Source organism: Zootoca vivipara, chromosome 1 (assembly GCF_963506605.1).
Source record: "Zootoca vivipara chromosome 1, rZooViv1.1, whole genome shotgun sequence".
Lineage (NCBI taxonomy): Eukaryota > Metazoa > Chordata > Lepidosauria > Squamata > Lacertidae > Zootoca > Zootoca vivipara.
The window spans coordinates 84,957,784-85,101,962 of NC_083276.1; the positions used below are offsets into that span (position 1 = coordinate 84,957,784).

The following is a 144,179-nucleotide window of genomic DNA, read 5'->3' on the forward strand; positions in this document are numbered from 1 at the left end:
GGGGTCAAGGTTGTCTGGAAACAGCAACTGTTGAGCAGTTCGGGGACAGAGAGTGGCGCTAGGGAGGGAGTTGTCGCCGCGGCACCCCTTGGTGTGTGGAGTCCCGCAAGGCGCAATCCTTTCCCCAATGCTTTTTAATATCTTTATGCGCCCCCTTGCCCAGATTGTCCGGAGTTTTGGGCTGGGTTGTCATCAATATGCTGATGACACCCAGATCTATCTGTTGATGGACGGCTGCCCTGCCTCGGCCCCGGACACACTCACCAGGTGCTTGGAAGCTGTGGCTGGATGGCTACGTGGGAGCCGACTGAAGTTAAATCCTTCGAAGACAGAGGTCCTCTGGCTAGGTCGGGGCGACATGGGGTTGGGGGGCCAACTCCCATCTTTTGCAGGGGCTCAATTGGTACCAGCGCCTTCTGTCAAGAGTTTGGGTGTAACCTTTGACGCCTCCCTTTCCATGGAGGCGCAGGTTGCATCCACAGCAAAGGTGGCATTTTTCCATCTCCGCCGCATCAAGCAGCTGGTCCCTTACCTCTCTCGCCCCGATCTGGCCACAGTGATCCATGCGACGATCACCTCCAGGCTTGACTATTGTAACTCGCTCTACGCAGGGTTGCCCTTAAAGCTGACCCAGAAACTCCAGCGGGTGCAGAATGCCGCGGCGAGGCTCCTTACAGGGTCCCGGCCGTGGGATCACATTCATCCAGTGCTTTACCAGCTGCACTGGCTCCCGGTGGAGTACAGGATCAGGTTTAAGGTGCTGGTTTTGACCTTTAAAGCCCTATGCGACTTGGGACCCTCGTACCTACGGGACCGCCTCTCCTGGTATGCCCCGCGGAGGACCTTAAGGTCCACAAACAATAATATTCTGGAGATCCCGAGTCATAAGATGGCTAGATTGGCCTCTACTAGAGCCAGGGCCTTTTCAGTACTGGCCCCAACCTGGTGGAACGCTCTTTCCCAGGAGACCAGGGCCCTGCGGGATTTGTCATCTTTCCGCAGGGCCTGCAAGACAGAGCTGTTCCGCCTGGCCTTTGGGTTAGACTCAGCCTGACCCCTGTGTTTTTCTCCCTCATGGCTTGGATTTATGGCCTACTTGAAATGAGGCTGCACTTTAAATTTTAATACTGTATTTTAATCTGTATTTTAACTAAATTTTTTTTTTATGTTTTATTGTGGTTCTGTTGGTGTCAGCCACTTATGGCCTACTTGAAATGAGGCTGCACTTTAAATTTTAATACTGTATTTTAATCTGTATTTTAATTAATTGTTTTTATGTTTTATTGTGGTTCTGTTGGTGTCAGCCGCCCTGAGCCCGGTTTTTGACTGGGGAGGGCGGGGTATAAATAAAAATTTATTATTATTATTATTATTATTAAAGGGTTAAAATTGTAGTAAGGTATACTGGAGGGAGTGAATATGCTCGGTTCATAAAACTGTGAGAGAGGAGACATGTAAATATTTCATAGTTGCTTTGGTCAGAACAAGGGGGAGTTTGCTTCTCACAAAAAGGAATTGTCTATATATTATGAGCAACTGTTAGCAAAGATGGATTTAGAAGGCCTCTTAACACTTTCAGTAAATGCACATACCGGTATGTGAGGGATCATGTAGAATCAAAATGATGCTTGATACCTAACTTTAGGGAGAAAGGACAGGAGAAAGAAAGGTGATTGGACTTTAGTGCAACTTTAATCCTTTGTTGTGACTCAGGCAAGCACATGCACCAAAAACACTTCACATACTGGAACATTTGTCTCTGATGTCATAATGCCATCCCCATCAAAAAGAAGGGAGAGTGGACAGGTACAGAAGATTCTATGGCAGCAGGGAGGGATATGTTTGATTGGCATCTGATGTAGATGGGAGCTATGGAGAGCATTTTACCATAATTATACCATCACATGAATGCCTGGATTGCCAGTGTAGTGATAACTCAGTTGCTTTTCTGATGGGCACAGTATTGGGGAAAATTTATGTCCTACTTCAAGAAATAGAGTCAAAGACCCTGGAACAGATTTCCTTTCATCATATTTGAGCTCAGAGTTACGCAATTAAATTGGCAGCAGAGATTCATGGTAGACCACAAAAAAAACCATACAGAATTTTCCCCCATAAAAGATGCTGGCTTTGAGCTTAGATGGTTTTAAAAGCGGATTAGATAAATCCATGGAGAATCCCTCTATCAGTGGACATTACTCTTGATAACAATAGAAACTCCATGTTCAGAGACAGTGTATCACTGAATACCAGTTGTGAGGAACAAGCAATGGGGAATGTGCTGCCTTCCCTGAAATGCCATTGTGGGAAAGAGGATGCTGGACTTGATGGACACAATGTGATGCAGTGAGGCTCTTTTATTTGTTCCTTTAAAGCAGAGATGGGGAACCTGTGGGTCTCCAGTCCAGATGTTGGATTCAATCTCCTATCAGCCCCAGCTAGCATTGCCAGTAGTCAGAGATGATGGAAGTAGCAGTTCAATAATATCAAGAGGAGCAAAGATTATTCATAGCCTTTTTACAGGCAACCATTCCTGATTCCCACCGATATCAAGGGGATTTTGCTGTCATCCATTTCCTTCACTGACTAAGCCAGGATTTTCCCCCAAGGCAATTTCAGAAATAAAAAAACTTTATTCTGATGGCAGAGTTGAAATACCTGCAGGCAGTGGTTTGTTTCTAGCATGAAGTGCTGTGCTGGGGCCTGCCTGGAACCCCTGCTTCCTAAGCTCAGGAGTGTGTGTCTTTGTAGAGAGAATTATATTCTGCTGATATTCTGTTGACACTCATGAATTTATTGTGACTTATTATGTTACAAATTTATTGTGACTTATTATGTTACTGCCAACCTAGCAGTTCAAAAGCATGCCAAAGTGCAAGTAGATAAATAGGTACCGCTACAGCGGGAAGATAAATGGCGTTTCCGTGTGCTGCTCTGGTTCGCCAGAAGCGGCTTTGTCATGCTGGCCACATGACCTGGAAGCTGTACGCCGGTTCCCTCGGCCAATAACGCGAGATGAGCACCGCAACCCCAGAGTCGGTCACGACTGGACCTAAAGGCCAGGGGTCCCTTTACCTTTACCTATGTTACAAACAATTGGGTTGAGAAACCCAGGTTTCTGTCTCAAATTAAGTCTGGCTTGTACTGTTTTTGGATTCAACTCCCATCACCCTCAGGGCAATGGTTAGGGATGATGGGAATGAAGTCCAGCAGTACAGTACCTGGATGAGCACAGGTTCCTCATGCTAGCACATGCAGAAGAAAATGTATTTTGGGAGGCAGTCTACCTTTTTGCACCTTTGTGTCCGTCTTATTTCTTGGTGTCCGAAACAGGGACAACCCAAGACCTTTTGCTGCCTCAGGTGCTGTAGCAAACAGCACACACCCCTATCCATATCAAGGTACATAAAGTATCCCAGGTCAGCCAAGTTATTTTGATACCTCAGAAAATCCCAGAAGCAATTTTCTGAGGAATTAAACATTCAGTAATAACAATACATAAAATGACAAACAAATCTGTGGTTCTTTCATGACACTCAAAAAAAGCTGGCTAGCCTGGCTGAGGCAAACACCTATGTTTGTCTGATGGTGGAGCTGCCCCTCCCAATGTAATCAGAAGCCCCTCCCCCGTCTTTTTCATTGGATGTACAGTATGATTGTTTGAGCTCATGATGCTACCAGGAAAGTCATACATGATCCCACTTTCAATAATATTTGCACCTTCAAAAGGTTTGGAGTGGTCACACCACCATTTCCCATCAGTGTGTATCTACTAACCTCCTGAAATTTCCCAACTTTTTATGCCACAAATATGTCGGGGCCGGGGATTGTTCTGCTTCTGTTGCACTACACAGCTTCTCCAGACAGCATTAATGAGGCAGCATTGGGCACCGTGGAACAGGAATAAATTCACCAACTATGGCACAGCTCAGAATAAAACACCAATCTGGCCGGGGCATAGCTGCCAAGTTTTCCCTTTTCTCGCGAGGAAGCCTATTCAGCATAAGGGAAAATCCCTTAAAATAAGGGATAACTTGGCAGCTATGGGCCGGGGTCCATAGCCTGTTAAAATGTCTGAGCAGCGCTGCACCGCCTAGGCCACGCCTTCCGCCCTACAAGCCCCGCCCCTTAGCCTGAGAGGTGACAAGTTGCTCTGGAGTTGAAAGCTCTGGTATTCCAAAAGAGTTTGTTTTCCTGGGCTAAGTCTTGTTGAATCCCCGGCTCACATCCAGCTCTTCCTGGATGGCCTTGGGCAAGTCACCAGCTCTCAGAGAGTTCTTTCTTATGTGCAAAAAATTGAACACGTGTGTGTTGAGGGGGGCTGAGGGGGACGAGAATCCTAGAACTGTAGAGTTGGAAGGAACCCCAAGGGACATCTAGTCCAACCCCCTACAATGCAAAATCTTTTGCCCAACGTGGAGCTCAACCCATGGCCCTGAGATTAAGAGATTGATCGGGGTGCCAACGTGAATAAAATATTGGGAGGGAGTAAGCCCCGCCCCGCACAATCGGTCATATACGCACACTATTTGAATGGCAATGCAGATAAACTTGTGGTGGGGCAGCCCCCTCAAATATTTTATGGGGGGGGGGAGAAGACTCCTCGACTCCTAGGAGTTGGCTCCTATGCTACTGATTGAGCTATCCAGCTATGCCTCCGAGTCCGAGCACATACATCATCATGCAATGATCACGAGCGAATCCTTCCAACCCAACAATAAAAACAATGATAACGATTATTTCTGACCGCGGGTGGTGGCTCTCAAGGCGATGCTGGTGGGATCCGGACACTCCGCAACGGGGGGTGGGGGTGGGGGTGTCTGTAGCGCTCTCTCTCTCTCTCTCTCTCTCTCTCTCTCTCTGTGTGTGTGTGTGTGTGTGTGTGTGTGCGCGCGCGCGCGTGTCCCGGGCTGCAAAGCAAAGGGCTCTTGCACAGGCCGGCTAGCCCGCCAGCCGGCCTGTCTGCCTTCGCCCCCGCCCCGCGGTCCTCCTACCCCAACGCAGCCGCGATGATGAATGGAGATTTGCCGTCGGACGCACCTGCTGCTGCGTCAAACAGAGTTTCGCTTTCTTCCCGCTTTGAACTCCCCGGGACAAGGGGCATCAAAGGGATTTTTGGGCGGTTAGGAAATCAGATAAAGGGGCTTCACCTGCCCCGCTGGCCCCTTGGCTAAAACGGGAGGGGGCGTGGCGCAGGCAGCAGCGCGGGAGGAGGGCGCGGGGTGTGGAAGAGCTCTCGTCGGGGTTGGGCCTAGGCGGCTCGAAGCGCCTGCTTCTCCTTCCTCGCCCTTTCTGAGGCCTGCCCTCATGGACAGCCCCAGCCTTCCTGCCCCCGTTGTACTGACACCAAGGCGTCCAGGCTCGCTCCACCCCGTCCACAGGATCGTTTATCATTGGGGGTTCGTTTTGGGGGGGGTCCCCCGTCCTCTCCCCCGTTTGTAGCAATGGGGCACCGATGCCCATACAGTATAACCAGATGGCGTCTGTGGCTAAAGAAAGAGGCGCGAAAAGGCAAGGGGAAGAAGGAAGAAGGGGAAGAATGACAGGCAAAGTGTGACTTCTTGCCTCCTCCCAATTTGATCTGGTTTTTGTTTTAATGCAGCCAGGTTTGGGGACCTGGAGGAGGAATGCTGCTGAGGAAATAATATCCAGCATGGAAGAAATTCTGAAAGTGTTTATTTATAGAAAGAGCTGGAGCTCTTTAAAAAGAAAAGGGAAAACAAAAGCAAAGCAATCATCCTTCAATCATAAAATTTTGTCACCGAGTTTCATTTCATATGACTCATGCATAGTTTCCCTCTCCCTTGCTTTTTATGCCAAGGTGGGAAAACTTCAAAGGAGACAAATGTAGATGAGTTGATTGACAAATACCCGAACATTGCAAACTGGGGCTTGAGCCTGGGAGACAGGAGTTCAGTTTGCCAGCTCTTCCATCAAAGCAAATGAATGTCTGGAGGCTCCCTTTATGTCCCTCTGTAAAATGGGCACAGTGATGATCTGTGTTGCAGGCAGTGCTTGTGAACAGTGATCTCCAATCATCTTAAGATCTTGCTGCAAAGTCCTGCAGCCCGAGTTCTGCATGTTTACTCAGAGAGGTAAGTGCCATTGTTCAGTAAGATTTGTTCACATGTAAGAGTATAGGACTACAGCCTCACAATGCAATCCTATGCATTTACTCAAAAGTCAGTCCCTCAGTGTTCACACTCTGAGATAAGTATGCAGAGGATTTCAGTCTTCACAGTTGTGTGGTTACATACATTTAAAGCTCACAACTCCCCCCACAGAATCCTGGAAACTGTAGTTTACCCCCTCACAGAACTACAATTCCCAGCACACTGTACAAACTACAATTCCCATGATTCTTTGGGGGAAGTTACATGCAGGAGTAAATTTCCTATTTAGTATCGTGCACCCAGCAACAGGAATTTATCTACTTCTCTTTATGCTTTTTGTTTGTAAAGAACTTCTGTTGTAGGCAACACTGCCTCCTCAGGATACTGTACTCTTGTGCACTGCAGAAGGTCTTTTGATATGTTTTTAATAATAAAAATGCTTTCAGAATCAGAGTCCTAACACTGTTCTTGGGAAAGAAAAAGTATTTTTATTATTGTTCTAAGTGCTCAAAGCACATTGGAATTTGTTTTTGTGGATTTGGTTTTTTTATGTGAATATTTTCATCTTATGATTGGGGTTGGCATGGGGATTGTTAGATATTTTAACATGATTGTGATGTTGGTTTTGCTAGCTGTCTTGAGTTTCTTTTGAAAATTGGGTAGGATATAAGTTTTTTTAACAACAGCAATAAATAAAGCACTTCATGCAACACGGTTCAACAATCTTTAGAGCAGTGGACAGGCTGAGCAGGTATTATCACCCACATAGTACAGATCAAAGGGTGAAGGTGAGTGACCCATGCTTACCAAGTGAACAAGAGACCTAGTAGAGATATGGGGCTGGGAGGTAATTTGGCTCATAGCTGGTGCCCTTGACTGCTGTGGTACACTAGCTCACCTGCACTTCCTTATAACACAGGGCAGAAGAAATTCTGGGAGGATCTACAGCAGGGGCTCCAAGATTTTGGGCTAGTGGATACATCTGGAATTTTGAAAAAGTGTCATGGGGGCCTGTCACAATATGGCTGCCTCAGGGTTGTGGCATAACACAAATTGGCTGGCTGCCATGTGGTGTTTGTAGCAGAGGCCAAGCCAGTTTAAACAGGGACTGAGCAGAGAGAGCAAAAGTCTCTCATGCATGGATATTTACTGAGACCTTTCACAGGTGCAATAAGAGGCCATGACAGGCACATTGATGCATGTGGGTGACTTCTGATGTCCAGGCACACCTGTGATCATGGACTGGGTGGGTGCAGAGGAATGGTGGAAGGAAACAGCTGGGGAACCACCTAGGGAAAAAGGCTCAGAACCTGAGGATTGGTGGTGGGACAACGATGAGTGGTTAAAGTGAGAAGACTGGGAAGAGGAGGTGTCAGAAGCTGAAGGGGTAACAGGGCTTAGTGAGTTGGGAGAGTCTGTGGCAGAGGGAAGTCCAGAATCAGAGGTGGAAGCTGAAGTGGGAGGAGGGAGACCAAGAGGCAGAGATGAGTCAGGTTGGTGAAGAGTCATGGGTGTCGCTCCCTCCTGCTGCGACAAACTCCCCCTCCCAAAAAACCCAGAAGAAGGCTGAAACAGTTGGAGCAGTGACCAGCTGCATGCAGGTGCAGTCTCCAATTGCTTGGGAAAAGCCCTAGAGAGGAGGGGACTTTCAGTCTCGGCAACTGATTCATGGGGCAAGACCTACCAGGTATGAGCTGCTGTGCTCATTAGGCCTGACACTCAGCCAAGTCTGTGAAGATTGTGTTTTTGCTAATAAAGAGTTAACTCCAACTTTGAACTGTGTGATTTACTGCCCATTCGCTCTGTGACACCTGTATAGTCTGGGCATTTCTTTCTGGTATCAGGCCTAAATATGGTCTAACCTGTTAGAAATGTTAGACTGCCAGGCTGAGAGCAACATCTCCACGCATTTAAAGATACGGAGGTCAGCTTGGTTGACCATGACAGATGCTATACAGAGATGGTGAAGTGCAGCTTTGGCAGCCTGGGGAAGAAAGGTAGAACAGGCCTGACTGGGCAAGGTTGTGTCAAACCTGGATCCCAGTATGCTGAATATGTCAAACTGATTTCAGGCTTTTGTGGGTTGCAAAACCTGTGGGTAGGGATTGTGCCACTTCTTTTAGGTTCTGTGCGGAGCAAACTGTTGTTAAACAATTCTGATATTACATAGAAGAAAATACTGCTTTCACAGGGTGGAGATGTCAAAACTGTCTCCAAAGCTGGTTTTAGCCCCTGAACAGTTCTTTGTCTCTCTCATGTGTGTGTATTTATTGAAGGGTGTGTGTGTGTGTTGATGGTTATGTGATGGGCATTCTGCACATGCTCAGAGGCTCATGCTAGTACTTAAGTGAAATGTCTGGGTTGAATCCAGAGCTTAAGCCGAATGAGCGGAATATAAAGTGAAACGGTGTTGTTGTTGTTGTTGTTGTTGTTAATAATAATAATAATAATAATAGAATAAATATGACAAAGAAGAATAAGAACCGAGCCCTTGCTTCCAAAATGAGAGGAAAGGAAGCCGTTGGGGGGCGAACTAGAGAGAGCAGCTGGGTACTCGTCCCCCCCCTCGACGGGCACTACAATGGCTTGGGGTTTTATTTTTAGCATTCAGACGAAAGCAACCCCAGAAGGAGCCCCGACGGGGTACAATCAGCCGCTTTGCTAGCAGAACCCCAAGAGGCAGCTTAAAAACCCTGACCGGAATCTGGGATCTCGGTGAGGGCACGGCGGCGAGCAGTTTGTGCCAGGCTAAGTAAATGGGCTTAGCAGGGCTGGGGGGTAAGCGAACCCTGCATTTTCTCAGGGTCGGCTCCTTTGGAGCGCTTCCTTTCCGCCTCCCCCTGCCTCCCCGGCCCGGTCCCTCTGTCCGGGCTGCCGGAGGGAGATGGCAATCGGTGCGCTCGGAATGCGCCGCTTGGCACTCACTCAGCCCCCTCTCCCTCCGCCCTCTCTGTCTTTCGCCGTCCCCTCCCCGCGCTCCGCTTTGCCTGTCAGGGGGAAGCAGCCTCGTCCGTCTGTCCCTCCCTCCCAGCCTGGCTCTCCTCCTCCGCCCGGGACGGGGCTGAGGAGCAGCCGCTCGCCGGAGCCCGCTCGCCCTGTGCGCTCTCGCTCCGGCTCTCGCTGCGCCTCCGAGGGCGCACGGTGCGTCGCGCTGGAGAAGGGACCGGCGCCGGAACTGCCGGCCGCCTTCCAGCTCTTCGTCGCTGCCTGCCCCCACCCAGGATGCTGCCCCCGTCCCGGACCCAGCTGGGGCTTTTCTTCATCCTGCTCTGCCCGGCCAACATCATCGGGCTGTGGTGGTGAGTAGCTGAGCCGCAGCGCCCCGAGGGCGAGTCCCGGGAAGGAAGGGGCTCTCCAAAGGGGAAGGAGAAGAACGAGGAGAAGATGGAACGTGGGCCAAGGGAGGGCTGTTTGCTCTGCACGCTGCTCTCGCGCAGGGAGAGAGCCCCAGAGGAGTGCCGTCGGGGCAACAGTCAGCCCCACGAACCGTTTTCTAGACTGGAGAGGCTCGGAGGGCTGCGGGCGGGGCAGTTCTGGGGAGCTGGGATGTCCGAAGAAGAGAGGGTGTTTCACGAAACGCGATCTTTGGCCAGAACTGGCTTTCAAACTGGGGCTGCTTGTAGAGAGGTCATGTGTTGGATGTGAGAATCCGCGACGGGGCAGGCATTATCCCAGCTCCATAGATGCACAGGGTCTTAAGGAGCAGAATCCACCACCACTCCTCAAGTTCCACAGGGTCCCATGGAAACAGTAGTACTCTGGGCTTCAGAAACTTTATAGTGTGAGAAGGACTGATAGACCCCCTCAAGAACCCAATTGAATTGCAATTATATGCATGTATTCCCAGAGACCCCCCAAATCCCATAGAACCTCAGAGAGCGCCTCCCCTCCCAAAATATTTCTCTGCCTTATCTTGAGATCTTAGAACATTGACGGATCTCCACAGAGCTGCCTCGTTCCCACCCACCTCTCCATTTTCCCGAATCTCTCTCCCTTCGAGTCCCACTGAAAAGCCCTCCAACTTGAGGGCGCCCCTTCTTTCTGCAGCCCGACCCTCCTCTGCTCTCCCCGCCCCGTCCAAGTCCCCAGGGATCTTAAGGTAAACGCGAGTCGCTCCTGTTGAGATGGGGCATCAGACGCCCGGCGAGCGCTGAGTTGTCCTCGGGCTACATTCCTCCAGAAGGCAAGCAGGGAAGGAGCGCGGCGGGGTGGGTGGCTGGCTGGATGTCGAAGGCGAGGAGACCGACCCCTTGTCGAAAAGCCTCCGGATCCTTCTGAAGAGGCAGGCGGGGGGCACCTTGCCTTGCCCTCCCCCTCCAGTAAGTCAACTTTAATTAAAAAGACAGGGAGCAAGGAAAAGGCGAGGTGACTCGGAGAACGCCCACCCCCGGTTCTGCCCCCCCTGTTGTGTGGGGCCTTCATCAAAGTGTGCGGGGGAGGTAAGCCAGGGAGACAGAGGGAAGGGGGAGGCGAAGGGGGGTTCATTACACGAACGAGCCCGGAGCTGGGACCCAGCCTCGGAAAAGCCCAGGTATCTGTCGAAACATGACCTATTTAAATCTATTAAGAATTTCACCCAACCTGTCCTGATCCCTTTTTAAGTGCTTTCCAGGCTCGCTTCCTTCCATGCAATCCGGGACATAATTCATTAGCTAAGGTGATTCATCTCGACGTTGTCACACTTGCCTGACCTCCAAAATCAAGCCCTGAAAGGATAACCCTTTCCCTGCCTCCCTCTCACACCTCTTTTCCTGAGGGGACTTGTTTCCTTCCTTCACTGCCTGGTTGTCTCAGCCAGCTCCTTCCTGGAGCCTTCAGAAGTTGGAGGAGGTTTGACCCATGAGATATGGACCCCTAACAAGTTTTGAAGGCTTTTAGAGTAAAAGGGTGGGATCTGCTTGGCATGCAGAAGGTCCCAGGTTCAATCCCATGCATTACCAACCAACAATTGCTCCATCATAAGCATCTCCTCCAGAGGAACCCAGGGCCATTTATCTAGCTGAATGTCCAAGCCAGTTGTCGCCTTATACTGAGATTTTACCACAGTTCAAGAAGGATACTGATAAGCTGGAACGTGTCCAGAAGAGGGCAACCAAAATGGTCAAAGGCCTGGAAACGATGCCTTATGAGGAATGGCTTAGGGAGCTGGGTATGTTTAGCCTGGAGAAGAGAAGGTTAAGGGGTGATATGATAACCATGTTCAAATATATAAAAGGATGTCATATAGAGGAGGGAGAAAGGTTGTTTTCTGCTGCTCCAGAGAAGCGGACACGGAGCAACGGATTCAAACTACAAGAAAGAAAATTCCACCTAAACATTAGGAAAAACTTCCTGACAGTAAGAGCTGTTCGGCGGTGGAATTTGCTGCCAAGGAGTGTGGTGGAGTCTCCTTCTTTGGAGGTCTTTAAGCAGAGGCTTGACAGCCATCTGTCAGGAATGCTTTGATGGTGTTTCCTGCTTGGCAGGGGGTTGGACTGGATGGCCCTTGTGGTCTCTTCCAACTCTATGATTCTATGATTCTATGAATGATAGGGGAACTGGGTCTCTTTAATCCCAAGAGGGAAGGGTGCTTTTGCACTCAGGTCCTGCTTGCAGGTTTCTCGCAGGCATCTGGTTGGCCACTGTGAGACCAGGATGCTGGACTCAACATGCCATTGGCCTGATCTAGCATAGCTCTTCTTGTGTACAGGGGCTAAAGCTACCATCTCCTGATCTCTCCAGGCATGTGTCTTCACTGGTCCTGAAAAAGTAGACTTGACTTGCAGGTGTGCTTGCCACACATAGGGTTGGTTCTCCTATAAGAGGTAAGGGTGGTAGCTCTGTGCTGGAGCTTCTGCTTTGCCTGTAGAAGGTCCCAGGTTCAATCTCAAACATCTCCAAGTAGGGGAAGGCATATCCCATCTGAAATATTGAGAGCTACTGTCAGTCCATGTAGACAACACTGAGCTAACAGTATGATTTGGTGTAAGGTAGCTTCCTACGTTCCTGTTAACGTATGCATGTATCCAAAACTTGGAGGATGGTCACTGAAAATGTGAAATGACTTCATTGAAAAGCACTGGGTTTGAGGTGATGCCAAGCCATATGAAAGTTCTGCTCATCAGCATTTAATTTTGGACGACCTATTCACATGCGCAAATCACTTGATGTTGCAGCCATCAACAGATGACCATGTGTGTGGTAACCCAGTCAATGGTGCCACCTTTTTTGCTATGTGTGTGAGTTCTCACCAAATAAACAGGAGCTTCAGCAGCTGTGCACAGACTAATACCAATTGCATTCCACTGAAAAATACCTAGGCAAGTATGGTGAACCTAAAATGATAAAAAAAAGCTCCTTGCAATTACGTTCATATACATAAAATCAGACTTTTGTGCAGTCATAGTCAAAGAGAAGTCAAAGCAGAGGGACAACCTAACCCTCTCAATCAGAGAATTGTTCCTGGTCTTCAGACCTTGGCAGCCAGCATGAAAGCAGAAATACCAAGTGATCCTTCACCCATAGGACCTAGGGCCAAAGTCCTCATTCACCAATTTGATCCCCAGTTCTGCCAATTCATGTCCCAGTTCCCTCTTCCTCTTCCAGAGGTGCACCTTGCTTGAGTTTGCTGCAGCAAGAGAAAATAGCTTGGTTTTAAAATTACAGCAATAGATGGCTTTTCTGCATAGAGAATCAACAGTTCGGTGTTCCCTTTAGGTGGGAGATGCACCTTTCCCTTAGCACTGGGGCTACTGAGCAAGGGTAGGGTTTCTTTGCTTGCCATTTGAATCCCTGGTTCCCCCATAGTGGGTGCTTCATTCCTTCTCTTTGTTTGCTTCTCCCTTTCTTGATCCCAGGCTGAGTTTAGGAGTAAACTCCTTTATTTGGGGTGATTGCCTTTGCATCCTCCACTGGTCTTCAACTGGTGCGTCGAGACCCAAAATCAGATCATGGCCTGATCTAAGGTGGGTCACAACAGTTGCAGCTCTACCAAAAAAATAAGTAAATGAGTCCCCAAATGCATGTTTGAGTTAAAGGCAGGTGGCGCTGTGGTCTAAACCACTGAGCCTCTGGGGCTTGCCGATCAGAAGGTTGGCGGTTTGAATCCCCGCGGCAGAGTGAGCTCCTGTTGCTTGGTCCCAGCTCCTGCCAACCTAGCAGTTCGAAAGTATGCCCCAAAGTGCAAGTAGATAAATAGGTACCACTCCGGTGGGAAGGTAAATGGCATTTCCGTGCGCTGCCCTGGTTTGCCAGAAGTGGCTTAGTCATGCTGGCCACATGACCCAGAAAAACTGTCTGTGGACGAACGCCGGCTCCCTCGGCCTATAGAGCGCAATGAGCACGCAACCCCAGAGTCGTCCATGACAGGGGTACCTTTACCTTGGTCTGAAAAGATTAAAGATTATCCTTTAGAGCAGTGGGGCCCCACAACTCCAGTCACCACTGACCATTAGCTATGGTTGTTGGGGATGATGGGTTTTTTAGTGCAACCATTCCTAGAGACCAAAGGTGGAAGACTATTGTTCTAGCGTCTAAGGGCTGCTACTTCCTGCAATGTTGATCTTGCAAGGAAGCCATTTATATCCACATAGTAGCTGCTCCAGACAGTAGGCTGGAGTGTGCCCACTCAACACCTCCTAGGGCTGACTCAATATGTTTTGGCACCTGCATTGGAAGAGACAAATGGCACCATCCTTCCCCTTTAAATAACATGGGGAACAATCCACAGGAGACCTTCTCTTGTGCGAGCCCCATTGAAATGAATAGGAGCTGCACCAGAGTGCATCTTGTGCAGCTCTTATTCATTTCAGTCGGGCCTACACAGGAGTCCTTAGTGGATAGTGCCTCCTCATCAAGGCTAGTGTCAGGAGCTGCCATTGTTGTACACCTACTGAGCCAATACACTAAGAGAGGACTGACTTTTACAGGACTGGTACAATACATTATACAGCCTGAGATGGGTGGACAGACCATGCTGCCATCTCCTTCCATCACGTCCTCCTCCTCCAGCAGCAACCCTGGCAAGCTCAATGCTGCTTTCCAAGGAATGGGCCCTTCTTCAGAGTGAGGCATTGTGGGAGAGCTTGCCCCAGAGAGTGAAGGCATCGCTGCCACGTTGCTGTGACAGTAGCAAGTACCGTTTAAAGCCACTTGAAGAGTGCTTGCCACTGTCATGTCAAGGCAGCATTAGGACAGGTGCTCTCCAGAAGGAGCCCTGAGGGAGACCAAGGGTGGGAAGGGAGCAAGGGACATTTGCACTGAGGGATGGGCACAAAGGGCCTCTTGCCAAGACCCTCTAAAATAACAACTGGAGCTGGTCAGCCATCTTTCTTTGTCTCCCACATGGGCTCCACTTAAGGACTCCCCAAACCAGCTACTACTGCTTTGTCTCATAGCTCAGCCAATTCCCAAGACATGCCACCAGACACCCCCAGCAGCATCCTAGGACAGCACAGGAAACAAGCAAGCAACATGCTAGAGTTGGTGCCTGCTGCTACGTAGTACACACCAAAGAGCTTGCCCTGCTTCTTTGAGCTGTCTCTGCACAGTGGCCATCTCGTGAGAAGGCCTTTGTTGCACTCGGGGGAGGCCTGGACCATTGTTTTCTTAACTTAGGCAGGATCACAACACCAAAGGTTTGAGAACCCCTGCTGCGGGAGATTTGTGAATTGATATTAAATTTAATACACACCAGGAGGATCACACTGGGATTTCTCTTTTGGCACCAGTAGCATCAGGAGGAGTTGCAGCAGGGAAGGAGTTGGGAGTGTTGAATGAGTACTCAGTGCATGTCAAAACTAGGCACAATTGCTAACTCACTGGAGCTACTCTTTCTCCCACGGAGTGACAAGCGTGGTGTTCTGCTGCAGACCATTTCTAGACATTTTTGTTCCATCCATGCCATGTCCCCCCCTTTCCTCTCTCATACCAAAATGTTTGCTATTTTACACTCCTAAGTGCTTTCTTTTGCTCATTTCCCCCCAGAATACTGACAGTTATGGAGCTAGGCCTGGGGTTGTAGTTGTTGTTGTTGGTTGCAGGAACATTTTGGCAGCTGAGGACAGGGGAGAGTGGAATGGACAGCTATAAGCAAGGATGCAATAGACCCCGAGCTGGAACTTGACCAGGATGCTCAGGATTAAAGCAGTTGGGATCTTGGATGGCAAAAGAGAGCTGGAGACTCATCTGGAAGGAGAAACTGTGACCGTCTTGTGTGTATTGGCAGAGATCAAGCTGGAAGCTTAAGGGGATAATGCAGAGGAGGGCAGAGGTTCAGCATGGGTTGGCTTCTTCTTGGCTTTTGTTTAAAATTAATTTTAAAAAATAACCCAGCTGCAAAACAGTGAAGAAAACAAGCCTGGATGCAAAAACACATTGCACAAAGAGTCTGTCCAGGCTATGCCTGTCGACTTCAGTTCTTGATCAGGAAGGCTAAATCGATCCAAGAGAATGGATAGGTCTTAGCACTTTAGCTTTGGCTTATTGGTGTTGGTGTGCTCCTGTTGCAAGGAAGAGGTGAGCAGCAGTTAGTGCTGGGAGTGCACTGACAGTGCTGTGTCTGTGTTTGTTCTGGTACTGCTCAATGCAAACAGCGGCAGATGCATGCTGAATTCTGTTCTGCACCCCAAAGCATGTGTGAAAGAAACACCAGCTTTCTAGTTAAGAATGGTTTTTAACATGGATAACATGTGTAGGTAACATGGGGTGAACGCTCAAAAGAATTGGTCCAGAGATGAGGTCCAGTGTTCGCCCATCTAGAACAGGTTCGTAGAACCTTTGGTCAGTTAGATGTTGCTAAACAACCATTCCCATCATCCCTGGCTGTTGGCAGTGATTGTTAGGGCTGATGGGAGTTGTAGTTCAGCAACATCTGAAGGACCAAATGTTCCTCACACCCTTACTAAATATTTGCCCTTGCTATGATTGGTGGAAGAAATTGCTCCAAAGAATCAAGTAGGGGATGGGCCATAGCTCAGTGGCACAGCATCTGCTTTGCTTGCAGAATGTTGCAGGTTCAGTAAGTGGCATCTCCGAGTAGGACTGGGAGAGATCCCTGTCTGAAACCCTGCTGCCAGTGAGCATAGACAATACTGAGTTAGATGGACCTGTTGACTGACTCAGTATAAGGCAGCTTCCTATGTTGTTTAATTTGCATATTTTATCCAGGCCTCGGAACTGAGCTTTTCTTAGTGAATAATGAATGTTACAGTACATTGCAACACAGGTTGTTTATTATTATTATTATTATTATTATTATTATTATTATTATTATTGCTATTATTAGTGCTATTTTTCTAGAAAAATAGGTGCTGAAACTCACCATGAACACCTCCCTTGTTCTCTTAGAATGGCAAAAAAGCCCTAATTATTATTATTATCAGCCTAAAGGGCTCACAACCTTGGTGTTATGCTATTGATTGATTCGGTGCAAGCTTTTCACTTTGGTGAAGTAAAGTATACTGTGATGCCTACAACAGATAGAGCACCTGTGGCTGTGTAGCAGAGAACAGGTGAGCTGTAGAGTGGGTCCCCACGCTTAGTGAGAAGTATGTGTGGGCAGCAGTCACTCATTGGGACCTATGGAAACTTGCCCTCTTGAGGAACTGCTTAAAATAGGGATGGAGAAGTTGTGGCCCTCCAAATGTTCTTGGAACTCCAGCTCCCATCAGCTGCAGGTAGCATGGCCAATAGTCAGGGATGATGGGAGTTGTGGTTCAGCAACATCTGGAGGGGACACAGATTCCCTATCCCTAGTTCACACTGTAAGGTACTCCTGGGAACACAACCCCTGAGATCATTTCTGCCCCTGATTTATTTCCGTTTTCCAGAGGTGACTCAGATGCAGAACTGCGTAAAACAAAAACTGCAGTCCCTGGGAAGACCATAGGCACTTAGTCAGAAATAACCCAATACGTTTCTGTATCTGCAGCAGAAAATCCAAATAACAAACTCTCTCCTAGTTTTTTTAAAAAATCCTAAAAAATAATAATTCAGTGGTAGCCATTTTGGGCTTTGTACTGACACCTGCCATTTTCTGTCTGTAAACCCTCCTAATGTGGATATAACTACTTCCCCCATAGAGCTGGGCCTGTCAGTGTAGCTTCTGTTAAAAGTGGCCCTGTGGAGTATGTAACCATATAAAATAATGTTGTTTGTTTATAGTTTAAATTTGCTTCCCACCAGTTTGACATGAAAAAGCACTTCGGGGGAGAGCTAATGATGAAATGAGGGAAATATACAGCAATTAATAATAATAATAATAATAATAATAATAATAATAATAGTTGTACACCTTCAAAAAACAAGCCAAACTAGCAGTAGCTGTTATCATACTATGAAGTCAAAGCAGCCATAACGTCTCTCAACAAAAAGAAACAGTAAGAGATCGGGATATATTTTAAAAATTAAAATATGCTGGCTGAAATAAAATGGTCTTCACTTGTTTCCTGAAGTCATAGGTGAGCGGCTCTGCTAAGCTTCTCCAAGGAGGGACTTCCACAGTAATGGTGCAAGTGTCAAGATGGACTGCATCTTGTGCCAGGCAGCCTAACTCTGAATAGTACTAGCATTCAAATCAGAATCTTACCTGAAAACCTTAATACACTAAGCTGAACACTCCACTGTCAGAGGCAGCATGGCTTCCGAATACCAATTGCTGGAAACTGCAGGAAGGGAGAGAGTTGATGTGCTCAGGGCTTGCTTGTGGGCTCCCCACCCACATCTGGTTGGCCACTGTGAGATGAGCCATTGGTCTGATCCAGAAGACTCTGGATTCTTAACATACTGAACCAGACCATTAGTCCATCTAGTTCAGCTGACTCTCCAGTGTGCTGTCCTTTGGGTTGCGGGGTGTGAGACACAAAACAAATGTATTAGGGATATATTTCATTTAGCTCCATCAAATTTTTGTGGAGAAAAGTGTATGAACCTTCACACTCTCCGCCAGACTCTCTGCTGGTGTAAAGAAATGGAAAGGTGCTCAGTTCCTCAGGATCTGGCTTTTCCTGGAGTAATCTAATCACTCGTAAAAAGCTTGGCCACAGTTACTGTGGACTCTGGGCACAATATTTGATTGATGTCATCCAGTGGTTTTGACATTATCATGCTCCTTGGGGGACAAGAAAACCCTAATTGCGTCATCTCAGATCTGACAAGATGTACTTATTCCCACCACAGACAACTTGGCAAAGGAAACCGACCCCTTGATCTGAGTAAAAATGGATTGTATAGCTGCAGAGATTAACGCCTTGGACAGTCAGCACTGAGGCTTGTGGGAATGCAGACTGAGATTTAATAGCCACAGGATTGTCCCAGGAGGCTGCGCTCTGGATCCCGAAAGGGGCCCACAGTCTCTGAAGTCCTTCTTTACAGGGACATGATTTGAATGTAGAAAGGAAGCATCTATACAGAATTTATCAGTAGCCAGCAGGCGGCAGCAAAAGAGGCAATGGGAGCCAAAAAGTATCATTCTAGGTTCTGAAGCAGGCCAGCTGTGTAGGATTTGTTAAGCCACACCTTCTTCTGTTATGTCCCTCCCCTTGAAACCTCATTGGACAATGCTGGGTCCTCTTTGGGAACAGAAGGACTCTCACTCAACTGCTTGTCTAAAGGGATTTTGTTTACAATTAGAGACTGAGGAGAATATTATTACCTCGCTACCTTAAAAACGGTGGTTTTGAGTACATAGCAACGAGCAATAGGTTTATACTGCAGGAGGGGAGATGAATTGAGTCTAACTGTAGGAGTAGGAGCAGTGGACGCTGCCTTTTACACGGCCTAGTATTGCCTACTTGGGGTAAGAGTGGTAGCTACATGCAAATATTCTACATGCAAAACCTGAGCTCTACCACTAAGGCATGGTTCTTCCCAGTCCTAAGTAGGTAAACTCCAGAACCTGTTCTCCTTGCAAGTGAACCCAGCTGCTGATTGCAATAACAATGAAGTCCCATATATAATGTTCATATCCAGCAAAAGGTAAAGCATTTCAAGGACCCTTTAGACAGCATCAACCCATTTTACAGGTGGGAATACTGACATAGAGATGACTTGTTGAAGTCAGCCAATGAGTCTGTAGCAGAGTACTGTAGCACAACCAACTTGAAAAGCTATCTTGGGAGTCGGGACAGCCATCTTGGCAGAGAGAATTCTCTCTCTCTCACCTACACCCACAAAATGCAAGGCAGAAGGAAGGGAACTGTCAGGAAATTCACAATTGCTGGCTGAGGATGATCCAGACTGCTCAATCACTGTTAAGAACAACCCTGTTGGATCAAACGAAAGGCCTATCTACTCCAGCAGACATGAGGGCCATAACCTCCCATTGTTGTTCCCCAATGACTGGAATTGGAGAGAGTACCATTGTAAACCCAGGTGACCCAGGGACCCAGGTGGCGCTGTGGTTAAACCACTGAGTCTAGGGCTTGCTCATCAGAAGGTCGGCGGTTCAAATCCCTGTGACAGGGTGAGCTCATGAGGCTGAGCCGCAGGAGGAGGAGGAGGAGGTGAGGCAAGAGGAGGAGAAGGCGGCGGCTTGCAGGGACGGTGCCTGGCAGCGCCGTGCGGAGAGTCCCGAGCCTCTGGGACGCAGCAGTGCTCTGTAGCACTTTGAATCCTCCTCCTCCTCCACGCAGCGCTGCTGGGTGCTTTGTCTGTGCTTCAGTAGCAGGAGCAGCAGGAGCCGTTTCCAGGTGCCGAGCCGTGGCAGGAGGAGGAGGATTCAAAGTGCTACAGAGCACTGCTGCGTCGCAGAGGCGCGGGACTCTCCATGCAGCGCTGCCGGTCGCTGACCCGGCAAGCTGCCTCCTCCTCCTGCTGTGGCTCGGGGCGCTCCACGCAGCGCTGCTCCGGCCGCCTTTCTACCCCCCCCCGGCCCCAGCTGTTTGTCGGCGCTTTGTCAGCGCGGCGCTTCAGCAGCAAGGTCCCGCTGCTGGGTCCCGCTGGCTGGGGCGCTCGGTGGGCCACATGACGAGGTCTGGCGGGCCGGATTTGGCCCCCGGGCCTTGTGTTTGACACCCGTGGTCTAGACAAAGCCTCACTTTCTTCTTCTCCCTTGCCAATGGATCCTGAACACCCTCAAATCTGAATCCTCCCAACAGTAGAATCAGGTCAAATCGTTTGAGCCACATAGATTTTGGTTTAATAAATGTATTCCTTCACTTACAGGCCCCTCTTGGTCTGTGCTTCTGACATTTTGTAATCTAGATGACATGGGTTTATTGGCTTATTTAGCCAATTGCTGACTCACGGGCAGATGCAACACAAGAAGCAAATCTATCTGGTCTGTGACAGATAAAGGCATGGCACACATTTTCCCCACTGTTTCCACAGAAAGAAAAGAAAATGGTGTTCAATTTTTGTGTGTGAGACAGCTATTTGAAGCTGCATTTTAATGTTACACCTCTTTGAGGGCTTTGTATGCAATGCCTCAGCCCTGCCTGGGTGGGTGGGTGTGCTCCATAGCTGTGAGGCCCTTATTGCTAGGTGTGCCGAGTCAATTATAAAGCCTGACCGACCACCCAGGAAGGGGTCAGGCTATGTGTGTCAAAATATACTTCTGGCCTCCAGAACACTGTCTAGAGTGGAGCATGGCCCTTGAGAATACAGAAGCTGGCCATCGTTGGCATAGTGCAACAGTCTGCAATGTCAGCAAAATATGGCCCCGTGATCCCCCAGAAGGAACTACCGTATAGTCAACTGTCAGGAAAAACACGAGCACTATTCTCATCCCACCAGAGCTGGCCCTGCCATTAGGCAAAGCAAGGTGGCTGCATCAGGCAGTAATGTCGGGCAGTGGGTAGCAGTGGCAAGATGTTGGAGCTATGTAGGTCTGGAAGCCTGTCCTGTGTCATTTACAGCAGCCTGCTGCCCTGGGAGGATGCTGCCCCATCTCCAGTGCTGAAATAAAGCTCTTGTCAATTTCTGTTCCTGGAGTGGGGTGGTGGTACAATCTTGTCCTTTGCTTTAGGCAGTGATACATCTTGAGCCAGTTCTGGATCCTACCTGGTCTGTGACTCTATTACCTACAGAACCTGAGGGATCATCCCTACTGTTTAGGGTGGAGAGTGGGCTTCCTGTACACCCATTAATTCCCCATTGCTGTGGGCACATGTGGTCCTGATTATCCCCTCGCCCATTGCCTCTCTACATGAGCTCCTTTTTGTTGGAACCTGGTGTGTGGATGAAGCAGTTAAGAAGGTACTTCCTAATGTTCTTAACAATTATGAAGGTGCAAATGAGCAAAACCACCCCTGAGGCTTCTTTCCAAAACAATTCTGGATTCTTCTTAAAAAGAAAAACCTCTGTATTTATTTCAGGACTTGTAAACTATTCCCACTGCCACCCTGTCCTTATACAAGGATTGCTTCTCTGCTAGCTTCAGGAAGACAAAATTTTTACAAGCCTTTGCATAAAAGGAAGATAAAATCAGACCTCCTAGAACAAGCTAAAATATAAAGTCTTTTGTCAAGCCAACTTTGCACTAAATACTTAACAGAATCTTGGAGTTGCTAGCTCGCTTTGTGGCTGTTCAGGACATATTTCTGCCACATCCTTTGCTTCAAATAATTCTGGGCACTGTAGTTCAAACAGTTCCCAGAAACCCTGAAGAAACTACAGTGATTGGGATTCTTTGAGGGAAAGAATGTGACTTAAAGGTACTGTATAGCATGTACATAGCCTCTGATGCTGGGGTGTGGGGGACAGTGACTGCACTCCCCCCTGTGCATTATTCTCTGTTGGAAAGCAAAGCTGGGTGGGCTGTGCAATAAGCCATTTCCTGAGCCAGCCTCCTGCCCTCAGGTGTGGTTTAAGATGCCATCCCATTGTCAGTGTTGAAGTAAGTTCAGTGGGCATGGTGCCATCTTGTGCTTCACCACAGCGCATGCACACACAGAGATGTGTGTTTGTGTGAGAGCTTATCTTTGTGATGGGCTTTGGAGCAGGGAGTTCAAGGTAAATGGGAAGAGCTGGGCTGTTTAGATCACAGCATGTAAGCATATCACTGGCTTGCATATCTATATATCTATTGCATCTACCCAGTTGACCTACTGATTATGGACCACCAAAAAAATGTGGAGCCACATGGATACCTCTTACACAGGTGGAGAAGGCAGGATGGGGTATGGCGGAGGGTAGTTTGGCCTGTTGCATCATGGTAATGTAATAAGATACAGTAGATGACAGCACCAGATTTGGGAGTGGGAATCATGGAGGCATGACCATCTCTTCTAAAGGCCACCCTTGTCTCCCACAAGCAGAGAGCCTAGCTTCATACCTTAGGGGGAAACCCAGAGATGCTAATGTGGCAATCCTGTCTTCACTTACAGGAACACCACTGAACTCTGTGAGGCTTACTTCTTAGTATGCCTCATGTTGCTCCTTGACCTTAGATTCTCATCTTACTCAAATATATTTCTGTGGGACATCTTGTTAAGAAAGGGGCCTGGCAGAACTTGCAAGTTGCAGTCAAACATTTTGTCATGGAGAAGGAGCCATTTCAGACATTGATGCTAGAACGAGTATCAATTGCTACTTTATAAATGTTAAGGGAACTCTCAAAAATGCCCCAAGGTTCTCACTTAAATTTAAGATGGTGGAGCTGTAAGGAACACCATCAAATGCCTTTGAATTTGTACGAAGATGCTGAAAACTCAGAGCTCATCTTAGACTAACACATCTCTGTGTATGAGCTGCCCCCCAACTTTAGATGCTGGACCGTGGGATTGAGGTTTTATCATTGTAACATTTGGGCTGCTTAATTGCTCAGCTGCAAAGGCAGAGATGAGTCAGGCACACGAGTGACGTCCAGGAAACTCTTTAACCCAAAGCACTGGAGTCAAGACTCTCTGCCCTGGGGGTGCTGGAGTCCAGTTGTGTGGTTATAATAATTCCTTTAGCCCCAAATCCCTTTGCCTGTGCCACCTATGGGCTTTGTGTGAAGCCATAGATTGCCCACTTCTAAGAGAATCACAAATGCTTTTGTGGCTCTGTGTGTATTTACTTACCGTCTTTGCACTGCAAAGCTGTGGGAGGAGGGAAACCTGTGGCTAAGGCTGGGATGCTGGTGAAAGATCTGGGTTTGGTTCCCAGATCTGTCAGTGACTCTCTGGGGGATCTTGAGTAACACGCTTCCTGTTTGTCTGCATTTGTCCGGCCATCTTTCTCATATTAAATGCTCATTTTTCTTTCTGTTACACACAGATCGTGAAAATGCTTGTACATTTGTTGCAAACACTGTTTTTCATATATATGCATTCCCATATATTTGTGAACAAGATCTTAATTTTTCATATTTTAGGCAGAAGTAACCTCTCTTGGCAGGTGCAGCATGTACTGGGTCAAACACACTGCCACTTCAGAAAGAAGTGGGACTGCCTTGGAGACTCACCTGTACCAGTAGGACCAATGTCAAATAGATCCTTAGTTTTGCAGAGAGAGGATTGCTAACAGAATAATTTAAGTCTGATACACTATTTGTATTAATGATCCCTCTGGGGTGATGCTGGTGCCCCCACAACAGGTTTACCTGTATCTACCGTCTGTCATCTTGTATATTGATCTTCCCATAGAAGTATTAGAAGTTTTCTGTCACCAATCACATCAGAACAATGTTTCTTTATGCTTCACATATTTATCTTTTATGCTGGATATATGGCTTCTTCACAGTGTGGCTGTGTACATACACCCATTCATTCTGCATCTAGTGCACTCCCACTAATGGTCTGGGAAGCAGTGTATAGATGATGTTAGCCACAATCCATATATACCCTGTTGCTTCTTATAAAATACCAATTTTGATGCATTCCATCCCACCACACAACCAGCTTTGATCCAAAACAAGCAGAAGAATGATATATCTCTCTGCTTCTTCAGCTGGTAAGGTGTCTTTGAAGAGTGCAGTGACGATTGAGTGACCTGCACAGTTTGCTATGCAGAGGAAGGATGGAGGACTGTCGCTTCTGCAACAGCCCATTCACTCACCTGCATGGAATTCCAGGCACTCAGCTGCATTGATTCATCATTGCCTATGGCTACCAGGCAAGGGCTTAAATACAAGGGAAGGGCTGTGGTTCAGTGGCAGAGCAACTGTTTTGCATGCAGGAGGTCCCATGCTCAATCCCCGACAGCTCCAGGTGATTCTAGGAAAGCCTCCCTTTCTGAAACCCCGGAGAGCTGCTGCCAGTCAGTGGAGACAATACTGATCTAGACAGAGCAATGCTGTGACTCACTAAGGCAGACATCAGCCAGGGCATGATGATGCTGAACAGGAAAGGATTCCACACTGGGGAAAGAGGAGTTCCTTGGTCAAAAATGTTCCGGAAGTGTCTCAATAGGTATGATACTGTGCAAGTGTCAGGTGGCTACTCTTTTCTTGTTTTATGGCAAGCTTTTGTGCTTCTCATTTAACAGTAACAATGCCTATAAGCGAAGCTTTTCTTTTCACTGCTGTATCTCACAAATTTTGGGCGTGTGAGCTTAAGACATAAAGGTGGAGTATAAACTGTAACAACTCCATTTTTATTTTAGACTAGTCATGAAGCCCGTTAAATTAACGGGTGCTAGAACAGACCTGTTGCTCTAGCAACCTCGGGGACATGCACAGAGCTGACATTGCCCGCCGGCCGCCACTTGTAATGGCTGCTGCCGCTTAGAAGTAAGTCCACGCGAGAAGTAAACGGCCTCGCAAGTGCGCCTGCGTGGAGACAGAGCGCGCTCGCTCGTGAGCACTGGGCTATCTCGCGTGTCCTCTTGATTCTCTCGTGAGAGCTGCTCCGAACGCCAAGAGGCTGAGCTCCCTTACACGCCGGCCAACACGCTCCATCTCTGTGCTCCAAGTCCCAATGGCTGTCCATGGGGCACATGCGCAGTAGCGCAATCCCACGGACACAGGGACTGGACGCAGAGACACTTGCACTTTATTATATAGGCTGTTGGATATCATCAGCATTCAGTCATTATGTCTGTCAAGTATTGTGGGTGAAGTGTTAAAACTGAGCAACCTGCCTCTCAGGAATCTTTTTATGATATTAATTTTTCTAGAAAGTAATATTTATGCAAAAATATTATTTCATATTCAGCGAGTGTCTATCCAGTAGTGTTGGCTACCAAAGCCCAATATGTCATTTTCTTTGTTTCTGTAATTTGCAAGCCAAGATTTTGCATGCTTTAGGGTAGTCAGATGTTAAGAGCTCCTGCATCTTTAATAGTGCTGTGGAAGACAGGACAGCTATTGCTTCTGTTAAAGGTGCATGAGTCCTGTCCTCCTTTGCACCTGGCCAACCCAACATACTCCCATTATTAATTTAAATGACTCAGAATGAAGTTGGAATGGACCACATCACACAAATGCAAACACACTGTTGCCTCCCAGCTGTGCTTGAAACTCACAAAGCAAAGCAAACACAAAAACAGAGGCTTTGGCACCTTAATTGTGTTTGCTGCAGCAGACCTAACCCTCTGGGAAGTGTATCAAATGCCTTAAACAAATTGTGACATTGTAATGGCTATTTTAGGCACCTCTAATAACAGTTGCACTGTAAATGTTACCACTAATGGCAAAGTATTCATCCCCAAGTTACATATTAATGACTGAGAACTATGCAATTATTCAAAGTCAGACAGAGTTCATTGAGATTGAAAGATAAGATCAGGTCTGCTTGAGTTCAGTTCATGGTTCTGACATTTTTTGTTACTAGCTTGAATAGCCTTACCATTGGATGCCAATGATTAGCTTGGGTTTGAATAGTGTTTACAGGATCAGGGCTAGCACCAGGAAAGTAAGCCTTGGCAGAATCCAATCTGGATAAGGAGCAAGGCTGGAACATATCCAGGAAAGGCAGGACAGACAGGCAAACTGACTATTTGTGATAGGCAGCAGTCACACTGTTAGAGAAATCCCTCCCAAGGGTGATTCATCAGGTCCAATCTGTTGACAATTTTAGGCAACTAGTAAAAATTCTTTCTAACAAGCCTTTCATGATCCTGGAACTTCTTGCATTTTTATTTCTTTATTGCTCAGAGATTTTATGTTTTGTAACTAAAATAAAAAAATTCCTTCAGTAGCACCTTAAAGACCAACTAAGTTTATATCTTGGTATGAGCTTTCGTGTGCATGCACACTTCTTCAGATACACTATACTACCTGTAACTATGTTTTGTAACTGTTTGATCATTTTATTTTATTATGACCAATGAGTTGCACTGTTGTGGAAATCAGTCAAAACCATTGGCCAGTAGAGTTGGCATCATTTCCCCTCATATGAATTGTCTCTTCCTTTAACAGCTGCATAATCAGCAGAAATTCAACATCCACCTTTCTTTTTGGTGGCACTGGGAATGCAGTGATGTGAGAAATTCCATGTTGAATGCAGCTGTTAAATCGGCTCTGGAGCATGTTGTTGAATAAATTTGTATACCCTTCATCTGAAGATCCCAGGGCCTATGTGCACACAGCAATCTTGTTTCTAGTGTATCTGAAGAAGTGTGCATGCACACGAAAGCTCATACCAAAATATAAACTTAGTTGGTCTTTAAGGTGCTACTGAAGGAATTTTTTATTTTGCTTCGACTCAGACCAACACGGCTACCTACCTGTAACTAGCAATCTTAATAGTTCTCTCTCTCTCTTTTTTAGTTTTAAAAATAATCTTTATTTAAGTCATTAAAATACAATACAAAGAAAAAAAGTACACCATTTAAACAAATATTTGTTAAAATAAAAATAAAAAAGATTAACTTCCCAATCACCACACATCACTTGGCTTCTGAATTCTCTTTAGTTTGCGTTCCTAACCATTACATTACATCTCTGATTGAATTTTTCCAATCCCTTATTATTTTATTTATTTTACTTTCCATTTTCCCATCCTTTTTACAAATTTCCCCATTACAGCTTAATTTAGACAGATCATCAACTCCGTTTTTATATCCTTTTTCTTAAAATACTCCTCCACTACCCCCCATTCCAATTTAGATTTTTGTTTAGAAGTATTCCTGATTGCAGCCGTCATTCTTTCCAAATTCATAAATTCTATTAATTTTATTTGCCAATCTTGGATTGTGGGCACCTCAGTTTTCCTCCATTTTAATAGTTCTCTAAGGTGTCAAAAGTGTTTAGGACCAACCAACAGTAGATAGTATTGAATGCTAGTATAGAGGGAAAATCATGAAAGCAAAATAAATAAATAACAAATAAATAATGTTAATAATATCATGTTCCTTCCTAGCTTTCTGCAGCCTGAGGTCTAGGGACACCATATGTTTATGTACCTTGACCATCTCAGAGGTTGCCTGAGGTCAAGGCAAGCCATATAGGATGACTTCCTTCCTTATGTGGGCATTCCTTTCTGTGCGGGAAAACCACATGTATACCACCAGTAGTGTGTGAGAGCTCATGTGTGAAACACCTCACGGCAAAATAAATATCACTAGTGAAAAGTGCTATTTTTCTAGAAAAAAAAAGTGCTGGGACTGGAACTCACCATGAACATCTCCCTTGTTCTCTTAGAATGGCGTTGTAGCCCACCCGAGATGTGCCAGAACTGAGTTCCAGTGAGTTCCAGCTGAAAAGAAAAGCCCTGCTAGTGAGAATGAGAAAGATGTGAGCATCACCCAGAGCATAGGCATAGCCAAGTGGTATGACAGAAGGCAGGGAGAGCAATAATAGACAGACAGAGCCAATGAAAGGCTGAACCAACTCATTCTGGTTTTGTCCCCATTCTCCCTGCTGTATTTTACAAGAAAGGGATGTGGGTGGTGCTGTGGTCTAAACTGTGGGAATGTTAGGGATGTGGATTAGGATATATTATTTGATAGATCCTATCCAAGCTTGTGTTAGCAAGCTTCCAATATCAGCAGAGTGACATTCCCCTTTTGTGTGCAGCAAAGCGTGTGCGTTCAGGTTTGCTAAAACCTGTACAATATTATACATCCTGGCAAAGTCCCCTTTGTCCCTCTTAAAAGAAATACACAACACAGTGTTTATAAAATAAGATAGAGTTTACTTACAGTTTCATCCTGAGTTAACAGCATAATCTCAGAAAGGCAGGCTTGCATAGAAAAGTTACAAGTATATACATCTGGAGTCTACTTAGTAAAGTGAGGCTCCATTTGGTCTCTCTCTTGGCTGCAGGCCAAGAGGGAGAACCATTCTAACTGGAGATTCTCTGGAGATGTGTTCCCATTGAAGGAGAAAAGGCTAAGAGAGAGAATGGCTGCTGGCTAGGGTTTTGTCCCAGCTAATCCATCTCATCTGCATATCTGGAGGAACAGGAACTTAATCAGGTGTCCCTCCAGGTGAGTTCCTGTTAGTGGACACTCTAGGAACTGTTGTGACTTGTTTGCCCCAGTGTTCCATCCCACATAAACTACTGAGCCTCTTGGGCTTGCTGATCGGAAGGTTGGCGGTTCGAATCCCCGTTGCTCTGTCCCAGCTCCTGCCAACCTAGCAGTTCGAAAGCATGCCAATGCAAGTAGATAAATAGGTACAGCTGTGGCAGGAAGGTATAAGGTGTTTCCGTGTGCTCTGGTTTCCAGGGGTCCTTTACCTTTACCTCTTACCTATTTTACAAGGGCAACACTGAGACTTGAAAGGAGGAGGGTGACAGGCAGTGCCACTCCCTGGACTGATTTTAAGAACACGGGCATGTAGGAGGGCAGATTGAGGTTAGTGAGGCGGTGCCTCATTTGCCCTCAGGGACTAGCTTCCAGTGTACGCATTTGGCAATGGCTAATAACCCTAAGGTGGCGCTGTGGTTAAACCACTGAGCCTAGAGCTTGCTGATCAGAAGGTCGGTGGTTCGAATCCCTGTGACGGGGTGAGCTCCCATTGCTTGGTCCCAGCTCCTGCCAACCTAGCAGTTCGAAAGCACATCAAAATGCAAGTAGATAAATAGGAACCGCTACAGCAGGAAGGTAAACGGCGTTTCCATGTGCTGCTCTGGTTTGCCAGAAGCGGCTTTGTCATGCTGGCCCCATGACCTGGAAGCTATACGCCGGCTCCCTCGGCCAATAATGCGAGATGAGCGCACAACCCCAGAGTTGGTCACGACTGGACCTAATGGTCAGGGGTCCCTTTACCTTTACCTTTACCTTAATAACCCTAAGCAGCCCGAGCCTCTAAGTTTCAGGGGCAGCATTGCTCTCAATACCAGCTCTTGGCAGCAACAACAGGAAAGGGCTTTTGCCTTCCTGTCCTGCTTGTGTGCAGAGGCAGAATTAAGGAAGTAAAACCAGTTTGATTGCACTGGGCACAGAGCTTTGGGGAGCACTTCAGGGGGTGCCACAATTATTATGCAGAATGGAAGGTGAGAGGCGGGGGTGGGGGACACACCAAATTTTGGTGTCGCACAGGGCGCCACTGAAATTTGAGACCCCAAGGCCTGCCACTGTTGTGTGCTCCTTTTATGTTCTTATAAGATGGGGTGGCTAAGCTTTTCTGGCCTGAGGGTGGCATTCACCCTTGGCCAACCCTCTCGATGCTGAATGCCAGTGGTGTGTGGGCACAGTCACCCACATTCTTGCATACACACACACACACCCTTCTAAGATCAGTGGCACTGGAAAGGGTAAGAAAAATTTGCTTGGGGGTGGGTGGGCAAATCAGGCCCCCAATTTGGAGGTTAGCCACCCCTGTTTTAAGGAATGTCAAATTGCTGCCAAGATTTTCAGCCTCCTCCTCTATGACTTGAGAAAAGACATGGGCATATACGTTCTTGCAATGGTTCAGTTTTCATTGCTGGAATTACTTGCAGCTGTCTCGAAGTGTAAGCAATAACATGAGCAGAGACCCTTAATTAAGAGCTATTGATATTTCTATCTTTCATTGATTTGTCCCATCTTGTGTTTGTTATTCTGTTAGTCATCAGTGTCATGTCCACAAGCTAGAGTGTTCCACAATTCAGATACACACTGCAGGAAATAAAAATTAAATGTGGGACATCAGGGAGCTCCCCCATCCCAATTGTATAATTATGTGGAAGTGGGTAATTCAGTGATTTCTCTTTCTGTTTCTCAAAATAGAAAGAGCCCAGTCACACAACACCTCAAAAATACTCTTTGGTTGCTTCTTTTCCAAGTTAAAGGGCAGTTGTTTTTACTTCAGAGGTTGCACACCAAAAAGTTTTGTTTGTTTTCACTCTGCCCAACTCACATTGCATTTGGTTTCCCCCCTTCTTAATTGTATGCAGTGTAAAGTGTACACACACACACTTTATGAAGGTAGCACTCAAGGGAACAAATGCCATAGTGAAGTTTGCAACATGTAACCTTAGCTCTGCCTCTTTGATGGTGTTCCCAGTCCTTAATTACATAATCTCATCCAACGAAAATATATCACACTCTCAGAACATACAAGCATGAAGCCCTCCTGGTGATTTGTCAGTGCCCAGGAATCCCTCATCTTTCTGGGGTGGAACTATTATTTCTTCCTAGTGCCAAGCAGGGATCTCTGGGCATAATGTTTATAATAATAACAACAGCACATTGTGAAAAAAACAAAACTCAAAAGCTGCATGCATTTTTTAGTATGTCATGTTTTTCTTCCTCTGCCCGTTACCCCCCCCTTCAGTCTCCCTATATTTTTTTTGCATTTTGCACACAAACCCATTTGTATGCAGAGCCTGGACCACTCAGCTCTTGAGAGGAATGTTTGGTGAAGTGAGGCACCAAAGTGAAGCAGCAGATTCTTTTCTCAATTCCTGCACACTGACAGCTGAGTAATTCACCTTACTAGGCCAGCTTCAGGTATATACTGAGGTGGGAGAGGAGCTGCTACTACTGGGTTGATATCCTGGAAGAAAGCAAGCAAGCATTCTGCCAGGGACCTTTTTCACAGACCTCTGTACTGCAGAGTAGTCTGTCACAGCCCAGGAAAGAACTCCCCAGCTACAGGGGCCAGGATACTGGGGATTTCATTCACATGTATTTTTGGATCTGCAGAAGGATGGGATCAGTGAGGCAGGGCAGGCTTGCTTGGAAGTTTATCCCACAGAGTTCAATGGTATTAACTTCTGTGTAATTGTGAATAGGATTGTAGCTCTGAAGAAGGCAGTGATGACTGTTGCCCATTGGAACAGGTAAGGTGCAAGGCACGGAGGCCAACAGTAGGTGGAGTCAGAGCCAATGATTGGTGGAGACAGAAGCAATGACAAGCATAGCTTTTTCTGCTGACCTGCATCTGACTCCAGCCCTGACACAGAGCCAACTAATTCCAGTTCTGTCCCCATCCTCCTCCATCCCAGGTTCTACTAAGGCAACCCTGAGACTTAGAGGAGGAAACTGACAGGCAGTGCCCCCACACCCCTGGGCAGTTTGTAAGAAAGAAGGCAGGCTGGTGGGGTGGCTGAGAACAGGCACATGTTGGTGGGACCGTGCCTTTGTAGAAATGGATTTTGACACCAGGAGAGGATATACTGTTATATCCTTCTTTGCTCACATTAGTGAGATCAGCAGAGTACCATTCTTTGCAGCTTAAACTTGGAAGCTAAGACAAGGTTGATTTAACCTTCTAGAAATAATAATCCAGGATGCTTTAAAGCAGATTGGATATTCCTGGTATTACCCCTTTTCTCCTCCTTAAAGACAACCATCACGTACACATTGGTTTGTGAAGAAATAAAAGCAGTATTTACTTACATAATCTAGGCCGTGAAGCAGCAATTACAGTGGCAAAAGGAAGGCAGGTTTATAACTACTATCTCAGTTACAAAAGTACAAAACCTAAGTTCAAAAATGGTGTTTGAGCTGCAGAGCTCAGACATGCACTTGTGGTCAGCTTGGAAGCATGATAAAGAAAGAAGAGGCTGCTCAGGCAGATAGGAAGTATGGAGTGTTATAGCTCCTGCCAAGATAGACAAAAGAAGCGATCTCACAGAGTTCTCTCTAGCAAATTTTACAGGAAAGCTCCGTGAGCCTCATTCCCTTCCTGTGCTCATCTGGCAAAGCATGACTTGCTGGCTTGACTGCAATAATATCCCACACTACTAGACCAGCCTCCACTGAGAAGAGGGTTGGGGAACCCTCAGGCCTGGGGGCCAAATGTGACCATCTAAGCTTCCTTCTCCAGCCCTTGGGACTCTCCCTAGGCCATACCCCCATAGCAGGCCTGCTCCATGTTCTAATTTTGGGTGTGGTGGTAGTAGGGAACATACACAAATGATGTGATAGATTCCCTCAAAATGCTGCTTTGAAAACCAACCCTGAAACAGCATGTATTTTAACAGAGAAGTAACTGGGAGTGTTGCTAGCTACTTTAAAAACTTGGGGCAAAAGCCCAAAGAAATTTTCATATAATAACATATGCATAGATGTAAATTCAGACTGACTCAGAAGAGGGGAAATCCTGTGGCTGTTACTGTCAAGGGGTGTCAACAATACTTATTTATTTTTGGACACAGTGCACTGTATGTGGATTGAGCCGTCCACTGCATTCACAATCTGTTATTAAGAACTGCTGCCTATGTACATATTAAAATGATAATTCTTGTCCAACATCTCTAACATAACCTTCCTCTCCCTCTCCCCCCCTCCACATGTGACATGTCTCCTCCTTCCCCACCCCATTCAGCTATTGCATGTGCCTCTGGGCAAAATAGGATGGTGAGTGTCTGGGGCTCACCAGCACTGTGTTTTACAGTCTACCCAGCCTCCCTTTAAGCAAAGAGGTTTTTTAAAATCAAGTTTTTAAAAGGATGAGAAGGTGTCAAAGGTCTGGCAAAAAAAGACTGGTAGCTCGGCCGTCCGTCCCCCCGCACCTTAACAACACCTCTGTAAATAACGTAAAGACACCATACATTAGTGTACCCTTCAAAAAGCTGCAATACCCAGCACCTCTAACAAACTAGTTCCCAGGAATCCTTGGCTGTGTGTGTGGTTTAAATTGATTGTGTGTATGCAGCCCAAGCCAGCACTGTCTCATGCAAGTCATGTAACATCATCCGGTTCACTCAGAAACAAGTCCCACTGTGTTCAATAAAACTTAATTCACTCATAAGTGTGTTTTTGGATTACAGTTTTACAGCACAATCCTACCCATATAAACTCAAGACCTATTTAATTCAGTTGAGTTTATTCCCAGGCAAATAATCCCAGGTAGTAATCATAGGGGACTTCAACTTCTCCGATATCTGTTGGAACTCAGACTCCGCCAAGAGTGTAAGATCTGACAAATTCCTCCATTGCATCGCTGACAATTTCATTTCCCAGAAGGTGGAAGAACCAACAAGGGGATCATCTATCTTTGACCTGGTCCTCACCAATAGGGATGAACTGATTGATGAAGTGGAAGTGCTTGGAAACTTGGGAGGAAATTTCTCCTGGGTTTCAGGATACAGAGGCAAGGCAAAACTGATTATAATCAGACACACACTCTGGACTTTAAGAAGGCCAATTTTGAAAAGCTGAAGGAGCTACTGGGTGTAATTCCATGGTCAGAAATACTCAATGAGAAGGGAGTAAAAGAAGGATGGGAGTTTCTAAAAGGAGAAATATTGAAAGCCCAAATGCAGACAATACCAACAAGAAAGAGAAGTGGGAGGCATCTAAGGAAACCGGTGTGGCTGCATAAGGAGCTTACAGATGAGCTGAGAGTTAAGAAGGGCATGTACAGTATAAGAAATGAAAGAAAGGGGAAACCACAAAGAAGGAGTATACATGAGTAGCCAACAGTTGCAGAGGGAAAGTCAGGCTGGCTAAAGCTCAGAATGAGCTCAGGCTTTCAAGAAAGGTTAAAAATAATAAAGAATGTTTATTTGGCTACGTCTGAAGTAAGAGGAAGTGCAAGCAAGTGGTGGGTCCTCTGCGTGGGGAACACAGAGAAATGCTATTGAGTGACAGAGAAAAGGTGGAACTATTCAACACCTACTTTATCTCTGTCTTCACCCAAAAGGAAAGCGATGCCCAACCTGATAATAACAGAATAAACGATGTAAGGAGGGAGCTGCAGCCCAATATAGGAAAAGAGGTAGTAAGGGAACACCTAGCTACTTTAAATGAATTCAAATCTCCAGGGCCTGGTGAGCTGCATCCAAGGGTCCAAGGAGCTTGTGAATGTAATTTCAGGGACTTTGTCTATTATTTTTGAGAATTATTGGAGAACAGGTGAGGTCTCTGCAGACTGGAGGCGGGGAAATGTTTTCCTCTTATTCAAAGGGGAAAAAAAGGAAGATCGAGGTAACTACCAACCAGTGAGCTTGATATTGATACCAGGGAAGGTCCTAGAACAGATAATTCAACAGTTGGTCTGTAAGCATTTAGAAAAGGATGCTGTACTGTAATTACTAAGACCCAGCATGGGTTTCTCGAAAATAAGTCATGTCAGACCAATCTGATTTCTTTTTTTGATGGAATTACAAACTTGGTGGATCAGGGAAATGCTGTGGACAAGGTGTATCTTGATTTCAGTAAGGCATTTGACAAAGTCCCCCATGATATTCTCACGAGGAAACTGGTAAAATGTGGATTGAAAGAGGTAACTGTTAGGTAGATTTGTAGCTGGTTGACTGACCAAACCCAAATATTCATGAATGGTTCTTCATCATCCTGGAAAAAAAGTGACAAATGGGGTGCCCGGCCCCATTGTTGTTCAAACATCTTTATAAATGACTTGATTGAAGGAGTTGAGGGGATACTCATCAAATTTGCAGATGACTCCAAACTGGGAGGGGTAGCTAGTTGCCCACCAGGACTAGATGGACTTTTGGTCTTATCCTATTTATTTACCAGTTTTAAACTTATCTATTCTGCCTTTCCTCCAGAAAGAATCCAGGGTTAATAATAAACGACAGCTGAAAACAACCTTCTAAAAAGGTTTAAAAACACCGGTGTCCTTATTATCCCCACAAGGTAGCTTAGAATGAGAGAGTGAGTGTGGCAGGCCCACAACCACCCAGTCAGGTTGGTAGCTGAGCAGGGATTCGAACTCCAGTCTCCCTGATCCAAGGACTGAAACGCTCACCAGGAACGCTCACCACTGCGCCGCAATGGCTTACCGAGCAATTTCCGGGACTAAGTGCCAGTGACCCTTGGTTCAAACGGAGCCCTTGTTGTTTACAAAGTATCACAGGAGTCCCTTATTACAGACGCCGCGGCATTAGAAACAACACAATAAACACCTTTCATTTCAGATGCAGAGTTTGACTTTTATGCGGGGCTTTTATTACTTTTATGTAGGTGAGCTAGCAGATGCGCGCGTGTGCATGTTTTCTATGCTTGTGCCCTGAAAAGTCTCCGGAGGGGGGAACCTTCGATTGGGGGGGGGGCGCTTGGGCCCACCACCCTGATTCACACCCGCCCCTCGCCGCTTGCTCGTCTCCCAAGCACTTCGGCCCCAGAGAGGCCCCACTCCGCGCTCGGGGGCCGCTTTCTCGGCGCAGGCGGGGCCGAGGGCGCGGTAATTGCAGACCCAGGCGAGGTTTGCGCCGGGGACAAGCTCAGGCAGGGCCCCGCGGGAGCTGTCGGCTTCCCCCACCAAAGCAGTAGCAGTTTGGCAGCATTTTTCTACCCTCGCCGCCTTCCCGGGGGTGGGGGACGGACGAGAGCTGACAGCTTCCTGTTGTCTCCTATTTTTCCACCCCCGCGTCGTAGGTTAATAAATAAAAAAGAGAGAGCTGCGGTGGGGCGACCGCATTTTTCTCGCTGCCCGTACCCTGGGCGCGCCGTGCGTTCTGGTCAGCGTGCAACGGACGCAGCCGAGCTGGGACGGGGGGCGGGCCTTTGGGCGCTCTCCGAGGAGGACCACCGTGGGTGGGAGGGAGAGGAGGGCCGCTGGCTGAGCGCTTCCCCGTCGGATCTCGCCGGGGTGAACCACAGTTCAGCGTTTGATCCTCCGCCCCGGGGCTTGATCGTTATGTTTAAAAGGAGGACAAATTGTCCCTGCTTAATGATACCCTTGCCCAGGCCAAAACTCCGGTGTGGCGCGTAGCGGAGCGACCCCCCCAACCCACCCCACCTCGCGCCACTTCACCCCCGACGCAGTAAAGTCTCAGCTCGAGATCGCCCGGGCTCTTTTCAGCCCAGGGACCTGCTTTCCATGGCAGCAGCGGTCAGCTGGGAAACATGGGGTGGATCTGGTGATGAAAGACTGCTCTGGCCTCGAGGGACTGGGACCCTGCTCAGACTCTCGGCTCAGTCATAAAGTTCAGTGGGTGACCTTGAGCCAGCTGCAGCCCCTCAGTCTATCTCACCTGGCAGGGTTGTTGTGATGATAAAATGCGGGGGTGGTAGGAGAACAACCTATGCCTGGACTGGGGATCCTTTTGGAGATGGAAGAATGCACTCCACACTGGGCAACTTTTTATTCAAGGGAGGGCACATGTGGGGGGTGGGTGAGGCCACAGGCAAAAGTGGATGGAGCAACCAATGTAAATTTAGTATTTTGGTATTTAGCAGACCAAGAAAAGGCAGGATGTATGTAATAAATTAAAGCTGCTTTGAGCTTTTTCCTCTGCAACTGAATATAAAGTCCTTCCATATCTGAGGGACTCACTGAGGTCCTTTGACAAGTACCCTTTTCTGGGCATCCCTACCTTCAAAAGTTAGGCAGATGGCTGCAGGGAAAGGGGCCATCTCTGCAGTGATGCCCTGATTATGGAAGTGCCCTCTCAGACTTGTGTGCCTGGTTCAGCCTTTGTTACCTTTTAGACACCAGGCCGTCCTTTCCCACCAAGCTTATTACAACAGCTTGGGCTGTTTTAGAGTTTGTTATCTTTTTATATGCTTGTAAGGGGTGCTTTCTGGCTAGTTCTCCTGGAGCTTGTTGTATATTGTTTTGGATTCTAGTTGTGAGCTGCCTTGAAGATTAGAAATATTGGGAAGGAGGAATATACAGTATATCTGCTTGTGTGTATCCATGAATGAGAGATTTTCAGGCATACATAACACCCAGCACCTCATGCTGCAACTTGCAGTATGTGTGTGTTGCTGGAGGAATAGAGGGAGTTTTGATAATCCTCCCCCCAATGTCACCTCAGCCCTCCCAGTTGTTACCATAGTTGCTCTCATGATTCTGAAGCCTATGCAGTTCCCTTTAGCGTGACTTGTATTACTTGATCCTAAAAGTAAGAGATAACCTAGCAAATTGATAATATAAAGCTTGTTTTTGCTTTCACACAGACACATTGCACACACATTAGAGATCTGGCCTTACATATTTTACACTTTTTGTTTTGGCAAACAACACTCCACCCCAAAGTGGACACAAACTGAACATCACAAAATGTAGATTTATTATCCCTACAGACTTGTTTTCTTTTGAACATGACAATCAGAATAAGTTAGTATAAGCTGCTCTTAGCCCTAATTCTATTTCTGTGGTGACTGAGTATTATCTATTCAGATGCTGTGGTATTTCCCCATGCAGTTCCATTGTGATATATGTATCTCTGTTTCCCTTTGCTTTGACTTACATCTGTATGGTGCCGCTTGTTACCACAGCAGCACAGGAGCTGCTTGTAGTATCACCCCACACTTTTGCCTTAATATTTAAAGGCCCAGTGTCTTCTGGAAAAGGCCAGCTGCATAGGTTCTTCCCACCCTATTGTCACCTGGCTAAGAACAGAGGGAGCAATTGGTGATTTACACCCCAATATTCCAACAGTGGTAGCAGAGTTCTGGCAGAGCTCTGGTTCCGATCCACGGACCTCTGAAAAGCGTGAAAACAGGCACGTAATCAGGCCTCAATCTGCAGCAGCTGATCCTGAGGAATTTCGCCTGCTTGGGAGTCACCGGTTCCTGCGTTCCAGGGGAGGAAAAGAACGGATAGTCTGCGTTCCTTATCACCCCCCCCCCAAAAAAAACTGCTCCCATGCTGCAGCTGTAACATGCCTAGCTCTACAATTCTATGATCGGGGTGTCAGCTTGAATAAAATATGGGGGGGGGAGGTAATCTCCGCCCTGCACAATCGATCACAAGATGTGGCACACTATTTGAATGGCAATGCCCATCAACTTGGGGGGGGGCAGCCCCCTCAAATTTTGTGGTTGAAGGAGCCTCAGCCCCTAGGAGTTGACTCCTATATGTCTATGATTCTATATAAGGGGCATCTGAGGCCCACTTTTTTTTTAATGGCTGTTTTCTCCTCTCTTTTATTGAGTGCAGACCTATGAGATGTATTTGAAAAGAGCCCTGCTGTTTGACTAAGATCCCAAAGGATTGCACTTCCAGCCCTTGTAGCTGGAGAGAAACGTTTTGAGAATGGTCGGGTAGCTTTGTCCAATGCTGCCTTAAACGTATAGACTGGACAATGCATTCAGTGCACAAGGAGTGGAACTTCAATGTCCAGAGCAGGTGACTGCCTCTCTCCATGGTGCTTATTCAGCTTCAACCCTTCTCCATCTTTCAGTGCCCATTGACTACTCTTATTCATGTATTCATGGCTGCATGGGACTGCTGCTCCAAAATATGAAAAAATGCAATAGTTTATAATCAATTAATGATTTGCATTAGATATCATGAGACTAGCATTTGGGTTTCTTTGGTACTGTACCTTATCAAGCTCCTCAGCCCCTCTTTTCTTTGCACAGAAGTTACACATCCTGTACTTGTGACGTTGTGTCAGCTATGGCATATATCTAGCAAATACCTAGTTTGTGTCATGGTTCAACAAAGCTCCAGCTCAACGGCCTGCTGTCAATTTGCCCCTAGTTTTGTTGCAATCTGAAAAATACAGTCTCAACAGAGCCGTATGGTGTGATTCTTCAGAATGTGTAGATTGGCTCATACTTAGCCAGGCCCAGCAAAATTACAAATTTGATTTATGGAGGCATTTTTAACATGTACCAATAAATGGCAAATGGACTGTTTACTCTTCTTGATCTGTTGAACTCGGGACACATCATGATGTTTCCCATGGCAAGGAAAACGTACAATGCATCATTTCTATGGCTATAGCTGTGTATGTGAACAACACTTTGGGGACATTGTCAAAACCAGATGATGCAGATTACCCACCCTAATCTGAATGTGGGATTACATAATGCTGAGCACACATTCCAAATAGGAAACAGCTCAGAGTTGACTTTGCACAGCTCTGCAACCCAACGTACATACTCCTGAATAAAGAGAAAAGTACAACTTGGAAGCTGTCAGTGATTCTGTGGAGATGGCCAAAGAGTAGAGATGGTGATGAGGTAGAAATGCAGGGGGCGGCAAAGCAGACAGGATGTGTGGTAGAGCTGGGGGACGTCCATGTTAGCATGCAGTATTTGCACCAGAATGCTCTTCCTGGTTTCTGCTTCTTTGCTGTGCCTATGAGAACAGTACCCATTTGCAGTCCTTCCATTTCCTTAGCCTTACTGAAGTATGATGACCCTTCTGCATTTCCAATCAGCACTCACTGGTACTCAGGATTCCACTAAGTGCAAGTTAGGTCTTATATATGTCTGATATATGGTATGAGGTTAGGCCTCTGGATACCTGCTGCTAAGGAGCAAGATCAAGGCAGGGCTGTTGCTGTCTTGGGTTTCACAGAGGCATCAGGTTGGTCGCTGTGGGAAACAGGACGCTGAATTAGATGGACCTTTGGTCTGATCCAGCAAGGCTCTCCCTATGTTATGAAGAGAGTGCATGTTTTTGTACCACATGGGATGCCTCATTCTAGAGCTAGTGCCAGCATGATGCAGAGCAAAAGCAGCTCATGACTGGATCATGATGGATGACTAGGAAGACGGGACAAATAGAAAGTGCAGCGCTGCCTGCGTGGTCTCATTCACAAGCACAGTCATTGCCTTAAAAGTTCATGGGTGGTGCACATGGATTCCTTAAACCCTGTGCTTTATAACTTCCTCTCTGGACATGTACCCGGGTCACTGAGTTGTGGGGCTGAACCATTGCTGGGAATCCCCTGGCTGCCTCAGCTTCTCTAGTGACTCATCTTCTTCATTGTGATTCCTCCAGAACTTGCTGAGAATGGCAGAAGATGAGCCAGGCAGTAAGGAGCCTTTTTGTGCCCTCTTTTCCAACAAGATAGGCAAAGATCCAAGTGGGGAAATCCCCTGTAAGATCTGTTAGCTCCACTATCTGGGACTCTGAACAGGCTTGGCAGCCTTCTGAATTTTAAGTGTTGTGATGCTGAGGTTTCCCCTGAAATAAGCTGCTAGTTATATACAGTACCACAATCAGGTATCACACACTGTGAAGCCGCCTGCCACTAGAGAAAGAATGGACAATAATGAAACACTGGGCACAGCAGATTAATGTTATTCTTTGCCTTCCTGGTATCAATCAATCCCTTCCTAGCCCATAGCCCTGTCTCAGATATCTAAAATGCATTGCATTGCATGTTGCAGAATGAAAAAGTCGCATGTGTCTTTGATGGGTACTAAATATGATGGAGGAAACTGTTCAGGAGTTGATGCACAAGGAAGCACCAAGTGCCTGAGCACAGGGAGCCTCACCAAACCCTCTCTCTGGCCGTTGAAATTTAGCAGAAACATGGCATATTTTCAAGTTCTGCTCCATGACCATGAAACAGCAAAATTGTTCTTTTTAGAAATGAACATTGAGATTATCTGGATGTTGCATGTGACTGCATAGATAGGTACAGTAAGACATCTGACATGAAACAGGTCTGTACGTTTCTCCCAGGAGAATTGAAGCCCCTTGGATTCTAGGGTGAGGAAATTCCTGGGACTAGTCTCCCCAAAAAGTTGACAACAGACACATTCTTAAGTGTGATGAGTAAAACCCCTGCACTGAGAATCATCTGGTAAACCAAGGAGGAAAGCTGGCATACACCCAGAGCTTGTTTACTGGCCTTTATCATTTTTCAAGGCCAGTCAGCTGTTTCCTTGAAAAGAAAGCTGTTTCTCTGGATTGTGCTGTTCCCTACCCCAGAACAAGCAACATTTCTAGAATTCATTAAGTTGTATCCAACTTAAGTCATACACAGGGTGGACCTATTAAGAACAGTTATTATTTACGTATGCCTAAATTAAGTCAATTGATTTCTATTGGTCTGCTCTTGGGTATGGCTTGGTAAAATACAACCCACTGTGTTTTATGGACTTGTTTAGGACTATGGACCATTCTGCATAGAATAAAGTGATAGTGAGATGACCTGTTCTTAGACTATACCATGTCAGACTATAGATTATAGTATTTATTTTTATTTTTAAAAACCCACTCTGTCTATAGAAAACAAGCATGGCTAAAGAAGAGATTTAGTGTAACCCTTTCCTTACGGTTACTACATTCAGAGAATTAAAAGAAAATATGGGGAAGTATTCAAAGATATATATGACCCCCTCTTACCTGTAGTCTGAAGTACAGCCCAAAATTCTACCACCCCAAGTCTCCTGTTCTACTGTATTCTGTGTAGAATGGTTCCCAGTGTGTAGAACCGATTCCCAGTGACAAGTGAAGATCACCCTGCCCTGGCCTAAGGGGGGAAATAAGTCTCAAGTTATGTCAGAGCAATTCACTAAAATCCCACCTAAAAGTCAACTGGTAGTGATTTTTTTTGGGGGGGGGGAATCATGTGAAACAGCTGTCAGATTGAGAAAGTGGCAGCTAGGAGGAGGGTCCTTTGGTGTGAGCCAGCATAGCAATTTCTTTGTACTTAAGCTGAGGACAAACCACAGGCAATGAGTGCTTTTATTGCCCTGTTAGTGAGTATTCCCAGGGCATCTAGTTTGCTATTGTTACAGACAGCAAGTGTGCTTCAGTCTGACTTAGCACAGCAGATGTTTTTGTTGTAGTAGTTAGGTATTTTAGAACTTCTGTAATCCATTCTTCACCTAAAGGGCCCAGAGCAGAGAATACATATTAAAACAAAACAAAACAATACAAAAATATATATAATTCAAAGTACAGTAAAATCACCAAGTAGGAGCAGAAACAATATGCACTTAAGTTGCTCCTCAGAGAATGAGGTTTATCCTTATTCCTGGGACTTTAGCTAGGATTTATGTCACTCATTCATATTCCTTGAAAATACACACTGTCAAACTTTGAATACAATAAGGTGTTTTTTTTTAATTACTTGTAAGAGCATTTGTATTGTAAAATACTCAACCCCAATGCTTTTTAAAGTTGGCTTTGCATCCTTTTAGAAGACTGCATTCTATTCTGCCTCCTTTTTCTCATAAGATCAGTGTAAGTTATCTGAGTGTCACCTACTCTAAAACCTCTAGGCATTACTATGAACAAAATAGGAAATAAAGCCCATATATATGATGGACTTAAAAAGGAACATCAGTGACCCAACCCAAGCTATTTAGGGGGAGCCTCCCTGTCCAAAACAACAACCCCAATAAAGAACAATTGTCAGCTGGAAGATGTGGACTCAAAACCCCTAATAACTGTGCCACTATTAAAACTAATAAAATTGCAACAAGTTTACTAAAAATCAGGGGGAAAATAAAAGTCTTCTTGTTTCTAGACTGGCCCTGTGTAGACATCTTGGTTCAGTGGATAATTTTATCACTTTGGGGCTTTCCCAGATGGTTGCTATTTGCAGGTGGGATTCAATCACCTATTGGCAAATTAGGTAAAGGTACTGGTACCCCTGACCGTTAGGTCCAGTCCAGTCACGGACGACTCTGGAGTTGTGGAGCTCATCTCACTCTATAGGCTGAGGGAGCCGGTGTTTGTCTGCAGACAGCTTCCGGGTCATGTGGCCAGCATGACTAAGCCACTTCTGGTGAACCAGAGCAGTGCACGGAAACACCATTTACCTTCCCGCCAGAGCGGTACCTATTTATCTACTTGCACTTTGACGTACTTACAAACTGCTAGGTTGGCAGGGACTGAACAACAGGAGCTCACCCCGTCGCAGGGATTTAAACTGCCGACCTTCTGATCGGCAAGCCCTAGGCTCAGTGCTTTAGACCACAGCGCCACCCGCGTCCCCACTGGCAAATTAAGGTTGCACAATTAAAGCTGATTGGAAGGTGTTGCACAACAAACCTGCTTCCCCAAAAGACCAGAATTTTTGAGAGAAGGAAAGTGATAGAAAAATGCACTGGGACATGGGCATAGCCAAGGGGTATAGCCTATCCCCCCAAATCCTCAAAAAGTATTGAAAAGCATGGAAAATACTCAAATTAACTGAGGTTCTGCTCCCCCCACCCAGCAGAAGCCTGGCCCCCAAACAAAAGCCAATCTCCCAACATAAAGCTCAGCTGGCTACGCCCATGCACTGGGAGGTGTGGAATAACTCTTGCCATGATGCTACATTGTCTAGCTTCCCTGCATAAGATCAGAATGAATGCTCATTTAATAGCCAACATCATCTAAACTCCCTGCAAACAAATCAGGATTAATGCTCAATGAAAAAGTCCCCTGGAAAACACCCAATATCTTTTATGCCTATCCTAGGCCTAACCATTTCTATGGAGCTAGAGTGTTTCCTTGTCTTTTCCCTCCAACCTCTCCAGGGCAGTGGGCAGCCCATTGGTCATGGATCCCAACAGCATCTGCCGGAAGACCAAGCGGCTGGCTGGGAAGCAGGCTGAGCTGTGCCAGACGGAGCCTGAGATCATGCAGGAGGTGGCCAAGGGGGCCAGGCTGGGCGTGCGGGAGTGCCAGTACCAATTCCGCTTTCGTCGCTGGAACTGCACCAGCCACAGCAAATATTTCGGCAAGATCCTACAGCAGGGTGAGCTGGGCAGTCTCTGTTGTTTGGGGAGGCAATTTCTCCCTTTGGGATTTTCCCAGAGACTAGAAGGCAGGTCTAGCTCTACCACTGGGCAAAGCGAGGCAATCACCTTAGGTGGCATGTGGTGTGGGCAACATCAGCACCTCATAAGTCTACCCTAGCCACACACATCCCAATAGGAGGACAGAGGTTTGGATGCGCCACAGCTGAAACTGGTCTCCTGCCAGTAAAAGATGCTGTCCTGTCACCAGCTGAAGTACAATTCACCTGCCAGTCCAGTCGGCTTCTGTATGTTGACTAGGAAGGGAGCAAAATGTCTTATCCCAATATACCTTATCCCAATTCAAGGGACACTGTTGATAGCAGAAGATCACCTCAGCCATAGGGCCTTCACAACCAAAGAGAGAAGGGAAAGGGATATGTCTCAGAGGTATGCCAGAGGGGCAGGAGACCTTTTTCTGAATGGGCCCATGTTGGGATGCAGAATCAGCAGAAATGCTTTTCTGTCTGGCCACATCCACACCATACATCTAAATCAGTATCCTACTAAGCAGTCATGGCTTCCCCCAAAGAATCCTGGGAAGTGCAGTTTATTAAAAGTGCTGACCACACAGAGCTGCAGTTCCCAGAGCCCTGAACAAATTGCAGTTCCCATAATTCTCTATGATAGTTAAAGTGGAATAGGAGACCTGGTGTGCGTGTGACCTTCTGTCTATGCCTGAATGCTGAAGTGTACCCATGAAGAGAAGCATTCCCCCCCCCCCCCGCCCCCGCTGTGATATGCTGAAAAGCACTGTGGCCTCCAGACAGCAACCAGATTTTTCAGTCAGCCTGCAAAAGCTTCACACACCACCAGCTCCAACTTTGTGTGTACACAGAAAATATGTCAAGGTGCGAAGTAGTCTGCATTCTGCATGTCAGTTGCCACATGCATTTCATAATTTGCATGAAACATACATCTCTATGCAGCTGTTGCATGTGATGATACACACAAAGGTTTCAAATCATTTCCAACACCGAAGTGCTTTCCATGTCGGAAAATATTGGGAAGAAACCTTTATATGCTCCAACCCCTACAACTAATTTCATTTTATATCATTTATAAGGGAAGAAGGGTTATCCATTTTTCTGAAGGGCTGCAACATGGTTGATTAATTGATTGAAACCTTTTTGATCAATTAAAAATATTCCTCCAGGCAGCAGATATTTAAAAACAAATTGTAATTATTTTAATTGCTACCGTAGGTACTTACAAAAACCACAGTAGCAGGCTCTTCTCAGAAGCAGCCCCCCTTTTCTCATCCAAATGAAGAAATGGCTCTTTTACGATGCCTGTTGTGACATGTGCATAGATCATTGAAAAGCAAAGGAAATGTGCATTTTATGTATAGCTACTGATTTATTCATATCAAATGCACACAAATTTAAGTGATTGATTTGAACACTTGATTTATTGACTAAGATTTCTTTAATCTGGGGACAGACTTCAAAATGAAACTGGGTGCTGCCTTTCATTGCTTTGTGCATGAAATCAAGGCCAATCATGGGAAAAAAACACTTTCCCTGTCCAAATATTTTCTGCACTGTGGCTGGGGATACAATAGCCAGTGTGGTACGGGAATTAGGTGCTGGACTAGGAACTTTCTGGGAGCAGAAGGATCTGATACATTTTCCTGGGTGGGGGGTTGCTATTGTCTCCCCTTCCCCTCGCTCCCACAGAAGGCATGGGACAACACTGCGTTAGAGTATGTGAGGCAAAGGAATTGCTGGGTCCTCAGGGCGGCACAGGTTATTGCTAAAGGCCGAAGGTTTACTGCTATGACATGTCTCACTGTCCTTGTAATGAAGCAATTATGGGTGCTCCCAGACAATACAGCAGCTTTTAATAAAGCCCAAGAATGTATCCGTGTCTGGGAGTGATTTACTGTACCTCCCCCATTACCCCCCCCCATTAGACTGTGCTCCTACATGTCCTTATAGCTTCCTCCAGGCTTCCCAGCAACCTGATAGAATAGGGGCCTGGGCAATAAATAACACACACCCCAGGAAGCCCCCTTGCCACAATACTGGATGGTGTCTTTTTTTCTAGCCCTGCCCCAAATGTAAGAGGACAGGCAGGTCAAAAGGACAGGGCAGGATCCTGGTGCACTGCCCTAGGGCCAGCAATAGGCACACTATGGACACGACTAATGTTGTCAGGCTCATAAAAAGGGTTCGTAAAAATAAGAGCCACCTTTTTGAGGAAAATTTCCTGGGGTGTTTTGGACACCAACTTGGGAAGTCAGTGTTAGAATTTCTGTCTACTGGAATACAAAACAAGTGGCTCCACACATCCTACTCCCAATATCTGCAAAAGTTTCAGGGTGGACATACTGCTCTGCATCCGATTAGTTCATGTCCCATGACTCTCTAGTGAAATCCTATAACTTTAAACCACAAAGTTACTCATGCTGTTGTTTTTCTTGATTTTGTTGTGCCCTTTCAGATGGCAATAATACAGTAATACTGGGGAAGCATTGCAACGCAACTAATAAAGCAGAATGGTACAGCGATGGTCCAATATAAACCCACCACCAATGCACTATTATTGCATTAATAACATGTTGCAAAACGCACCCCCCAACCCCCCCCCCCCGCACCCTCACCAGTCTGTAGGGGTTTGTACACAGTGGGTAACATTTCTAATGAGAGCACATGCTGACGATTACAATATTTCCCTTAGATATTTGATCTTCAGAGCCCTTTCCAGCCAGAGCAGAAGCCCATCAGGTGTAGTTCGAAACCTACGGTAGTAAAATAATGGAAGGCTCTTTCCCTTGTCGGTCATTTCACTCCCCAATTAACAAGCTGCGGCAATGCGTTTCCACCCGCGCTTCTCCCTTCGACATTTATATGTCTTAAGGCGACGATTAGAGACCAAGGGACTAAGCAAGTGAACCTTGAATGGCAGCGGAGCATGGTTAGAAACTGGATCGGGGGTGGTGGTGTTGCTTGTGCAACGCAGGAAGGTATGCGCGAAGATGCTGCGGGCAAAATGCATGGGAGCTTATTGCTGCCGAGCCGGGTAGCCGGCCACGTAAAGGAATGCCCTCCTGCAAGGCAGAGAGAGAAGCCCGCCCGTTTTCATCCCGTCCTCCCTCCGTGTCCTTCGCTCCTGGTATCTCAGCACGGCGGGCGGCTCCGGGTTTGTAACAAGCCGGGCGACTGCTTGGCAAAGTGAGAGGAAGAGGGCGGGCGGGCGGGAGAGACTGAGCCCCCGGCGGGTGCGGCGCCTGGTGCCGGAGCAAGCAAAAGGAGAATCCCCCTTTGGCTGTGGCAGGCCCCGGCATGGCGAGGGATGCCTGGAACTCGTGTCCCGCGGCGGAGGGGCGACTGGCGCCCCGCTGTCAATAAGAATCCAGGTTATTGGGGTGGAGAAGGAGGAGGAGAGCGGGGGGCATTCCAGCCTGGCCTTGCCCTCCTGGTTGCCGGGCTCGGGCAGCAAAACAATTTCTTATTGGAGTAGATTGGTTTTTCCAGCCGCCGCGTTTTCCGACGGGCTGCTGAGCGAGAAGAGCTCTCCCGGGCAGCCACCGCCGCGCAATTCTCGTCCGTAGCTGCCGCGCATTTTTCGCTGAGATTTGCGCTGGACTGTGCCGGGTGAGGCAACTATGACCGCCTCCCGCTCTGCCGCCCTTTGCATGGCACCCCAAGCTGCTGACTCACAGCCCGTGGTCGGTCGCCACTGGAGCAGCAGCCTCTTGTCCAGTCAGCCGGCCCTCGTGTCCCCTCTGCGTGGAAAGCTGCAGTACTTCCTTCCTGTATAGTCCAGTCCCACGCAGCCTTAGGCAGACATTTAAACACATCGCTCCAAAGAATCCTGGGGGCTGTGGTTTACCTTTTACGGAGCTACAATTCCTAAAACCCTTAATAAATTACAATTCCCAGTATTTTGGGGGGTGGGGAAGTGCGTTCACTCCCAGCATAAGGCTGCAACGTTAGACTTAAATTGTACAGATAGCTGGAGTTTGAAATTAATATTGGAGGCCGAGATAGGCCTCTGGGTAATAGCTGACTGGAGGCAGAGCCAAGAGGTTCTTAAGTCTGGCAACTTAGTTCTACTAAGGAGCAGAGTTTACTTCCTCTCACCCAGGCATCCCCAAAGGCAGCCCTCCAGATGTTTTGGCCTACAACTCCCAGGATCCCTAGCTAACAGGACCAGTGGTCAGGGAAGATGGGAATTGTAGTCCAAAACATCTGTAGGGCCGAAGTTTGGGGATGCCTGCATGGTCACCCTACTTTTAAAATGTGGTTAGCAATGGGGAGGCGGAAACTGAACAGGTGCACCCACCCCACCTGGAACTGCAGTGGGGTTGGATTTCACTGGTTGGATTTCTGCTTGTTGTGATTTTTTTAAAGGCCGTGCTTTTTGCCAGACTTACTCCTGGCAGGCCCATGAACTAGTGGCTTATTTGTTTGTTTAAACCTGACTCCATTTGATGTTCTCCATTTCTTTCTTCTTCCCCTGCTCTGCCCTCTCACTCTCTTACACAGATATCCGGGAGACAGCCTTTGTCTATGCCATCACAGCGGCCGGAGTGAGCCATGCCGTCACCCAAGCCTGCAGCATGGGCGAGTTGCTGCCATGCGGTTGTGAGGCGACTCGGAGCCGGTCGCCTCCTCTTCCCCCCGCCATCACAGGGTCAGAGGGCTCTGCTTGGGAGTGGGGCGGCTGCGGGGATGACGTTGACTTTGGCTATGAGAAATCCCGCCAGTTCATGGACGCTAAGCGTAAGCGTGGCAAGAGCGACATTCGAACTCTCATTGACCTGCACAACAACGAAGCAGGACGCCTGGTAAGGGCAGTCTCTCCTCACCCCTTGGTATCTGGAATCCTCTCTCCACAGGTTGCCTGCCTTCTTCCTGGGTGGGTGGGTGGGGAACCATGACTGCCCCTTTAATTTGCCAGAACATAGCCTGCTCAGGCTTAACTTGGCTGCCCATCACATCCTCACTTTCACTCCAGTGACGCAGCCCTGCCTTGTGTCCCGACTCCCGACCTATTTCTATGGTCAAGGTCATCATCCCAACTGCTCTCACACAGCTGGAGCACTCATCCGGTTCTAGGGCTAAGGATTGCTGTTCCATGCAGCAATGGGGCAGAGTATCCTGTGGCCACAGCAGCATGCTGTAGTCCCTTTTGCTTGCAGACACTGTCACTACTGCTGCCACATTATCTGCTAATACTGTACAAGCACATCTATATGTGCACATAAAGCTGGAGGTAGGGGCTTTAGGACTAACAAGTGGAGAAAATCAGTGTACTGGTAGGTTTTTCTGTTGGGCATATTCTCTTGGGGTAATCTGTTGGTGAGTGAGGGGAAAGCCAGCAGTGGCCCAGAGCCAAAAGAGTGAAAGGGTCCACCTCTTTTCTCCACATTCTTTCTGACACCCCTACCCTCTCTCTCTCTCTCTCTCTCTCCCCCCCCCCTCTGTCACACACACACCCTTAATCTCCTCTCCCTCTCTTCCCCTGCCCCCTTCCTCACTGCCCTGCAGGCTGCCAGAAATGAGGTAGATTGCTCGTTCCAGAGGGCTGAATTCAGCACTTGCAGAGGGATTAAAAAATTCGGCCAAAGGCAACATAAAATTAGAACAAGGGCTGCAGCCTGCAGTGGGTGGCAATATAGGGCACAGGTGCCGCTGCCAGGTATTTGGCCATCCCTGCCTCACTGGACTAATTTCCATGGTACAGCCAGCCAGTGTTCCTGCCACTACACTATGCCAACTATTAATTCATGTGTAGAACAATTTGGACACTTTTTACTATTGGGAGTTGGAGGAACACTTCCCTGTCAGAGGATCCGTACACAGCTATACCATAAAACCCCACACATCAGAGTACGAACTGATTATCAAAAGTATTTATACCCACCTCAAATTCATATCTAAAAACCATCCTTTAGCTCATCAGGCCTGCTTTAAGCTGTTGTTCCTTAACTTTAGTTGGCCATCATTTTTAATGGTGCAGAAATGCTAGAGTTGGATGAAGTGTTTATTCCCAACTCTCCATCCCAAGCATGCACTCTCTCTCTTACCCACCCACATCAAACTCTTCGTATCTTCCCTCCCTTTCTGCAAGCTTGCTTCTAACTTCATGATTCAACCCTGTATGCCCTATAACCAAAGCATGTTCCCTTGATAGGCTAGACACCTCTTTCAACCTGCCTTCATTGCCTGCCACCTAAATTTCCCTCTGTAATCTTCAGGTATCCTCTTCCTCCTCCTGCCTCTGCCTGTCTTTTCCATCCCCTCAATCAGTCCTGGGGCTCATCCTGGATTACCACCAAAAACATACTGGTTGGCAGAACAAGAAGATTTCATGATCCCCATCAGAACCATCAATTTATCAATGGATAATAATACACAAGGCCAGAGGGGACAGTTAGACAGTTTATGAACAGGTATGCAAAGCAGACAGATCTATGCACTTACATGCATAGAGAGCTCATGTGATGTAAGTACTGAAATGTGGGAGGTGCGTGAGCCTGGATCAAATCCAGTAGCAACAAGCTCTGTAGGGGTAGATTTAGGCAACTGGCAATTTCAACCCATCACCCTCAATATGAGGATAATAATACTGGCCTACACTGCAGGGTTGCTGTAGTATTCTTGATATAGCATATGTAAAGCATTCCAAATGTTCCAGGACTGTACCACATAAATGCTAAATATTACTGTGGTATTACATGCTCTCACATGTAGAAGAGAGTAACGCAGTCAGATTCTTTTGGTCCCTATTCAGAAGATGGGATGGAGGTGGGGACAGGGAACCTAGTTCCATTATCTCCTTTGTAAACTGGCTTCTAAAGCATAGTGCTGTTGACATCACCTCCCTCCTCTTTTGTGAAAGTAAGGCACTGATAGGCAATGTCATTCTCAGGGTCTGAGCGCCAGAATAATCTGACTGTGGGTGACATGCATTTTCATTTTCTCTTTTAGGCTCAAAATTGAGCTTTCTCGCACCCAGCCTTCTCCTGTAGTCGAAAGCAGCCTTTGCCAACCTAGTGCGCTCCAGTTGTCTTGGGCTACAACTCCCATCAGCCCCAGGCAGCATAGGCTGATGGGAGTTGTAGTTCAGCTCTGTGGCGAGCTGATTTTGATTTTGCCACTTTCACCATTGCAGTGTGTTCTTGGAGGTACGAATTATTTTCTCCTCTTTCCAGGCAGTGAAGAACCACATGCGGACAGAGTGCAAGTGTCATGGACTTTCAGGTTCCTGTGCGTTACGCACCTGCTGGAAGAAGATGCCCCCTTTCCGGGAGGTGGGAGACCGCCTCCTTGAACGCTTTAATGGGGCTTTTAAAGTGATGGGCGGCAACGATGGCAAGACACTAATCCCTGTGGGATGGAATATCAAGCCCCCGGACCGGCAGGACCTCATCTACTCTGCCGACTCGCCTGACTTCTGCGTGGCTAACCGCAAGACGGGTTCGCTGGGCACGCGCGGACGAGTCTGCAACAGCACCGCCATGGACATGAGTGGCTGCGACCTGCTATGTTGTGGGCGTGGCCACCAGGACGAAACACTTCTCCTGGAAGAGAACTGCCTTTGCCGCTTCCATTGGTGCTGCGTGGTGCAGTGTCGGAAGTGCACAGTGCGCAAGGAACACAGCTTATGCATTTGAGTGGGTACAGAAAGGACACTGGGCAGGGATGGCCCAGAGCATGAGGGCAAGGATGGTGCCCAACTTGCCACAGAATCCAAAGACAGGAAGCATAATCAAGCCTGCTATGGGTATGAGGGGACATGGATCATTCTGGACTGCCTTGGATCCCCAGAGCATGGAAATAGATTGTTTCTGAAACCTTGATGCCCTGCAGTTTCCAGCACTTGTTGGCTATAACCTCCTCTATGGCAGGCCCTGTGCCGCCATTACTCATTGGCTGGACATACACTCCTGAAGATGGGAGACTGGTGTCATCTGACATTTTTCCATCACCATCCCCAGCATCTTGGTCCTATGTGGGTCTCTGACTATAGGCCATGCACAGTTTCCCTGGAGGGAAGTGTTGTGCCTCATTTATTAATGGATCTTTCCTGTGTTTGAGAGAACAACAGAGGTTTCCCTGAGCTTGACTGCTCACTCCCAAGGCTTCTTTGCCCCCCCTTCATCTGGGGCTGCTGTTTCTCTCTGCATTAATAAAGCTATTTAAACTAACAGTGTCTCAATCCATTGTTGCAAAAGGAAGTGTTCACAAGCGCACTTAATACAGATGAGTAATTTAACTAGAAGGTTAAACTATTTTCTTGTTCATCCCATAGGCATCTGGTTGCTCCACTGTAAGAATACTGTAGGATGTTGGGCTGGTTGGGCCTTTGGTCTGAACAAGCAACAGGGTTATATTATGTTCTTATCTAATCAGAGCATTTAGAGTGGTATGAAGGTGACTTTGCCTAACATTAATGCATCACTGTTAAGTGACCTTGGGAGCATGTCCAAGAGTGTTGAGAGATTATGTCTCTTGTAGGTCAAGAGCTCCTGTGAAGTTAGAGATGCTTGGGTTGAATGGTGATGTATTTGATGTCAAGACTGCTCAGTTAGGATTTGGACTGATTTGGTATGAAAGGCATGTCCTATATACTTGTTTTGTAGCTTTGCAACATTGATCCTTATTTACACTGTCAAAGTCACTTGTGGAAAACCTCTAGCACTTCACTTGTGCAGACAAACAAGTGAGGCTCCCAGCAAGTAAGTGACATGTGCAGGTAGGTCACACACATTAATCAAGGAGTCATCACACACAATCATTCAGCAGCCTTTTTGCAGGTGCATCAATTTGGGGGTGGTCTAATAATAATAATAATAATAATAATAACAACAACAACAACAACAACTTCATCAATTCTTTCTATTTCCCCCCTCCTAAGCTGCCTTTTAAGAATAAATTAATGCCAGAACCCTCATTCTCTCTCATGCAGGGAGAAACGAAACACAGAATTCTCTGAGTAACTTATTGATGGTCACTTGAAGAAGAACCTTTCTCCCACCAGAGGGCGCCAAGGGCTTAATGTAGCATTGCATGTTGCTGAGAAAGAAGCATACAGTACTGGGTTAGACAGTGTTGCTATTGTGAACTTCCAGGTGTATGTGCCCTAGCAGAATGGGTAAACATAGTCCAATAGGGTGCATGGTCTGTTTGTTTTCTCCTGATGCAGTCCCTACTTCCATCTTAAGGATGAAGCCTCTTTGGACTGATTAGCTGTGCATCAGATGGGTTGTTGATGGGTCTACCAGGTGCAAAGATTCTAGTAATGAGGAAAGGTGTAGAATCTACCAAAAACTGGAAGCAATAGTATTTGGCCTGGTTTTGATGAGATCAGAAGTGAGATTTGGGGGAGTATTAAGGACCTGTCAGCATGAGGAATTGTTTCTTGTTAAACTTCCCTTGCAATTCTGTAATCACTGCCTTTGAGCCGTCTTTCTATGCCTTTTTCTTTATTGCTGATCTCCTCTGATGTTGCACTGACCCTAGTAGTCACGCAGATTAATCATGCACCTGCACCTGTTACTGGCTTACACACTATGATCTCATGAGAGATGTGACAGCCTTGGCCTTGGGAACCTTAGTGCTGGAGGGGAGCAGAGATAAAACTTGGAAGACCTAAGCTTCTGAGCGCCAGCGTCTATACAATTTATGTCAGTGGAACACAGGCTTCCAAGCAGCATTTTGTTAGTGCGTATTGATTGCTCAGCAGCCTCAGATGAAAAAAGATATACCAAATCTATATATTTATATTTATGCCAATTCAAACTGAAAAAAGATCCCCATACCGAAGGAGAAACCCTAGTATTGTATGGCTTCTGGTCAGATGGGAAGCTGTGGACATGCAATCACACATGAGCACATACATGCTGCTTGTTTGCATATGGGCAAACATGCATGCAGGCACATACACATAGACCTCTACTTGCCCTCTGTTGGTTCATTGCTTCCCCCTGTGCTGCAGCCGGGATGTGTAGAGCGGGTAGCTCAGTGTACCATGACGGGGATAGGAACATCTGATTCTCCCAAAGTGAAGCCATGTGTCAGCCTCACCACAACACAGGCAGATAATGAGAGGTTTCTCCCAGCATGGTGGGAGCAGCAAAAGGGGTTCCTCTGGGCTTTCTTGCCCCAGGCGTTACTAGAGGGTTCATTGAAGGTCACAATGGAACTTCCCTGCTATCATCATCATCATCCGGCTTGAATTGTGGTTTTCAAACTGCTCCCTGACACTGGGCAGGAAGGTGCACACAGAAGCAGCAGTCAGCTGGGTTTAGGGTGGGGTTTTCTTTTTGTATGATCTTCCCCCCCACCTAGAAGTATTCAGTCTGCCCTTTTCCAGTTGCTGGGAATTGCAAGGGAGGAGCATGTTTCTGCACTCAGATCCTGCTTGTAGGCAACTGGTTGACCACTGTGAGAAATGGATGTTGAATTCGATCAGGCATCCCCAAACTTCGGCCCTCCAGATGTTTTGGACTACAATTCCCATCATCTCTGACCACTGGCCCTATTAGCTAGGGATCATGGGAGTTGTAGGCCAAAACATTTGGAGGGCCGCAGTTTGGGGATGCCTGAATTAGATGGACCTTTGGTTGGATCCAGCAGGGCTTTTTTGTTATTACTGCTCTAAGTCTCTCCCAGACTCTCATGCCTGTAGTTCCAAGAGCAAAGGTCTCCTTGGTGTGCTGTGTGTATCGCTGAATTTCCCTTTTCCTACAATGGGTTTGAGTTATCACGTATGACCTTACTTACAAATACAATAAAAACCATATAAGATGCAAGTAATGCAGCAACAGACTCAAATACAATGCTGCCTTGCCTTGCCATTCAGACACAAATTCTGCCTTCTATCACTCCACCAACCATGTTGCCCCCTGAAGTGGGTCTTTTCAGCTTCCTGTATCATAGGACCAGACCGGCTTGTAGCTTGCCTCAGTTTCCTGCCCCCCGTCATTCCACCCCTCCCCTCCCCAGCTTCAGTTCAGTTCCTGGTGCTACCGTATTGAATCTCAAGTCTCTCCTCCCACATGACTTCTCCCCAAGAATCCTGGGAAATGTAGTTTCTTAGAGGTGCTGGGAGTTGTAGCTTTGTGAGGTGCAAACCACAGTTCCTCGGACTCTTTGCTGGGAAGTAATATACTTTAAATGTATGGTGTGTACTGCCCCACTCGCTGGATCATCACCTTGTCGCGGTGAGTGGGCTTGCATGTTCCTATGACCCTTCTGAGCGAAGCCGTCAGGAGTCTCATACTCCCAGCTGGGTCACCCAAGGCGGTAAGGTCAAAGGGAAGGAGCTAGACAAAGAATGATCCAAGAAGTCTGCATCCGCAGAACAGGCGGATGATAACAAGCGGTATGTTACAACAGCTGTGAAGGCAGATGAAGGCTGCAGCAGATAGGAATCTACCGCTTAGCACTGCCTGAGCTCTGCAAGTGCGGCTTTCAGAGTGTTTGAGGACCAGGACATTCGCAGGGAAACCGAAATGCTTGTTTACAAAGCTATTGTACCACCAACTTTACTATATGCTTGTGAAACTAATATCAATGTACTGGAAGAAGCAAAGATCACAAGTGTTGAAGCAATGATTCTTCAACATCAACTTTGTTGGTCCGGTCATGTTGTGCGGATGCCTGATGATAGTCTTCCAAAGCAACTACTCTATTCCCAACTTAAAAATGGAAAGCGTAATGCTGGTGGTCAACAAAAGAGGTTTAAAGACTGTCTCAAGGCAAATCTTTAAAAATGTACTGTAGTATAAACACTGACAACTGGGAAACACTGGCCTACGAGCACTCCAGTTGGAGAACAGCCTTTACCAAAGGTGTCATGGGCTTTGAAGACACTCAACTCAGGACACAAGGGAGAAACGTGCTAAGAGGAAGGCACGCTTGGCAAATCTACACCGTGATCAACCAATGTCCCCACTGTGGAAGGACGTGCGGATCCAGAATCGGCCTCCACAGTCACTTACGGACTCATTGTTAAAACCATGTTTATGGAAGACAATCTTACTCAGCTATGAGTGATTGCCAAAGAAGAAGTGTACTGCAAAAAGCCCCACCTGAAATTAAAGTCCCTCAGCTTCTTTGTTGCAGAGTTGTTGGCGTTTTTAGCCACATCACCAATTTCAGAAGATGGGGGGTGGGGAATGTAATTATTACGGATTGTTTCTCAATATGTTCTACTGAGAATAGACCCATTGAAAACAATGTGCATAAGTTCATTATGTCAGGGTCTACTCTGAGTACGGCTAACATTGGATACAAACCAGCATTCAGAAGACAGAGAAATACAGAATTACATCAAACATGACCCTGTACAGTTGCGGCTTCGTGTTTTGTCCCGCCTTAAGTTCAAGTTTATATGATTTTTTAACCATAGGTCATTATAAACCTAATTGCACAGTATAAAACCGTATTAAAACAATATAAATGGTGAAAATACTGAAATAATAAACCAAATAATCAAATTAGGATAATGACAAGTGTCACCGTGAAAGTTCTCCGTTTTAATTTTAGTTTCTGCACTGCCACAGCAAATAAAGAAACTGGGCGGGTGACAGACATGTTTCTTTTGATCTCTCAGTAAAGGACAATTTTTTGTTCTGCTCATTCCCAACCAAGGCTATAAACTGGGAGGCTGGAACAAAAATTTGGTGTTCTGGAATGTATAAATGAAACACCTCCATGAAAAATATCCTCTACACAAACATTGGTTAACTGAAAGCTTGCCGTAACGTCCCTCCAATGTCTGAAACTCTCGGAACCATAATAAAGGTTATGCATAAGGAAGAGCAGTGCTGGATTTAGGGTGGTGCAGGCAGTTTCTCTGCACAGGGCACAAAGCCGAGGGGGTGCAAAATGGGATAAGATCAATAATTGAGAAGATCCACTTGGGGGTGTCAAATTTTGGCCTCGCACAGGGCACCATATTATGAAATATTACCCAAGGTCGTTGCTGAAGAAGAGCATAAAAGAAAGGTATCACAATATTTGACCTTTTTGTATATGGGAAAATAATAATGATTCTTAGAATCATAGAATCATAGAGTTGGAAGAGACTACAAGGGTCATCCAGTCCAACCCCCTGCCAAGCAGGAAACACCATCAAAGCATTCTCCAAAGAAGGAGACTCCACCACACTCCTTGGTAGCAAATTCCACTGCCGAACAGCTCTTACTGTCAGGAAGTTCTTCCTAATGTTTAGGTGGAATCTTCTTTCTTGAAGTTTGAATCCATTGCTCCGTGTCCGCTTCTCTGGAGCAGCAGAAAACAATCTTTCTCCCTTCTTCTTCATGCCCTGATGGCTGTAATGGTTAATTCTTCTTTTTAACCAAAATTTAGTATGCCCTGCCTTTGTTTCTACTTAAGGAAGTAAATCTAGGCTATCCTGCTGATCTAAGCTTACACACTGCTGCACTCAGTTCACATTAACTTTTTTTTTCTAGCTAGAAAGAATATTTTAGGAAGCTGTGGGTTCTTCATAAGGCAGGGCTTAAGCCAATGCAGAACGAGGGGTTCATTAGCAGATCTTAAAGCCTATTACTGTTCGCAGTTGAGCTACTGGAATGCCTTGAGGCAGAGGAAGGCTTGATCTTCTCTCTTTTTTGGAAGGCTTTCAAGGGAACTAATGCTTTCACATCCCCATACCTAGAGCTGTTACAGCTATGGCATCATCTTTCTTGTGACTATATTCAGTGCTGGAATTACTATGCTTCCACCTGTTGCCTAGGTAAAGTTCTACATTGCTTAAGAAGTTTTGAAAGTTATAAATTTAACAATGCGCTGGGGTAGCCAGGAGCATTTTTCGGGGAAAGTATATCCAGACATGTAAAGGTTTTGACCTGTTCAATTACATGCCCATCAGTAGTCTGTCTGTACCTTGGGCAGGGGGTTGTGGTTGTATTTTACAAAACACTACAACTTTTGTTTTGGAATAAATTATTAGTAATTCCTTGCAGAAACTTCGAACATCTCTCATTAGCCTTCTCAAGTGTATTTATGCATGTGAAACCAAAACCATATTGTCAACATGCATTAAAATAATCAACTATGTTCTAAAATGGAGACTAGGAAATATTTCACCTCCTTCCTGTTCACTTAAAAAGGTAAAGGTAAAGGACCCCTGACAGTTAAGTCCAGTTGCAGACGACTCTGGGGTTGCAGCCCTCATCTCGCTTTACAGGCCGAGGGAGCCGGCGTTTGTCTGCAGACATTTTTTCCTTGTCATGTGGCCAGCATGACAAAGCCGCTTATTTCTGTTCATTTAGTACGTTTCCGAGCACTATTCAAAGTGTTGGTGCTGACCTTTAAAGCCCTAAATGGCCTCGGTCCAGTATACCTGAAGGAGTGTCTCCACCTCCATCATTCTGCCCGGACACTGAGGTCCAGCACTGAGGGCCTTCTGGCGCTTCCCTCGTTGCGAGAAGCCAAGTTGCAGGGAACTAGGCAGAGGGCCTTCTCGGTGGTGGCGCCTACCCTGTGGAACGCCCTCCCAACAGATGTCAAAAAGGAAAACAACTACCGGACTTTTAGAAGACATCTGAAGGCAGCCCTACTCAGGGAGGCTTTTAATGTTTAATAGATTATTGTGTTTTATTCTTCTGTTGGAAGCCGCCCAGAGTGGCTGGGGAGACCCGGCCAGATGGGCGGGGTATAAATAAATTATTATTATTATTATTATTATTATTATTATTATTATTATTATTATTATTATTATTTATTACATAAAACCTAAACAAAAATGAGAACCAGCGAGCAAATTTGGTATACATCTTTCAGTAGGTATTTTCTCAGAATTGAATTTCCTTCCATTTCTACTGGAATAGCTAAATTGGAACAGGTTGCTAGGAACAACCACAATGAGTGACAACGGAAGAATCACCAACAACTTAAGTGCTTTCTCTCTCCTCAGCTGTAAGACACTCAGAAACTACCACCAGAATCAGGAATGGCCCCAAAGTGTTTGGTCATTTGTGGCAATGAGTGCACAGCAAAAATGAAGTGATTCTACTGATAAGAACATGAATCTGTGCAGCAGTAAGTCAGCTGTACTAAACATGGAAACAGCATAATGCATGTGAGTAACTTGTGAGCAATACATGTCCACGAGAGAGAGAAATATTGTTCCAAGCAACGTCACAGCCAGACACTCAACACCAGGCATCCCCAATCTGCGGCCCTCCAGATGTTTTGGCCTACAACTCCCATGATCCCTAGCTAACAGGACCAGTGGTCACAGAAGATGGGAACTGTAGTCCAAAACACCTGGAGGGCTGATGTTTGGGGATGCCTACTCAACACCGTAAGGTCACAAGTGAGCGAAATAGTGAGCCCAGGTTCATGCCTTCATTTCAGTAACGTACAAAGACAGAACCACGTCCCTACAATGAACATATTTAGTTAGGCAGTGATGCAGAATGGAAAGCATGTCCAACATTATAGTGCCACAAAAAGCTGCCAAGTTACTTAGGCACACCAGTCCTCTGTGAATTAGCTACTTTAAGGGAAGAGATTGTAATGGAGTCTGGGGGTGGAGAGAAAGACCTGCTGCTCGAGTGACTGTGAAATCATCTATTTGGCTCTAGTAAAACAGCAGCAGGAAGGGGATATCTTCACTTGGAACCAATTATGTCATTAAGGTTTGGAGACAGATCAAAGCACTTCCCTTCATATTTGACTGGAAATTGATGTGTGTATTTAGGATCCCCACAAGCATCTGCACTTCTCAAAGCAGCTGTTGTGGTCTCCCACTGGCAGGGGAAGTTGTGGGCCTAACCAGGTAGTGTGGTCCTCAGGTGGGGGTTGGTACCAAGCAAGGAGGTGACTGACATTGAAGACTGCGGAGAGATTTTAAATGGTTTCTACAACACGTATGGGTGATGGAGAAGGAGGAGAGAATGCCAAAAAGCAAATTTACAGTTTGAAGAATCACACTTTCCTAGCAATTTTGTTTTCATGGAAATTCCCTGAAATGTGATTTTTTAAAAGGCTATTAATAGAAGAAGGATAAATATAATCTGTTTATTAATTTTGTCCAAGATCAAACCAGTTTTTAATTAATAACTTATGGTCCTTGTGAATAAACTTGCAATTAAAAACCCCCACAAAACCTCTGCTTCAGGTGTTCAGTTTGGGGGTATCAAAATGCTTGTCTGCATAGGCATATGTCTGTGTGTACCAAAAATGTAACCAACAGATGTTCTTCAATCCCCTCAGCTCCAAACAACAACAACAACAACACACATTTCACTTCGAAAGGTATATTTCATCCAGAGATTTTCTACTGGAAATGATAGGTCCCCGGTGTGCCCACACATAATCTGAGCAAGAAACTCAGATGAATGTCCAAGTTATCTGTTGTGGTTTATGTAGCTACAAACACATTATGGCTCAAATAATATTCAAATGGTGTCTCATAAAAGTCAATCTCTGAAGCGAAACAATTCTGGGCCTAGCCAGGGCAGGGGCGTTGCATTCCATTTCACTGCCTGAGGTGAAACAGGAACGTGACATGTCACACGCCACTGCAGCCTCCCTGACCTGGGTTGCGAAGGGACAGCAAGTTCTGGCAAGATCTCGTGAAATCTCACCGAAATCTCTTGAGATCTCATGCAAGATCTTACAAAGTTTTGAAAAGATTTCAGAAGCCAGTGCTGCTGGCAGTAGGGCGGGCAAGGTTTTCCAAAGCAGCTGCCTCACCCTGCCTCGCAGATTAGACAGCCCTGCTCCATTGGGAAAATTGTCCTCATTCCTACTCTCTGCTTCCTCTTACTTGACCAAATTCTTGATCCACGAGAGGATCTTGCCTCTTATTTCTTCTTTGGAGAGTCTTTGGAGGAGGGGCGAATGTGTTTTAAGTTTATGGTGAGTCTGCAGCCATCACCTCCTATCTCCTCCCACCTGCCTCCAGCCTGAATTCTTGTCACAGTGAGAGAAGCTTCCTACAGGCCAGACTGAGAGGGATTGAAGAGAGTGAGGCCTAATTTTCAGCTTTCATTGCTCCTGAGGAGACAAAGACTAGTACTTTATCTGGGATATGGCAGATTGGCACTTAAAGGGGTGTTGTTCTCAGTGGAATGAACTCAAGACTTTCCTCTTAATTCCACTGTTGATTGTTTATCCTGCCCAACCCCATCTCTATGGAAGGAGATCAGATTAGAAAGTCTCTGGTAAGTCTGGAAGAAAATCCAGCACTTTCTGTGATTCAGCTGCCAGTGCTGTTGAGTAAGGCCCCTTTATTGCTAAGGTTTTATCAGGGATATTGAGACCCTTGAAAGGCATTAAGGGCCTTATATGCAAATCTCTGTTGCCCTAACCCTTGCCTTGTAACTAGAAGGCTGATATTGAAAGGTGACTTTTCCTGGGTCACCTTGAACACTACTTCACTGAAATTGTGTGTGTAAATCGAAGATGGAGAACTTGCGGCCATCCAATTATTACTGGACTCCCAGCTTCCATCAGCATAGCCAATATAGGCCCATGAGATTATGGGAGTTGTAGTCACCCAGAAGGCTACCGACTTCCTATCCCTGATATAAATGTTGCTTTATCTTCTGATGGAAAGGCCAAGCCTCCTCAAAACTGTCAACAATAAGGAGTTTAAAATATTTCATTAGTCTCTGGGGTTTAGTTGATGAATTACATTTTAGGTCAATTATATATTGCAAAAGAGCTGTGGCTCAGTGGTTCAGTCCCTGTCTGGGAAAGATTCTTGTCTGAAACCCTGGAGAGCTTCTGCCAGTCAGCAATAATAATAATAATAATAATAATTTTCAGATTGAATGTTATGCAGTGGGCTTCCTGAGGTACGGTATGCTGGTTTGGAGCAACAGGTGGCAGAGATGAAGCAATGCTTCCAAGTTTGCTGCCTCCTGGGCTCCTTTGTAGAGCCTGCTTTCGTTAGCTTACAACAAGAGAATTAAAAAAGGGGTTGAGATCCTGCTAGTTAAACCAAGTAGGCACTGCAGATGCTTTTCATCTAGCATAGTCATTGGGCCTTGCCATGTTAGAAATAGAAGGATGTCAAAGTTTTGCCAGAGGGGCTGGATTTTTGAAGATATTTTAGTCTTTATTAGGTACTGTATAACAAGAGTGAGCTTGAAATTTAGGGGGAGGGCTTTGGTTCAGTGGTACAGAATCTGCTTTGTCCCAAAGTCATGCTTGCTTAAGACAGGGCAAGATGTTTTGTGTATGCAAGGGCTTTGCTGTCAGCTTGAGAGGCTTCCAACAACATAGTGATGTTTCTTGGGCTCTGTATCATAGCTGCCAAGTCTACCGTTTTTCGTGGGAAACCCCCGTATTTAAACCCGTTTCCCGCTGTTATCCCGAATAGAAAAAAATCCCGTAAATCCCCCGGATTTCCTACCTGCCAGGGAGGCTCCTTCTGCGCATGTCTGGGCACCGGAAATCGGGCAGAGCGGCACCAGAAGTCGCTTCTACGCATGTGCGTAGAAGCGACTTCCGGTGCTGCGCCGCTGCTGATCCCGGATTTTTCTTACCGGGAGTTGGAGGGTATGCTTTGTATACGGTAGTAATGTTCTGTTTCCACAGATTGATGGAATCATGTATCCGGAAGAGTTCATGTGGCTCATACCCAGCAAATTCCTTAAATTTAAATGGCACCCAGCAGCCAATCACCCATTTTCTTTTGAAAACCTCCGGATAAAGAGATTCTATAATTTCCTTGGAGACAAATACTCAGTGGTTATTTCTCTGAGGGTCCCACGTTGAGAGGTTAAGCTGCTTCCAGAAGGAAGCCTTCTGGAGTATACAGGGTTGATGAATTGTTTTAAAAATCCACCAGGCAGAATTGCAGGCTTGTGGTTATTCTCTAAAATGCGAGCATCCTTGGCAGATTAGCATTTGCCTGCATAAGGGTCAAACGTAGAGTTATAAGGTTATAGCCCAGTCATAGCCCCAAGTAATAACAGTTCCCATCTTGACTACAGAAAAACATGGATCTTTGCCTAGGTGGAAAAATGCAGAGCCAGCTACTGTCATGGTGCACCACATTTAAACACCCAGCACAGGCCATTTATACAAAGGCTGTGATTATAGAGAGGAAAGGGGTTATTTGAACACCTGTAAATAGCAGAGGAAAACCCCACTGCCGTTCCGGATGATTCTAGATAAACCCCACAATCCCATATCCACTGTGGTCCAAAGTGCTTAAGGATCCTCCATTCCAGAGAACTCCCCAACCTTGTGGAATTTATCATGCTTGGGTCACGAGATTCCTAATGAAGAAAAATCCCACCGAGAAACTAAAAGCCTCTCAGCCTAACTAGGGTTGCTAGGAATTTCCCAGACATAGACAGTATCCGGAAGCAGTCCTGGCAGAATTTTGCTAAATTTTGCTGATCTTCCTTAAAAAATGGCCAAATTCTTTGTGATTTTGCAAAAAAGCTAAACAACTTTTCTGTCCAGATGTTCCCTTTTTGAAATATGGCAAACCTAAGCCTAACCTACATCACAGGGGCATTATGGGGATTCAGTGAAGAGGGGAAGAGCTACATAGCCACCTTGAGTTCCTTGGAGGAAAAGGTGGGCTATCAACACATTCTCTATCAGAGTTAGAGGTAAGAACAGAACTGAGCAAAGCAGAGCACTGGCTTCCTACCTGAAGCGCCAACCTTTTGTAACACAGCCCAACCTCTACCTTTGTATTTCACCTTTTCTTATGCAAGAGCCTCACAGTTGCTGGCTCCAGTTCAGATTGTGGTTAACAGAAACTCAGTGCTGCTGCCTCGCCAGGTTTCTCTCCTTTTGTAGTTAAGTACCTGATTTGTCTTTGCAAAAGTTTATCTTAATGTGCTAATCCTTAAAAAGTTTTATCGAAATCATTCCGTGTTTCAACTGAATCCTCCCAACGTTCTCACTGCTGCATAGCTCTGTAACAATTTCCAGAGGGGGTAGCCGGGCTGCTGTTTAGTCCAACAGAAACAACAAAGAGTCTTGTGGCACCTTAAAAACAAACACGTTCCTTATGGCAAAAAAGCATTTTGTGGACTACAGTTGGTGCTGACTCCATTTCTGAAACTATGTTAATTTGATGGAAAGTGCCAAAAGTACTAGAGCCAGGTAGGCAGATATTTGCAGAATGCTCATGAGTCAGTGCACTGTACAAGCTAGCAGTTTTAGCTGAGGACTGCACTGCCAGGCCCTTTGGCAAGACCAGGGCTGGCCCTACCATTAGGCAAAATGAGATGAATTGCCTTAGGTGGTAGATGATGGGGGGTACTAGGGGAAGCACCTTGGCTGTTTCTCTCTCCCCCCCCACCCCGACACTCTTTTGGAAGACAGAATTACATTTGTTTTACAGCCTATCCCAGGGGTCCCCAACTAAGGCCCGGGGGCCGGATGCGACCCAATCGCCTTCTAAATCCGGCCCATGGATGGTTCGGGAATCAGCATGTTTTTACATGAGTAGAATGTGTCCTTTTATTTAAAAAGCATCTCTGGGTTATTTATGGGGCATAGGAATTCGTTCTTTTTTCTTTCTCTCCAAAATATAGTCCGGCCCCCCACAAGTTCTGAGGGACAGTGGACCGGTCCACGGCTGAAAAAGTTTGCTGACCCCTGGCCTATCCTGTCCACCCCGGAAACAGCCTGCTGCCTCAGGGTGCTATTCCATCATCAGAGTTGAAGGCAAATTCAATTTTCACTCTAGCAGGGGCGTTCCCAGAGGTTGGTTAAGTTGGCCCAAGAGGGTGCAAAAAATTGTGAAGAAAGACAGAGAGAGACGGTGATTGCCAAAGGCACAAGGATGTGGGGCAGGGATACAGCTCCTTGCCAAGGGTACAAGAGAGCCTAAGTACACCTCTGCACTCCAGTCAGCTTCTGTTCCTGGAATAGGCAGGAGGCACCATCTTATCTTTCGTCTCAGACAGAAAAATGTCTTGGGCTGGCCCTGATCAAGACATTTTCCCATCTGCGATACGAACAGATCTGATCTACCTTTCATAGTCTAGATTACTGGCATAGTGTGTATGAAACATTTTGGACACTCTAAATTTCTATATTAATGCATCAACTTCTCCTTATAATGATAATTGTTATTATTTACAGAATTCACAGCAGAATTCACATTAACAATTTCCCAAGTCTGCCTTTCGCTCCATCTATGTGTGCATCCATTGAGCAGCAGAGCCATCTAGTCACAGCATGAGTAAGACGGGGATGGGGGGGATATATGTTCACTGGATGCACATCTGTCCAACACCCAAACCTTCATGTGGATTCAGCCCATGAGGTCTCAAAGTGAGCAATGCCAGTGCCAAAACCCTTGAATTCTCAGGTGAAACCACAAGTATCAAAAGCTGTTTATTATGAAACAGAAGACTACAGAGGTGCATGCTAGCATTCAGAAAAATAAACAGAAAAATATGTATTCACTTTTACCATGGTTGGTAGTTACGGGTTGTTGTTTTTTATTTTTTTAAAAATGTCATTATTTATATGAACTTTAACTGATCGATCCACTGGACAAATTATTTATTCTAGTTTTAAACCCCTGCCCTTCCTTCAAGGAACTCAGGGTGGCAGCGTGTGGTTCACACCCCACACCACTGCCACACTTTATCCTCACAACAACAAGCCTGTAAAGTAGATTAGACTAAGAGATAACTCCTGTGCAGGAGTGAAAACTTGGGCAATGTAAACATGTAAAGGGAAATACTGGAAGGAGCTGCTGTTGAGCTGCCCCCCCCTCAGCAGTGTCACTGCCCCTTACCTGGATGGTGGGGGGAGGTGCAGGGTAGGTGGGGCGCTGAGGCTGGGCTGCACAAGGAATCAAACCTCACCAAGTCCTGCCCCACACCTGCCCCAAGTGGCAGCCACACTGCTGTTGGGGAGGTGGCTTTGCAGCCCCTCCATGGCAGCCTCTCCTGTGTACTTGGGCTGAGTGTGTTAGCTCCCACATCACCATTTCAGCTGTGTGTGGAAGGTACTGGTGAGCAGTTTTTTGTCTGTGGAGGCTCCATCCTCACAGGGGGGCCAACTTGAATAAAATATTGGGGGGGGGAGAGGTAAGCCTCGCCCTGCATAGTTGATCACAAGTCACGGTGTATGCACACCATAGGAATGGCAATGCCCATAAACATTTTTTTTGGGGGGGGGGGTAGCCTGACTCTCTCTAATATTTTATTGGGGGAGGGGCGAAGGTACCTCAACCCCTAGGAGTTGGCTCCTATGCTTCCTCAGTCACCATTACCAAGTTAGAAGGCCAATGAAATGATGGTGGAGGGGAGGGAAGCCAGCATCCCTGCCTGCTGCTTCACATTCACCCTGCTTGTAAAGTCCACATCTATGTATGTGGTTTGCAGTTGATTTCTCCATAGGCATCAAGAGGCAGCTTCTCCTTCCTCTCAATCGGCAGCTTGAGGGCTCACAGACTTTGGCACAATATATAGCAAGAGAAGGCAAGGCAATCTCTAGCAGGAGTGGGGAATCTCAGAGCTCTCCATCTGGCCCTTGGAACTCTCTCCAGGCCATACTCTCACTGCCCCCTCCCCTATTTTTGCCCAGCTGGAATGTGTCCTTGGAGATGTGTGTGTGTGGGGGGAGAAGCAATCTGCTCCCCATTCCCTCCTGTTCTAAAAATAAAAAATATATTCACAAATAAGGATGACACGCGATTAAGCAGTTGTTAATGTCCCCCCTATCTTTTTGTGCCACGACTCCCCATCTCTGTAATGCTCTCCCCAGGGCGGTATGCCTGGCGGCTTCCAACATCTTTTCACCTCCACGCTAAGAGTTTTTTTTAAGGCACCCAAGTATTTGAATGTTCATAGTTGTTCCTTGCTTGCTTTTTGGATGTTTTAGCTGCTTGCTGTTTTGTGGTGATTGCTTCTGATAATTTCATGGTGGGAAATATTTACTTGGGGGATTTCAGTGTGGTCACTTTTCATGTGCGTCTTTAATATTTACTTGTTTGCTGTGCAACTCACCTTGAGACCTTTGGATGTAAGATGAATCATAAATGAAGTAGTAATAATAAGAAATCGAGGTAAATACCATAATGCTTTCCAGTTTGCTTGGATGGAGAATAGGGTATGTGTGAGAGGGAATTTGAGAGGGTATAGAAAAGTAGTCTATTGCACAAAGGTAAATTTTACATTTGTTGCCCTGCCTACTTTTGCCTCTTGCTCCACCCACCTCTTCCATGTGACACTCATAAGGTTGCCCAGAAGAGAATGTGGCCCTCAAGCTGAAATAGGTTCCCTACCCCTGGACTAAAGGGAGGTTTAAAGCTAACACTATCTATCTGCATTCTGATCAATGACTGTAAACTTCCACAAGCCTTTCAGGCCAATAATTTCATTTCTTAATGCTTAAGAATGGCAGCAGACATACGGGTATTTCTCAAATCCTCAACAGGGATTTGAAGCACATTAAAGGTACTAGAGTGAGTGTCATAAATGTAAGTACAAATAATGCTAATAAAAATACATTTTGTAAACAAACACCATCCATTTCCCCCCAGGCTATTTCATTACCATGATGGGAATTGATAATTTTTAAAGGTTTCAGAAATCCAAATAGCTCTGGTTCTCCTACAGCACCTACTGAATAGTGAAGGCCTCATAAGGAACACCATCTAGAGCCCAGACTCCTGTATGAGGCAGGAGCAGCCATTGACCAGGAAGCCCCTCCCTCTACTCAGTCCATCTACCCAGAACAGACAAGTCCTAGCTATCTAATGATTAAAGAGCAGGGCTGTGTAATTGAATGGGGGCAATTTGTCTATTAATTAAAACATTCCTAAGCTGTCCTATATCTGTTGATATTAGAGCAGGATACAGCAATAACATAACTCATGAACCCTGTACCTGTATGTGTGAATATGGAAAAGCTAAGGCTGTACAGTATATACATGCGTACCTAGAAGGATCCATGGACCGTTTGCAATATTCTTTATTTACACGAGGACGCATACGAACAGGCTGTACGTAAGTGGCCTTATAATGATGATGATGATGATGTGTGTGCGAGCCTTAAACTATCGGATTGCACAGTTGTGCATGCATTTGTGTGGTCATTTGCAACTGTGTCGGTAGGTACTGCAGTTGTGTTTCAGCCACACACTGTGATGCAGCTGCATGCCCGGGCTGGAAAGTCCGGTGGATAGTTAGCAAAAAATATACAGGGACTGAGTCTGCCAGCATATAAATAATCTATGCAAATATTTGTGACTGCTGGGTGTTGCGCCTGTCTTGCGCGAACGTGTCGTGCGCCCATTTCTCCCGATATGCATCCTGCTGTGTGCATGGCGATGCGCGCCTGTGCGCGTGTTCTCAGCGTTGGGCCGTGCACGTGTGGGCGTGCATGCAGCATTGGAGCCGTTACTTCTGCAAAGGATGTGGGCGCGCAAGTGCGGCCGGGGTTGCACGGGATGGCTGTGCGCGTCTCTGCAGATGCGTGCGTATGTGTGCGAGGGTGCATGTCTCAGGGTGTGCGGTTGGCACACGCTTCCCGGCCCGTCCTTTTCCCGCCTGCCCGCCTGAGGGCTCCTGCACGGGCGTGTCGGGACTCGGGCTTGGGGCGCTGGCTCGGCGGTTGCTCGCTGCGCGTGGAGAGCTTTTTGCTGCCTTCCCGTCCCGTCCAGGCCGAGAAGAATCCGCCTCCGCCGTGGTCGCCGGTCTCGGCGCGCTGCCTCGTGCGCCCTCCTCCCCACGGCTCGGTCGCCAGCTGCCCCGGCGGGAGCAGCCGCGATGAGTGGAGGGGCGGGCTGCGGGGGCCGCACGTGCCCGCCGGGCCCAGCCTGACCCCACCCTTGCCCCCTCCCTTCCCCCCGAAGAAAGATTACCCTGCCCTGATAGAGCCGCTGCAGCCCCTGCTTGCAACTTCAGCAAGCCGGGTGGGGGGGGGTTCAAAAGTTGCAAAGGAAAGAGGGTGTGTACATAAGACAGGGAGGCAGAGAGAGAGAGATCTTTGCCAGCCTCCTTCTTTTTCTTCCCAGCGCTCTCGGATGGGGGGGTGGAGGAGGAGGAGGACCTGCCCGCATGGAGCTCCGAGGACAACCGTGGAGCCCGTTGCTACCTTCACGGACGACGACTAACCCTCGACGCCTCTTCGAAAACCAGCTGCCCTGGTGAAGGAACGAGAAGGGTGGGGAAGAGAGAGAGAGAGAGGGCAGGCCCGAGGTGCTCGCTGCAGTTTGGGCTTGCAAATCTTTGCAACGAGCTGTCGAAAAAACAAAACCACCTCCCTCTCCCAATCCAAGGCGATCAATGAGGTCCTAAAAGAGCAGGGGAAAGTGACAGGAGTAGAGAGAAAGAGCGCAAATCGGCAGCAGCAGCAGCAAGCAAGCAGCGAAGAGACAACCTACCCCCATCCCCACCCTACTAGCCCTTAAACAAGAAGAACCAGCTGGTAGACAGACTAAAACTTCCAGCAGCCAGGATGGGACAAACTCTGCTTCTTTGGCTCTGCCCCCTGCTTCTCCTCAGTCTCTGGGGCCAAAGGTAAGACCCTCGCCTTTTGGTTTTCTCTGGCTTCCCCGCTTTCCAAACCCTCTCCACTCGTTGGCAAGGCCTTTACCACGCAGCCGGGAATTGACTGCCTTCCCCCCCTCCAATGCCCCCAGCATAAGCACCATGCTAAGAGGAGATTAATTACATATCCCCTCCTAATGCAGCCCCTCGAAACCCCCAAGGGCTTGGAGGAGATGTCACTTGGGAGCCGTTTCTATAATTACAACTCTCCCAGGAATGCAGTGTCGAAGCAGATTTGTCTCTTTTACGAGTGGTTCTAGTCATCAGGATTATTTCACGCCTCCTCTCTCCCCCACCCCCCAGCACCTTATAATCCGGGCTGTCATCTCCCTCTACACTCCATCCGTAATGGTGAAATTCTTGCCAATGGGCATTTGCTCTGACATGAAAACATTTTGGGGAAGAGCCTCCATTCCTGTCAGTTTTTGAGTTCGGGGTTAGGGGTCTGTGCCTCTTCTCCTGGAAGTGGTGCTAGAGAAATTGGGGGGGGGGGGTTGGGCTCCTGGATGTCGCTCTCATTTACCAGTCACAATTCCCGCTTTGGAGCCGGGAACAGAATTTAAGAGTCCCAATGTCATGTACAGAGCAAAATCCATTGGTTTTATCCTCTGGGTAAGATTGACACTATCTGCGACTAGAACAAAACACCAGTTTGCTTGAGGCCATGGGTAGCTCTTTTCGGTCGTGCTGAATTCATTCATTTGAGACTCTCAGAAATTTGGCAGTCTTTTCTCCAAGAGGGCCTTACTCATTCTTCAGCACAGGATCCTTCTGGTGTGCAGGAGCAGGTGAAAAATCTCATGGTTTCCCAAAAGTCAGTTGTACTACACTTAGCTAAGCCTTAATAAAGTGTGTTGTATAGGATATAAACCCAGTGATCTGTCCTGCTCTGTGTTATCATAGGTTGTGTTCTACAGTATTACGATGGTAGTCTATTAGGGGCCTCACTTTTTTCTCTTCTTTCTTGATTGGGTAACCTGTTAGGGTGTGTTGGGTCCTTCTGTAGTCCCAATGGCTTTTGGTTTCATTGCAGCTACCCAATTTAGCAATTTTATGTGGAAGTGCTGCAGAACCAACACCCTTACCCCTATTATCTGACTGGAGTTTAAGCACATGGTTTGAGTTCTGAGTTTGAGCGTGATAGATTTTGTTCAAATCCCCGGCTTAGTCATGAAGATCACTGGGTGGCTTTGAGTTTCTATCCCATCTCGCTCTCCCTTTAACCTTCTGTATAGATTTATAATGATGAACAATTGGGATTGCCCTTGTTGAGATTTTTGGGAATGGGAAAGTGTGTATGTAGGAATAGAAAGTGAAAATTACCCACAAGGACCAGTGCTTGCGGCATTGGTACTGAAAATGTGTTAACCCAAAATAGGTTTAACAGTGAAGTTATCAGCAGAAAATGAACATCCATTCATAGAAGAAGAGGAAACTTGGAGGATATAATCACCAATATCTATTCTAGCAATGGAAAGGAAGCAGCATTCAAAGCATATGGGATGGGGGATCATTACCTTTCTAGTTTAGGGACTGGGAGAGAATTTGGGGTCTAGTGGAGAAACTGGATTCCTGTGTTCGCTTCTGGAGTCCTGGCTGTTGTATCATTCTGTGGAATTAGCAGCCACTTTGTCCCCTCTTTGTGAATCATTTAAACAGAGGAGAAAAATGTTTATATACTTTGTGTTTCTCAAAGACCCAGTGGGATTGGAAGCATTTTCTCATATATACACATGCCTATATAAAAAGGGTGGTGGGGAGGTGATGATTTCATTAATCAATCAATCAATCAATCAATCAGCATCATGTTTGGAAAAGGCTCGGAGATGCTTGGATGAAAGGCATGCGCCAAGGCACGCAGAGGGCTGCTCTCATTAGGGAGAAATGCTGCGCTGTTCTGAGCTGCCTTGTTATGAAAGACACACAATGTCTTAATCGTTTTCTTCGAAGGGCAGGTCCCTTCCTTGAGGGCTAGAGCCTGATCAGTGCCAAAGAGCAGAAACTCCTCCCCTCTGAGTTTGGGGCCCGGTTGTTTTGGGGCTCAGAATGAGCCTTGCATTTGGCACAGACTCTGACACTGGCTCTTCCTGGGAGCCCTTGGGCCAGTCCCTTCCCTCTTGGTAAATAATATACTGTACAAGGTAACTGTCTCTCAGGCTCCTGTAAGTGGGTGCAAGGAAGGAGTCATCTCTTGGAATGGGTTGTGGGGGAAGTGAGCTCTTCCTAACACCCTGAGCCATATACATCCCTCTGCACATGAGTGATCTTGCGAATTCTGCTGTCAACTGCGAGTCAGGCAGTGGATACTAGATTTCTGGCTGTGATGTTAAATTTCAAAAGGAAATACTACATACTCCTTATCAAGAGGCTGTGGTTAGAAGGGCCACAGACACAAATTAGAAACAGGGCATGTTTTAACTATCAGACGGTCATACCCAGTTAAAGCTGGTGGGGACACCTAGGATACAGTGCACTTCCCTCCTAGGAGTGTGAATTGGTAAGAATAAATGCATTGCTCATTTTTGTTTAGCTTTAGTCCTGCTCTCTGTTAGATATCAGATGACCACACTACATTTGGGTGGTGGTGGGGCACATAGGAGGTACAACCAGTGAAATAAGGGGATAATGAATGGCTTATAGTAGCCTTCTCCAGTCTTGTGTTTGGGACCACAACTCCCATAATTCCATGTTGGCTGGGGCTGATGGATCCAATAATGACAGGAGGACAAACTTACTTTTCCTCTGCGCTTTCCAGGCACTGCCTGCCCTTTAAAGCTCAGTGTCCAAGCACTTTTTTTTGCTCTTGAGTTGTCCCCATGGAAATCTGCTCTTTACAGCTGAACTGGAGCAAATGGCAGTCCACGGAAAACACAAATTGACGTTTGTTGTGCATCGGTTTTAAAGAGCGGGTTTTTGCAGGGAAAGAAGAGCTCTTGGATATGGAGCGCTAACGTTTGGGCCTGTGCCTGGAAAGCATGGGGCAAAAGGTAAGTGTGGATAAGCCCCAGGTTGAAGAGAGGCCTGTTCTGAGAGCACATCCAGTCTGGGTGCTTGAAAACAGTCAAATGCACCTGATTCAGATTGAAACGTGGATACTTTTTTAAAAAATTGTTACTTGCTGCCATTTGCCTTGGGATTGCCCAGTCTTTGCCTGCTTTTTCTTTTTCCTGATAGGGCTTTTCTGCCGTGCCAGCAGAGGTGGTGAAAAGCAGAAATGCCTCAGAACATTTGCTTGTGATGGCAGTGCTATGCTGGAAATTCACCTGCTGCATTTCTGCCTTTTGCCACACAGGTGTTGAAGGTAGAAAATAATTCGGCATCTCTGCCAGCCGTTACAGTCTGCAGCCCAGAGGCCGCAATCAAGGCTTGGGAGCCTACATTTTGCTAGAGCTTGGGAAGGAGATGGTGGGGGGAAGGCCTTCTCCTAAACACCTCAAGGCTCTAGCATCCAGGTAGGAGAATCTACTGTCTCGGATGAGTACAGGTGGTCAAATCACATGTTCTCAAACAAACTTCTGATTTTCTTTTGTGATGATGCAGGGACATTTCCCATTTACAGTATTTTGAATTGTGGGGAAGCTACAACATCTGTTTGAATGGAGGTCATCTCAAGAAGTGGAAGACTCAGGCTTGCCTGTGCATTATTAGCCTGGAAAAGAGGAGACTGAGAAGCGATAGGATAGCCATCTTCCAGTATCTTCTTGTTTTCTCATCATCTTGTTTTCTCTTGCTCCGGAGGGTAGGACTCGACTCAATGGATTCAAGTTATAAGAAAGGAAATTTTGACTAAACATCAGGGAAAACTTTGTGACAGCAAGAGCTGTTTGACAATGGAATGGTCTCCCTTGGGAAGTGTGGACTCTCCTTCCTTTGAGGTTTTTAAGCAGAGGTTAGATGGCCACCTGCCATGGATGTTTTAGTTGAGATTCCTGCATTGCAGGGGGTTGGACTAGATGATCCGCAGGGATCCCTTCCAACTCCACGATTCTATGATTCTGTACCTTTAAAGTGCATTGGAAACACATTTCCCACCTTTTAGGATTTTGGGCGCTGTAGTTTATCCTTCCAATACAATTCCCAGTAATCCTTAAGAAACTACAGTGCCCAGATTTCCTTGTGGGGGGAAATGTCATTTGAATGTGGTTGAAACACATAATGTGCACTCAGCCTCCTGTTTCTTAAGGTTACCTCAGTTCAAACAGGTATCACGGCTCCCTCTCTCCTCCCCCCATTTCGGGATAAATGGGAAATGTTCCTCATTTCATCATTGTGTGCTACTATCTGCCTCCTGATTGAATCTCCCCCCCATCACAAAACATTTGTGTTGAAAGTCTGGGTTAGGATTAATAATTATATATACTTCCTTCCCGCTCTCATCTCCATTTTGCTTTGTTTTGTTTGTAATAGTTATTTTTGGGTTAGTTTTTTCTCTCTCCACCCCCTACTGCCACCCCTCCAAAAATATAATTTATTACCGTTGGAACTTGTGTTAATTAAAGCAGTAGCAACCACAGCCTGTGACCTGCGGGCCTTTCACTGTGAAATCGTGTTTCAACTCATTTAGTGCTATAGAGTGAGAGGGTGGGGGGAGCACAGGTCAATCAGATTCAAAGAGCAGACATGGTAAACTGCCCTTCTTGACACTTCCATCTTTCCTCTCCCCAAACTCTGTGGGTCTTTTTGCTGGAATCTGCCCCCTTCCATAAAGGTCCTTGTGCTTTTAGGTCTTGACAAGGACATGTGCATGTGGTGTTTGTGTTGCAATGTCTATTTGGGGAGGGAGAATGAAGAAAGGGGGATTAAGGAAGTCTTGCTTCTGTGGGGGTGAGGGATGATCTCCGCCGGGGAGTAGGAGGGATGTCGCTGTATGTCGGTTATTTGGATGGCAGGATGTGAGGGGGAGGAAGGGACACTGGTTCGGGTGAGACTTGGATAGCACAAGAAACTTGCCTGCCAAATGGGATAAGTCCAGTTCCTAAGACTGACAGACACTTGCTTCTCAACACTAAAACAGTGGAAGGATGCTTAAGGCTAGGGTAGGTGGGGGGGGGGATGATAGTGCCAGTGGCGGATCTTGGAGTCTCCGATTTCAGCAGCACCCCATGTGATACTAAAATTCAGCACTCCTCAGCCTCTTGCCCTTCATTCTAAATCATAGTTGAAATGCCCCCTGGGGCCCGGAGGCTCTGTGCCCAGTGTGATTGAACCAGTCACGCTCCCCTCTATCTGATAGTGGGTTGGGCGCTCAGAATCCAACCCAACCATCCCTTGGCCATCATGAGCCACCCCAAGTGAGTGGAATAGGTTCTGTTCAATGAAGATGTCAAGGCAGCGTCTGTTTGACACTCTCCACCAGGATGTAGCTGCAAAGGGAGAGAGAAGGCCTGTTGCATTTAATCCATGGGGAATTTACCAGTGTCCCAGGTGAAGGTCCGGGAAATTGCATTTCAGATCTATTATAATAAACACATAGAGGAGAACTGAGGCACAGTGGCATGTAAGGCAAACCACTGGGTGGGGGTGGGCGAGAGAGAGAATTGGTTATGTACATGCATGGATTAATGTCTGCGGTGTGTGTTTCTGCTTAACATCTGCTTATGCAATTGAATGGATAGAACAGACATTGTTGTCGGCATCCCTCTGTCTTGAGAGACAATGGATTGTGTCTCCAGGGGGGTGAAGCCGGGGGGGGGGGGGGAGCAGCACTGAAGTGACCTCCCTGGGCCACAAGCTTAGGCAGTGTGTATGGAGGTCCTGGGCTGCCCAGACAACAAGACCCGTTCACTGATGTTGCCCAAAGGAAAGCAGAGCAATATGTTCAGCACCCTGCAGGAGTTGCCAGTAAGGAGGCATACAGTACAGTATGTATATGTGTGTGTATTTTATGTGGGTGAGGTGTGTGTGCGTGTGTGTGTGTGTGCGCGCAAGCAAGCAGTGCTGGACTGTGGTTGTGTGGGTGTAAAAGGGAGTATGGTGAGTGAGGAGCTTGAGTTCATGATTCTAACAGGTCTTTGCAAATGCACCTACTTTCTGATCTTGTGTTTGCTCTTACAGTATTCTGCAGTTCCCACATTACAGATGTGTTAAAGGGGCAGGGGGTCCAGTGATGCCCAAGAGCCAGTGTGGTGTAGTGGTTAGAGTGTCTTACTAGGACCTGAGAGACCAGGGTTCAGATCCCTACTTGACCATGAAGCTCACTGGGTGACCTTGGGCCAGTCACTGCTGCTCAGCCTTCACAGGGTTGTTGTGGGGATTAAATGAGGAAGGGGAGAACCTTGTACAACGACTAGAGCTCCATGGAAAAAAAGGTGGGATATAAATGCATGAAATAAGTAATATACAGAGTTGGTGATAGGGATGAGACTTGAACTCGGGGCCCATGGATCGAAGTACAAATTTCTGTCCACTAGACCAATTGGATGAGCTTTTTATTACTTTGGGGTGGGGAAGTACGGAGTGGAACGTTCCCTGAGTAATAATCTCTGTGGGTTGCTACATGCAGCCAGGAGCAGGAGCTGGAAGAGGCATAAACCGCCCCAATATATTTGCAAAACTAGGTGACTTGTTTCTGGGTGAACATACTGTACACTTGCCTCCTGTTCCTAAGCATAGTCAGATGTAAATAAGGTTCATGGATTTCAGGGATCTTTCATAGAATCATAGAATTGTACAGTGAGAAGGGACCACAAGAATCATCTGGTCTAGCCCCCTGCAATGCAGGATCTTTGCATCAATACATACAAGATTGTAGTCATAGTGTGGACTCATCCCAGGTTTTTCACAGTTCCCATGGCAAGAGGGTAAGTGGTTTGCCTACATGGATGAAGTACAGATTCCACCCTGTGTTAATGATTGTCTCAGTACAGAAGCAGAGGATGTTAGCTTTTCCCAATTAGTTAAACAAGGGTGTGATCCTGCGTACATGGCATCTGATGCCTGGTAATCAGATTTCAACACTATCTGGATGTGTTGGGGTGACATATTGCAGATTTGCTACTGTGTTTCCTTTTTATAAGACAGGAGGGTGGAGCTTATTTTGTGTGTGGTCCTGGGTAAAGTTTGCCTTTTCTTGGCAGCTTAGCCTCAGGTCTCCTTAAGTTGCAGTGCACTGGTTTGATATATGTTGAATCTTGACTGTTGCAATAAATGAGACCTGACTATGTCTGAAGAAAAAACGTCATAGGGCTGCTGTTGAATGGGTCAAAAGGTACCTGCTTTTTCTACTTGGTGCCTTCTGTTCTGTGAGAGCGACACACCTGTGATACCTGGTAGACCAACAGCATGGGGGATGCTTCTCCTGCATATCCTTAACAGTGCTTGCAAATCAAGGAAGAGGTGGGGAAGGGTTGAAGGAATGTTATGTTGTTTAGCACCACCATAGGCGTTGGAGTCATATTAAAAAAGAGCAACCCTGTACTTCAGCTTTGCTGGCTGATAAGACATAGGATTTGGCAGAACTCCTGCTATGCTGACAAAACAGGAGATACATTGACACAGAACTGCAAATCTGCTGTGCCAGTGAGATTATGCTGGTGGAAGTACTGAAACAGAGGGGAGTTGTGGGCAAGGTGGGGTTGGCACAGGGGAGGAGCAAACTTGCACTGTCTCCTCAAGACCATGATCACACCCCTATTGATGGTGCAACTTTACACCCCACAGACCTGGAGTAAGAAACCTCCCTCCTATTAACTAATGGGAGGGGGTTTTGCTTTCTGTTTTTTAAGCTGCCTGGATACTCAAGGCCACCCCATCATGTTGTCACAGTGGAGCATAGGATATGGATATATGTCACAGCCAGTACAGTGGTACCTCTGGATATGCGCACCTCTGGTTGTGTATCCTTCATGATGCAAATGCAGCAAACCCGGAAGTTTTTTCTGGGTTTCGCTGCATGCTCAGAAGCGCTCTACCACAACATGCGCAGAAGCGGCACCTCCGGTTGTGAATTCCTCGGGATCCGACCGAAGCTCCGGAACGGTTCCTGTGCGCAACCGGAGGTACCACTGTCTATAAACTTTGCACAAAGAGACCACAACTCTGATGATAGGATGTGTGTCCCTATGATAGAATTTGTCCCTATGCCATAGACATTTTTTAAAGCCCATCAAGGGGGAACACTGGTGAGTGGAAGCTCTGGAGAAAGGGCGCATGATGCACAAAGGGAGCATTTTGCACTAAACAACCTACCTCCAGAACATGCATGGGAACTGGAGCGCATTGCAAACGGGTCTTTGCTTAGAATGCTCACAGGTACCTCATATTGGGACTTCAGACACCAATTTCCAGCACATGGGTGTAGCTGGGGTGGGATGGGGATGGGGTGGGGTGCAGCTGTCCCCCCCCATCAAGTAAATAAATAAAAATACTGAACTAACTGAACAATTATATCACAGATAATTTGGTTCTCCCCACCTAACATAATTCCTGCCCTCCTAAAATAAACCCTGCCTATGCCCATGACCCAGCAGTGACTTCTGCACCTGGGGAGGCCAGGAGACAGCAGTCCACACAGGTAAATGCAGGGGAAAGGGATCAGATGATTTAACAGATAACTACTGCAACTGCCTCTCATATATCTGAGTCTGTTGCTGTTCCTCCCCAACAGTGAGGGGTGGTGTTCCCCCTATACAGGGAAGGTGCCCACCCCCATATGCAGATGAGCCCCCTGTTGGCAAAGGCCAGACACTCTATCCCAACCAATGCCACTGCTGTTTCCAGGGATGCTGAGAGCATGACAGCTTTTCTTATGCTGTTCTGCAATTTTCTGCATTTGTGTGTTTCCGTGGCCCCAGCAAGTCCAGGACAGGGGCTATTCTGCTCTCGTAGTAGCAGCAGCATCTCTCCCGCTCCCGTGTATCTGGTGCATACATTTGCTCTGTAAGCCTCTTCGCAGGAGGAAAGCGTGGATTCATTAGCTGAGGGGAAATAAAGGTCTGGCAGCTGGTTGGAAGTGGGGGTACTCTCCATCATGCAGAGGACACACCTGTGCAATAAATGGGGAACTAAGGTGGTGTACACATTACTGGCGTAAAACTCTGCTAGGCTGTTCCTTTTCCTCAGTTCATAATGAAGCTGGCATAATGGGAAGATGCATCTAAAGGCAGCATTTCATAAGAAACAAAAGGATAGATACAGGATAGATGGTGGATTGTAACTAATGCCATTTTTGTACTGCTTTCCCAATTCAGCAGTGGGAGAGCACTGGATCCAGAATAAACAGAAGTGTAGTCTACATCCCAAAGGCTTATCCACACTTGCCTTTCCTCTGCTCTTTCCAGGCACTGTCCATGATTTAAAGTTCTGTGTTCAAGCTCCTCTTCCCTCCCCCCCCAGCTTTTTTCCACAGAAACCCACTCTTTAGAGCTCAATTGAAGCAAATGTCAATCCACAGAAAACCTGAATTGACAATTGCTCCAATCCAGCTTTAAAGAGTGGGTTTTCATGCGGGAAGCTTCGGGGTGGGGGAACACACACTTGGATATTATGGCATGCTAAAGCACAGACCTGTGCCTGGAAAGAGCAGGGCAAAAGGTAAGTGTGGATAAACATGAGTTGTGACTTGTGAAGGTTTCCAGAGCTAAACCTGAGAATGTTAGGATTGCTGAAGAGGCTGAGAATTGTTTTAGATGGTGAATCTGCCAGGTTTGAGTGGCTGCCGGGCAATATGCCCTTAGGGGGCAGGGTGTCCCACTGATGATGCTTTGTTAGCCCCTTCCACCATTATCACAACCCCCCACCCCTACCCCGCCACCATCCCTGTCTGTCTTGTCTGACTTTTCTTTCCCTTCTGCCTTGGTCACGCATTCTACAAGTGTTGGTGGCAGAAAGGCTGATACTAACTACCCCACTTATTAAAGCAGGCATGGGTAATCTCTGGCCTCTAGGCCAAATGGGACCACCAGAGGTCCTAATTTGGCCTGCAAGGGGTGTTTTTACCCATAGTCACTCAGCAGACCCAGACCTGCTTAGCTTCAGCAAGGTGGTGGGTTCATGTATCTTTTGACCATACCCTGGGACCAAGCAAGTAGAGGGCTCTGCTCTCTCTCATTCCACTTGCCATTGCTTGGATGCTCAGAGAAGGCAGGTGAGCAGGCTACCCCAATGAGAGGAGGAGGACTAGGAGGCTCTAGAGAGTGGGCAAGTGTATGGGCTTCAGCAGATGTCCATTGAAACCTCCTACTCCTGACGCCAGCCCTGAGTTGAGTTCAGATGGGTTCAGGTGACTTTTGTATGCAGAGAGCTGCCGGGTAAGCACTAAGGTGTTATGGTGATGGGAGAAACTTGAGCTGCCAGTTGTCTGACTGCCAATAGTGCTTTCTGAAGGCATGGGGAACCTTTTGAGGTCAGGGATTGGTACAGCTGCCAGATTCAGAAGAACAGGTATGGGGAACCTTTGGCCCTCAGACTACATGTCCCGTCATCCTTGGCCATTGGCCTTGCTGCCTGGGGCTGATGGGAGTTGTAGTTCAGCAACATCTGGAAATCCACAGGTTCCCGATACCTGGAGTTTAAGGAAGAGTCACGTTGTGTAGAGAGAAGATACACAGCATGATGTACAAAGAGTCCTACAAGGTGGAAACCTCCCTCTTACACAACTATTAAATGCACAGCAGCCCAGTCCTCTGCAGAAGCTGGTAGCTCTGGCCTCAGCACCAAGAGAATGGTGGCAGGGTGTGGAAAAATGCTCCACAGGAATCTGGGATCGTCACTCATTCTTACGCAACACATGCTCACCATCTTGCTATGCTTTTGCTGGTACATGGTTAGAAAAGTGACACAGAATCTCCCAGGCAGCTGCCACCTGCGTTATGCAGATGTGGGCGGCTGGCAATTTTGATCATATGCATGAGCTTATTCTCTAAGACAGGCTTGCATGGCTTGTGCTAGCCTTGTCTCGGCTGAACAGAAATGGTGTAGTCCTGCTCCGAAACAGATGATTTGTAGACAAATATGAGTGATGGCCGTGATCTGAGCAAGAGGAAATTCTCTGGCTGGGAGAACAGGCCAGTTTCTATTGCCGATGTGAAAGCCGTGACCCAGCTGGTGTAAGAGAACTCAGTACCTCACTCCTCCACCTTTGATCAAGCACTGTCATTAGTGAGTTATAAGCACCTTTTGCATCTCCCCTCAAATTGAGTCATTAGAGGCTCGAGTTGGGAGTCCCTGTTTTTTAAAACCGCCAAAGGGAGCACTTTGCCGTGTAATTAAAGCCTTCTTGTCTGTTAACCTGCGTCTCTCTCGCTCCCTCTGTTCACCTGGACTGGTAACTCGCTAGGCTATTCACAGATCGAGGTGGTTGTGGGAGGGCTGGGAATATTTAGACACAGGAGCATGGGCTGGTTCTCTCCCCCTTTGACAAATCGTAGGCGAGGATCTGAATCAAACTGCAAAGCTGATTGCTGCGTTGACAAGAAAAAAACAGAGTTATTTATAGAAAACAATACCATGGCACTGTGTATGTCACAGTAAATGTACAGTACAACTCTTAACTTATAAAGTCCTGGACAGCTTAGGACCAGGTGATCTGAAAAAATGCCTTTCCCCATACTGAGCTGCCCATTCACTGAGATCTTGGTTGGGGCCCCTGTTAGTTATGCTGCAGCCTACAGAAGCTCATCTCTCAGCAACTTGGAGGAGGGCCTTCTCCATGGTGGCCCCCAGTTTGTAAAATGAGCTCCCCACCAAGGTACGGCAGGCTCCTGCTGTGGTGAGCTTCTGCCAGCTGTTAAAAACCTATTTGTTTACTTAAATTTTCTCTCATCTCTCTAAAGAAGAAGAAGAGTTTGGATTTGATATCCCGCTTTATCACTACCCTAAGGAGTCTCAAAGCGGCTAACAATTTCCTTTCCCTTCCTCCCCCACAACAAACACTCTGTGAGGTGAGTGGGGCTGAGAGACTTCAGAGAAGTGTGACTAGCCCAAGGTCACCCAGCAGCTGCATGTGGAGGAGCGGAGACGCGAACAGTAAACAGTTGAACAGTTCATGGCTACTGTATTCAAGATGTGTTACATATTTTGTATAGGATTGTTTCCATTGCCTATGGAATTGTTTTTTGAATTATTGATTTATTATATTTGTTTGTCACAGAGGGACCCAAAGCAACTTACATAAAAAACCAGTTAAGGACATCCAATGAAGAAAAAAAACTAAAAACACAGCTAAACGAATTTGCATGGAATTATTTTATTGTACACCATCTTGATGTTATTTTAATGGAAGGCAATATAGAAATACTTTAAAGAAATAAATATGGTCCAAAATGCAGAGATCATGGACAATTCTGAGGGAACACCTTTCAGTTCATCAGAATTGTAGAGTTGGAAGGGACCATGAGGGTCATCTAGTCCAACCCCCTGCAATGCAGGAATCTTTTGCCCAGTATGGGGTGCAAACCCACAATGCTGAGATTAAAAGTCTCATGGTTTACTGACTGAGCTATCTGAAACATCTGTTGCTATTAAACATCCAAGTCCCAAATTAGAAGAACATACCGGTAAATGAAAGTTCTGCCTGATACCAACATCTAATAAGATTCCCTTCTGTGCAACATGAAAATGCCCTTGAGACACTCACCTGGTGCCAAGTTTGCTTTCAGTAACTTGCTGTATAATATTTATAACTCTTTCGTTTAATATTTATGCTGCCTCTTTTTTTTTACTCATCACATATTGTGTGAATACTGCAAATTATGCCTGAAAATTCTGATATAGACCTTAGCATTTGGACAATACAGTGGAACCTCGTGTTATGTACCATCCTCCTCGCGAACGCTGTGGGTTACGAGCTCCGCTAACCCGGAAGTAGATGCCCCTTGTTGCGAACTTTGCCTCGGGATGTGAGCAGAAGTCGTGCGCTGGCAGCGCGGCAGCACGCCTCGTGTTATGAGCAGTTTCGGGTTATAAACGGACCTCCAGAATGAATTAAGTTCGTAACTGGAGGTACCACTGTAACCTAATGGATAATTGCCAACAACATTCAACACAAGTGGTTTGGGAATCTGGTCTTTAGATAAATTCAGCTTTCTTTTTTAAAAAAAGAGGTAAATGGTTATCTAGCTTTCATGATAGCAAAACTTCAAAACTGGGGGGCTGTGCAAGGCTTCCAATAGTGATGGTGGACTTGCTCACTTTGCTTATGGAAGTTAAGAAATAAAGACTTTAAATTATGTGTTTTAACTCTGTTGGCTATCTTTGTAGCCCTTTCTATATTGACCCAGGGTACTTCTCTGGAATTCAGCATAGTGCTAAGTGGGCTATGCTTCCAGGGAATGAGGTCCACTCACATAATGAGACTTTTCCACGATTTGCTGATTTAGGGCATTGGGGGCAGGGTGTCCCATTGAACAGGCATCATTACACACATGCAACAACTTAGTTGAATTGTGCCCTTTGTCTCAAAAAGGTAGAAACTTATATGGATTACTTTCTTCCTTTCATTTTGTAAGGGTTACTTTCTAAAAACTCAGGGTAAAGGAATATTCATAAGGGGCAAGGAAAAGTCTGTTTATAGAATGCAAATACAAAACAAGGTAGATCAGTAGGGTATTTTCCATAAAAAATGCACTATACACTGGAAACTTCATAACCAACATGGAAGCAGTTGGGCTAGTGAAATACAAATTGAACATACTTACGTAGCTTCAACCTGGGATGTTCTAGCTCTAAGAACAATCATGATTTGGAAGCAGCTTTCAAGGGAGATTGCAAAGTTTCCCTTGCTAAAAGGTTTACTTTTTTCCTCTGCAGTTTGCAGTGTCAGCTCCAGAGATACCGTAGTTGCAGCAGTAGGTGTTGCCCAGCCTGGATCTTGACATTTTCTTCCTAAGAAAAAATGTTAGCTTTGAAGGTCACTTTGGTGTACATGGTGATGGCACCACTGACTTGTCTGTTTTCTTCCCAGCTCCTTATCCAACGAGATTCTGGGCCTGAAGTTGCCATTGGAACCTGTGCTTAATGCCAACACGGTGTGCCTGACCTTGCCTGGTCTGACACGGCGACAACTTGAGGTGTGCGTGCGGAATCCTGACGTGACGGCTTCTGCCATTCAAGGCATCCAGATCGCCATCCACGAGTGCCAACACCAGTTCCGCGATCAGCGCTGGAATTGCTCGAGCCTGGAGACCAAGAACAAGATCCCCTATGAAAGCATCATCTTCAGCAGAGGTTAGAGTTCTCTTCCTGCCATTGGCTCTGTGAAAGCTCTTCACAGGCAAAAATGGTCACATCCTTGTGGGCGCTTGGCTGGCTAAAAATCTGAGAGCAACGAAAGAAATGATGGAATGGGGATTTGTTGAATATGGCACCATGTTCCTGGGTTTTAAGGCAAGCTCATAAATACCCGTGATACAGAGGTTTCCACAGGTGCTTTATTGTGAAATGGAAATCTGATAGTTTGATCACATTGAAAAAGAATCATTTAGATTTGGACAGAGGTGGGCTGACATCTGTTTGTTTGTTTGACTACAATTTAGTGTTCGAATTTACAATTCAGGGGTGTGTTCTTGGGAACTATCTGTTTACATTAAGCTGAATTGGTCTTGTGTTATGTTCTTCTGTTTCTGAACCTGCCTTGCTGGATTTCATCAAGGTTCAGCATTCTTTGCAAGAATCCCAGCTGCTAGAAGCAACCATCAATGTGCTTGTGACAGTTTTGAGGAGCAGTGGCCCTGCCTAACTCTAGCTGATTGGTAGAGCTATTAAGAAGGGGGATGAGATGCATCATAGAAGCCTAGAGGTGTTCAGCACTATCACTCTTTCTTTAGCCTCAAGACATACCAAACCCATTCTTAGCTACAAAGCAATATGAAAGCTTTGTTCAGAATATTGCTTAGCAGAGGACAAAGGTAAGAAGACCTTAGGAATTTCAGATTGTTATCAAATGGAAAGCCCTAAGGAAATATTTCGGTACTAACTGAATGAAACAATTTCCACACACAGGCTTTCACTAGTGGGTGGAACTTAGTGCTGCATAATATTATGCACAGTCTGAGAATTCAAGATTAAAAGGAGGAAGGACTATTTGCACACTGTTGACACTAATCACCAAAAGGAGGGAGACTTAGGCCATGATCACACTCGTGTTTGCTGTGTGCTCACTGTGTCTTGATTCAAAATGGTGCTTAGCACCCAAACATGGGCATAAACGCCACCTCAGGAAGCCTCATCCTGAGTTTGGCAACATTGTCTTGAGATGCGGCCCAAACTACAGTGGTGCCTCTACTTACGATTTTAATGCATTCTGAACGCACATTTGTAAGTCGAAAAAATTTGTAAGTCAGATCCCATAGGAATGCATTGGGAGAAAAAAATTGTAAGTAGAAGCAACCCTATCTAAAAATTCGTAAGTAGAAAAAATCCTATCTAAACCACATCCAAGATGGTGGGCGGAGCTCCATTCGTAAGTAGAAACATTCGTAAGTAGAGGTACCACTGTATATCACAATGAAGTCATGTTTAGGTCCACCATTTGATTCAAAATGTCAGCCAGCATCCAAACATCAACAGTGAGCTCTACCTCCACCTCTGAAACACTTGTCCCAACTTGTTTGGTGGCAATATCTCAAGAGGTGTCCAATGCATAGAAAACAAACAGACAAACCACTTTCCAAAAGTAGATTGGTTCTAAACTGTCTTGGCTTCTGCAGGTTCTGATACTTTTCTCTTAGGGATCCCTACCCTGACCCACCGACCCCCACCCCATAATTTCCCGCTTCCCCTCAAGAGGAAACGACTGTCAGCTTAAGACTGTAACCCTATACACATTTATCGGGGCTCGAGGCCTGTTGGGCTTCATAGTAAATGTGCTATAGGCTTGTGCTGTAAATTCTCTAATCCATTGTGACTGTACAGGCCCTGCCCCAGTCTGTTGTAAAAGCAGGGCAGTATCCTCTATTCTGCTTTACCCTCCATTGTCCAGTACCGTTGCCCTCCAGAAAGCTTATGAAGCCATTCCTTCTAATGATCAGGACCATACAAAGCTACTAAGTTTTTGCACTTTTCTGTTGCTTTTGCTTGAATCGTGGAACAAGAATTTGACTCCTCAGTCGAAATAGAGCCTGTTTGAGTGGAATTCCATAACGTTCCCTGGACCTTGACAAGGATGTGCATGTGCAGAGTGATGGCAAGGGGCAGATACATGAGTCCCTTGTCACCTGCATTAATGCTGCTTGTAAGGGGAAGGGTGAATTGTGTCTTCCTGTGTCTCACCTGGGAATTTCTTTTGCTTACGAGGATGGTTCTTGGTAACCTAAAGTGACAGATCCCTTGAATCTTTCATGCCTCTTCCCACATCCGCTGCCATCAGCTCAGCCATGCGTGCTCCTCACTTTAAATAATTTGTAGATCACTCCATTCTTCCCCATACCAGTCCCCGATCTTTTACGCCTCATCATCTCTTCCAACCAAGTGAGAGAGGGAGGGAGGGAGGGAGAAAGAAAGAAAGAAAGAAAGGGAGAAAGCCCCATCAGTCTCTCAAGGCTGAGGAACTGGCTGCAGAAAACCGTCTCCTTCCAATCCTGGCTCAGCTAGGTGGACTGAAATGAATGGATGCCCAAGTTCTGGTTACAAGACCTTCTGAAGACTTGATAGAAGGTAGATGTGAAGCAGTTTTGTAGTGTGGGAACAAAGATGCTTGGTATAAATGCTTGTGTCTTGCCAGATCCAATAAAATAAGGGTGCATCTTGATTATTATTTCTCCCTGGTAAACTGTTGCAAAAAAATCATGATAGAAGCTGATGCACTGCATACTGCACATCATGGAAATAGGGGTGGGGTTGGCCATTGTTAATGCATTGCTTCCTGGATCCCCCAACTTCTATTTATGCCAAGCATTTCCTTAATTCAACCTGTCATTATGCATACTACTTCTGAACAGAAGTCTCTCCTTCCTTCCTTCCTTCCTTCCTTCCTTCCTTCCTTCCTTCCTTCCTTCCTTCCTTCCTTCCTTCCTTCGATAACCCCCCCCCAAGGGGGAGGGGGTGCTAAATGAAGCATCTGCAGGATCCACTGAGGCAGCAGATCCCAATGTTAGTCTTTCTTTCCCCCTTTGTTCCTGATGTAGATCCTTCCCCCACCTCTTTTTCCCTGTTGGGAAGGGAAGCACCATTTTGGGGTCTGCCAAAATGTATTGGGCCAACCCTGAGGCTCTAAGTATGATCTGTGGAGGAGAAATGGTGGACAGAGCCAAGGGCTAAGCATTCCCTCCTCCTACCATTTCTCCATTCTAAATTCCACTTCCCTCAGCCTGCCGCCTTTTTCTTTTAAATGGTACTGCGGCTGTTGCACATTTGCATGTAGCATATAGCTAACTTTTTTACACTCCAATGTTTGGGGGAAAGGAATAAAGTATAGTTGCATTCTGACCTGCTATTGTCAACAAGAGGACCATGTGGTCCCAGTGAAATGTGGCCAGATTCTTCCAGCCTGGAGAGTCACAGCTTGGAAAGTTTTGGCAGCTCTAGGATCTGTAATGTTAAGAAAGGTCCCCTCCAGACAGGAGCAGTGCAATCGTATTGGGGAAGCATCTCGGAACAACTAATAAAGCCGAATGGTGTGTGAACAAACAGTATGAATCTACCAACGAAGTTAATGTTGAAGAACCATTGCTTTGACACTGGTGATCTTTGCTTCTATCAGTACACTAACCTTAGTTCGCTTGTCTTTCCAAGTGATGTGTAAAATTTTTGGGAGACACCGTTGATGGAGTTGGAGATGTTATTTATAAGTGGTCCATGTTTCGCAAGTGTACAGGAAAGTTGGTAGTACAATGACTTTCTAAACAAGCATTTTTGGTTTCCCTGTGAATGTCCCAGTCCTCAAACACTCTGCACTTTAATTGGAGAACAGCCTTTACCAAAGGTGTCGTGGACTTTGAAGAAACACGAACTCAGGGCAAAAAGGAGAAACGAGTTAAGAGGAAGGCACTTTTGGCAAACCCTCACTGGAATCAACTCCCACACGGAAACCTATTTCCCCACGGTGGAAGGATGTGTGGGTCCAGAATTGGCCTCCACAGTCATGGACTCACTGTTAAGACTGTTTTCATGAAAGACAATCTTACTCGGCTGCGAGTGATCTCCAGAGAGAAAGAAAGAGATGAATCTACCACTAATGTACTGTTACTGTGCCAAGGATATGTTGGGACCAGTCTAAAGGGTCCCTCAAGTTCTACCTCTTTTGGTGCATATCACTTGGCATGTTCTGCAGCATGATGTTGAAGATCATTAGCTGGACATGAGTTTGACACAAGCTTAGTTGGGATAGTGAAAGTATGGATTCCCTTGGGTGTAGAGGACAGGAAGATCAGTCAAAGTATTCTGCTCTCTTTCTCCCTGTTTACCTTAGATTTGTCAGTTATACAACTGTATACTGTTTGTTTTTAGGAAGGCCATGAGGAGATGAATAATCCTCCTATTGCTTTCTTCCTTTTCCCCAGCCTGGGGGAGCTTATGATTAATTCTCCTCCTCTTAACATTTCTACCTTTTCTCATAAGAAACTAACAATTTCCAGCTCCCAGCTATACTTCTATCTGATTAAGGTACTTAAAACATTACTGCTATTAAATCCTGTCCAGAGAATCTGTTTAATAGTTCCTTGATTCCTTGGGCTCTTGCCAGTACCAGTTTAAATGTTACATTACTCTCTACAGAGCAGGATCCCAGCCAACCAAGGCCTTCTCTGCAACATCCTAAATTTTGAATCTCCCCAAAGCTCCCACCAGCTGCCTGCAAATGGGATTAGGCTCCCTCAAAATTCTCTGAAAATCAGGACATGTTGGCTGTTACTACACAACTTAGGAGTAGCGGCTAGCTTTCCAAGCCCAGTTTAGCTGTGGAAGTTGGTAATAAAGCCAGTGCACTGACAATCACAATGCTTTCTGGGAGGCACAATGATAGGGCATGGTAGAATGGAAGAGTTTGTAACATGCAATGTGTGCTTATGAGACCTTTCCTGTGCGGCATGGAAGCAAGCGTAAAAGGATGCGCAAGTGAGTCACACTTGCTCACAAATGTCTCTTCACACAAATCAATGGAACCATAGAATATGCACAACCCACTTGTATATATCCTGCTAGCACCTCATTGCCACATGCAAACCCACCTTTGTGTCAGGAGGGGGGTGTCATTTGTCTGTGTCCATCTTTGTTAAAACTGTCAGGTGAAAAAGAGTGCCATTTGGCTGAGTTGAGGGCCTCCCAAAATATGTTTCAGCATAGGGCTTGTCCTCGATTCTCATTGCTAGGCTATTCTCGCCACAGCTCTTTTGCAGTCCTAGAATGTTGAAACTTCTGCCTAGCCATGGATCCAGAATTCACTGGTTCTCAGCCTCAATGCCTTATCTGTAAAATGGGGTAACCTACATATATTTCAAGTTTATTATGATGCGAAAGAAATTGACCATTAGCAGTGTTTAGGCATATATAGCTAACAGCGGGTAGGATTCACCTAAGCAACTCCATCAGCTTGCACAATGGGACTCTCCGCTCCCCCTGCATGCCCCCAGTGCCCCTGAAATTGGCTTGGAGAAAAGGCATGCTGAGGGAGGAGAGGGGGAACACTTTTGCAGATGGAAAAATCGGAAGATCGACATTGAATTCCACCTTGGAAATCCTGCAAAGAGGAGGCTGTCTCTTACCTCCCTACCACAGCCCTCTGCAGCTAGAGCGAGCAAGGTCTCAGGGGCTGCTTTGGAAGATGGAGGGAGGCAAGTTAAGATCCGCAGCAGAGAGCTCAAGGTCTGGCGTGTTGCCAGTCCCTGGCGGGTTCACCTGCAGTTTAATTAGGGAACGAGGGAGATGGGGCAGAGGAGAGGGAAAGGGAGGCATGTTTCAACTGGCTGGCTGCATAGCCTTTGGAGGAGTTGGGAAGGGGGAAGCAGTAGGCAGCAGCATTTGGGACATGGCAGACTCTCCCTGCGCCCTGGGCAGGAAATCATCCAGTTTTGACATTGCTGGAGGAACCGTGGAACTAACTGAGGAGCCCTCTGTTACTAGGGCACACTGCAGTCAGCTCAGATGCTGTATACGAAGAGGAACTCCATTGGAGAGACGTTTTAGCAATTAGTTGTAGAAGAACAGAAAATCAGATTTACCTTTGCGTGCTCAAAACTTTATCATATAGCAACATCTCATTATTTTGCAGTATTTATGCAGCTGTGGGTGTGTAGTTTTTCCTCTGCATTTTTGTAGCTCTGTGGGAACTTCCAGCAGTATTATATTCTCTGGTAATTGTCGTACATTGTGAACAAGATGTTCACAGTATGAATTTCCTTGCCTACATATTTAGCAGACAAAAGACACTTGCAAAAACAGCCTCTCCTAGCAGGCTGTTCATGTTGGTGACGCTCCTTTACAGCCCACTGCAAAGTGAGGATCTGTTGGAAACGGGATGGTGGCAGAAGGCCTGCTGTATCCTATGAAAGAGACATGTGCGGTGTGGTCTAAATTCTGCTGTGCTGGCAGATGACAGTGCAATGCCTATGGAGTTATGCCATTTTGCACTTGCAATACAAAATGCAGGTGTAAGGAGCAAAAATTGGGCCAAACAGGCATGAGAAGATATGTGAAGCTGAGATCTTGTTCTGAGCTCCCTCAAAAGTTGGTTCGACCATGTTGTAATGACACTTATGTTCTATATGCCCACACTGCAAAAATGTACTGGAGGATAGGGTTGTGATTCATTCGGGAGCAAATCATGCACAGGAGTATACATGTAAAGGAATTCAGCTGCATGGCATGTATGTGATGTAGCATGGGGCTACATCAGTCTGCCCCCATGTCTAGAAGGTTGCAGTCACCCAAGTGAGAACGTGGTGGAGATTTTCCACAGGCATTTGCTTTAGCACTGTGAGTACAGGGTGCTTGACTAGATGCGCCATTGGTGCTTCTTGTGTTCTTAAGGGGAGCTCTTTTGCACAAACAGCCAAGGCAATGACAAATATTAAAAGAGCAAATGAATGACACTTGTCCACCCTCAGAACTTTATAGGTCCTCCTGCTGCAGAGATGAACTGTTACACCCTGGCTGCATTCGGGGCTGCAGGAACAGAGCAAGGTAAGCAAGACAAGACCTTGGTCAGGAAAGCAGAGCCTATGCTTCAGAGTATGACTCCTGAATACCCTATATACCCCTCTCCCTTAAGCAGCCCAAGAAGTCCTGAACACTCAAAAGCACCCAGGAGCACAAAGTCTCCCTTTGCAATGTGGCTCAAAGTGTATAGTCATACCTCGGTTTAAGTACGCTTCGGTTTGAGTACTTTCAGTTTAAGTACTCCGTGGACCCGTCTGGAACGGATTAATCCCCTTTCCATTACTTTCAATGGGTTAAGTGCGCTTCAGGTTAAGTACAGACTTCCGGAACCAATTGTGTATTTAAACCGAGGTACCACTGTGGAAGACAGGAGTGCCTGTCATGCTATGGTCCATGGGGTCACGAAGAGTCAGACACGACTAAACGACTAAACAACAACAACAACAACAACACTGTACTGGCTTAACAGCGCACTCTTGCAGACCACAACCCTCTTCTCTCAGTAGATCAGTACCTGCAATGTCCTGAGAAAGGCTATAGGGAACACAACCACGTTTAGTGAACACTGACCCCTCCACTCCACCCCCAAACACTAATGACACTTTTTTTTTGTAGGAGCAGACTTGGGGATACACGAAGCAGAACAAACTTTAACCAGAGACAGAGCTCCACGGCAGCTTCCTGTACAGGATAGATGACTATTGTCTCAGTGATTGCATTATATTTCCCAAGAGGTGACATCAGGGGGAACTGCTGATGGGAGAGCAGGAAGCGGGACTGGGTGGGTGGGTGGCAACTTTAATGTGCCAGCTGCACATGGACACCCAGTCACAGGAATTGCTTCTTGGCAGCTGTTGCTCATTCTTAGATTCTATCTCCACCTTTATGGAGATGGTCCCCAAAGGCAAAGTTGTTTCTGCAACCAATGCCCAGCATGCCGTGTAGACCACAAGCGAGGCCTATATCAGCAGTGACCTGTGGGGAACTGGCTGTCCCAGTGTGGGGTTTCCACCTTTTTTCACCCCCAGACTTCCTGTCTCTTGGAAGTGGGCTGCAGACAGGATTGTAGCAGGTGGCAGACGTACCCAGTGTGGAGATTTAGTGGTGGGGGAAGCTACCCTCTGCTGCTGGGCTGCCTGCCAGCCATCTAGTCCTCAAGGAGGTCCTGCGCAAATAAAAAAAAACATGGTTATGAGATGTTGTCAGAACTCCCTCCGCTGTTGATGCTGCTCAATAAAAACAATGACTGTTTCAACTGCCTGTCTCTGTTTCCTGTTGGTCAGCTGATAGGTAAGCTGCACTTCTAAGCAATTCTGCATTTCAGACATCTTCAGGATGGGACATGCAGCTGGGGGAGAGAATATGTCCTGGGCTGCAGCTCCACCTGAACATTTTGTCTCCTTTTCCCATCTAAACTTATTGTTGCCAGCAGGTTGCCCAAAGATGGACTTTAGTGGCTTGTAGTCACTACGTTTCCATTTTAGAAGTGTGAGGGACAAACTCACCCGCTTCTGTTTCCCATTGTTTTACACTTTCCCACTGAATTTCCAGCCTGTTCAAGGTACTGTCTCTTTACTGTGAGTTGCTGCTGATGTGTTCATTTCCCCCTGTCTCTTTGTCCCTTGTTCCTTTCTCTTCCAAAATGCTTGTTTCTTCCACACTGAAACCAACAGAAGTGCACTGTGTACAGATTTGTGTACATCATATGTGCAACCTTTGGCACCACTGTGGGACTTGACCTCTCGTTCTAGAGGACCTGTTCATGCAGGCTTCTTGCCCACTGAGCTACGATGTAGGGTAGCTGTTGTGAAAGGAATAACACTCCTTCCTTCTAATTCTGGCCTTGACTACTGTCCTGTCCAAAAGTGGTGTTTTTAGGGTTGTTTGCTGCTGACTATATCTAGAACTGTAGCCCTGAAATTAATCACACCCTCTCCTGGTGATCACTGCAAAACTACTGTGACCTGATCACAATTCTCCCAGTGTATAATTTTGTTCGTGAGATAACTTTTATAGGGTTTGTTTAGTAACAAATAATCATTGCAATAATCATTGCGTATCAATTTTCAGTAGTAATAATAGCAGAATGTGTCGCACATAAAATAACAGCAATCCTGTATGCATTGCAATAAGTTTTCCCGAAGAAGCTAATAAAGATCACCACCCTTCAGTTAACTTCCTCAGAGTTTCGACATAGGTGGTTTTCACCTTCCTTTTGCTGAGAGAATGCAAAACCTCCCCCCTTCCACATTTACTTTGATATTCCCTTTTGTTTTTTGTTCAAACCACCGCATGGCCTCTTTGATCATCGTTTGTGCAATACTGTCTGTGGCAGCCTTTGAACAACATACTGAGCACCTATCATCCCACAACTACAGCACTTGCTCTCTGCACTTCCTTTCCTTGGATGGGATGAAAATCCTGGTTTAATAGTTAAATAAATAACAATGTTGTGCTTGGGCTTCTGGGACCGAGAGGTCCTAGCCTACTGTTGATAGCAAATATTTATATCCTCCTTCCAGAGCTCTTGGGAAAGACTTGCATATGGTTCAGAGAAAGTTTCCCATCAAGGCAGCTTACAGGACCAGACCTGCATAGCTTCAGTAGAGAACTGTGTCACATGCCTAGTTCAGATAATTCAATCAAAAGGAAAGGAAAATCACAGCTCAAGGATGGTGGAATACGCAGGACAGTGAATGCTGAAATTAGAAAGTTTGGACATGAGCTTCAGTTGGAAGCTGTAGCTAGGAACAAAGATAGAGAAACCTGAGAGGGGGGGGGAGCATGATGGTGGGAGCTAGGAATATTTGGATGCAGAATGAGGGCTGCTTCCAGGCAAGTTTTTCTTGTATATTCTGCTGTGTTCCATCCATACCAGTGGACATTGCATAGCTGCCATAATGGGGGAAAGGAGGGTCAGTTTTGCTGAGTGGCCACTTAGAAAACAAGTTGTGAGCCATGCTTTAAAATAAAATCAATGTATTGAATGCTAGCAGTTCATTCATCTAAGCATGATTGCTCATTGCTATTCATGAAATGTCAAAAAAAAAAAGTTTGTTATGGATTGTTTTGAAGTTTCTAAGAAAGCATGTTGCTAAATGGTGGTGACCAGAAAGGGTTCTCACCCTCCGCCATAGGTGGACAACATGTGGCCCCAACCTCATTTTTGTTAGCCTCCCAATATCTCCCCAAGTTGCCGCAGTCTTCTGTCCTACTTCAGTTTCTTCTTATATTTCCTGGCTTTTTATAGTGTTTCTCCCCTTTTCTATATAGTTCTAAAGCAATTAGAAAGAGCAGTATTTTATTTGCTAAAACTAAATGTCATTACTTACTCACTTTTCGCTTGGTTGTTTGGCTTGGGGAGGAACTCTCTCTCTCACCCCCCCCCCCCAGTTGCCTAAAAACTTGTTGGTAGGCTGTTGCCATGTGTATATCTAGCAAAGTGAGAAAGCAATTACTTTCACTTGCTTTCCAAAAAAACCCCAAAAACTGCACTGGTCTGTTTTACTACTGAAAAAATAAACATCACCTCAGTATATTTCCTTGTGAGTAACTTCATCAAACCCGGTGGAGCTTACCTGCATAGGTTTGAGAATTCTAATTGAGATAGCCATGATGAAAATTGAAGCAGGGTGGTCTTTGTTTTGGATTAGTCAGAAAGTTGTCTTAGCACTAGAATGGGGTTATAAAATGGTACCTGCTACAAAGGTTATAGTGAATGTGTGCTGAACTGTGATAGGTTCACCATCCTGATAATCAGATACTGCCTCAAAAACCAAGCAGAAGAGTAGATATTTTGCCTTCTCTTCTGCTTTCAAAAGTATCTGACCTTCTGCAGTAAGGAAAAAAAAGACAGAAGCAGCACTAGGGAAAACATGAGAGGATTCCAGAATGTGAGTGAACAACGCGTGGCAATTTGACACTAAATGCTCAATGAGGAAGCAACCTGGTGCTCACTTCTGGCCTCTGGGGTGTTTCTTCTTTGGTGTCCTGTTCAGGTCATGAAGAAGAGTCCATGGGGATGGGCGGGGGGGGGGAGGTTGTAAAGCAGCACCAAGGAGAGCTCCTGGTGAGCAACATGTTCCAGCAGTGTCTGAGACCATAATGAATCCTTTCATGCCTTGGCAGTTGGGGAACCCCATGCTGGGTTCCACCCCAGCCTTGAAAAGTGGGTGGCCTTAAAGGGTCAGCTCTTGGCCTGGAGGCTTGCATTTTGCTGCCACTATGGGAGATCATGCCAAACATGCTGCCTGTGTTTCCCTACAAACTCGTGTGTATAGTATGAGGCCCCTGGGAGGTAAGCATGCCGGTCCTAGGCAGTGATGCAGTCTCTGGTCCAAGCTCAGGAGTTCCCAGTTAAGGGATCTCTGTCTTCTTGGTCCCAGAATCTCTGGAATCTTATGCTAGGATACCCCTGGTTCAGTGGTGGTGCCTGGTTCCAGCGCTGCCTTGGTAACACTATTGGTTCCTCAGCCTTTGAGGCTGTCATGATACCAAACTAGCAATCACAGTTGCCCACCTGGGAGAAAAGCTGGGAGCAGAGGCTGCAGGCAGAAAAATCTCCTTTGACACATTAAACCTGGGGCCCTTAATGTAGTGTCTGTGGGTACCACAGTACCCTCAAACACCTCTCTTGGAACCTGCCACAGCTTTCTGCTCTTCTTGTTTTTTAATTGAGTGTGTTTTTTTATATTTACTTTGGGAGATTTGGTGAGAGGGTGCCTGCTTGCTGTTTGTTGGCAAGATGTTGCCTGTTTTGGTGGGGCATAGGTGTTTTGTTTGTGGGGTTTTTTTGGGGGGTGGTGTTTCTAAGATTGGCAGTTTCTGTTCTGTGAAGTGGGTATTTTGTGTTGTCCATTTTGATTTGTTCATTTCCAAATGCGCCCCCAACTTCCCAAAATGTTGGGGAGCCTGCATTAAACAAACAGGTGTCATTGGGGCCTCTGGAATCCTCTTGGCTGGTTCCACTGGGTCTTGCTTAGAAAACTGGGGTGTTTATAGGATTGCTACCTCTTCTGGCAGATGAGTTGTCATTGCTCACTTGCATATATGAATAGAGTTAAATGTGTGCGAATTAAAATTCCAAGACTTCTCATTAATGCCTGTCTAAGCCAAAACAACATACTGGATAGTTAGGAAACTGGTTAGCCTGATTTACTAGGCCAGATAGCAATCCGCTTATTGGCTGGTTCTATTGTCCTAAATAAAAGCCACCAACCCCCTCATAAACACGCTTAATCACAAATGTTATCTATCCGACGTGTACTTGCATACTTCATAAAACACACATACTTAATCCTGCGTGCATAGGATATTTTGTCATGGGGTGTGTGTGTGCGTGCTTACATGTGTTACAGCTTGTAATATGAAACCTTCCTTGGCAGCAGACTTTTGAGCAGAGTTTGTCTTCTCTCATTGATAAACTCAGTTCTGGAAATTCCCCTCTGCACAGTGAAACAATGCTGGGCTATGGGGATTGCAGCCTGCAGCTTCTGCTGTGGGAGCTTGCGTGACTCCAGCGCATCTCGGAGAGTATAAACAAAGCCAAAGCCAGAAACATGCTCTAATTATAGCTGGCAAGCTTTGCAATGGTGAGAGACTCTATGGTGCCTAAGAGTTCCCATCCTCACCTCCCCATTCAAATTGCTCATAACTGAAGGGTCTGAATGGATCTCCAAGGTCACCTAGTACAACTCCTGACCCCAAGGTTTGACCTTTGGCAGCAGCCTGAGATCCAAGCAATAGTATGACACCAGAGCACAGGGGACTAAAGGACAACTACCTTAACACTGCACCCCTGTGCACTCTTTTAGCTTCGGAGTGAGGTCCATTGTGTACAGTGGAAATAATTTCTAATAAGTAAGGTAATAAGTAAGCATAGGCCTAGTCTGCCTGTTTGTTTATTCAATATATTTATATCCTACCTTTCCCCCAAGTTGTTATAAAATACAAAGTAGTCAAAAACAATAGTTAAAATACAACAAAACACATTTAGAACCAGCATTAGAATACGGATTGCCCAGATAGCAGACCAGTGGTCAATGTACTCTGCACCAAGTTTTCAAAGGTTGGTTTAAACAGGAAGCTCTTTGCCTCATCCATTGCTGCAGTGGGCCTTAGTGGGATCTTCTCACCCTGGCATGATGGTCTCTAGGGCTTTCCAGGCTCAAAGCCCAGAATGCTGGATGGAACTCTATTCTGGAAAGTGTAAGGCAGCAACTACCATGGCTGCCAAAGAGGCCTTAGCTGCATGGTCTTGCCTTTTGCCCCCTTGAATCCTGGTGGAGGAGAGGAAAGTAGTAACTGCTCCATGTTTTTGTTTCTGTCTGTCTGGATCAGGTGGTCAGTGAAGGACCTCTTGTAGCAGAGGGAAGAGGACTGTGTTGTGGAGACTGAGGCTCAGTACATTCCAGAGCATTAACACCCAAGGGGCAGTCATAACTCTGGACTATTGGCCAGTAACCTCAGCATAGTAGGAATTGTGCATCATTCAGCAGAGTCTGAAGCGGGTGACAAGAGCAAGTAATTGCTACAGATTTGGACAGTGAAAGTGTGGAGCTACAGCTTGTGTTCAGATCTGACTCACCTGTACCCCCATGTTCAAATAAGCATGTCAAGAGGAAGCCAAGAATACACAGACAATATCCTGTTTTCCCTGTACAGTGGTACCTTGGGTTACAAATGCTTCAGGTTAGAAATGCTTCAGGTTACAGACTCCGCTAACCCAGAAATAGTACCTCGGGTTAAGAACTTTGCTTCAGGATGAGAACAGAAATCGTGCTTTGGCGGTGCAGTGGCAGCAGGAATCCCCATTAGCTAAAGTGGTACCTCAGGTTAAGAACAGTTTCAGGTTAAGAACGGACCTCCGGAACGAATTAAGTTCTTAACCAGAGGTATTACTTTATTTCCTTCTCCCATAGTCCTCATGCTGCCTAGTACAGACTCTGTCTATAAAGTCACCAGCCCAGCCCCTGCCAGAACAAATTTTAATAGCTCACTTGATCACACAAGTGAAGTGGGCTTGGGGGGTGGGGGAATAAATTTATTCCAGTTTGCAAACTCATTCTTCCTTAATCATCTGGAGGTGAACTCTACTCACCTATTTCACAAGCAAGGCCTAGTGTGATGTAAGGCAAGAGTTGTGGTACAGGAGCCAAAGAACACCCCTCTCCCAATGTGCACATATAGAGGTCTAGGAGCTAATCACCCATGGAGGCGACAGGGACTGTTTGACAAGATAGCATTCACAGGCCTTAGGCCATCAGACAAGGGGATGAACAATCAGACAGTGCTTAAGCTTTGAAGCTGAGCAGCTGTCTGAAATAAAAGGACACCAGTCCCTTATCTGTCATCCTGAGGGGCTGGGATCAGAACTGCTGCCTCATCTTTATCAAGGAACATAGTTTGTTGTTTTCCTATGGGCCAAAAGACAGTGTGATATGGAAGATCCATGATCAGGTCTCCAAATGCCTTTTTCTTTGGTTAAAAGCAGCTGCTGCGGAGTGGGGCTGAATGAAGGGTAGGGCTATGGCGCTGAAGAGGGGCTGGTTAACCCTTCACCTATCCCCAAAATCCCTTGCCTGAAACCTCTGTTCCTTTTAGGGGATAGGGTTGCCAAAGGTGTAAAGTGCTGTGATTTGTGCTGTGACTTGAAAAGGCCATGCCTGTTGGAATGCCTGCTATGTGTCTGACAGCAGGGGGCCACAACAAGGACTGGGGAATCTATCACATTCCAGGTGTTGTTAGACTTCAACTCCCATCAGCCCCAGCCAGTGTGGGATGAAGGGAGATGTAGGCAAGCAAAATCTGAAGGGCCATCCCTTTCAGGTTTCGCCATCCCTGGAATAAGCTCATGGGCAAACCGTTTGCAATAGTGACTAAGTGAAATGTGCTCTTTCTTGCAGGTTTCCGTGAGAGTGCTTTTGCCTATGCCATTGCAGCCGCAGGGGTGGTACATGCTGTCTCCAATGCATGCTCCCTGGGCAAGCTGCAGGCATGTGGCTGTGACCAGAAGCGCCGTGGGGATGAGGAAGCTTTCCGCCTTAAGCTGCACCGTCTCCAGCTGGAGGCCATGAACCGAGGCAAGGGGATGATGCATGGAGTGCACTTGGAACACATGCCAGCTGAGGCCCCAGGCCTGCAAGACTCCTGGGAGTGGGGGGGCTGCAGCCCCGATGTGGACTATGGGGAGAAATTTTCCAAGGACTTCTTAGATTCCCGGGAGACCTACCGAGACATCCACTCTCGCATGAGACTGCACAACAACCGTGTTGGCCGGCAGGTGAGCTGAAAGCGCAGCGATGGGTTGGGTGGGGAGTTGGAGTCAAGGCTTGGAAAAAGGTTTCTGGGAAGGAGTCAATAACCCAGACAGTTCCTGATCTATAGAAATAAAAGAGGCTGATCATTCCAGCTCAGACACTCATGTACTTGGTTGGTCCAAGATGGTTTGTATAGGGCTGGCGTAACTGAGAAATGCTGTCTGCATTTAACGTGATGGCAACTTCTGATGCAATCAGATGCAGACTTGAGTCAGGGCTTATCCACACTTACCTTTTGCCCTGCTCTTTCTAGGCACAAGTCTGTGCTTAAAAGCTCTGTGTCTGAGCATTTGTTTCCTTTTTCTTTTTTTGCCCTAGAGCTTTCCCCTCACCCACAGTTTAGCATTCAATGGGAACAAACATCAGTTTGGGTTTTGGGCATATTGCTGTTTGCTCTGATTGAACTTTAAAGAGCAGGTTTTCATGGGAAAAGCTCCAGAAGGGTGGGGAGAAAGGGCGCTTGGACATGAAGATTTAAAGTGTGGACCATGCCTGGAAAGAGAGGAGGAAAGGTAAGTGTGGATAAGCCCTCCCATAGTGTACTGTGCTTGCATTCTGCCAGTGCTTGATCCCTGCCTGGAGCAATCTGAGAACCAAGAGCATCAATTGTGGTTTTGTTTACCAGCAGAAATGATAGCATGGTAGGGCCATCCTCATCTCTGCTTCCCTGATGCACAGTTTCTCATATTTGCATTTTAGATGAAACAGAAGTGTGGAACGTGCAAGAAAATTATGGTAATTCAAGAGATTTCTTGTTCTGTTTAACTACTTAATCCATAAGCAAAGGCCCCATTGCTCTGCATACTTAAGTCTCATTCCAAGCTCACTGGAAAGCAAATAGAACACCCATGATTAGAAGCAGTTTACTTCTAATCACTGAATGCTTAGAAAACGGCATGGACTGGATTCATCTATTTGTTGACTATTTATCCCACCATGACCAGAATGAGTATTGTGTTATGCTTTGCTTATGAGACTGACATGGCATTTGGCTGGACACGATGTGCATGAGAATGCTGGACCCTCTGTTTTCTTACACTGCTCGGTGGATTTCTGCTTTCCATAAGAAGTGAGCATAGATCTGGCTCCAGAATTGCAGCAGCAACCTGCCCAGCATAGGGATGGTTTTCATACCATGATACCTTCATGAGTGGCACAAGGGAGCAAATTCTTAAAGTAAATATAGAAGACCATGTTTTCACTTTTGCCATAAGAAGAACCCGCTGGACCAGGCCAATGGCCCATCTGGTCCAGCATCCTGTTCTTTCAGTGGGTGACCAGATGCCCGTGGGAAACCTGCAAGCAGGACCTGAGGACAGAACACTCCATTTCTGAAGTTTCCAGCACCTGGTATTCAGAAGCATGTGGCCTCTAACACTGGAGGCAGAGCATAACCACCATCATGTCTAGAAGCCCTGAATTTGCCTAAAATTTACTAGCTAAAATGCATGCATATCTGACATGCACAAACTGTACAGTGACCAGTTCCAGCACTATATTTTCCTGGTGCAAACTGCCTTGTGAAATGGAGCCTGTAAAGTGGCAGCTGGTGTAGCCACAGTCAGCCCTTTGTAACATGCTTTTAAAATCCTGACCCTGTGAACACACAGACACCGTCTCCTTGCACAAAAGTAGCTCATGATGATTAAAGCTGTTGATCTGCTTAATGATCTGCATGCACATCTCTGAAATTGCTCTGTATTCAGAATATTTGTTGTTCACTGAGGAACAATCAAGCTGCAGGTAGCAGAGATACTATCTGTACATGCATTTGGCAAAGTAGATTCTGGCCCATCAAAACTTACGCTACAATATGTTGTTGTTGTTTAGTCGTTTAGTCGTGTCCGACTCTTCGTGACCCCATGGACCATAGCACGCCAGGCACTCCTGTCTTGCACTGCCTCCCGCAGTTTGGTCAAACTCATGTTCGTAGCTTCGAGAACACTGTCCAACCATCTTGTCCTCTGTCGTCCCCTTCTCCTAGTGCCCTCAATCTTTCCCAACATCAGGGTCTTTTCCAAGGATTCTTCTCTTCTCATGAGGTGGCCAAAGTATTGGAGCCTCAGCTTCACGATCTGTCCTTCCAGGGAGCACTCAGGGCTGATTTCCTTAAGAATGGATAGGTTTGATCTTCTAGCAGTCCATGGGACTCTCAAGAGTCTCCTCCAGCACCATAATTCAAAAGCATCAATTCTTCGACGATCAGCCTTCTTTATGGTCCAGCTCTCACTTCCATACATCACTACTGGGAAAACCATAGCTTTAACTGTACGGACCTTTGTCGGCAAAGTGATGTCTCTGCTTTTTAAGATGCTGTCTAGGTTTGTCATTGCTTTTCTCCCAAGAAGCAGGCGTCTTTTAATTTCGTGACTGCTGTCACCATCTGCAGTGATCAAGGAGCCCAAGAAAGTAAAATCTCTCACTGCCTCCATTTCTTCCCCTTCTATTTGCCAGGAGGTGATGGGACCAGTGGCCATGATCTTGGTTTTTTTGATGTTGAGCTTCAGACCATATTTTGCGCTCTCCGCTTTCACCCTCATTAAAAGGTTCTTTAATTCCTCCTCGCTTTCTGCCATCAAGGTTGTGTCATCTGCATATCTGAGGTTGTTGATATTTCTTCCGGCAATCTTAATTCCGGCTTGGGATTCATCTAGTCCAGCCTTTCGCATGATGAATTCTGCATATAAGTTAAATAAGCAGGGAGACAATATACAACCTTGTCGTACTCCTTTCCCAATTTTGAACCAATCAGTTGTTCCATATCCAGTTCTAACTGTAGCTTCTTGTCCCACATAGAGATTTCTCAGGAGACAGATGAGGTGATCAGGCACTCCCATTTCTTTAAGAACTTGCCATAGTTTGCTGTGGTCGACACAGTCAAAGGCTTTTGCATAGTCAATGAAGCAGAAGTAGACGTTTTTCTGGAACTCTCTAGCTTTCTCCATAATCCAGCGCATGTTTGCTATTTGGTCTCTGGTTCCTCTGCCCTTTCGAAATCCAGCTTGCACTTCTGGGAGTTCTCGGTCCACATACTGCCTAAGCCTGCCTTGTAGAATTTTAAGCATAACCTTGCTAGCGTGTGAAATGAGCGCAATTGTGCGGTAGTTGGAGCATTCTTTGGCACTGCCCTTCTTTGGAATTGGGATGTAGACTGATCTTCTCCAATCCTCTGGCCATTGCTGAGTTTTCCAAACTTGCTGGCATATTGGGTGTAGCACCTTAACAGCATCATCTTTTAAATTTTTAAATAGTTCAGCTGGAATATCATCACTTCCACTGGCCTTGTTATTAGCAATGCTTTCTAAGGCCCATTTGACTTCACTCTCCAAGATGTCTGGCTCAAGGTCAGCAACCACACTACCTGGGGTGTATGAGACCTCCATATCTTTCTGGTATAATTCCTCTGTGTATTCTTGCCACCTCTTCTTGATGTCTTCTGCTTCTGTTAGGTCCTTACCACTTTTGTCCTTGATTATGGTAATCTTTGTACGAAATGTTCCTTTCATATCTCCAATTTTCTTGAACAGATCTCTGGTTTTCCCCATTCTATTGTTTTCCTCTATTTCTTTGCATTGCTCATTTAAGAAGACCCTCTTGTCTCTCCTTGCTGTTTTTTGGAAATCTGCATTCAGTTTCCTGTATCTTTCCCTATCTCCCTTGCATTTTGCTTGCCTCCTCTCCTCCGCTATTTGTAAGGCCTCGTTGGATAGCCATTTTGCTTTCTTGCATTTCCTTTTCCTTGGGATGGTTTTCGTTGCTGCCTCCTGTATAATGTTACGAGCCTCCATCCATAGTTCTTCAGGCACTCTGTCCACCAAATCTAAATACTTAAACCTGTTCCTCACTTCCACTGTGTATTCATAAGGGATTTGATTCAGATTGTATCTTACTGGCCCAGTGGTTTTTCCTACTTTCTTCAGTTTAAGCTGGAATTTTGCTATAAGAAGCTGATGATCTGAGTTACAGTCAGCTCCAGGTCTTGTTTTTGCTGACTGTATAGAGCTTCTCCATCTTTGGCTGCAGAGAATATAATCAATCTGATTTCGATGCTGCCCATTTGGTGATATCCATGTGTAGAGTCGTCTCTTGTGTTGTTGGAAGAGAGTGTTTGTGATGACCAGCTTGTTCTCTTGACAGAACTCTATTAGCCTTTGCCCTGCTTCATTTTGAACTCCAAGGCCAAACTTGCCAGTTGTTCCTTTTATCTCTTGATTCCCTACTTTAGCATTCCAATCCCCTGTAATGAGAAGAACATCCTTCTTTGGTGTCATTTCTAGAAGTTGTTGTAGGTCTTCATAGAATTGGTCAATTTCACTTTCTTCAGCACCGGTAGTTGGTGCATAAACTTGGATTACTGTGATGTTAAAAGGTCTGCCTTGGATTCGTATCGAGATCATTCTGTCATTTTTGAGATTGCATCCCATTACAGCTTTTGCCACTCTTTTGTTGACTATGAGGGCCACTCCATTTCTGCTACAGGATTCTTGCCCACAGTAGTAGATATGATAGTCACCCGAACTGAATTCGCCCATTCCCTTCCATTTTAGTTCACTGATGCCCAGGATGTCGATATTTATTCTTGTCATCTCATTTGTAGATGACGCTACAATATATTTTAGTTTTTAAGGTGTCAAATAATCTTTTTTCCTCTGCATTGCACATACTGAGATGTAGATCAGCCAGTGCAGTAACCCCCATCTTGGAGAAGAGCATTTGTGAGGTTTCAAGAAAAGCTTGATTCAGTCAAGCACATTATTCTGCTGATTAAGGTTTGAACGCTAAAATACTGAACAGTTTGAGTGGGTGGCCACCCATGATCTGAGCTAGGTTCAAGCCTCTTTATTCCCCCACAACTAATAGTTCTACAGGAAAACCCAGTGAGAGTTACTATTACTAATTCATTACCTGCAACTTGAAAGTGGTTTTATAATAACAAAAGATGGATGAAGAAGTTAATTGCTATGGGAAGAAAATGGCAATGAACATTTTCAGTGGAAGTAAGCCTAGCAAAAATTGTGCAGTCATCTCTAAGTTGTACAGCTGGGGAGGGCCAACTTTTTTCTATTGATGGACACATTTGAGGGTCACATTCCCGTGGGAGTAATCTGTCAGACAGCAGTAGAGTCAGAAGTGGGTACAGCTACTCCCTTTCTGTCTTTTTGCCACCCACTTTCTCCCCTTTTCCTTTTCCACCTGTTTTTCCCATTTGCCACTCACAAGAAGTTGAGCCAAGAGTTACCGATTGCTCACCTGCATTGTATAGGTACACCTATCTGATCTGATGCACCCATTTCTAATAACATGCAAACAGAAAAAAGAGGGATGTCTTCATGGACTTGTCCACTCCCTTGAAGAGAATGGGGAAGCCCCTTAGAGGCAGGGGGGCTTCCAGGTGATAGGTTTCTTGAGCATTCATTCTGATTTGTTTTCAGGGAGGTTAGATGATATTGCATCAAAGCAAATGTTATCCCACACTTGCTTTGATGCAGTTTCACCTAACCTCCCACACTTTCCAGTGCATTATCCCATCACTTCCCTCATTTCCAAAAGTCTTATCTTTTGGGAGGTGCGTTTGTTAGTTGACTTTCCAATCAACTATAATTGCACAACCTGAATTTGATGGTATATGAATCCTACCTGAATCTCACCTGAAAATGGCAACAGTCTGGAAGTGTTAGGCAAGCGTTTGGATGGATTAATTTATGCAGCAAGATGATTGATCGGAGGACCTCTTAAGGCTACTATATACTTTGCTAGACAAAGTTCTTCAGCAAAAATAGCTTTTGGCTGCTCTTGATAAAGAGTGTATTTACCTGTGATCAGAGCTGTGTGTAGGGGACCCAGGTGGCGCTGTGGTTAAACCACTGAGCCTAGGGCTTGCTGACCAGAAGGTCGGCGGTTTGAATCCCTGTGACGGGGTGAGCTCCCGTTGCTTGGTCCCAGCTCCTGCCAACCTAGCAGTTCGAAAGCACGTCAAAATGCAAGTAGATAAATAGGAACCGCTACAGCGGGAAGGTAAACGGCGTTTCCATGTGCTGCTCTGGTTTGCCAGAAGCGGCTTTGTCATGCTGGCCACATGACCTGGAAGCTATACGCCGGCTCCCTCGGCCAATAATGTGAGATGAGCGCGCAACCCCAGAGTCGGTCACGACTGGACCTAATGGTCAGGGGTCCCTTTACCTTTACCTAGAGCTGTGTGTATTCTGTGACCACTCTATGCAAGTGTAGAAGTAGGCATTGGAGACACCTTAATTTCATTTTAACTTCAGTTGTTCAGGTCAAAATTCAAAACCAGCACTTTGAATTGTTCCTGGAAAGCAGCAGGAAGCCAGTGCAGGTGTTCAAGCACTAGTATAATGTGTTCCATATTTTAGAGAGAAAGATTACTTAACAATGCATTTTTTTGTAATTTAAGAGAAATAGTGTTCTAATTATAGCTTAGTGCACCAGACATCCTCAAGGGTAGTATATGCAAGTGAAAACTGAGTAATGCTTAACATTGCAAATTAAATAATAGAGATGCATGACTGCAGGAATAAAAGCTTGTCACCGTAAAATGACTTCTCCCAGCACATTCACTTCCTCTATTACCTCTCAGTCTGCATCCTAAAAAGAAATGTTCCTAAAAGTTGCATCCTTGAACTCAGAAGACAATCTGCAGTAATTTGGGATTGTTGCGCATCATAACAGCCTTCAGTCTTTTGCCAATCAGTTTATTTTATTTACAGGTAGGTAGCTGTGTTGGTCTGACGTAGTCGAAACAAAATAAAAAAATTCCTTCCAGCAGCACCTTAAAGACCAACTAAGTTTTTTATTTTGGTATGAGCTTTCGTGTGCATGCACACTTCTTCAGATAAATCTAGTTGGTCTTTAAGGTGCTGCTGGAAGGAATTTTTTTAGTTTATTTTATGATATACGTTTAAAGTACCAATTACCTGAAGTGGCCACAATGTATGTATTTGGATTCACCATTCCTAACTATAAAGTCGGCCCCAGTGAAGATCAGTACTTGAGATACATCACATTAGGATAGAAGGAAACCCATGAACTGTGTCATGTTACTTATAAGTAATCTAAAAATGAGGTGTACAAAAGAGACATCCAGTCCTATAGGGCTAACTTCTATTTATATGAGTTCATCAATTACAAGTATTGAAGGTTGGTACATCCAGATCCTGAAAGTGCTCCAGTGCCTTACAAGAATTTTCTAGAAGGGGTCATGGGTGGCTTTTCTGTCTCTGCATGACTTTGATGTGAAAAGCCATACATGGTGAAGCTTTGCCTTCTGTGTACATTGTAAAAGGTTGCAGGAGTCCTCTCACACAATAACACTGCTCAGTATGCAGTGAGCTGGGGAGTTGCTCTAATAGGACTGTTTTAAGAATCCTCAGTAAAAGCAGCTGACTGTCCCACTGATATATACCACTGAGAACTAACTCACATATGTGTTAAGCAAGACCGCTTCATGCCAGCACTGCCAAGGGCTGCTGCAACAAACAGCAGTACCAGCCTTTGGGAGGCAGAGACGCAAATGGGCATCAGAGGAGGCAGGGAAGGAAGGAAAGAGGGACAGAGGCCAGCGCTGCCTGAAGCACCCTGACCATCATTCAAGGCACCCCAGGGTGCCACGACACACTGGTTGAAAATCACTGGCCTGAAGTGTTTTCCTTTCTATCATTCCTTTGAGATGGAATGGTAAAATCTGCAGTTCAAATGCCCTTGCTGTGTTGATATAGGAGAAATCTAATCCAGGTTAATGACTGCTAATACAGGTTAAGCCTTCCTCCTGTAAACAAGCTTGCCCTAAGTCTGACCTTTTGGCTCCTTGACAAGGGGGAAGGAGCCCTGCACTCTGCCTAATCCATCAGAGTCAGACCACTCGGCCACTGCTTTGTATCTGTGCTTTTAGGAGAACCATTGTTCCACCAAGGTTGGTACAAGAATCAGTGCTTTTGAAATCCAGGGAAATCTAGGTTGTGTATGGGATACATGGATGGAACAATATGCCCAGGCTGATCATGGAATCTCCTTTTAAAAAAATCTGTGGGAGGATATGTGACATATAAGATATTATGCTTCAGTGAGGAAAGGGTCTGAGGAAGATGCTCCGCTGGATCCCCAAGAGCCAGGGCCGGTGCGTCCATTTAGGCAAACTAGGCAGTTGCCTAGGGCGCAAAAATGGAGGGGGTGCTGGCCAGCCTGCCCCACAAAACCCCCACGCCACTGCCGCCCTCCCACGGCGCGCGCGCGCTCCTCCCGCCTATGGAGGGGACGCTGTGAGTTCCTCAGCGGCTGCAGCAAACGAGCGGTGGCGGTGGCAGCAGCAACGCCTGTAGCTGAAGCCTTCAGCTATGGCGCTGCCGCTTGCTCGCTGCAGCCGCTGAGGAGCTCACAGCGCCCCCTCCATAGGCGGGATGGCACTGAGCTCTCCTTTTGGCTTGCGCTCCTCCCGCCTATGGAGGGGATGCAGGGGCGTCAGCGGCGTTGTGCGTGGGGCGTGACACATGCGTCATGACACATGCGCCGGGGGGCGCCAGAAGGTGATTTTGCTTAGGGCGCAAAAAGCCCTAGCACCGGCCCTGCCAAGAGCCGATAAATCTGACTGCTAATGGCAGCCAGAAATTTTATTTGAGTGACTAACAGGGAAATCCTTGAGTGTGTTCCACCGCAGGATTACCCATTTTTCAAAATACTGGAAGCAAACAAGGAGGCGGAAAATGTCTCTATTAAAAAGATGTTAGAGCAAGTCGCATACTAGGATGCAGTATCAATGTTAGGAGCTGGGAGGGAGGGATTGCTACAAACAGTGTTAGAAACTGAGATTTGAAAACTAGAAGCTAAATGGCACCTTAAACCTAGGTTATGGGCACCCTTTTTTATAACAAGAATACAAAGCTGAAAATGAATGAACTGCAACTAAAATATTACATTCATTTTTCGCATGGTCTACTCCTTCCCCACCCCCCTAATATTCTTAAGAGGGTCTCTTCTCCAGTCTTCAGAGAGTAGCTGGAAGTGGGGAGGCAGAAAAAGGTCCTCCTTTCCTTCCACTCTGCAGTTTTAATCTGTAATCTTAGGCACAGTACTGCGCCCAGAGCTCAGAAACTGCTCACCCTAATGAAATTCTCTGTCGCAAAATGTGCCTAGAACAATGGGAGTTTTGAACACTGGCTACAAATGCACCTTGCCCATTGATCTTTGCTTTGTGAAGCTCTTTTGACCAGTGGCAGTTAAAAAGAATGCACTTATTTTACTTCTGTGGAGCAGAAAGGCTCACCTTGTTGCTAGAACAGTGTTTGACTGCTATATCCAGCCAAAGTGTGTGGCTCTCTTTCGTCTCTTAGGACTAACCTGGAATTGCTTTGAAGCAGGAGAATGATGGTGTGTGTGTTTGTGTATACATGATATCAATATGTTTGATAGGCGTGCAATGAGAAGACGATGGTCAGTGCCAGGAGACAGCAGAGTAAGATCCAGGCAGGATAGGAGCCACAAAAGGCCCTGTCAAAGAGGCATATATCCAATAATGGTGTTTGGGCCTGGCAATAACACATGCAGCTGCACAGTTTGCATTACATTGACACCCAGCTACCCCAGCTGGGTTCTGGGGCTGCGCTGCCCACAGTGCTCCAATGTAGTATTGCTACAGTGTATTGAAATGGTGTATTAGACTTACCCAGTGGGCACTGATCGCAGTGCTTTGCTGCCTACCTCTGCCAGCCTTATGCTATCATTTGGGTTACCCTCACTGGAGTTTACTGGCACAGAACGTGCTCCACAAGAGAGCATTCTTCAGAAAAGACTTTTCAGACCTATAACCTGGCTCTCAAGGTGATAGAAAGGGCTTGTTCCTGTGGCGGGTTTTAGAAGGGAGACTTGGGTGGGAGGAATGGGACACCTCTCGATTGCAAGTTAATTTAATAAAGCAACAGTTCTCATTAATATGAACAAACTAGGCATATTTTGAGGAGCCCTAATAGGATTTTTTAGAACTGGCCCATGATGATGGGATACTTGTCCCCAATTTCTTACTATGTTAAGCATCTTTTTCTTTAAAAAAAACATTTTGAGTCCCTCTGCCCTTCTCCCCTCCTGGGACCAGTTTTCCACCGGATGCTTTCTTTGTGACCTAAAGGGCAGAATATTGGGAGTGAAGAAACTAAACCTTGGCTCCTACCAGCACTATTCAAGGAGACCCACATTCTGGCTTCTCCTACGAAGCCTTTCCTGAAACATGCTGGTGGGTGTTCCACCCACTTGCAGAAACTGTCCCTTGCTGACAAAATTGCAGTAGATCCCTTGCCAGAGAAAAGAATCTTTGTGGTTTGTTTCTTTAAAAAGAAAAAAGGAAACGAAAAACTCACTACAGCTGCAATCCTATATATACACTTACTTGGAAGTAAGTTTCATTGAACTTGGTGGGATTTTCATACAAGTAAACATGCAATAGGCTTGTACTGTGCAGCTGTTCTTTGAGATTAGGTGTCCTTTGAACAGTTGTACTTTCAAGCTCAGTGTATTGGGCTGGAGAGTGAGCGGAGGTGGGGGAGAGGAAGACATGCCCCTGCCTGGTTGCTGTGAATGACCTTTTGTTATCCCCTCTGCATGGTATAGAGCTCTGATTTAGGAAAGATGGCTCTGGAGGGCTTCTCTGAGGGGGAGCACCATTGTCCTCCCGCTGGTTCCTTCGGGAAGCCCCTGCCTTGGGCAGGATGGGAACTTTGTTCCCCAACACCCTTCCCCAGTAGGGGAAGCACACAGGAAATGGTTTCCAAACCACTAGGTGGGTTGCAAGGGGGATAATGGCTCCAGCCTATTAGTGCTCTGTAATTTGGTGCTAATTTCCTTTATTACAGTGTTCCTGCACAGCAGGGGGTGGTGCTTGCTGCTTGAAGCATGTGTGGGGTGTGTGTGGCTGATCTTGCCATCGAATCTGTGCAAGCACTGGGGCTAGCACTTGGTGGAGAGATGGCACTGGCTTGCTCTGCAGGCTGGTATCATGTGCCTGCCTTGGCCCCTTTTGCCTCTCTAAGAGGCACGGAGGCGCTCGCTTGGCAAGGCAGTCTGTGCTGCAGCTGTGCTTGGTGAAGGGATGGATCTGTGGCAACTGGCATTGCTGTGGCATTAGGAAAACTCTGAGCTAGCAAGGCTAGAGCTGCACTCATGAAGGACATAACTTGCCTTGTTGGATCAGACCAAAAGTCCAGCTGGTCCAGTCCTCTTGTCACAGCCAGGTCACCCTGGCAAGCTTCTAAAAAGGCTCTAGCCTCTCCCTATTCTTTGGTTCCAGCACCCATTAATCAGGCTTATACTGCCCTTGAATATGGAGATCTTATTTTTTAAAAGCACTGCTGTCTCAGGTTGTTAGATGTAAGTGAAGGTGACCTGCTGCACAGACCCACACCTACCCCCCCTTCTGACTTAAAGCCATGTGCTATTATGTCCTGCTGCACTCAATGGTGTTTCTGGATATTTAAAGCAATTCACAGTAAGCAAGAAGTAAACCAGGCAAATGCCTGGCTATTTGGCCAAAGAGTAGGAGACTATGGGTGTGGGCTCTATGCCAGACTTGTGTGAACAGAAGTCAAGATAGCACAATCCAATATGCTGAAATTTGTGTCTAATGGAAACATTACTTTTGGTACACAATTATATACAGAATAAACAAAGTCCCATTTTCTCCCTCTACACATGCACTTGCCTGACAATGCATGCAGGAGCAGGTGTCATATAGCTAAATGGAGCAGGTCTGCACACTTTGTGACTTGTCATAAAAAGTGTACTATGGGTTGCCAGGAGCCTGATAACACTTGTTTTTGCCCCTTCCTGAGACTGCAGGAGCAAGGTGATTGTCAAAACAATCTGGTACACTGAGTTTGGCTTGGTGGGTAAGCAAACTGTTACACACACACACACACACACACACACACACACACACACACTTACAGACATTGGCAGTTTTCCTGATAACATTCTTAATTCACTTGTGGTAGAATCTACTATGTATTGGAATGCCTCCCAGGTGCACTGATTTCCTGCTTGCAAATAGAGCAGAAAAGACTGCTGTTAAGTCCAAGCCAGTAGCAAGAACAGTGTATAAAGAGCTTTACAGCATTTGTTCTATTTTGCCTTACACATCCCAGCGAGGTATATCATGCTGAGAAATGGTGTGTTGCCAATTGCCCCTCAAATAGGTTATATAGCTGGGCACAGACTGGGCTTCCCAAGGCCCCCATCTTGTCCAATCTTGCCTGTTGTTCCAAGAACAGACACAAGATAGAACAGTCATTGTTGTTTCCTGATGTTGTGCTTTGAATAACCATTTGAGGCAGGCAGAAATTCATAAGGTGGAGCTGTGTTCTTGCATGCAGCAGTGAAAGGCAAAGAGACTATATGGATCCATTTGTAGGATCTTCCCCAAAGACTATAGATATGGTGTATAGTGGCCAGATGCCAAAGAGGGCAGGGCTTTTGCCCCTTTAATAGTGATGTCTGGGCTAAGAGGCATCAGTTTACTCTGTCAGTCCCAGCTCTCTCCTGCCTTTGCCCACCCATTAGGAAGACGGGATTTCCCAGGCTGGAGGCAGTCACCTCTCCCCTGGTTGGAACATGCCTGCCTGACGGTCGGGGAGGTACAAGCACACTCCACCACTGCTCCAGGCGTCAGTACACATAACAGGCAGGGGGCCATAATCCTGCTCCCTCCAGATCTTAGAGGGAGGGAGCAGCATGTGGTGGGCGAGCTGCATTCAAGCAGCAAGTAGGCTTCTCTGCCTAGCCACCTATCCAACCTATCCAAACTTGGATAAAGATCATTCCCTCTCTTCATAGCACCTCCCACCATCTTTGCACATGGGCTTTTCCTTGGGTAGAAGCAACCTCACACAAGGGCACTTCTGCCCAGGAAGCCAGCAAAAGGACATCCTTCACGAGTCTTTTCACCCACGCATCTTGAGCCAGGATGAATCCAGCATTAAGCCATCCCAGGCTGAGGCTTGTTCCATTTACAGTATTTAAAATGATCTTATGCAGGGAATCACACCTTGGGTGCTTCTTTCCAAGTTGCCCATCTTTATCCCTAGAGGAACTCATAGGGGTGGCTTAGCCCCCTGCTGACCCTCCCTCCCTGTTGCTTTCTTCTCAGGCATTCTCTTCCCAATATACGTGGACCAGGGATGGGGTACCTTTGGCCTGCCACATGTTGCTGAACTACAACTCCCGTCAGCCCAGCATGTGGCCAAGGATGATGGGAGTTGTAGTTCAGCAGCAGATAGAGGGCCAAAGATACCCCACACCTGACCTAGGCCTTCCAAGCACACATGCAAGGTTAAACAGAGAGTTAACTTAACCTTCAGGGCCTCGTTACATGCCAATCAAGTGGATGCTTCTGTTGTACAATGCATCTAATTCTCTATTAGCCCCAAGGTCTTCTGCATCCCAGTGCCAAACCAGTCACCTTAGCTGGATCCAAACATAATATAAGTTAGATGCTACGGCCGGACCCTCTAGCTCAGGGGCAGGGAATCTGGCCCTTCAGATGTTCTTGAACTCCTGACAGCCCCAGTCACCATGGCCAACGGTCAAGGATGATGGACGTTGCAATTCAGCAGCAGCTGGAGAACCACAGTTTTCCCCATTCCTTCTCTAGTTGGTGATTCCACCCCCCCCCCAAAAACCCCCGTGAATCTCAGCTTTGGGACTTTTTTTCTAGTACCGAGAACACATTTGAACATTCAGTATAGGTACCAGGCAGATGGGCAAAAGCATGCTCCCTCAAGATCCTGGAGATGGTTGGTCATACAATAAGTAAGCTGCTCTTCCCTGTGCTGGAGGGAGATCATTTATGCTGGTTATCCCAATGAGTTTGCAGCAGTATTTCTTTCTCCCTGTTTTAGCTTTAAGCCTCTTGTGAGTATTTTCAGATATCTCAATGTTCTCCTCCTCTGTATCAATCCTTTCTTCTTTTTCTCTGCATTGCTGCTGAGACCCTTCTTTCTAGTTCCCAGCCCTTTAATCAGTCCTAAACTTGCACTCTCTGTTCCCTCCATGGATCCCATTTCTCACCCTTCCACCTGGCAAACAACTCATTTTCTCTGTTTTTATTCTGAAGAGTCTTGATTGACCCTGCTCCTTCCCCTTTTTCTTTTTCTTTCCTCCCTAATGTGTCTCGTTTTGATCTTCAGATGATAAACTTGGGCAGGGCCCACTTTAATAACAATAATCATTTCAGTCCAGAGTCCCAGATGGAGCTTCAGATCAAGTAAAACTCAGAATAAACACAGTTGCAATAGTTAGGGCTTGGGAAACCAAATCAGGATGTTGAAAGTTACATTTCTTCTCGCAGAACCAGAAATTTGGAATCCAAAACAAAACTCAAATGTCTCTTCTGTGGCCTTTATCTATGCAGTTGCTCAATACTTGGAAGTAGTACACACACACACACACACACACACCTTTCCATTTGAGAGGGAGGGGTGATTACACATTGTGCTGTTCCTCTCTGCAGCTTCAATTTTTTAAAATTGCATTTTAGCTTTAGTTTTTTCCTGCAGAAATCATGAAAGTTAGCTTTTACACTTCTTGCCTTTATAGTTACAGAAAGGAACCTTAGCACCCTGTGTACTTCGCAGCAAGACTCCAAAATAAAGTGTGTTGGGGAGGGGGAGAGAAGCACCTTTTTGAAAACACGGCTGTTTTCTCTTTCTTTTTAAATGAAAAGGTCCTGTGATATGACTGTTGTCTAAATCTGAGTTACTGATGCATAAATTTAGAGCATCAGCTTCATCTTTCATTCTCACTCTGCAAACAGCCCTACCCTCTTGCAGCCGTGTAATCCCTGACCGCACGTCGCTGCATGTAACCAGGTACAACAGCTGCACCCATACAGGGTTGAACAAACTATCCTCATCCCACCTCTTAATGAACACCATAGCAACTAGGAACAGTTTGGATCTATTTATATGGAATCCTGGGAAGGGCAAATGCCTCTCACACCTACATCCCACATGCGGAAGGACCTCTCCTCCCTCCGTTATAGGTGACAATGATTAATCACATTATTGAAATTCAGATGTACCAGGCTGAGTTCAAGATGTTACAGCCTTTAACAACTTGGGACTAATTCCTAAGCCTTTCTCTCTATGTGCCTACTGGATCACTTCGATCTGTGTTACTTGCACTTTTTACAAGTGCCGTAGAATGTTAATTCTGCACTTTGGTGTGGCGGCTGTGTCAGTGTGACTCTGGAACTCTCTGCCTATTGACGTCAGGCAGGTGCCTCTACTATATTGCTTAAGGGCTTATTCACACTTACATTTTGCCCTGCTCTTTCCAGGCAGAGGCACTCTGTGTCTGAGCAGTTTTTTGTTTTTGTTTTGCCCTGAGCTTTCCCCATGAAACCCCACTGTTTAAAGTTGAATCAGTGCAAACATCAATTCGGGTTTCCCACAGATTGATGTTTGTTCCAATTGAGCTTTAAAGAGCAGGTTTTCACAGGGAAAGCTCCAGAGGGGACAGGGGAAAGGGCACTTGGACATGGAGCTTTAAATCACAGAGTGTGCCTGGAAAGAGCAAAGGAAAGGGAAGTGCGGATAAATCCTTGATACCTGTGGGGGGGGATCTGTTTTGGCAAGCCCATCCAGACACATGTTTTAGGGCTAATCCACACTTCCTCTTGTTCTACTGCTTTCCCCTAGGGAAAACCGCTCTTTAGTGTTTAGTCGGAGCAAATGGAATTTGAGTTTCCCCCAGATTGCCATTTGTTCCATTCTATTGCTAAAAAGTGGGTTTTTCCTTGGAAACGAGTAGGTCAAGTGGAAAACTGCTGGGACCTGTGCTTTCTAGGGACGGCACAAGCGGAAGTGTGGACGAGCCTGCAGTTACATTTGTGTTAAACAGTTATTGATGCTAACACTGTTTGTAATGATGCTTTTGTTTATATTTGTTTTTAGTTAGTTTGTGTGTTAGCCAGGTTTTATATAAAATTTTAGTCCTGTTCTTTCAACCTGGAAAGTTGGGCTGCTGCTGTATTCAAGGTTTGTGCTATCCGGCTTCGTGAAAGTAGCAGTTTGAGCTGTGGTGGCTCTCTTTGGCCCAGCAAGATGAAGCAAGCCATTGAAGAACCCTTTGTGTGGCCACTTGTTTCAACTGGGCAAAACTGCATAGAGAGCCATTTGCTTCAGCAGCATGCACTGGTTCCAAGGGATGGCAAAGCCAAGCTGCCCATTGGGAACAAGGTGTGCTAGAGGGGAATACGAAACTGCAGTGCAAGGCAAAGCTTTAACTGAATTCTGCTAACCACTGTCTTCTTGTGCCCCTGGCAGGTGGTGATGGAGAACATGCGGAGGAAATGCAAGTGCCACGGCACCTCGGGGAGCTGCCAACTGAAGACGTGCTGGCAGGTGACCCCTGAGTTCCGCCTGGTAGGCTCCCTGCTCAAGGAGCGCTTCTATGGGGCCATGCTGATCCGGCCCCACAACAGGAACACAGGGCAGATGGAGCTGAGCCACGCCCGCCAGAGGCGCCGGGCCGGTATCAGCGACCTGATCTACTTTGAGAAGTCACCGGACTTCTGCGAGCGGGAGCCGACACTGGACTCCATGGGGACGCAAGGGCGCTTATGCAACAAGACCAGCCCAGGCATGGACAACTGCGAGAGCCTGTGCTGCGGGCGGGGACACAACATCCTGCGGCAGACGCGCAGCGAGCGCTGCAACTGCAAGTTCCATTGGTGCTGCTTCGTGGCCTGCGAGGAGTGCCGGCTCACGGAGTGGGTCAGTGTCTGCAAATGAAGACCGTGGCCCCTGCTGGATGCTCCAGAGACTCTGCAGTTTCTACTGGGCACAGTGGAGCCCTGCAAAAAGCAGGAGGCATGGCTTGGGCAGCCTAGCACGTTTGTGTTTCACATCATCTCCCTGGCACTTCCTCTCCTCCTTTCTGACTTGTGCATGAGCACTCAAGGGGTTCGGTTGTACATGGGCGTTAGTCGCAAGCCTGGCACCTCTGAAGCACAAAGAGCTGCACGCCAGTGGGCTTAGCTGGAATCCTTGACATTAACTCCAGCTGCTTCTGGCCACTGGCATCTCCAGCTGTGGTTTGAAGGCCCAGGAGACACCTACGTAGGTTCCTTCTGCAGAACCTCACTCAGTCCTCCCCCCGTGATGTATCTTATAAATCTCACACTGGGATCATAGAGGTGGCAGGCAGCCCTTACAGAACAAAATACCTGTTTTTTCTTTTTTAAAAAATCCTGGGTTGCAATCATAGAATTGTAGAGTTGGAAGGGACCACGAGGGTCATCTAGCCTAACACCCTGCAATGCAGGAACCTTCACCCAACATGGGGCTCAAACCCACGACACTGAGATTAAGAGCTTTGTGCTCTACCGACTGAGCTATACCAGCTGCCACATTTCACATTGGACCAATTCAAGACCTGTTTTGGTTGCCGCTAGTATCTTTGTTATTCAGGAGAGGGAGAGAAAGAAATTAAAAATGCTGAGTTTGTTTAAAATAAATGTTTCTAGCAAGAGATTGAAGGGTGGGGGCACAGAGACCTCTGACTCCAGTGTCCCATACAGGCACTGTAGGCATGTAGTATGATGGTTACTGTGGTTGGTAAATTATTTTATTATTGTGAGAATAAAAGTGAATCGGAGATGGTGTGTGTCTGAGGGTGTAATGATGGAGAAATGAAATTTGTTGTTGGGTGAAGCCTAGGGAAGTCTACTTCCTTTGCATGGCATCTCACAATAGCTCACATGTGCGTGCTTTGGTTTATGCCAAATCTGCAAAATGGAACTGCAGGAAAGAGAGCACATGGAGGCCCCCTGGAAAGAAACATGCAAGTCTCTCCTTCCAAAGCTCAGCAGTTGAGCTCCATGGCACTCATTCTGATGGGTGATGATCCACCAGGCAGCCTTCACACTGGGAATGTTATATTTATGGTCTCAACATGCATACACTGCTGAGCTTATTTGTGTGGGGCGATTGCCACGATACTTGCAAATTCTGAGGACTGCTGCCGCAGCTGGAAAATGTTTGCTGGATCAAGGCTGCAGTGGTGTCTCTAATCCTGTCCAAGAATCTGCTGTACTTAGGAAAGGGGAACAGGGGTGACACTGGGGAGGACCTCAACATTTCCTAATTTGCAAAAGCACAAGAGGAGAAGAATGATCATTTAATAGCGAGAGGGAAAGGCTTCCCACGCATCAATGGAGCAGTAGCAAGGCTCTGGAAAGAGTCCCAAGTTACGTCTTTCCAAGACATAAATGACTTGAGACTGGGTGCTCTTGCTTGCTGGCTATGAATGCCCAACGACCCTTTTAGGTGGGCAGCCTGGGGTCCCAACGTACGGGCAGAATGTGCAAAGGATTTGGGGCCTGTGCTTGTGTGGTGGGGATTCTGGTGAGAAGCAAGCTGTTGCATCCTAAACAGCCCTTGTTGCCCGCTTTGCCCTGCATGGGCTGGGTAACGATGAGTCACCCTATTGGTATCTGGTGCTGTCTGATAAATCCCCACCCTGCCTATAATGTTGGCCCTGAGGCCCTGCAAAAGGAACACCAGACGGGAAGGGAAGGGAAGAGTGGGCAGGGTGCACCAGTCTAGCCAGGGGCACGGTGCACAGGCCTCGCCAGGGAGGAGCTCCCTGCAACCTTGTTTCATAAGGCTCCAAAGCGCTACAGGTTGGTTGGTGGTGCGTGGTATCTTAGTTTCACATTCTGGAGCTGTCAGCTTTTATTTATTTATTTAATTTGCACTCAGCACCTGGAAGGCCTTTCTATCTATGGAGGGGGCACACGAGATTCTCTAGGGCCTCTAGATGGATGAATCGGGGAGGGCAGAGAAGTCTACCACAATGCTCACTACAATATTGGCACCTCTGGAAGCTTACCTTGCCAACCCCTCCTTCTACAAGCTCTCAGTGTGCTCAAGGTGTGCTCAGGCTGCAAGGGGAACTCGGGAGCAGAGTGCCTGTTAAATTTTGTTTGTTTTACTTATCAGATTTTCCACCGAAACGGTAAATCCTATTCTAATAGCAAGAAAATATGGGATGGCAATGTCATATGACGAGACTGCTGTCATGTGGATATGGATGCTGCACAGAGGCCACAATAAAGTGTTGTGTGGAAGTGCCCAGAGCTTCTGTCAAGAAAAAAGATGTCAACCTCAGGAATAGTTTTGCCTTCAGCTGGGTCTTATTGCTGTTCTGTCCAGAAGAAACATACGTGCATGTACATGTACACACACAGAGACATCTGCATAGGCTGGCCGTCTTTGTTTTCCATGCCTCTACAAAGTCTTATGTAGTGTAGCTCATCCTTTACCCTGTGAGCTTGCTCGTCTTGGCCTGGTGCCTCAAGTTCCTTCAACTCTCTGCTTATGGGTCTGCGTAGTGGTGGTGGTTGGTCTCTGTGAACATTGGTAAGGAGGAAGGCCAACAATAGGTGGAGCCAGAGCCAATGACAGGCAGGGCCAAGTCTCTCTGGTTGAGTTTCACATAGGAAAGACTAAGGAAGAGGAAGTTGGCAGGCAGTGCCACCCCCAGGACCGGGTGGAAGTTAGAAGGCAGGCAGGCAGGCAGGTTGGGAGCTGGCTGGTGGCAGACTGAGGCTGGTAGGGCAGTGCCTCATTCATACTCATGGGCCGGCCTCCACTGGGTATGGATTAATCAGTTCTGCTAATTTGTTCCATATGAGTGCAGAGAATTCATTTTTCAGTCTTGCAACAACTGTTGATGGAGGACTTTTGCTGACCATACTGACTATACTGACCACTGGTGCTGTGTCATAGTTAAGTTGTGAGTTTGATATGAAAGCTTACATCTGATCTGCTAGAGAGAGTCTAGAATACTCTGTTCAGGAGCAACTTTAAAAACATTTTGTGTCCTGTGCAAATTATGAAGATGACTCGCCCGCCCGCCCCACTTGCTAATGCCTCTAATTCTCCTGGTTCCTCCTCACACTTCTGGCTAGATCCTGTGCCATTGCTGGCATTCTAATTCCTCTTTCTTTCTTCTTTTCTCACTTACATGCACTCTAACTCAATCTCTTCTCAATCTCAATCTCTTCTCCCCTGGCCCTGCCAAATGGCAACCCCTACTACAGTAGTCTCTCAATGTGCCTTTTAAACTGAGCCTTGGCCCCTGGGTCTCAATGTGTGGTTGCTGCTTCCACACCTGATCCATGAGATGTAAGTCTCATCAGTTCCTGGCACTGCCGAGACATGCATTCTGATAGCATCAGCCCATCCGTGTTTCCTTCTCATTTGTATCTGTATCAGAGGCGAAATCTGTCTGATCCTCTGTTCTGAAGCAGACCCTCCAAGTCTCCCTATTTTCCAGAGAAAGTCCAGGATTTACAGAAGCTGTCCTGGTTTCTGATTTGATCCCGGAATGTCCTGCTTTCCCTTAGGACGTCCCTATTTTCATGGTAAGGTCTAAGCTCAGTGCCCTCACACACTTCATCCTGTTGCCCCACTCCTTAAATGCTCTTGACTCTTCCTAAACCCATGTTGGATCCCTCTGTTCCTATTAGCATTCTCCACAACCACTTTGCAGGCTGGGGAAAGGAGTGTGTGTGTGTGTGTGTGTGCGCGCGCGCTGCTGGGCAAAGCAGGGGGGAGAGAATTATCTTCACACATCAATCACACCTCAGCCCTTTGAACTCAGCATCCGTTGGCAAGCTCAAAGCAAGGGGGTTTGGCTGGGAGCCTGTGATCTTGCTTGGCCACCGCTGATGATAATGCACGTTCCCAAAGCAGCCCTGCCCCTAGCTCAAGCTACTAATCCCGCAGCGCTCACCCCCTGCAACAGCTGCACAGTGCTCACCTGTCCAGCAAGGAACATACACCAGAGGGTGCTTGATATAGCTTGTGAGGAGGGACAGCAGCAGGCATTCTACTAATCCCTCCCGCCAACACATGCACAGACATACATCACGAGAAGAGCCTTGCTGGATCAGACCAAAGGCTCATCTGATGAAACATCAGAACCCCAATTTAAATCAAAATAAATGCTGCAAAATGGATCAAATCTCCCATCTGATCTCACCATATCCCACAAAACACTGGGTGAACTGCTTGCCTTTTTTTCTTTTGAACAATTTAATTTTAAAAACTGGAACATGACACATATCTTACATAAGGGCCAGTATACTAAGTTCTTGCATCCTAGCTTGTCATACAAGCTCTCTAGCTGGTAGAGGTAGAGCCAGTGACAGGCAGAGCCACCCGCTTTAACTGTGACAGCAGGCAGCTGGGAGCTGGCTGTGAGTAAACAGCAATGGCCCTTTTGCCCCAGTGGACCAATCTCCAATGCAGTCTTTTGATGTGTCTGAGGCTGTTAGTCAAAAAAGTCATTAGTAAGATTGCTGGGCTGTAAACTGGAGAGGTTTATTTTACCTTTAGCAGTACAGTGGGAAGGCCTGTGCCTTCTCCTTTCTCTTCTTCCTCTGTGCCAAAGCCAGTAGCATTCTAGTTTTGTCAATGGGAAGAAGGTGAGGGACAGAACCCAGGAAGGTAAAAATGGCACCTCCAGGTTGCAATCTGGCAACCTTACAGCAAAACCATTAACAAAGCTGCTTTCTGATCACGTTTAAAAAGAGCTCTGCATTCCAATGAAGCCATTTCCCATTTGATGCTGTTTACCAATAAGCCCAGGTTTGAACAAACACCCGCCTAGGGAAGCGAGTGGCCACATCTCGTGGGAGCAGAACAGACAGCAAGCAAAATCCAAAGGTCTCTGCTTCTTTGGGAAGGGCACATGAGAGGTTTTAGTACAGTGTTAGGCAACTTTACATCAAGCACACTGGAGTAACTGCGTGGCATAGAAGGGTCTTGCATGCAATGCTGTGATCTCCCTGACATCACCTTTGCTGGGATGTGGCAGGAGGCACAACTTAGTTGGACTGGTAACAGTGGGGAGACACCAGGCATGCATCTGGTTGCATCCGACAGCACCAAACTGGTGACACACACACATGCACGTGAGTTAACACTATCCTTTGTTACAGTGGGTGAGAGGAAATCTCTTGCATATGGGCAGACCAAGTTCAGGTTGATAATGCAAGAGCCCGGGATGAATTTTGACAGGTGCAGCTTCTTTCAGTCTAGTGCTGCAGCAGTGGGACAACTCCTTTCTACGGGATCCTCAAAGGAGAATGGCCTTTTTGTGGAATATTTCAGCCTAGATAAACACTTCAACTTCTTGCTGAAAGTGAATGTTTTGTGACAAGAGAACTGTTGCCCAACACGAGGAGAGAAAAGTACTCTGTACATGCTCACATATTCAGATGCACTTTTGTTAACTATTCCTTCATGTGTTCAAGGCCTTGTCCCTGCTACTGAAAATATGCTCGCAACAACCCTACATGGTTGGTTAGGTTGAGAGATGATGACTGACCCAGTGTGTGACATGGCTGCCTGTGGATTTGAATATGGATGTCCCTAGAGCTAGTATGGCATTCTAACTCAGGGGTTGCCACATGTGTCCTCCTTTCCTGGTGCCCACAGGCTCCTCTCCCCTTGCTGAAATTAGGCATCAGAGAAGCATTCTGATGTAGCCAATAGAATAGATTGCAATGTGTGCAGTTCTTTGGTGCCCATAATAATTTATCCAAATTGCAAATGTGCCCACAGGCCCAAAAAGGTTGGTGGTCCCTGCTCTAACCACTATACCCAAGCTTTGCTAAGCCCTGAGTCTAGGGATGTAAGAAGGTGAGCAGTTTGTGTTCCAACTTGTATTTCTTACAATGAGCGATGTTTCTATTATGCTGCAGTTTCGTTTCTGCCAAATACAAAGTCTGCAAATTTAATGTAAGTTATATAACTTACCTACTTATGTAACTTATGTAATTCATTTCAATATAAAGGAAGCATCAACACAGTGTAAAAATATCATTGTCTGTGGACCTAAAAACAACAGTGATGTGAAGGAAGACCAATCAGATTCACTTTAGTGATTTCCATTTCTGAGCACAGAAAAACACACTAACTGCAGCAACTTCCACTTCACTTTCCATTTTTGTTGGACTTCTTTGACAGCCCAACCTTGTCAGAAAAAAGATGGCAAACCTATTCCATAAGCACCAGGTTAAGACCAACCTGAGAAGAACAGAGAGCTGGTGGTGAAGCTGTCCCACTGCTCTGCTTAAAGACCCAGAAAACTAGACAATGGGTGAGCCTGCTAACCACCTGAAATGTCATTATATATAGGCTCTTGCCTGTCACAAGCCCCACTGGGGAATCTTGGCACACTAATTGATGCGTGCACGTTCTTGTGGACTTCCAAGTTGCAAAGCAGAAGTTACAGGCTAATAATCTTATGAGGGGGTGTCTGTATGCTTCAGAAATTGCAAGTATAATCAATTAGTCCGTTCTTTTCCCCAGACATCTTTATGAGTTTTAAAACTTAGCCCAAACTCCTGTTTGCTTAATTTTTCTGAACTGCTTAATTCCTTTCAGTTTCTGGAAAGTTCTAGCACTGATCAGCAAATATTTTTATATCACACTGGGATTTTCCCTTGCTGGAGATCACTGCATCTCCTGGAGGAAGGTAGTGAGCAATTGTAAGAGCTCTCCCTCCCTCTCTCTGAGTAAGGCTTTTGGTATTTATTCCCTGCTCAGAACACCCATCAGAGGAGAGGTATTCCCCCAGGGGCACTGGCGATGCACAGGGAACGCCCAGCTGCAGACATATTCCATTCTTGCTTGAAAAGGAATCTGAAACAAGGTGGGGGAGCAATCACAGCACCACCCCAACCAACTCTGCTCCTGTTGTCGGAGGTGACAGGCAAATCAAGCGCTAAGGAAGAAGGTCCCCCAGTTCTTCCAGAAGGCCAGTGACACCCTTTCTTTTCTATTGCTCAGGTGAAGAAAAATATTGTTTCCAAAAGAAGGGCTATAAATCAGTAGCTCAAAGAAAGACCTTCCATTATTGTTTCACAAGGCCCAATACATTTTGCTGTCTGAGTTATAGCAGCAAATAGCACCCGAGCCCCAAGTCAAGGTGCATAGTAGCTCTGGGATGCTTGTGTTATTTTGGCACTTAAGGCAAAAAAATCCCACAAATGTCTCTCACTGGCAATAAAAGTACAAGACTGTAACAATAAATGAAAACCTAGGAATGCGCTGCTCTTTCATGACATTCAAAATCATGAGGCTGCCTCGCTTTGCCTAATGTTTAAGGGCTGACCCTGCACAAAGTTTTGATGTTCTGGGTCCTTGGATCGCCCAGCCCCAACTTGTGGTTCCCCACTTCTACTTCCTAATATCTTCATTCAAAGTGGATAACTATTATCCAGCCTCACCTTTTATTTCTTACCCTGCTAACCTGATCTCAGTCTTTGACTCCACTTTCCCTTTTGAAGTCTTTGACTCCACTTTCCCTTTTGAAGACCCTAAAGCTGCAAAGTGCAAGGTAAAGTTGGCCTGCCTGTCATACCAAAAGTGGCCAGGACAGAGGGAAAGTGGGTGGGAAGGGTCTTTCTCTCACGTAATTCATGGAATGGCTTTGTACTTGGAGAACAGCTGGGCGAGAATAAAAATCCATGCCTGTGATTCTCCCCAGAGCCCCCTAAAATCCCACCCTATATGGGGATTTTTTAAATTGCTCGGCATAGAGAGTAGACCAGCTGTGCTTTGTATCACAGCAAGGTCCTTAATTTAGCTGTTTACGGCATACTCAGCATAATGATTAAATCTTCTCTTGGTAACAAAGGAGGTTCTAACATGGCTGGAGAGCTACTCTGGAAAACAAAAAGATACAAAGGGGACAGTGAGAAGTCTTGAAAGAAGAAGCTGAAAGTGAGAGGAACATTCCAAGCAGAATTCCACATCTTTGCAGGATGCACATTTTACTCATAATTTTCATCACGTTACCCTAGCTTTTTTTTTAATGCAAAGGTGTCCAAATGGTGATCCAGTAAATCTTGTGCCAAACTTCTCCTCGCTCCAGTTAAGCATTTGCATATCTGCGATTCATGATTGCAAGTGAAATTGATTCAGTTCTGTTTATTTATTGCATTTATATTCCAACTTTTCCTCCGGGGAGCTCAGGGTGGTGGTGTACATGGTTCCTTCCTCCCCATGTTCTCCTCACAACAACCCTGTGAGGTATTTTAGACTGAGAGACAGCGACTGGCCCAAGGTGAAAATGCCTTTTACTTTACGTGTTCTTATAACTTTCTCCTAAGAGTCATTCTTACGGCAAATGAATGCATTTACCGCACTTAACCTCCAAAATCAGATACAGTGGAAAGCAATCTTCAACATGCTTATTGCTACTAAATTTTTTGCTTAAATCTGGTTATTTTTGAACAAGGCACTTATACTCATTTTTAGTTACAAAAATCTGATTTCAATCAAAATTGGACTTAAAATAAAAATGCATTTGTCTCTACTCGGCTCCTTACCCAGCTCCTTGCCCATATAACCTAGGAGTGGCGATTTCTGAAGGAGTCACTGGAAAAATTCACATAGCTGCCAAGTTCTCCCTATTTTTGAGGGAAATTCCCTTATGCTGAATAGGCTTCCTCGCGAGAAAAGGGAAAACTTGGCAGCTATGAATTCATGAGGTTGCCGGTGCTGAGCAGGAAATACCTATATGGATGGATTCATGCCCAGTGCCATTCACTCCCTCAGCTGTGGAATCAGGTTGAAGTTCTCGTGCTGCAAAGCAGCTCCCACAGCTGGTTCGAATCAGGCCTTGCCTATCCTAGTTCAGCCTAGAAGTCTCTGGGCCTGACTGGGCAGCAAAGCCACTGTGTCTGTAGTTGCCATGGAAACCAGGGCAGAAGAGGGGCAGCAGTGTGTGTCAAAAGCCTCTGCCTGCTCCTGATCAGCTTGGAGGAGATCAATGGGCCGGGTGGGGCCTCACCCTCTAATCCACCCTCTCATGTGGGTGCCTGCAGCTGCCTGTGGTCGGCCCCATCCCCAGCTCTTGGGTGCTGGGGCTTTCCAGCTGCAGCTTAATTACAGCCCAAGGGATGGAGAGTATGCAGAGGCAAGTTTGGGTGTTTGGTGGGGGTGGTCCACAGTAGCTGGGTTTGGGGCTTCTCAGCTCTCGTGGCCCAGAGATCCTTACATTGTTACCTGCCTGGAACAAGGTGGGAATCCATCCAGGCCCATCCATGCAGCCTAAGAGATGCCAAGATATTGGCGCTCACTGAACAAGAGCCAAAGAGCCAGCTTGGGAAGAATCAAGGCCAAAACTCCTAGGCCTGACTAGAAGTTTGTGTGAACTCTGCAGATGGTGAAGAACACATGCCAGAATCGTGCAAGAGGAATCATTGGCAAGGCAAGTTAACAAGGAAAGTGTTCTCTGATGGAGTGCTAGAGCTGAGGGCCAGACTGTTGTTGGTGTCCGTCTTAGGAGAAAATAGAGGAGTGTGCCTTTGGGAGTGAAGTCAATCTGTTGGAAGCCTGCTGTGGCTGTAGAGACTGACACAGGAGAGAGAAATATTTCACAGCTCCCGGTTGGAAAGAAAGGCAGCATAGACATCAAATGAATAATATCAGTAACAATAATAATGACATGTGGAAGTCTGCAGGTCACCTGGGACCCAGTCCTGCATGGCACAGATGGATGGAGCAGGTAAGACCAATTGAACCAATGAGACCTACTTACAAGTAATTAAATGTATATGCTTTTTTTATCTTGAAAGGCCCACTAAATTGGGCTATGCATATCTTTATTTATTTATTTATTGAATTTGTATCCAATTGTATCCAATTCCGTCCAAAAATCTCAGGGCAGTTCACAGCATAAAAATATACCGGTACCATAAAGCCACAAAGTACATAATACAGTAATAGCAAAAACAAAGCAAACCAATAACCCTTTCCCCAAAACATATCTAAAAGGTTAATCTAGCAGGGTCTACAGAGAGATGATCCCATCTCTGATAGCATTATTTTCATAGGCTATACATAAGATTATAGTAAGCTGCTTTTTACCAGAGTTTTTGGTCTACCTATCTAGTTCAGTCTTGTCTATACTGACGGGCAGCAGCACAGGATATCAGATAAGAGTCTTGCCCACCTTTACTAGGAGATGTCAGGGAATGAACCTGGGACCTTCTTCCCAGGCCCAAAACATTCTGCTGTCAGAGGTGGAGCAGCAAGTTGCACACCTCCTCCCAAATCAAAGTGTGTGGTACCCAAGACTGATCGTACACCCTTTTCATATCTGAGGTAACAAATTCTACAAATAACTGTCTGGGAGTAAAAATACAACAAAAATACTTTGAGTATATAGGGTAAACCAGCAATCTGCTGCCCTTTCATGACACCTAACATCAGTAAGCTAGTGTAGGTTTGCAATGTCAGGTCAATTATTACTTAAAAAGACAAATCAGCTTTAAACATTTGCCCACAGACTTTCAAAATGTAGTTGAACAGCAGATCTGAATTGTTTTTAAATGACATAAGACTTAAAACAAAAATTGAGGCGGCAAGCTTCATCTTCAAAAAGACAAATTCCAAATTCTATATGAGAGAGAAGGTAGGGCTTATCAAAACCTCTTGTCCCACTGCTTTCCCCCAAGGAATACCACTCTTTAGCGCTCACTTGGAGCAAACAGCAATTTGGATGAAAGGCAGTATAGAAATTTAATAAACAACAACAACAATATTCCAATGTACGGTGTGCTGCCCTGGATGAGATAACTTTTCCACCTGCACAGAGCAACTTTCCTCCTCTCCTCAAGGGAGAAAGTGTGGTGCTTTGCATTGCATGCTGGGTTTGGATTCAAAACTCACCTGAGCTGCAGACTTAGTAGATGGGGGTTGCGAGGCGGAGGGAGGGGGGAGTTGGATGAGGCTTCAATTACCCTTTTGTAAAGCGGGCCTAGTAATTGCCTCCTTCTCCTTGTATGATAGGGATAATAATATAGTACTTCAAAGTGTGTGCAAATGCCAAGTACATGATTAATAGGAATAATAAAGTGCAAACAGGGCAGTTTGCGCTGAGCATTTAAGTATTTGTGCTGCCCCCCAAACAACAGGCTCTTCCAGGTAGCCATGGACCAAGCCTTGCATTGGGCTTGGAAGAGCCCAGCCCATTTCAGTTCCCCTGTACTGTCTGCAGGGCTGGCAGAAAACAGGTTGGAACTGGCCAGGGAGAAATCCTCTTTGATGGTGGATGTTCTGCTGCCCTGAACTTCTGAGAGTTCAGCCCAATTCTGTGCTGGGTGAGGGGATGGGCCAGGCTACTCTGAACACACACAGAAAGCTGGAAAAGATGGACCCTGTGACTTCCTTCTCTTTGAAGCATCCAGCATCTTAGTGACATGTTGCCTTTTCCAGGATTTGCCTCTTCTGCTGAAATAAACTGAAATAGTATTTGTAATTCCTCATTCTGAGACCTGGCTGGAGGTCAATGCAAGTTGAGATGCCTTGAGGATGCTATGAGCCATAGGCTAGCAGAGGCAACCTTGATTCCTGGCAAGTTCTATTTTTACTTGTGGAGTGCCAGTATAACATAGTGGATGAGAATGTAGGCATTGAGATGGACAATCTATGGTTCAACTATTGTCTCAGCCAGAGACTTACTAGGTCACCTTAAGCAAAGCCATTCTTTTATTGTCCCTCATCTGCTATATGCAACACTAATACTGGGCTGCCTTTCAGGGTCGTTGACCTTTCAGGATTGTTGACTTGGCCCCTCCAGCTCCATGATTCTCACTGCTTAAGCCAGGTGTGGGGAACCTGTGACCCACCAGATGTTGAGCACCATTGGCCATAGCAGCTGGGGCTGTTGGGAGATGGAGGACCACACGCTCCCCACCCCTGATGTAACTGAAAACTACTGCAGCAAGACCATGCTGCAGTGTAGCAACCTGAAAGCTACTTCCACTGTTGGAGACAATATGCTTCTGATTGCCAATGACTGGAACCCACAGGAGGGAAGAGTGCTGTTGTGCTTGAATCCTGCTTGTGTGCTTCCTGCAGGCATCTGGCTGGCATTATAAGAACAAGATGCTGGACTAAATGGGCCACTGCCTTATCCTGCTGGATCTTATGTTCTTAGCTTGGGGTTTATGATCTCAATCAGAATTTTTCTTTTTCTTTTTAAAGGACCAGCTCAATTCATTTGGTGATAAGAATATTGACTTATTTTATTCAATTACTAAAACGTGAGAGGATTTCCATACTGGTTGTTAGTGCCATTCAGTGCTGATTTGAGGTGCCTATAAAGCATATCCGACCTGCCCTGCTTGTGTTTTATGTATGTATTTATTTGTATTTATAGCCAGCCAGTCCCAGGGCAGGTTAACAACAACAACTGTATATCAGGAGATGTAAAACATCTGACCTGCATCTGAAAGGCGTTGTCTGTGGTATGGGCACATTCTTAATGCATTGAACATTTTACTGGGTTGAGCATTTCTCCATGGGAAAATAGGTGTTTAACCTTTTAAAAAGGGGGGGAGGGGAATAAAGCGATTTATTGTTGATACAATAAAAATCCAGCTGCTAACATTATTTACTGTTGTTGTTGTTGTTATCAGCATCTACATCAGTATCATTAATTAATTAACCCCCTTTTACATTAATCTCAAGGTGATTTATATGTCCACAATGAGGAACACCAGATTGCTTCAAAAACAAATATGTGCTGTATTGAGTAGATTTGGTGTGCTGAAGTTGTTAGTGGTCTCTCTGTGCGAGTCTCTGCCTAGGCATTATTATTTGGATGCATGATTTGGGTTTACTATGGCAGGACAGATAAACCCAATTAGAAACCCAGTTACTGAGAAGGAATCAGGACTTAAAAAACTGGTTTTCTGATGCGGAGAAGAGTAACAGAGCTCAGAGACTCAACAGACCTTGGCTGCTGTCAACATATTATCTGACCCTGTGTCTTGAATTGCAGCTTGATCAGAGGACATAGAAAAGGGTATCCTAAATGCTGCCACCACCACTCCACAAAACCCCCTCAACTTCCATCTGCATATCAAATTGCTGTTAAAAGCTTTGGTAAACTGGTAACAGTATGAGCAATAGCTGGAAAGCTCACCATTGTTACTTACTGGGATGAGTGTCCCCTTGTGGTCCCTTCCAACTCTAGAAGTTCTATGATTCTATAATTTGTTTGCAGCAAGGTTAGACAATGTTGCATCAAGCAAATGTTACCCCACACTTTCGAGTGTGTTTCCCCATCGCTTTCCTTACTGCAAAAAGTCCAGTCTTTGTGGGAGGTGGGTTTGTTGCACAAGACCTCCACAACGGACCACTGGGCCATCTAGCCTGGCACTGCCTCCATTTACTGGCAGCACAACTCTCTAGGGGTCCAGACAGGAGTCTCTTCCAGCCCCAAGTGGAGATGCCAGGGACTGAATATGAGACCACTGAGCTGCAGTCACTGGAGTCATTGGGTGGTGTAGGCAGGATTGAGAAGAAGTGTACATGGTTACGCTATTCTGTAGCTCGCTCGTAGCAGAACCCATGCCAGTAGAGGCTGGTGTGGCTCGACCACTGATCTGCCCCAGGTTGGTTGGCTCTTACCTTGCTTTGGGAGCTGAGGTGAGCTGTGGTTTGATGATCCAGCACATTCCCAGCTGCTGCTTGGGCGAGGCCAGATGCCCAAGAACGATGCCATGTCTAGCCAGGCTGCAAACAACCAAACTCCGGCAGGCCATAACTCTGTAATTACTGCAACATAGACAGTGGGGCTGGGGTGGGGGGGAGAACAATTCAAACCTGCGTATATAAACACTGCTGTGCTATCTTCTCCCTGGCATCACCCTCGGGCTCAAAGAAAGCTCTAATTTTAGGGCTTAAGAGTGGGGGTGGTTGTTATTGAAAGGGCTGTGGCCAAACAGAGCTTTCATCTCTGCTGGCTGAGGAAGAGCACATGGGGTTTCAGGATGGGTGACTGGCTGCTGGGAGCCCTTCCCTCAGATGCAAGGGCAGCTCCGGATCTGGGGGTGACGAAGCCTTGTCCTTTATAGCCTGCATTTCCCTGGCACTCCACCCCGTACCATCCTAGCATTGCACTGCTGATCAGACATTTCCATTGGGTGGGGCCCATTGGGGGTTGCACAAGAGAATCTGACCCAACTGCTAACTCAGAGGTCTCAGCAACAGAAAAATCATGGTTTCCTGGATTATCTTCCCTGGCAGGATTCTTTATGACCCCTAACAGATGCTCATTGTTGTCCTACGAAAAGCTTCTGTAGGATATGGTTCCAAAGCTTCCTGGGGTGAGGAGATGAGTTTGCCAGGGGACCCCTTCTTGCCTCAATTTCAACCAATTCCTTCTTGTCCCTGCTTTTGGTTGACCTTTGGAAATATTTAATCTCCCTTTTCTTTTGCACAGCTTCATAGAATCATAGAGTTGTAGAGTGGAAAGGTACGCAAAGGGCCTGAAAGCCAAACCACCTGCAATGCAGGAATCACAGTTTGAAACCTGGAATTTATGGTTTCCTTGAAACTTTGTGTCCATTACATCTTGCTTTCACTGTTGACCTTTCCTAAAAATGTTGGTTGTGAGGCAGATACTTGGGTTTTGGAGGGTTTTTTTGTATCGCTGTATGAAATGTCTATCAACAAGGCAGATACTGGATGCATGGAGGGAAGAGAAACAGGCTTAGATGTGACAATTGGATCTAAACAAATCTGCTCTAATATTTGTGGGTTCTTGATGTCTGCTTGCTAATCCCCCTGAAATTCTTTACAAATTGGGAACCGTGTGTGTGTGTGTGTGTGGTTGTTTATAATTGTGAGCCATATCCGTGGACTGTTGTATCATAGTCTTCCCTGATTTCCAGTGCTTTGTGTAATATCTGCTAGGGACCTTTCTCAACAGCAGGGCATAAGAACATAAGGAGGACCAACCAGATACCTCTGGAAAGTCCTCAAGCCAGACCTGAGCACAACAACACACTCCCCACTTGTGCTTTCCAGCAACTAGTGTTTCAGATTCATACTGGCTATGATACTGGATACACAGCCATCATAACTAATAGCCATCGAGTGCCATATCCTCCATGAATATTTGTAATTCCCTTTTGTGAGAATCTGACTGTTACCGTGTCTTGATAAAGTGAATTCCATAGGTTTATGTGCTGAATCTCTCACCATCCAGCTTCATCGGATGGCTTCAGGTTCAAGTATTATGAGAGAGGGTGAAAAATGTCTCTGTCCACTTTGCCTACATTGTGCATAATTTCAACCGGGGGGGGGGGCGCGACCTTTTTCAGCCCAAATGCCACATTCTATCATGGTCAGCCTTCTGGGGGGGCACCTACCTGGGGTTGGTTGGGCCAGAGGCAAAAATAAAAATAAATGATGGACATATGTGACTCTTGCATTTATACAGTCAATCAGCAGGGTACATTCAATCCATGAAAAATCTAGAGGTTTATACGCACACATTTTCCATTCAAGCAAGCAAGAGGCGTTATTGCAGTTGAAGGACGTATTCCAACCAGGCAAAAGAGGAGGAGGTGGAGCAGGGCCAGGAAGGGGCGTGGCATGGGAAGACTCTCAAGGGCCAGTTAGAAAGGGCTGGAGGGCCACTTTGGCTCCTGGACCTGGGCTTCCTGTTCCCTGATCCTTCCTCCCTTGCCTGCCTATTTCCTAAATTGAAAAGCCCCAAATGTTGTAGGATTTCCTCACAGAGGAGTCACTTCAGTCCCTGATCATTTTGGTTGTTCTTTTCTGGGGGATCTTGGCCAAAATGCATATCTTAGATACATTTATATAGCACCTTTTCCTCCAAGGATCTCAAAAGGGTGTACATGGTACTACACCCCCTTATTTACTCCCCACCACAACCCTGTCAGGTAGACAGTGACTGGCCCAAGGTCACCCAATGAGGTTCATTTGAACTCTGATCTCCCAAGTCCAAGTCCACACTGACTCCCCACTGTGCTACTGTAGTTTCTGAGTTCTCTGTAGCTCTTCATCAGGCTGGATGTTAAAACTGAGCAACAGGAGCACAGGAGGAAGAAAAAAAGAAGAAATAATGGCTAAAGCCAGGAAAGTCTGCCTCTGGTGATAGTCTTAAGTCGAACACAGGAGGAGGCAGCAAGCATTCAAGTGAACCTCTGTGAATGAATGGAACAGCAACCCCAAGTGTACTTAAATAGAAGCTGGTCCCACTGAAAATAATGGTGCTTACTTCCAATTAGGTAAGCAGAGTTAGGATCATGCCATTGGAAGCAGGAGACTTTTCAGCGCAGTATTCACATGGATGGGAGACTAGCAATGGTGCCATTTTGTCAAAAAGTCTTCAGCAAAACTCAATAGCCTGGTGTTTTCACAAATGAAGGGATGAGGTCATAGAAGGCCAACTCTGCATTTGGAAAAGTGAGGAGAAGTTCTTCCCTTATCTCATTCTTGCACTTCTCCCAGCCCCCTGTGCTGGTCAAACTTTTCTCCCAGGTGCTGTTTTGCACCCTCCATCAGGCCTGTGGGATCTTGTATGTTTGTTCTTGTTTGCATAGCAATTATTCTTTCTTTCTTTTTTTTGACTCAGCTAGTAATTAAACTAAATATTTTTTTAAACAGTATGGGCATTCAAGTGTAATGAATTGGCCCTAGCAATCACTAGAGGGAGACATTGGGCAAAGATCTGGACTACAGGGAAGATGCATAGCTTTATTTTGTGTTTTCCTCCAGGCATGCCAAGCGGCAAGCCTTAGGGACATAGGTCAGCCTCTTTCTTCATCTCGCTTAGTATTGACTGCTGCTCTGGCTAGCAGTGATTCTACAGGGTTTCAACAGGGTTTCAGAAGTCTCACATCACTATCTACCTCATTGTTTTGAATCTGAGGACCTTCTGCATGCAGAACATGACCTCTGCCACTAAACTATGGTCCTTTCCCAAGTTCCTCCATACACTCCAAATATTCATAAAAGAGAAGATAACAGGTACACTTAGTAATAGGAGAAAGCACATATTTTCATTAAATATACAGTATTGCCAAAGAAGATGGGTCCTAAAGCATTAATATGTAAGGTCCTGTTCTGTGTTCAGAGTTCTCAGTCTGTGCACTAATACTCTGCAGAGCTAAAAGTACCTACAGAAGTGTATCAGGATATACCTAGACTGCAAGCCTATTTTTATAGGATTGGGATTGAGCTGGATGCCCTCTCAGGGTTCCTGCCAGCCCAGCAATATTATAGCTACAAGATCTGAGTCTGCAGAAGGGGTGTGTGTGAGGGGGGGCGGGACAAAAAAGTGGGCCTGAAGCTGGAAAGTGCACACAGAGGCCTGACATGTTCTCGGTACAAGCCATGCTTTTGGAGCCTGTCCCCTTAGAAACCTAATGGGGGAGCAGAATATGTTGATGTGTTAATGCCATGGACCCTTCCATCTTATGCTCAGTCTGTATATATGTGTAAAAAAAATCTTATAAATCACACAGGCACCACAAACTGACCATCATTTCATTCCAGTCTCCAGAGGCCATTCAAACCCAAGGGGTGTGCTGCTGCTGAGACCCTTGAAACCTCTCACTTTGTAGGTTTTGTACCACTTTAACAACCATGGTTCCCTCACCCCAATAATTTTGGGGATGTAATTTGATACAGTGCTGATAATTTTCTCTCCCTGAACTCTGCCCCATAGCTTCCCAGACCTGCACTTCTAAAGGTTCTCTGGCAAAAGCCCGGTGAATGATTATTAGATTAGTCTGAGGCTGTTGTGTAAATATGTCCTAACATTCTGCCCAAACCAAAGTCTTATAGTGCTTTTAGAAGACACCCAGGTCTGGGCAAACCTCAGGAGCCAAGGAATTCCAGAACTGGGGAGAAACCACCAAGAATGTCACTCTGCATGTCCTTGTTTGCCTAATATGTTACATACAAATGCTGTGCTTAACTGCTTTAAGATAGGAGTAGGCAACCATTTTTCTGCTGAAGGCCTCATTCTCTTAGAGATAGCCTGCCAGAGGCCACATGCATGAGGTCTGTTCTCTGCCCAACCGAGGAGGGGATTTCCTTTAAAAGAATGGATCTGGCCAGATCTGTACTTTCAAAGTGCTTAGCTCTGCCTGCCTGAGTGGAGATGTCTTTTAGTATGTATGTATGTATGTATGTATGTATGTATGTATGTATGTATGTATGTAATGCAATGTATGTATTTTCTTACATTTATTTCCCACCTTTCTTCCATGATGAAACCCAAGGTTGTGTACCTGTTCGTTCTCAGGTGGTCACCCATCTAAGCACTGACCACACCACACCCAAACCCTGCTTAGGTTCAGCAAGGTGGCAGCCTCCTGTAAGTGCATTCAGACTGACATTTTGAAAGCAAACAGCTTACTCTCAGCTTTGCAGCCCAATGGTCACATTATGTATTTCACACTTTTTAAATAAGAAAAGAGGGGGGGCGCTTAAACTGGGTACTTTTATAATGAAGGGGGAAATAGCCATGTGAGCCCAGTCTGGAATCTGCTTCCAGTGTGACCTGTGATCAAATTTTTGCTCTGATGACTATTTACCTTGTTTGCAACCAGCAATGTGCATTTGATTGTAGCAAGAAATGAGTAGAGTCACAATCTAGATCAGGAACATGTTCTGAATAGGGACTACATGGCTTCTTCACCTCTATCACCACTGCCTCCTCCTCCTTCTCTTTCTCCTCCTCTAAATAAGTGACCAGCTTAAACTTGCTTTTTGAAATAACCAAACTTGTAATTTGGCTGTAAAAATATTTTAGAATTTCATCAGCTATGCCTAGAAGACAACAGGAGGTTGGATAGTGCAGATGCTGAAAGAATGGTGTAATGTGCTTCTAGCAATCAGGCCCTCCTCAAAGGTGGGCTGCTGGATCCTATCTCAGCAAGTGTTTCTCAGCAGTCCCTCAGGGCATCCCACACAGAGGGTATTGCAGTTGACTAGCTTCAAGGTTATGAACTGCATTATGATGGTCTCCAGAGACCAAATTTGAAAGCAAAGACTGTAGCCTTCTCTCAAAGTATTTCCATCAGTCCAAAGGTGGAGAACCTGTAGTCCTCTGGAAGTTGTAGAGATACAACTTCCATCATCTCTCACTATTGGCTGTGCTGGTTGGCTGAGGATTGGAGGGGAGCTGGTACGATTTCCCCATTTCTGTATCAGTCCAATTCCCTGTAACTCTGAAATGGATCGTGACAATTTTTCAAAAGTTCTCCTCTGGCAAATACTGGTAGATTTGAGTCTGGATTCCATTTGTGTGTATGTTTTGGGGATGAGTGTTGTGGGGTAGAGAGAGGGCGGGTAGAGACGGCAAGAGTGAGCAGAAAGAAACAGCCTTGGCCTGTGGATTCCCTTGTAATCAAAAGCAGGTGACCCTGCCAAGGGAGAAATGCCCTTTTTTCTCCTGCCATTTTGTGGCTGCCTAAGTACAGGCTTCGTCACTCGCGCAGCCCGGCTTGAGTTGGGTGCTTTTGCCAGCACCGCGTGTGCCTTGCACAGCTGGTTTAAACAGCAGCAGCTGTGTGAAGCGGTGACATGTGGCACCCTCCCCACCACGACCCCAAACCACACTCCCACACATTTGGGAGAGAAGGAGAGGGAGGCAGGCATAGAACGAGGAGGGGTATACAGGAGCATTTCCCCAGCGATCCACAAACAAAACAAAACAAAAAACCCTGATGAGGCTTAAAAAGGGGGGGGGATAAAGGGGATGTCGGATGCCTCTTCTTGATATAACTGGTGTGGCCTCATTGTCCCCAGATCCTCTCCCACAAGTTTGAAAGGATTTCAATGTTTGCGAGCCTTGCTGTGTGACTGGGTCACACTTTGTTTGCTGATTTCCATCCTGTCCAAGTTGCCTCTTAGTCTGTGCATTCACAGAGATTATACTACCTCTGACCATTTATTGAGCATTCGTCTTGATCTGTTTGTGAGGGGAGGTTAGAAGACAACGAGAATCGTCCTCGTTTGCTCGTTGAGTGTTTCTACGTTTCCTTTTTTGTTTTCGTGTTGACAAGCCCTCTGTCCATCATTCATTCATGCCACACTTTCTTAACCACAAAAGGCCTGTTTCTTTCAAAAAGTAGATTTGTTGCACTAAGGCGGCAAAGCTAAATTCCCTGTGAATCCCCAGAAAACCTTGACAGTCTGGAGGCACTGAACAGTAGGTCTGTGACCTCTCACGTACAGAAAAAAAGTTTTTTTCACATCCTGCCCGTGCTTCTGGGATCTTGGGGTACATAGAGGAAAAATTAGGAAACAGAGAAGTTGGGGCAGGAGACCTCTAGGGAAAGCTTGCTTTAGAAAGATATAGGAAGAGTATGAATTTAAGGGGAACCAGGAAACCTTGACATGATTGTAGGAGCAGGCAAATTCTCCCAGAACCCAGGAGGAATCCCTGAGGCATTGGGTGGTGATGGAACCAGAAGACCCCTTATCTTGTCCCTTGCCTTTAAAAGAACAACAAAACAGTCTTCCTCAATGGCAGGCAATGGCTAATTACATATTTGCATATATTGAGATGTAGTGACCATGGCTGGTGAGAAATTGCTGCTATTTCTCCTGTACCCTTCAGTATCTTTCCATACCCAAACCATTTCTGTTTGTTGGTCTTTAGCTGTACAACACTAGTGGCGCTGTTAACTCTTGTTGGCAGTCTGTAACATGGTCCAGGCACTGACTCTAGAAGTGGTTTCTGTGTATGAGGCATCAGGGGCGTGGGGGACCTTTCTTAGCTTGAGGGCCACATTCCCTGGTGGGCAACTGTCTGGGGCCACATGCTGGAGGGTTGACATGGCCAGAGGCAAAAATGGGCAGAGCAGTTGCTCTTACCTTTGTACAGGAGACAACATTCTGGCCAGGCAAAAGTCAGAGGTTTCTATACACCTCTCCTGCATGCAGCTCTCTGTTGTTGTTGTTGTTGTTGTTGCTGTTGCTGTTGCTGTTGCTGTTGCTGTTGCTGTTGCTGTTGCTGTTGCTGCTGCTGCTGCTGCTGTTGTGTTGCTTACTACAAAAAATTCTCTCAGTGACTTACTTTTTAAAAATAAAGGATAGAATACCAAATTAAAATACATAAAATTTTTTAAAACACATTACTAATAATAATATAAAAAGGGCACATCCCACAGCACCCAACTATCACCTTTCCATTTGCTATTCAGGCAAGCCAGACACAACATTGTCACAGTTCAAGGATAGCTTCCAGCCAAGCAAAAGCACTTTAGAAGGGAGCAAAGTAGCAGCAGTGAGGGATGTGTGATCACTGAATGGCCCTTGGCTAGCTGACCAGCTAGTTATGGAGTTGCCTATATGCTCAAAGTAGTGGGGTTGCGATCCAATCTGTGATCTTGAACGGTCATCTGCAAAGCTTCCTTCCTGTCCACATCTAACATAGATGTAACCAAGATGGGGACGTGGGGTAGGAAATCCAAAAGGCAGCTAGAAAGTCTGTGCAGCAGAACTCTAAAAAGACCAGTCCCATGCGCACATCTGGCCAACAGGTGCTGGGAGCAAGCTGGAATGTGAGTGCCCTCTGGTGGACTGAGCATCTAAGTACAGAAACATATACACTGACCAAAGAGACCACATTTGGGGCTTTGCTAAAACACAACACCAGTGCAGATGGGATGCTGCTCCACGGGAGGGCGGGAATCACCTCCCTGCATACAGAGAGCAAGCATGTCAGGAGGCCTAGTTGTCATGAGAGTTTTCTATGTGAAGGGTTTGGGGGCTTTTTGAAGCAGAGGGATGGAGCATCCCAACATGCAACCCCTCCAACATCTGAGCTTGAAATGGCATTAGCCATGCTGGATTATACCAGAGGCCTCCTGTTTCTCAGAGTGGCCACCCTGATACCCATAGGAAGCTCACAAGCAGTTTAGGAAATACTGTAAGGGAGTATGTAACGGACTGGTTTCAGTACCACCAATTATATGAGACATTCAAAATGGATAAACAAAAAGGTTTTGCCACAGAGATTTCTAGATTTGAATCTGACATAGTAAAGTCAAAATCTAAAACACTCTCTAAAGCATACCAACTGAGGAGGTCACTGCGGCTATGGTTAAATGGTCACAAGATTTTGGGTACACAATAACCATGAATCAATGGGAGAACTTGTTGAAAACAGACTGGAGATTTACAGCTTGTTATTCTTTAAGAGAGAACTTAAAGAATTCTGGTTCTTTAAGGATACTGACAAGCTGGAACGTGTCCAGAAGAGGGCAACCAAAATGGTCAAAGGCCTGGAAACGATGCCTTATGAGGAACGGCTTAGGGAGCTGGGTATGTTTAGCCTGGAGAAGAGAAGGTTAAGGGGTGATATGATAACCATGTTCAAATATATGAAAGGATGTCATATAAAGGAGGGAGAAAGGTTGTTTTCTGCTGCTCCAGAGAAGTGGACACGGAGCAACGGATTCAAACTACAAGAAAGAAAATTCCACCTAAACATTAGGAAGAACTTCCTGACAGTAAGAGCTGTTCGGCAGTGGAATTTGCTGCCAAGGAGTGTGGTGGAGTCTCCTTCTTTGGAGGTCTTTAAGCAGAGGCTTGACAGCCATCTGTCAGGAATGCTTTGATGGTGTTTCCTGCTTGGCAGGGGGTTGGACTGGATGGCCCTTGTGGTCTCTTCCAACTCTATGATTCTATGATTCTATGATTCTATGATTCTAACTTCCTTAAAATGCAACACTGATGGTATATAACCCCTTGGAAGCTCTCCAAGATGTGTAAAAGTGTGCCAAGCAACTGTTGGAGGTGTAAAGAAAAACCAGGGAATCTGTACCACATGTGGTGGCAATGTAAAAAAATCAAGACGTTTTGGGAGGATATCCATTTTGAAATGGAAAAAATGTTTAAAATATCCTTTAACATGAAACCAGAAGCCTACCTACTGGGAATCACAGATTCAGCAATCCCTAAAAAGGCAAAGGCAATTTTTCTTTATGCTATGGTCGTGGCAAGAATACTTATTGCAACAAACTAGAAAAATGATAAAATCCCTTCAAGATCAGAGTGGATTCAGAAAATGACTGAATATGCAGAATTAGAAAATCTATCAGAAAGAATAAAGAACAAATCAAAGGAAGTATTTATTTCAAAATGGGAAGTCTTCAAAATTTATTAGAAAAACAGTAATGATAATTTAAAATCTGTAACAGCATTTGAATAATTCCAGTAAGAATTCCAAGTTAGATGGAAAACATATGATAAATTACAACATATTAAAACCAAAATATATTATGATATGGCACTGAACAATGGATGAGAAATAGAAGTAGGGAGTAGATGGGAAGTCTTAGAAAAAAGAGTATTTTTATGTTAAAAATACTGTGAAAATTATTAATGTACTGTTGTCATTGTGGTTGTTGTTTTTATGTTAGTTTGTTTGGTGGAGGTAATTGATATTTGTTTATTTGTTTAATTATGTTTCCCCCCCCTGTGATGTAATAAAGTGGGTAATAAAGAGCTTTTTAGGAAGATATCATTTAAAAAACTGAAGTTAAAAAATAAAATAAAAAAGATATTCCAGCAGGATCTGGGGTTCCTGCTAGGTCTGCCTATGTGAACTTGGATATTTTGAGCTTGTAAATGAGAAATTTGCATTCTGATAGTTATCCTGAGCTGTGTCCAGCCTAGGATGATTCTGGGACACTTAGAACTGGGTCATGCCACTTAACTTACATTTGGCTCAAGGAATGTTAAATTGACTGGTTTTAGTTGCCTTTCCTTACATTGCACAATTACAATATGAGTCAACACAAAAACCACACCCAGTGTAAAGGTAGCATCCTAAATTTCTGGAGCTCATCCTCTCTCATTTTGGAGAGATGAGGTGCTGGTGGTTTGTGGGTAATAGAGAAGGTGGGTTTCCCCCAGCCACTTTGATCTAATGGCAAAATTATTTCTTTCTTACCTGATTTGGCCACAAACCTGAAGGCTGAGATACAGGGATGGAAAGAGACATAGGGATCATCTAGTCCAGGCACCCCCAAACTGCGGCCCTCCAGATGTTTTGGCCTGCAACTCCCATGATCCCTAGCTAAGAGGACCAGTGGTTGGGGAAGATGGGAATTGTAGTCCAAAACATCTGGAGGGCCGAAGTTTGGGGATGCCTGATCTAGTCCAACCTCTGTATTTGTATGTAACAGTGATATAACGAGAGCAGTGTGGCACCATATAGCCACAGCATAGCCCACAAATATGTGTCACATTTGCTGACCAAAGGGCTGTTAAGGATAAGTTAGAGACCCCAAAATTCAAGAAGGAAATTTCCTCCAGCTATGATGAACTACCAGTACTGACATTGTTTGGCTGGGGCCTGGACTTGCTATCGCTCTGGAACAGGCATCCCCAAACTGCGGCCCTCCAGATGTTTTGGCCTACAACTCCCATGATCCCTAGCTAACAGGATCAGTGGTTGAGGAAGATGGGAATTGTAGTACAAAACATCTGGAGGGCCGAAGTTTGGGGATGTCTGCTCTGGAACCTTACAACATGCTTCCCTTTTGCTTGTGGCTCACAGTGAGGAATCTGTTGAGGCAGATAGTCCTATCTTCAGGCACAGAGGAGGGACTCTTTTGGTTCCAATCCCACAATTCCATGAGCAGAAGGATTATTCATGGAGTAGGCTGGGAGATCAGGAGCTAGAATGTGACCAGAAAGGTCGTGCCTGATAGTGGCATTGTTTTGGATGGAAGCCATTGCCCGTATTAACTTGGTAATGGGGAAACCCCTAAAATCCTCAGATGTTCACACCATACTGAGTTATATTCTAACACTATGGGCCTTGACAGAGGGGTTACGTAATTGGACTTTGTGTGCCTTGTTGGTGGCAAAAAGCTGGAAGGAGTGTACGTCTCCCCTGATTGCTCTGTGGTTGGGAGACTGAGCCACTCTTGCACCATATTCAGCTGGCATCATTAAGAGAATAAACACTCAGACATCTGGGATGTGTACTTGTTTGCATGAAGTACATGCCCAGCAGGCTCTGTTGGGACCTATCCCAACTCAACCAAACCCCATTTCCCATTTTACTTTTGTTCTGATTGTATTTATTTAACTGTATGGTAAAGGTAAAGGGGACCCTGACCGTTAGGTCCAGTCGCGGACGACTCTGGGGTTGCGGCACTCATCTCGCTTTATTGGCCAAGGGAGCTGGCGTACAGCTTCCGGGTCATGTGGCCAGCATGACTAAGCCGCTTCTGGCGAACCAGAGCAGCGCAAGGAAACACTGTTTACCTTCCCGCCGGAGCGGTACCTATTTATCTACTTGCATTTTGACGTGCTTTCGAACTGCTAGGTTGGCAGGAGCAGGGACCGAGCAACGGGAGCTCACCCCGTCGCAGGGATTCGAACTGTATGGTATTGCACTACAAATTGCTATTATCTGGTGTTGGTGTTCCACATTGGCAAAATGGCAGTGGGAAGAGGTACATTAATTAAACCAAATTTCTAGAGGGGCACAGAGGCTTCTCTGTGTTTTTTTCAAACAGAGCAGGAGTGGCCCACAGGCCTCTATCTGACCCATTTTTAAATCTTTTTCATGTCTTAAAATTCATTATGTCCATTTATAATAGAAGCAATGTCAAAGTCTTCACAATTGACAGTTCTCAGTGTCAAAAGGGTAAACAAATTCCTTACTATTGTGGCGTCATAATGGCAGCTCGCTGCTTCCTCCCGGGACCCGACTTCAGTTTCCAGGGGGATTTCCCCCAATCTAAATTAAGAATTTTTGCAGGGATTTTGATAAATTTGATCCTTCTCCCCTTTACCCTGCCTCCGGGGGAAGGAATTGAGTCCAGTCCTTGATATTTAAAAGATTCCTTTCACTTTTCCGGATATAGGCAAATTAACTGCATTGCAGTCCTCACAATGGGGGAGATCGACTTCCTGTTTAAATCTCCTCCCGTGGCCAATTCATTGCAATTATTAGAAAAATTCCTCAAATTTCTCCTTTTACTCACGGTATCCAATGTCCTCGAATTTTTTCAATTTATAGGAAGAACTGATCGCTGTTGCCTGGCAGGGTCGCAGCTTCATTCCTCCAAGGTAGTTTTGTTCTGATGCGCCGCGATTTGCTCTGACCCCCTGCTCTCTCGGCGTCCAAAAATAGACAAACCGGGGGAGGGGGGAGCTTGCTTCTGGCATCTGCCAGATCTATGTCCCCCAAAAGCTTGATTTGGGGTTTCTTCTGGGGGACCGCTGCGCTGGAGCAGCCCCCCATTCCTCGAAAGCACACCATTCTCCTCAGCCGAGGAAAACGGCACCCGCCATTGCTGCGCGATCGGCCGGAAGTCCCACACCCCAAGTATTTTTACCTGTCTGGAATGCATCCTTGAACTCTGATAATGCCTCTTGCTTGCCTGGATGGCAGATACAGAGGTGTGTGTGTGTGTGTGTGTGTGTGTGTGTGTGTGTGTGTGTGTGTGTAGATACTAACCTACCATACACAGCATTCTCCTGATCCACTCAACTTGTGGAAATGTGTCAACAAAATAAAGATGACCTGACTTGTTTTTGAGAAACTGTGCTGGCTCTCAGTAATAACAGCATCCTTTTCTACGTGCCCACAGACTGGCTGCTTAATTATCTGTTCTAGAACCATTCCTGGTATCAATGTCAAGCTGACCGGTCTGTAGTTGCCTAGGTCTTCCTGACTCCCCACCCCACCCCGCTTTGAAGATGGCAACAATGTTTGCCCACCTCCAGTCTGCAGAGGCCTCACCTGTTCTCCAATCATTCTTAAAGATTATAGACAGAGGCTCTGACATTATGATGGTAGCTCAAACGTTCAGGTATCTTATTTTTTATATTGTGAACCCTACTATTCAGAGTTCATGACCTACACCAATCTGGTACCCACTGCTGATTATAGTATAGCAGATCAGAAACAAGGAAGAGACTGGCGTGGGCAAAATCCATAGTGCATGCTCAGACTGCAACACATGCATGGCGGTATCCCTTCAAAACTGCTATGCAGGCATAAACCCTACTTAGCTGCTTACATTTTGGTGTATTTGTGACCTTCCATGCACTTGTGTGCATGGGTCAAGCTGTATGTGTGCATGCATTTATGCACTCATGATGTGCAGCTTGGTGTGACAATCCCTAGTTTTTGTGCAAACACACCTCTGCAGAGGCACCTCGCTGGCCTCTTTTGGAAACAGAATACCAGACTAACTGGGTTGTGGACTGACCCAGCCAGGAGAGTCCTGTGTCCTTTTGCGTGCTAGCAAGCTAGGTGTTTGTATATCTGTAGGGCTCATGCACCTGCATGCATCTCTTTTGTGTTTTGCTGTGTGCATTTACATGTCTGGGTTTTTGTTTTGTTTTGTTTTCGGCATGTCACTCATGTCTCCAGGCCCAGCTCACTCCGCAGGAATCTCTAGCCGCCGGGCCCTGTTCTAGATGAATACACTTGAAAGCATTTTTTCTCTCTTAGCTACTAAATTTCCCTTTGAGAAGAAAGGAGTTGGCTCACTTCATCTTCATTAGTGTCGGGGAGCATTGGGGGGGGGGCTGCTTTTGCTGCAGTGCCACCCCTTCCAGCCTCTCACTTAGCCCCTCCCTCCTGTCCTGATATGGGCTTCCAGCCAGGAGGAGGCGGCTTCCTTCCCTGCACTGACCAGCCTCTCATTTTAATCCAAAAGGGTACCACAGAGGATATTATGGGATACCCAGGTTCATGGCTCTCAGTTCACCCTTTCATACTCATTGTAATTATTATTATTATTATTATTAGTAGTAGTAGTAGTAGTAGTAGTACACCACCCTTCAGCCAAAGATCCCAGGGCTATTCACAACAGAAAAATACAAAATGAGAATACAAAACACATAAAAAAACCAAAAAACAAAAACTCCATTCCACAAACACATTTTAAAAAGCCAGAGAATGTTAATCAGCCGAATGCCTGGTTGAAATGTTTTCGCCTGGTGCCTAAAGATATGTAATGAAGGCACCAAGCCTTTTGATACTTTGCTGTAGAACTTCCAAAAGTTTCTTTGTTGGTAACTTTGGAAGTGTTACCATTGGCTTTGTTATACCTCAGCGCTTATAGTCTGTCATACATTTTGTGGATGCAGATGCCATGGTTCATGAGATAGGTGCTCTAGGAAGATTGTCAGTTGCTGTTCAGGAAAACGGTTTCCACACACTGACTTATGCCAACCTGTTTTGTCTACCTATATTCCCCCCCCCCCATTCCAAATCGTGCTGTGTCATACAAGTGGAAATCTACATCAGTGATGACTTTTCTTCTGATTACTACAGGGACTGTATAAATATGTGTATTCGTCAACAAGAATTCTCAATTGAGATCGAAACATTAGTTAAAATCTTCTCCAGCCCCCTAAAGCAAGAGGATGACACAAAAAGGAAGTCTCTGTCAAATCTCCAGTGCTCCCCAGAAGTCTTGGAGAATAGGATATATCACGTGCTGATGCAGTGAATTCTGGGAGTTTGTTCCCTAATTAAATTAGGGGGAAATAAATCACTAGTGCTTTGAAAGACAAAATATTAAGAGAATCAATCAGCCCAGTTAGTTCCTTCTGTTTGTCTTCAAAGGAATCCTTGGAACTCTTTAATGAGTAGGAGGCAGTGTTTATGCTGTATATGAGTAGCACAGGGAATGTGATGCACTGATTTATAGATGGTGTGTGCATCTTAAGGCCAAAATAAGTGCAGTGTGAATATACAGGTGCCTGCGTTTCCCCCCACTGT

General features: G+C 46.0%; 2 protein-coding genes across 2 annotated transcripts; both read left to right on the forward strand.

Moving 5' to 3' along the window:
* Positions 1-9,173: 9,173 nt before the first annotated feature.
* Positions 9,174-51,867, forward strand: WNT6 (Wnt family member 6). Its single transcript, XM_035127192.2, has 4 exons — positions 9,174-9,412; positions 43,464-43,684; positions 48,218-48,519; positions 50,890-51,867. The coding sequence occupies exons 1-4, from the start codon at positions 9,336-9,338 to the stop codon at positions 51,349-51,351; spliced, it is 1,062 nt and encodes a 353-aa protein (XP_034983083.1). The 5' UTR covers positions 9,174-9,335; the 3' UTR covers positions 51,352-51,867.
* A 16,630-nt stretch (positions 51,868-68,497) lies between these two features.
* On the forward strand, positions 68,498-116,309 carry WNT10A (Wnt family member 10A). The gene is made up of 4 exons (XM_035127221.2): positions 68,498-69,177; positions 83,108-83,370; positions 98,139-98,515; positions 114,875-116,309. Exons 1-4 carry the CDS (start codon positions 69,116-69,118, stop codon positions 115,340-115,342), a joined length of 1,170 nt encoding a protein of 389 aa, XP_034983112.1. The 5' UTR covers positions 68,498-69,115; the 3' UTR covers positions 115,343-116,309.
* The last annotated feature ends 27,870 nt before the right edge of the window (positions 116,310-144,179 follow it).

Excerpts from the sequence above, each read along its gene's own strand:
- WNT10A (XM_035127221.2), top strand. The coding sequence starts at position 69,116 with ATGGGACAAACTCTGCTTCTTTGGCTCTGCCCCCTGCTTCTCCTCAGT. Across the intron at positions 83,371-98,138 it reads AAGCATCATCTTCAGCAGAG|GTTTCCGTGAGAGTGCTTTT; the intron begins GTTAGAGTTCTC and ends TCTTTCTTGCAG. Across the intron at positions 98,516-114,874 it reads ACAACCGTGTTGGCCGGCAG|GTGGTGATGGAGAACATGCG; the intron begins GTGAGCTGAAAG and ends TGCCCCTGGCAG.
- WNT6 (XM_035127192.2), top strand. The coding sequence starts at position 9,336 with ATGCTGCCCCCGTCCCGGACCCAGCTGGGGCTTTTCTTCATCCTGCTC. Across the intron at positions 9,413-43,463 it reads AACATCATCGGGCTGTGGTG|GGCAGTGGGCAGCCCATTGG; the intron begins GTGAGTAGCTGA and ends CAACCTCTCCAG. Across the intron at positions 43,685-48,217 it reads CGGCAAGATCCTACAGCAGG|ATATCCGGGAGACAGCCTTT; the intron begins GTGAGCTGGGCA and ends TCTCTTACACAG.